At 37.0% G+C, this 122625-nt stretch overlaps 9 protein-coding genes across 16 annotated transcripts; 5 read left to right on the top strand and 4 right to left on the bottom strand.

Annotated features, from left to right (window-relative positions):
* Nucleotides 1-5128: 5128 nt before the first annotated feature.
* kti12 (KTI12 chromatin associated homolog) lies at nt 5129-14439 on the top strand. Its single transcript, XM_067389373.1, has 9 exons — nt 5129-5355; nt 8815-8866; nt 9354-9406; nt 9599-9654; nt 9743-9822; nt 10385-10544; nt 10655-10717; nt 10884-10952; nt 14248-14439. The coding sequence occupies exons 1-9, from the start codon at nt 5205-5207 to the stop codon at nt 14389-14391; spliced, it is 828 nt and encodes a 275-aa protein (XP_067245474.1). The 5' UTR covers nt 5129-5204; the 3' UTR covers nt 14392-14439.
* A 3676-nt stretch (nt 14440-18115) lies between these two features.
* On the bottom strand, nt 18116-18955 carry ch25hl1.1 (cholesterol 25-hydroxylase like 1, tandem duplicate 1). The gene has a single exon (XM_067389375.1). It carries the CDS (start codon nt 18953-18955, stop codon nt 18116-18118), a length of 840 nt encoding a protein of 279 aa, XP_067245476.1.
* Nucleotides 18956-20324: 1369 nt separating this feature from the next.
* Nucleotides 20325-34997, bottom strand: si:dkey-24l11.2 (uncharacterized protein LOC100034462 homolog). 2 transcript variants are annotated; one of them, XR_010895527.1, is made up of 14 exons: nt 34829-34997; nt 31124-31831; nt 28664-28723; nt 28537-28589; nt 28309-28453; nt 27795-28180; nt 25951-26179; nt 24117-24234; nt 23636-23747; nt 23375-23486; nt 22288-22783; nt 22009-22048; nt 21623-21735; nt 20824-20849 (listed from the first exon to the last, which is right to left on the bottom strand). XR_010895527.1 is itself a non-coding variant. In XM_067390503.1 (12 exons), the coding sequence occupies exons 1-12, from the start codon at nt 34856-34858 to the stop codon at nt 20789-20791; spliced, it is 2127 nt and encodes a 708-aa protein (XP_067246604.1). In that variant the 5' UTR covers nt 34859-34995; the 3' UTR covers nt 20325-20788. The 2 variants fall into 2 exon arrangements, 1 of the variants encoding a protein (XP_067246604.1); XM_067390503.1 differs by lacking the exons at nt 22009-22048; nt 22288-22783 and having other exon boundaries at nt 20325-20849; nt 34829-34995.
* Nucleotides 34998-36218: 1221 nt separating this feature from the next.
* ch25hl1.2 (cholesterol 25-hydroxylase like 1, tandem duplicate 2) lies at nt 36219-37084 on the top strand. Its single transcript, XM_067389398.1, has one exon. The coding sequence runs from the start codon at nt 36219-36221 to the stop codon at nt 37038-37040; it is 822 nt and encodes a 273-aa protein (XP_067245499.1). The 3' UTR covers nt 37041-37084.
* Nucleotides 37085-39680: 2596 nt separating this feature from the next.
* Nucleotides 39681-50990, top strand: tspan3a (tetraspanin 3a). The gene is made up of 7 exons (XM_067390508.1): nt 39681-39858; nt 43863-44054; nt 44339-44413; nt 45301-45402; nt 45508-45660; nt 45754-45837; nt 49995-50990. Exons 1-7 carry the CDS (start codon nt 39796-39798, stop codon nt 50085-50087), a joined length of 762 nt encoding a protein of 253 aa, XP_067246609.1. The 5' UTR covers nt 39681-39795; the 3' UTR covers nt 50088-50990.
* Nucleotides 50991-51160: 170 nt separating this feature from the next.
* Nucleotides 51161-70440, bottom strand: pstpip1a (proline-serine-threonine phosphatase interacting protein 1a). The gene is made up of 15 exons (XM_067390504.1): nt 70301-70440; nt 69270-69370; nt 69087-69161; nt 68925-68959; nt 67959-68065; nt 67705-67767; nt 63993-64097; nt 62376-62421; nt 62109-62188; nt 61038-61136; nt 58639-58735; nt 58390-58477; nt 58015-58097; nt 55689-55801; nt 51161-55295 (listed from the first exon to the last, which is right to left on the bottom strand). Exons 1-15 carry the CDS (start codon nt 70331-70333, stop codon nt 55164-55166), a joined length of 1257 nt encoding a protein of 418 aa, XP_067246605.1. The 5' UTR covers nt 70334-70440; the 3' UTR covers nt 51161-55163.
* A 1261-nt stretch (nt 70441-71701) lies between these two features.
* On the bottom strand, nt 71702-76541 carry rcn2 (reticulocalbin 2). 3 transcript variants are annotated; one of them, XM_067390506.1, is made up of 8 exons: nt 76441-76541; nt 75912-76051; nt 75713-75815; nt 74224-74420; nt 74016-74129; nt 73824-73917; nt 71937-72079; nt 71702-71850 (listed from the first exon to the last, which is right to left on the bottom strand). In XM_067390506.1, the coding sequence occupies exons 1-8, from the start codon at nt 76484-76486 to the stop codon at nt 71707-71709; spliced, it is 981 nt and encodes a 326-aa protein (XP_067246607.1). In that variant the 5' UTR covers nt 76487-76541; the 3' UTR covers nt 71702-71706. The 3 variants fall into 3 exon arrangements, with proteins under 3 accessions (XP_067246607.1, XP_067246608.1, XP_067246606.1); XM_067390507.1 differs by having other exon boundaries at nt 76239-76502; XM_067390505.1 differs by lacking the exon at nt 76441-76541 and having other exon boundaries at nt 75912-76208.
* A 2402-nt stretch (nt 76542-78943) lies between these two features.
* clasrp (CLK4-associating serine/arginine rich protein) lies at nt 78944-93944 on the top strand. 5 transcript variants are annotated; one of them, XM_067390509.1, is made up of 21 exons: nt 78944-79062; nt 80856-80995; nt 81286-81383; nt 83134-83235; nt 84004-84083; nt 84198-84282; nt 84362-84501; nt 84629-84725; nt 85129-85207; nt 85307-85380; nt 85591-85632; nt 86391-86573; nt 86883-87200; nt 87288-87464; nt 89178-89217; nt 90187-90247; nt 92791-92849; nt 92972-93018; nt 93110-93198; nt 93377-93401; nt 93502-93944. In XM_067390509.1, exons 2-21 carry the CDS (start codon nt 80897-80899, stop codon nt 93542-93544), a joined length of 1938 nt encoding a protein of 645 aa, XP_067246610.1. In that variant the 5' UTR covers nt 78944-79062; nt 80856-80896; the 3' UTR covers nt 93545-93944. The 5 variants fall into 5 exon arrangements, 1 of the variants encoding a protein (XP_067246610.1); XR_010895529.1 differs by lacking the exon at nt 93502-93944 and having other exon boundaries at nt 89178-89221; nt 92972-93198; XR_010895528.1 differs by lacking the exons at nt 93377-93401; nt 93502-93944 and having other exon boundaries at nt 89178-89221.
* Nucleotides 93945-95360: 1416 nt separating this feature from the next.
* znf296 (zinc finger protein 296) lies at nt 95361-112130 on the top strand. Its single transcript, XM_067390510.1, has 3 exons — nt 95361-95744; nt 100127-100459; nt 108463-112130. The coding sequence occupies exons 1-3, from the start codon at nt 95693-95695 to the stop codon at nt 109971-109973; spliced, it is 1896 nt and encodes a 631-aa protein (XP_067246611.1). The 5' UTR covers nt 95361-95692; the 3' UTR covers nt 109974-112130.
* Nucleotides 112131-122625: the final 10495 nt, after the last annotated feature.

Here is a 122625-nt window from a genome sequence, read left to right on the forward strand (position 1 = left end):
ACGAAAACGTGCGCACGACTTACAATCTCGTTCCCTCGATTTACTAAAACGTGCGCATGACTTACAATCTCGTTCCCTCTATTTACTAATCCATGATTTACTGGATTAGTTCTCTTAAGAACTTTTTAAAGCTCAAAGTGGTAGTTGGGTGATTCTCCAACTATGGTACTTTTTGGACCTGGACATTTTCAGAAAATGAAACATTTTTAATTAAAATATTACTGGCATAATTTGTTTCCCCAGTATGCCTAGATACCTGCCCTGAAGTTGGCTGTGCTGATTTTTATGACATATGTATTTTTTGTATTTTAATTTTATATTATATTTGTAATTATAAATATATTTAGTTACACATCACACTTGCATCTTTCCAAATTGTAAATTGATTTATTTCTCTGAAATGCAACTGTTAAGATTTTACAAAGTTAACACCAAAAAAGGCTGAACACTAAGTCACTGAAACCTTTCATTCATATTTCTGACATTTTCAAATCTGATATTTTTCAACTCATATACATATACTTTACCAAATACACAAAAATACAAATTGAACTTGTCATTAAAATGTCATTAAGTGACAGTACTCTGACAAATAATTTTATAACAGTGTCATGACTATTTTTCATTTCATGTTTTTTTTTTTGTTTTGTTTTGTTTTTTTTAAGTTTCCTCCAACAGAAGTTCAGATAATAGACAATTTCAAATTTCGTAAAAAAGATGACTGTTATAAAATAATGGTAACACTTTATTTTCAGGGTCTTTTAACTAGTTGCTTATTACTATTAGCGTTCATATGGCTAAAATATTGGCTATTTATTAGTATTTATAAAGCACATATTAATGCCTTATTCTGCATGATCTTATTCTACATTCTTAATCCTACCCAATATCTAAACCTAACAATTAACTATAATAAGCAGTAAATTAAGAGTTTATTGAGGGAAAAGTCATTGTTAATCGTATATGTGTTCCCTATACTGAAGTGCTACCAAAATAATGTAATGTAATGTTAAGCCATAAAGCTAAGTAGTTTTTTAAGTTTGATAATTAATCTGCTATGTCATGTTTATGACAGGTTATGATGTGTCGGTTTATGTCAAGTTGTCGTAACAAAGACATCTCAAACAATGTCATCTTTGCATTAAAAATGACATTATTGAGCGAATGACACTTAATGACAGTTGTCATAAACATTCCTAAAACCTCCTTCATATTTATTTGTCATGTCAAGATTATGAAGGTATCATGTCAGTCTTATGCACACCCCTTCAAGTAAAGTGTTACCGATCAGTCTTTCCCTGAATAGTCTGGACTTCTCTGCTGATGTTTTGGGTGCCATCTTAATGAACAACAGAGAGACTATGTCAGATTTAGTTGTAAACAATAAAATATCTCAATTTAAAACATTCTCTATGAAATTATATGTAAAGTTTATGTGTTTACACTATATTTTTAGTAGGCAAATTACTTTGCTTTTAAGCACAGACAATGTCCTTGCCAAGCCAACCTGTATTTATCACTTCCATGGAGACAGATGTGGAAAAGACGGTTGTGGAAATGACATTTTCCCTCTTTCCCTCTAATATCTCATGTTTAAGTAGCCTGTTAGTGTTAGTTTTAGAGTTAGCATTAAATAATCTCAAATATCACCTGATGAAATTGTAAAAATCCAGAAATGTTTCTGTCGGAATGAATTATGAGCGGTTCAGAAATGACATACAATAAACATACTCTCAGAATTTCTCATATTTACCTTGATATATCTCCAATTTATTAACCTCTGCTGCGACCATTCTTTCATTCAGCCATGTGGTTTCTTCTGGAGTGTCAGTAACTATGGGTACTGAGTATACAAATCTAGAGCACTGAGCCTGGTATTGCATTTAATGCAGAGGTGTGGAAATGACAGTGAACCCAAGGGACAAGTGTTCAACATGTTTAAAATATGTCAAATTGAAAAGAAATATAAAAAACAATATTAGATTTGAATGAATTGGGTTATAATGCATACTTTCTGTTTGAATTTAAAATTATATCAGTATTAGATTTTAAGTGAGATAAGGTTGAAGACCCAAAGTCTGGCCTAGGGACAGAGGCAAAATAGTAAAAAACACATATAAAATGCCTCCTATTTTATATAAAACAACAGAATTGAACAATGATTTTTCTTATATATAGGTTCCCCTACACATGTAGTAAGTGTGAAAAGAAAAAAAAGTAAATCTTTTTTAGTTTTTTTTTTAAATCTGTCAAGGACAGAAAAAGTACCATATGGAGAATCACCCAGTTGCGTAGCTGTCAATGGAGGGACAGAAAGCACTCAAATTGCATTAAATATATCTTCAAAGTCTTAAGTGGTTGAAATTACATGAGGGTGATTAATTAAAGACAGGATTTCCATTTTTGGCTGAACTATCCCTTTAATATATATATATATTTTTTTTTCGTGCGTATAGATGCTATTTAACTCGGCTAGGTATTTATCCCACGATTCTCATAAGCCAGACATTAAAGCAAAAATAATCCATTAACAAATCTTCATGAGTCTTAGTAGTTCCGCAAAACCATTCTGTGTTTATTACATAGTCACACAAGTGACTCATAACTATCGAAATGTATGATTTATGAATTCACAACGTCTCAAAGCGTTTTACCGTTCTGCTAATTCTATTAAATTGCATGCGCACAGCCTACGCACGTCACATAGTGTTTCCCATCCTCATTCAAACATTCACTGTCGTTAAGTGACTAAAACTGTGACCTCAGAGCCGTTTGGCATCCGTCCCACCCATCTGAGTTCGTATAAAAACCGCCTGCAGAAGAACACCGAAGAGCGCTCGCGACCAGGTGAATCTGAACGGAGGAATCCACCTACAGCTTCTTGAGAAGATGTCTTTGAGAACTGAAGATGGGCATTGCAAATATAGGCTATTATTTGCGTTCATTATGCTTTTTAACATTTCCTTAAGCACCTCTGTTAGTCTCGATTTAACGGAGCTGCGAAATAAAGTTTCGAAAATAAAAGTGCATCCACGTGGGAATCTCTGGGCGACAGGTATATGTATTTTTTTGTATTGCTATAATAGTCATGCAGTTAAAACTACGATTAAATCAGTTTCTCAGCATGATTTTATGTCTTCTTCCAGGTCATTTCATGGGCAAGAAGAGCATTTCAAACAGCCAGCTGCAGGACTCTCCGTTCTCATCAAAGCTTTACAGGGATACTATGGGAGAATCCGAGGATTTGAGGGAGCTGATATCTCAGGAGCTGCTCAAAGTTGCTCTTCAGGCTCAGCTTGAACATCCAAAAGGGACACGAGATGTTTATAAACAGGTGATAAAAGCTATTTACAGAATTGGTCAACAAAATGTACAGGATTAAAAATGTTTGTGGAATTGTTTGTGAATAGCCTATAGGCTATATATTTTATTTATTCATTTTTCAGGATACAGACTTCATGGTAAAGCTTTTGAAAAGCTATACATTGACAATGCCATGGATGTAATTGTAATGAAATGTTAATTTGACAAACCTTACAGCTGTGTACATCTATATGGGAGACAGAGTCTGCTTTTAATGTTTGTTACACAGGCTTATTAATGTATTTTGACAAATATTAATTGTTTATTCAACTGCTGTAAATATGTCTGGATAGCCTATCGGAAAGAATAAAATCAGTGGATGAATGAGTGAATGGATGAATGAATGTGTTAGATGAGTTATTAAAAATCTGTATTTTAAAAAATAAATATGAAACTGCAAAATAGTCTCATTTCTATCATGTCGGCAATTTAAGGTTACAGGTGCAATCTAGATTATAATTTTACTAATTGCTCTCAAAGTTTTTTTTTTCTTTTCAAATGAGCAACTAATAAGCAAACATTTCATAGAAACAAGTGGGAAGGATCATACTCTAATTATGGTACAAAGCTTCAGCTTATCTTTCCCATGGGATTCCCTGATGCATGCAGGGACTTGGAGCCAAACTGATGTAAGAAATGCTTTTTGTGATTTTTCAAATTTTAAAAAAATCTTTGAAATTGTCCTCGGATAGTACTGTGAGGTCAGATACATTGGGAACTGTTTGGTAAATTATTAAAATGTCTCTGCGCAAATTTAAATATCAGATGCATATACTCTAAACAACAACATCAATATTTTTTTTGTATCTTTTCTCTCTCTTTTTTTCTTTTTTACATTTTATAACATGGAAATAAATCTATTATTGCATTAAAAGATTCTTTTTAAAAATGATTATAAAATTAGTGATATTGTATTGGATATTTTTTAGAATTAAAAATTAACATTAACATGCATAACATTAAAACATCGTTAACATTCAGCCTCTTAAAAGTGGCCATTATTACCATAAAGAGCTATTTCTGCCTGATTTAACCCATAAAAATTAGTTTTGTTGGTGTAAATTGATTTATATAGGTTGTTAAATAATATTTTTGACTCACTTTTTATAGGTTACCTTTTTTCAGTGTATATGTGAAGGGTACTAGAAGGCGGTAGAAAGAATAATAAAAATGTAATTGTTATTTAATATTGTAATGTTATGTGCAATTGTACATTTTAATTAATAACAGCTGTAATAAAATGCACATTAGTGTGTCTGTGTGTGGTGGTTGTGAGCCCAATTATGGATTTTGCATTTAAACAATATAACACATACAAGCTTAAACTTACATTGTTTCAATATTATTTGCTACCAATATTACAAGCTACCATTTTAATGAAGGAAAAATATCCATCAAAATATATCCTAAAGTGATTCATTTTAGCTGTAGATAAATGGGCCCACAAATAAATAGTATTTTTCATTTTGCAAATATATATCATTTTATCTTACAGAGACCATCAGTGTGAAATTCATGATACTTCAGATGCTGAAAATGACCATGTCGGAGTGCATTTATCTTATGTTTCTCATTTAACCTCTGCAAAAGATTTACCCACCTTTGGAAACTCAGACCGCTCAAATCAGTTTAAGTACAATGTTTAAAACAGTTTACAGTGAGTGAACGTGGACACACCAAAGTTATCTGGAATATTTTACTTTCTGACCACTGACCTGTAGAGGGCAGCAATGCGCAAACCTTACCACACCACAACATGACCGCGAGGAAGAACATCTCCCATCATGTATCGCTGTAGGAAAGCATGAATCTCCTCCTGTCATCCACATTTTTGCGTTAAAATGCCGTTAATAGTGATGTGTGGATACCCATGCAGTGGTAAAACCCAACGAGCCCATGAACTGAGAGAATACTTCACGAAAAATACAGAAAGACAGGTTCATATAGTCGGAGATGAAGATCAGGGAATTGACAAGAACTCTGTTTATGCAGGTGAGAAGCTTCTTAAAGTTCATGATGTTTTGAAATGTGTATGTTAGGACAATACTGAAGCCAAAGGTCTGTCTTATTAAGAAGCGTGGAAAAACAAAACACTTAAGACCAATTTAAGTGCTTATAAGCACTGTAAGTTACTCTAAAAAGTAATTAATTACTAGCTACTAATTACATCTTCAACAGTAAGTAGATTGCTATACTTATTACTCGCTCTAAAAGTATTGGATTACTAATACTTTCTAAATCTCAAATCAACCTCAACCAATTAACCAATACTGCACTTTTGAGTCCTTCAAATAAACAATATACAAATGCATAAATAATTCTTGAACTGACCAAAGTGTGTTAAAGGAGGTTACATTAAAAACATAAATTTTAACATAACATTTTGATGTTAAAGAGTTAGTTCACTCAAAAATGAAATTTCTGTCTATGTTGTTCCAAACCTGTAAGACCTTCATTCATCTTCAGAACACAAATGAAGATATTTTTGATGAAATCCGAGAGGTGACTCCTCCGTAGACAGCAATTTAATTACCGCTGTCAAGGCCCAGAAAGGTATTAAAGACGACCGTTAAAATAGTCCACGTTACTGCAGTGGTTCAACCTTCATGTTATGAAGCGGCGAGAATACTTTTTGTGTGCAAAACAAAACAAAAATAACTTTATTCAACAATCTCTTCCTTGTCAGTGTCCTATGCAGTAATCACAGTGAAGTCTTCTGTGTTTACGTCCGAACGCCAACTCAGTATTGGCCGACGCTGTTCACGTGAGCAGTACGACGCATGCGTGTGATTCTGACGTAAACACTGAAGCGCTGCACTGCGTTCACTGCGTCAACAGCATAGGAGACTGACATAGAAGAGGAGAAATAGTTTTTTTGCGCACAAAAAGTATTACCATCACTTCATAACATTGAAGGTGGTGTATCCATTTTTTGAACTACACCATTTGGAAGTTAGTCGGGCCAATACCAACAACAAACGACTAACCAATCAGCATTAAGCCCCGGGTATACTTCACTTTCCGTGCCCGGCCCCGGACGCGTCGTGCGCGCAGTCGCGTCCGCGAAACTTTCGAAGTATACTACACCACAGATGCGCGAGGATGACCGCGTTCGACACATGCACAGTATTAGGGCTGGGCGATATATCGCATGCGATTGTCACGCGCATTTCGTCAGTAAAGCCGGTTCCCTGATTGCCGCTAAATCACAATCACCTGCTTTCAAATGGAGCGGCATTTACTTAGTGATGGGCAGAGCGAGGCTTCGTGAAACACTGAAGCAGTTGAATCAAATGTGCCGTGATGATTCGAGGCTTCGAAACAATCTGACACTTGACTCCACGGTGACCCCTAGTGGTCAAAAGAGTGTAAATGCAACAAAACTCAAACTAAACATGCAGTAAAAACACCTTTTACAAATATATTGCAAATATTTTATTGAAAGTAAAATCTATTAAATGCAATTAACTAATTCTCTAATAAGATTAGGCTACATATAGAGTGACTGTATATCTGTTCTTTTATCAATTTTCAAGGCTTGTTTCTCTGTTCCATGGCTCAAGCTAAACAGGCCAATAAGGGATTATAACTACCATTATTCATTTTAATTATTCTAATGTCTAATTAAAACATTTATAAACAAATTTATAAAACTGATCAGGGATCAGGTAAAACCCATAGACACTTATTCAATGCTTCTCAGTGAATCTGCATGATTCATGGGTTAACGTTATCATCGCCCTCTACTGGTGAACCACTGAAATTTCGAACTGTTTTGAAATGTTTCGAAACAGTGAGGACGTAATGAAGCCTCGTTTACTAAAATCACGTGACTTTGGCAGTTTGATACACGCTCCGAATCACTGATTCGAAACAAATGATTCATGAAGCTTCGGAGCTTCATGAAGCATGTGTTTCGAAATCGGCCATCACTACATTTACTAGACAGAGCCGTAGTTCACTGACAAGCCATGCAATATCGCGTTCATTATTGACGGCGATTCATCTGCGATATGAATGCAATATTGCATGGCTTGTCAGGGATCTACGGCTCTGTCTATTAAATGCCGCTCCATTTGAAAGCAGGTGATGGCGATTTAGTGGTAATCAGGGAACCAGCTTTACTGACGAAATGCGCGTGACAATATTGCCCAGCCCTACGCAGTATAGTTTTTTTTTCTATGCTCTGCCAGACATCGGAGAGCAGCACTGAGACATGTAATCAACGGGACATTCTCTGGGCATGATCGGAGAATAAAAGTAGTGCATCCTTTCCCATATTTTTACTTATATCCCTCCATGAATTTGCCGCCCTAAACACGTCTTTGTACTCTTTCAAACATGAATTGTACAAATGTGGGTACTTTCTAATCTCTTCGCACAAACGCTCGTCAAGTTAGCCATCGATTGTTGTGTTTTTCTATTTTTTCAAGCATGTTGTTTTTAAACCGGTCTTTTCACACTCTTCTTTGACGGCTGAACACTGTGCTCAATACTCTGTGTATTGCCACCTAGTGGACTCTTCTATACTGCTTGCGCATGCGCTGTTGCACGCGGACTGTACGCGTGGTCTCGAAGAAAAAAAAAAAAGCAGAAAGAGAAATGATGAGAGACAATACAAAACAGCTCAAAAGAATATCACTGGAATGAAGGTTTATGACTGGGCAAGCGCTTTAGGACCGCGTTTATATTAGAAAAGCTTTCCAGTGCTGGAGAGAGCTAAGCAGGAAGGCCTGAAAACAGACGCAGAGGCTGCTTTGATCCCGCTTCACATGTAAGTAACACTGGTTTTGATTGTCCGGAGCTGCTGTGCTGTTTACGACTAACAATGAACACTTGTTTGTATTTACTCTTGTGTACTGTACGTTCATTTTTTGTGCTTTCTTGTCGTCCAGTCATCAACTGCACTTTATTTTTCGTGAAGTATTTTGATAGTGACCAGTGGCCAGATAGTGAGAGTTTTGCAGGTAAACCACTGTCGACCGCTAGAGAATGACGTGCTTAGCGATAGTGTACTCGCCTCGCATGACGACAGCGATCGGGCCGGGGTTCGGAGCAGGGTGGTTAGGATTGGAGTGTGAGTTTTGAAGGCGGAGCAATGAAGAGAGGGGTGGGTTTGTTTGGGTTGATTTCAAATATGTCCAACAGCGTAAGGTTAAACCACTGTAGTCTGTATTTTAACAATGTCTTTAGTGCCTTTCTGGGCCTTCACGGTTGTTAAATTGCTGTATATGGAGGAGTCAAAAAGCTCATAATTTGTGTTCTGAAGATGAACGAAGGGCTTACAGGTTTGGAACGACATGAGGGTGAGTCATTAATTTTCATTTTTATAGGGTTTCATCAAACCTTTATATTTGACACTAAATTTTAAATTTTAAATGTCTTGCTTCCAATTCTTTGTAATTGATCTGAATCTAACTGCCACAACAACTACTATTTCTTTGCCTACAGACTCACAGAAAGAGAAGAATCTGAGAGGATCGCTGAGAGCTGAAGTGGAGAGGTGATTCATTTATGTCTCATATAATATCTCTGTTAAAGATGCAAAAGAGTCAGACTCAAACATAACCGTAATCAATGGCAAATAAGGATGTTCAAGATAAAAAGGAGAAACATTTAGATTTTAAACGCGTGTCAAATTTTTATAATTTTAATCCATGTTTACATGTTGTTGTTTTTTACAATTTTCTACAAAAAAGATCATATTTTCAAGGTAAAAATATTTATTCGAATGTCATTAATGTTTTGAGTCATGAATATCCAAAAGTTTTAGGGTCGGAACAGAACTTTTGAATTGATTTTGACGTGTGCTGTTGCGGGTCCTGCTGGGAGGAATTTTACACCAATAATTATATTTATTAAGTAAATTATACACTTATATTTTTTATAATTATAATATGTACACTAATTGTAATTATACACTTGCATTATCAGAGTACTGTGACTTTGATTTTAATGATTTCTCTGTACTTCTCTTTCTTTGTAAACAGGAAAGTCAATAGAGGCGACATTGTCATTCTTGATTCCTTGAATTATATTAAAGGTAAATCAATGTTGATATTCGTATAATGTTAGGTGTTTAATTTTATTTTAGAACTTACACTTACAAGTTATTGATCCTGTACAAGAGTAAAACACATTGCTTAAAGTGTTATATTAAGTGACACACACTTTCAACAGCTGGTGTTGCATGTGAAACACGTTAGATTGAGGATTAATTGTGTTTTATCTCCAGGCTACAGATATGAGCTGTTCTGTCTTATCAAACATACACAAACACCCCATTGCTTGGTACGTAAGCTCTTATAACATGTCTGAAAAATATCTACTAATTCTACTATTTTTGTATTTAGTGTACATAATTCTGTAACCCCTGCAGATGTACTGTTTGACGTCAGCTGATGTGAGCACAGAGTGGAATAAAGGCAGAGAGGCTGATTCTCAGTACACACAGGAAATGTAAGTGTTTTTTGTTTTTTCTCCGTGGTTATATTAATTATGTTTCTGGTGTAAGATAAACACTACTGTTCAAATGTTTAGAGTCAGTAAGTCAGTATTAACTGATTTTAATCGATCAAAGGTGACAATAAGGACATCTATAATGTTACCAAAGTTTTCTATTTAAAATAAATGCTGTTCTTTTGAAATTACTATTTATCAAAGAATCCTGAAAAATCAGTTTATACAAAAATATTAGGCAACACAACTATTTTCAACATTGAGAATAATAAGAAATATTTCTTAAGCACCAATTTCAGCTTTGCCATCCCAGGAATAAATTACTTTTTAACATGTATTAAAGAAAAAAGTAATTTAAATTGTAATAATATTTAACAAAATAATGTTTTTACTATATTTTTGATCAAAGAAATGCAGCCTTGTTGAGCATAAGAGACTTTCAAAAACATTTTAAAAAATCTTACCGACCCCAAACTTTTGAATGCTAGTTGATGTTATACAATAAAGATGCTAAATACATTATCTTCATTAACAATCTTTTTTTTTTTTTTTTAAACAACAGTCTTGATGCTCTAATACAGCGTTTTGAAGCCCCTGATTCAAGGAATAGATGGGATAGTCCACTCTTTACTATTCAGCAAGACGACTCACTTCCATTTGAGGCCATCTGCGATGCCCTTTTCAAAAGAAAAGCACCACCACCTAATCAGTCCACACAGAGTGTAAGATCGCTAATAATGCATTATGCATGAGTATGTAACAGCATCATGTACTTTTGATTGCAAATGAATGGACATTAGAACCTGTTTCCTTTTCTCTGTTTTTTTACCAGCAACCGCTCTCATCCACCAACTTTCTGTATGAGTTGGACAAAGTTACTCAAGATGTCCTAATGGTATGATTTTCATCCCCTTCAGGTGTTTTTTTATAAAAATAGAAAGCTTTCAGCGCCATTCTTTCTGTTTCATTGCCTACAGGTGAGCGTTTATAGATTGCTTTTGCATAGCAAGACCGTCAGTATCAATAGCATGTGTCGTCATACGGGTTGTTTTATGTCCCAGGCTGTTCTTGAGTCACAGAAGACCAGCGTCCCTGGAGATCTCATTTCCATTCCTGGAGCTACGGAAAAGATATCCTTTATTCTTGAATGTTTAGTATTTCTCTAGCTTTAAATATCTTTCTATTAGTGTTGTCATATGTACCAGCACTACCGGTACCAGCCAGTACTTAAAAAAATAAATTAATTAAAGGTTGACGGTACCAGCATTTCTGTAGTACCGAGTACTGGGCATATTCGGTACCCGCTGATAGATGCTGCTTTCAAACGCTTTTGTTCGTGTTTGTTTGATTGCTTTCTGAGAATCAGCGGTTTCTATTTACAGCTTGTTTTTACAAGCGTTGAGCATTGTAAACAATCACAGTCATATCTCTTGAGTGTGTGTGATCGCAATGGCCTATCAGAGGTGCTAGTCAGTAAGTCAGGATCTGCTTCATGTCAGAAAAGGCCCATTCAAACCAAGGGCATTAACTATAACTATAACGATAAAGATATACAGTGGGTACGGAAAGTATTCAGACCCCCTTAAATTGTTCACTCTTTGTTATATTGCAGCCATTTGCTAAAATCATTTAAGTTCATTTTTCCCCCTCATTAATGTACACACAGCACCCCATATTGACAGAAAAACACAGAATTGTTGACATTTTTGCAGATTTATTAAAAAAGAAAAACTGAAAGATCACATGGTCCTAAGTATTCAGACCCTTTGCTGTGACACTCGTATATTTAACTCAGGTGCTGTCCATTTCTTCTGATCATCCTTGAGATGGTTCTACACCTTCATTTGAGTCCAGTTGTGTTTGATTATACTGATTGGACTTGATTAGGAAAGCCACACACCTGTCTATATAAGACCTTACAGCTCACAGTGCATGTCAGAGCAAATGAGAATCATGAGGTCAAAGGAACTGCCTGAAGAGCTCAGAGACAGAATTGTGGCAAGGCACAGATCTGGCCAAGGTTACAAAAAGTTCCTAAGAGCACAGTGGCCTCCATAATCCTTAAATGGAAGACGTTTGGGATGACCAGAACCCTTCCTAGAGCTGGCCGTCCGGACAAACTGAGCTATCGGGGGAGAAGAGCCTTGGTGAGAGAGGTAAAGAAGAACCCAAAGATCATTGTGGCTGAGCTCCAGAGATGCAGTCGGGAGAAAGGAGAAAGTTGTAGAAAGTCAACCATCACTGCAGCCCTCCACCAGTCGAGGCTTTATGGCAGAGTGGCCCGACAGAAGCCTCTCCACCGTGCAAGACACATGAAAGCCTGCATGGAGTTTACTAAAAAACACCTGAAGGACTCCAAGATGGTGAGAAATAAGATTCTCTGGTCTGATGAGACCAAGATAGAACTTTTTGGCCTTAATTTTAAGCAGTATGTGTGGAGAAAACCAGGCACTGCTCATCACCTTTCCAATACAGTCCCAACAGTGAAGCATGGTGGTGGCAGCATCATGCTGTGGGGGCAGGGGCATAGATTTGCTTTCAACTTTGGGGGGGTTGAACGTTGGTATGGTTGTATTGTATTGGGGGTTTTGTAACTGATGACTTTGAATATTGGAGGGGTTACCTCCCCCCCATCCCCCCACAAACTACGCCCCTGTGTGGGGGTGTTTTTCAGCTGCAGGGACAGGACGACTGGTTGCAATCGAGGGAAAGATGAATGCGGCCAAGTACAGGGATATCCTGGATGAAAACCTTCTCCAGAGTGCTCAGGACCTCAGACTGGGCCGAAGGTTTACCTTCCAACAAGACAATGACCCTAAGCACACAGCTAAAATAACGAAGGAGTGGCTTCACAACAACTCTGTGACTGTTCTTGAATGGCCCAGCCAGAGCCCTGACTTATACCCAATTGAGCATCTCTGGAGAGACCTAAAAATGACTGTCCACCAACGTTTACCATCCAACCTGACAGAACTGGAGAGGATCTGCAAGGAGGAATCGCAGAGGATCCCCAAATCCAGGTGTGAAAAACTTGTTGCATCTTTCCCAAAAAGACTCATGGCTGTATTAGATCAAAAGGGTGCTTCTACTAAATACTGAGCAAAGGGTCTGAATACTTAGGACCATGTGATATTTCAGTTTTTCTGTCAATATGGGGTGCTGTGTGTACATTAATGAGGAAAAAAATTAACTTAAATTATTTTAGCAAATGACTGTATTATAACAAATAGTGAAAAATTTAAGGGGGTCTGAATACTTTCCGTACCCACTGTAGTTCTAAAAAAAATGTTCTAAATATAAAAGAATAGCAGAGTCCACACCACAACTGTAACTATAATGGGGTTTCTCAGGGGAACGCAAACATTTGCAGAGTGAACGGAACTATTTGGCGAGCCAACACAAAATTTCTCGTGTGGAATGCAAACACTTGGGAGAACGATCGCAGTTTCTTGGGGAAACGCAAAACATTTGGCGACTAAACACAGAATTTCTCGAGAGAACTCAAACATTTGGCGAGCAAACGCAAAGTTTCTCGAGGGAACATAAACATTTGGCGAGCGAATGCAAAGTTTCTCGGGGCAATGCAAACATTTTATGAGTGAACGCGAAGTTTCTCGGGGTAATGCAAACATTTGGGGAGTGAACGCAGTTTCTCTGGGAAACGGCAAAAAATTGCAGAGCGAATGCAGATTTTCTCTTGGAAGCGCGAAACATTTTGTGAAACGAACGCAAAGTTTCTCAGGGAAACAAAAAATTTGCAAGAGAACACAAAAGCTTTGACTTATTTTTCCTCCCATCTCATATTTTTCGTCACATCATGTCCTTTTACTCTGATTTTTTTGGTGGAAATGTAATATTGTTGTCTTGCTTTGCTGAGCCACCCATCATAGCTATTTGATGTTTCTCACTGTGACGACACAGAAATGTCCTACTATAAACGGGCAAAGCATTAGAAACGATTACAGCATGAAACCAAGATCAAGCCTGGAATTTTCGACTTGTGCTCGATTGAAGACTGAAGCTAACTTGTGCTAACTGAAGATGTGTTGTAGTAATAAACAGGACCTATGTGCATGTGATGAATACACAAACATCAAAGAATGTCATTTCTTTCTGACGCAGTTGCAGTTTGATGGCTGTCCATTACCTTTAGCATTTAGACGCATAGATATGGACCAGTGCAGGTGGCCCTTTGAAATAATACAGAATTCAAATGGGATTTATTAGAAGTTTGTTTATACTCGTTCTTTGTTGTCTCGCAACTAAGTCCACATCCAGTGTTGAAGCAGAGTCTCAACGTTTTTCAGTAAATGTGTTTCCATCGTAGTTTAAGTGCATGTTTCTTATCGGATAAAAATTATCCGCCTCAATTGAGTTGCAATGTACATTATTGTAACAGCCCAGTTTTCTTAACTTGTTCAATACATTGAATTCACAAGAAGTCTTAACATGGTGGAGTTGAGGAAACTCAGACGCCAGTTCATCAGTTACACCAAGATGCATCCAACAGAGAACATTGGACAGATTGCCAATATGTTTGTGCAGTATCTTAATAAGAGTATGCACTAACAGGTGTTTTTAATTTGTAATTCTTAAGGTCATATTTATTGTTTTCAAGTTGCATTTTAAGAATGTTTTGAGTGCAATAAAAATTTGAACTCTTCTGATGTCTTTCTATATTCATTGGTGTGTTAATACAAATAATTAGTGAGTAGAGGTCTGGTCAAAACAAACTGGACAGTCTCAGGATTATTCTGTTGCAGAGCAGTGAGAAAATGGGAGGAAATGTCACATATGAACTCATATCACCTAACAACCCAATATATCACCTATAAGGTTCACTGCAGTGCTTTTTGTCTTTCTTTCAAAGATTGTTCCTTTTTCTCCTCATTTTCACCTCAGTAACAAGGAACATGCTGGGAAACGTTAAGCTGCAGTCTGGATGTTTGTCTTCAGTGGTTCACCGACCTTGAAATGAGCGTAATGTTTGATTGAAGTCATCAATGCGTACATACAGATGTTTCCAGGCTTCAGACGTGGGCAGGCTAATGAAATGAACCATAAAACTCATTGAGACGTTGACTGTTAGTGTTTTTCATGCAAGTCTTCTGTTTATGCCTCTGGGCATATGCAAGTGTTTGGAGAGCCATATTGACTTTTGTGTTAGGGATTCACTAGTGGAATCAGGCCAGCTGTTTGTGTGAAATTATAATCTGGTATAACGTGATTTGAAGAAAACATGCACTCCAATGACTTCTGTCATGACCTCTCAGACTCTTTTGCATGGTGAAAATAGCAACATGTTGGTTACGTTTTTCGTCAGTCTTTTTTCATGTTGTCCACATTGGTATAGTCCCCTTCTTTTTTGGGGGGGGGGCACTATTAAGTCCACAGTAAAAAATATAATGTTCTCATATTAGTTAGTTACTAGTTAAAAAGCTATGTGGCTGATTCTTATGTGTTCTAAGTTGCATTATATATTATATATGCTGTTTTTTCCAGTTTTATTGTTAACTCATCGTAGTTTAGTTGCAATTTAAAGAGGACCAGTTATGCTTTTTTTACATTTTCAACTTTCTTTAGTGTGAAATGTTGCAGCATTGTTTGAGCATGAAAAGTGGTCTGCAAAGATACAAAGCACAAAGTCCCTCTATATCAGTAAGAACAGTTTCTGAACTCCCTGAAATGCCTCAACTGGAGTCTTGTTTTTCTTCCCGGGAATGAACACATCACAATATTCCTCATTTAAACAATTCCCATCCAGGGCTTACACAAAAAAGGGGGTGAGGACTGGTTGAGTTACTCGCAGATATGGTAAGAGGCGTGACATTTCCGAAGCATGCTATAAGTAGTTGACCAATCACAATACATTGGTCCAGCCGACCAATCAGAGCACATTGCACTTTTTGGAAGGAGGGGCTTCACAGAGACAGGAACTAAACAGCATTACTGTCAAACTGGGAAGAGAGTTGCTGCAACAATGTATATTTTATTTAAAGGTGCCAACGAATTAAAAATTGAATTTGTTTTGGCATAGTTGACAAGATAAGAGTTCAGTACATGGAAATGACATACAGTGAGTCTCAAACTCCATTGTTTCCTCCTCCTTATATAAATCTCATTTGTTTAAAAGACTTCTGAAGAACAGGCGAATCTCAACATAACACCGACTGTTACGTAACAGTCGGGGTGTACGCCCCCAATATTTGCATATGCCAGCCCATGATCGAGGCATTAGACAAGGTCAGCCAACGTCTGGATGTGCACAGCTGAATCATCAGACTAGGTAAGCAAGCAAGGACAACAGCATAGCATTAGCCGTTAGCCACGGAGCACCATCAAACTCATTAAGAATCAAATGTAAACATCCAAATAAACACTGTACTTGCGCGATTAGACATGCTGCATGACGAACACTTTGTAAAGATCCATTTTGAGGGTTATATTAGCTGTGTGAACTTTGTTTATTCACTGTAATAGTTGAGAGCACGGAAGGGGGCGGAGAGCGCGCGATTTAAAGGGGCCGCAGCATGAATCGGCACATTTCTAATTATGCCTCAAAATAGGCAGTTAAAAAATTTATAAAAAAAAAATCTATGGGGTATTTTGAGCCGCAACTTCACAGACACATTCAGGGCACACCTTAGACTTATATTACATCTTGTAAAAAAACGTTCGATGGCACCTTTAAAAAATTTTTTTTTTGAACATTGATGAAAACCTATTCTAGTAGGCCCCAAAAACAAAATTAAGGATACGTTTACACAACAATGTACTATAAATGGAAGTTTTTCCTTCGTGTTTTTCGCGTACAGATGACGTTGTCAAAACGATCCCGTTCACATGGATCAGAGAAAACTACTAAAAACACTGTATTGTGCTGCTAGGCCAATAGTTGGCGACGTCACTTTATGAAGAAAAACTACACGCCTGTAGACTGAACATGTAATACTTTTGCGCACAACATCACCGTTTTCACAAATTTGTTTTTTTGTAATTTACACAGAGATGATAATAGAAACCCGTTTTCAGGCCCTCAAAACACATGTAAATTAAAGGCCAAAATGCATAAAGGGTTTTCCATTTTTAGTAGAAAACGGGGACTTTGTAAGACTTTGTAAAAGGCCAGGTCCTCTTTAAGTAGAATGTACACTATAATTCAAAACTTTGAGGAGGGAGCAAGGATGCATTAACTTGATCAAAAGTGACAAAGACATAACTGTTATTAACATCGATAATAAAAGAATCAGCCTATTAGAATGATTTTTCTGAAGGATCATGTGACTAAAGACTGGAGCAATGATGCTGAAAATTCAGCTTTGCCATCAAAGGAATAATTTACATTTTAAAATACATTAAAACAGAAGAATTATACTGTATTTTCGATCAAATAAATGCAACCTTGGTGAGCAAAAGACTTCATATAAAAACATTTAAAAAAATGTACCAACCCAAACCAGTGGTAGTGTATATTAATGATTATTAAAATACAAAGTCTGAGTACTTTGCATATTTAGGTTTTCTGTACTGCTTTTCTGTAGAGATCTAATGGAACATTAATCCAAATTAAACAAAATCAGCATTATGTAATCAACATTTTAGTGAAATGCAATCATGAAATTGCTCCATCTTCCCACAGTGAGGGCTGTTTAAAGCAGTTCAGTGTTCACAGCTTAAACAAGTGTTTTTATTTATTTATTATAGGGTGATTTTAGTGTAAACAAATACTTTGTTCATCCCCCTTTCAAAGAGATAAGGAAATACTGATAAAATTTCTTATCCGGTGGAGGAATATTTGATCTTTTAATCTGTATAAGTCATTTTGAGGAAACCCACTAGCTAAGAAGGGAGTGAAAATTCTTTTCTCGTTAACCCTTACCGGCTCAGTAATCGGGTTAGTTACCAGATATTGTGTTGTTTCATGTAACAGGAAGCATGATTACTGTAAATCTGTAAAATATCAGATCATTGGCTGTAACTAATGTGAAGGCAAGGGTTGTTATGTGCTTCCACCTTCTGGCTGCGGCTTAGTGGAATAACTTTTATGCTACTGTATACATGTGGCTTATGCACTCTGCAGTGCAACAAAATATTTTTAGAAGAAAAATGGACAGCAAATACAATGTTCTGAAACCTCAACCCAAGATAAGCACAATAAAATGTACAAACATTTTCTTTATTAATACAGAATGCATACAGAAATACAAGAAAAATAGAAAAATACAGGATTTATACAAGTTAATAAAATGCTTTATATTTACACAGATTAAAGGTTTAAAACCGATTAAACCGTCTACCGTTCTTTATCACTTCTCTGAGTCCGTTTCACTGTTACGGCAGTGCCGAAGAGTCTGTCCCAGTGACTAAAGAAAGGTGCAAAGTTGCTGCTGGGTTTCTGGTGATGTATGTCATGGGTCATCGTCCCTCCAAGAAGCCCAAAAGGAACCAGGTGGCTTGGAGAATACGGCAGGTCGTAGCCAATATGGTCTTCCACAGACATCCAAATGCTGAAAACGGAGAGCGTCCATATGGTCAAAGGATGGCACTTGAGCAGGATGGGATTGAGGTTGCTCCAGAAGCCCACCGTCATCAGCTCCACACCGCTCAGGTGCTGGGTGGACCAGGAAAACGGAGAGATGTAATCATGATGGATGGCATGGACCCATCTGTACAGGTGAGGGTTTTTGTGGTGCACCATGTGCCAGAGGAAGTACTGAGCATCGAAGATGAGCAAGACACCCAACACGCCTGAGAACAGCTCCCATACAGTCGGAGCAACTGCAGGGAGTGGGGGAGCGGGCATCACTACTTTGGTGATCAACACAGCCGGAAGAACAAACACCAGATGATTGTACACCGCCTTCCCCAGAGTCCTCAGCATCATGCCCACGGTGGGACGCCGCCCCTTTTGGATCTTGTACTTGAAAAGAGGAGCTTTCTCTCCTAGGACATCCAGGACTGCGAAGGGGACGCTGAAGATGAAGTAGCTGGAGAAGGCGAGCAGCACTGGGAAGAACGGAGACGAGATCTGGCTGTAGTGCTGAAAAAGCAGGTAGTCCCACAGGGGCTGGAGGAGACGGTTTGAAGCTGTGGAAGTTGGGAGCTGAAGAGCGACTTCACTGATGTTCAACATCCTGCTGTTGGATTTAGCAATGGCAAGTGAATGCTGATGGGGAATAACCCAGACCTATTTATACTGCTGAGCCAGACTTAGAACTCCAGTAAATCCATGATAAGGCACTTTCTCTCCATTTCTTTCAGCCAATATACCCCACAACAGAAAGTTTCCAAAACGTGAAACAAGTAAACTGATGTTATGCAGGATTACTTCAATTCTTGGCGCGAAAGAAAAGCTTTCTCAAATACCCCCGTCTCTCCCTCCTCTAAAGTCTGGGTTTTTGAACTGATAATTTCTCTCTATTGTATTGAATCAACAGCTTTGACACAATCAAGTAAATGTAATAATTAAAAAAATTGTGTAACTTTAAATATAATTATTGCTGAAACCTACCAAGGACCTTCTGCTATACAGGACAGATCATTTATTATAGCTTGTCAAATTTGCTCCTGTTTGGGTGTGAGCAAAAACACACCGTTTCTGTGTGTGTCCCTTTAAATGCAAATGAGCTGCTGCTCCCGCCTGCTTTCCAGAAGAGGGTGGAGCTTTAACAGCTCAACAACAACAAAGCTGGAGAATCTCACGCAGCCAAAATGAGGATTGTCAGTAACGGTGTTCAGCCTTTCATTGTTCAAACCGGAGTCGACACTGATGGAGAGACTCAGGAAGAAGTTACAACTTTTAGAATGAAACTGGACATTTCTGAATGGTTAGTGGATAAATTTATGTAGTTGCTGTGGAGTTGATTCAACTCATCCACTAGCATGTGCCGTCATGTTAATCTTTTGTGCAAATCCAGTGTTGAATTGACCCTCGTTTGTGAAGCAGTCCGGCGTAAAATGACGGCATGACAACAACACTCTACTACAACAACTCTTCCTCTTCTCTAAAGCAGCCCAACATGGCCTCACCCCCTTTGTTGCATGTTCTCGGGGGCAGAGTTTATGTAAATATTAGGGTTAGTGATGTCTCCAACCCCGGAAGAAGCTTGTTGTAGTCCTTAAATGTTTTCTGTAAAAGAAAATATTTCCCTTTGCATTGAACTTTGAGCGTCATAACTTTGCAGATGTTGTTTATGCTCAAACAGCAACATTACACACTAACTAAAGTTAAAAAAATGAAATCATAATCAACCTCACATTTAATCATTTTTGTGGACTATATGTAAACATCTGTTTTGTGAAAAAGCTTATTCAGGGCAGTACTAAATAAAAAAACAAAATGCAATTTTTATGATCCCTCTTATATTTTTTTAATTATTAACATTTTGAAGATTCTGCAAGGGGTGTGTAAACTTATTACCACAAATGTATGCAGTGTTGAATTAAATATTTTGTTGATCCCATTCTCAAATAATAACAACAACAATCAAATGTTTGTTTTTTTACATAATTTTATTTCGATTGCAATCAGAGATAATGCAGATAAATATTTTGCATTCCATATTTTGCTTATTCCACTACTACATTTGGGATACAAGTATCCATAATTTGAATTTTAGCGATTGCATAAAAAAAAAAAAAATTATAATAATTGTAACCAACAGTTTTCAAGTCCAAATGACTCTGAGCATTATTTCATATATTCTTAAGCAATCTAAAACCAAAGGTGTGAGTAAATTTATGTATATACATAATATGCATATTTATTTCTACTAAAAGAAAATGGGTATGCTGAATATGTCAAATCTGTCAAATGTATTTTATTAAAAAAAAAAAAAAATACCGCAAGAAAACAATTTTGCAAAATCATCTGAAAAGAAAATCTAAAGATGTCTCATAAATGACTGAATTGGGGACCTGGCCATGAATCATCTGACTGGTTGAAAATAAGATCCTTTATGTATCATTATTCACTTTTTTTCCTTGCCACCGTTTTACGTGTGTTGGTGTATTTGTGCCGATCATTCCTGTATAGAAAAATAAGTGTGCATATGCAGTTCAGAGACAAAAAAAGTTTATGATCAAGTTTGTTTACAACACATGGGTCAGCTACAGTTTACATGTGAATTAAAGGGGTCATATGGTGCTATTTTAAAAGTTCATTGTTTTTTTATAGGGTATAATAGAATAGGTTAACATGCTTTAAAAAAAACAAAAAAAAAAACATTATTTTTCACATACTGTTCATTATTGCAGCTCCTCTATTCCCAGTCTGTCTTATTCCGAAACGCACCGATTTCTACAATGCCCCTCCTTCCAAAAAGCTAAGAGTGCTCTGATTGGCCAGCAGACCTAATACATTGTGATTGGCCAAACACCTCAAGCATGGATTGGAAATGTAACACCCCTTACTTTACTATAATCGTGAGCTTCAGCTTTCAAGGCTTTAAGCATTTGTAAACAGTTAATAATGTCGTCGATTTTACCATATCAGTTCGAGTCGGATTCTGAAAATGCAGATGTTCAAGCCGATTGATCGGAACTAACTCTGCAAGAACGACAGATCATATACAAGCACAAACACATTAATAGACACATTAAAAATCATCATATGACCCCTTTAAAAATAAACCTCTACCATCATGTATCTGTGACAAGAGTGTATGAATGGTATGGATCAAACACTATATTAATCACTGGTGAGTTGCAACATTTGTAACAGTAGGTGGAAGGGAAATATTACACTATGCTATATTTCATTGCTACAGGATTTATATGGTGTAGGGTAATTGGCACACACCTGCTCATTTTAGCCTTGTTTCTACAGCCCTGTCCGCCCTCCCAGTGGCTTGTGAAGGTGGCTCTTGTCATCATGCCTCCGCAACCAACACATGGCTTACCGTTGCTGTATGGCTAGAAGGAGAAAACAAAACAAGAAGTCAAAAATCTTAAGTATATTATACACCAGTGGTTCTCAACTAATGAGTTCAAACCCCCCAAAAAATGGGCCACGGGTCTGTTCTGATTGACAGCAGGGAAAACTAAACTAAATGCACAATGCAATCATTCCTGTATAGAAAAATACGAGAAAAGTGATAGTTATTTTACAGTACTATTTTGTAAATCATTTTGTACTGTTTGTACTTGTTACACCAAAAAATGAAAATTCCGTCATTAATTACTCACCCTTATGTCGTTCCACACCCGTAAGACCTTCGTTCATCTTCTGAACACAAATAAAGATATTTTTGATGAACATCCGAGAGGTATATGGCTCATCCATAGCAATATAATCAATACTTTCAAGGTCCAGAAAGGTACTAAAGACGTCCTTAAAACCGTCGACATGACTACAGTAATTTAACAACATATGAAAAGGACACAGAAGAGAAGATATTGTTGAATAAAGCCATTATTTTTGTATGTTTCATAACATTAAGGTTGAACCACTGTAGTCAAGTTTACCGTTTTAACGACGTCTTTAGTACCTTTCTGGACCTTGAAAGTGTTGATCGTCTATGGGTGATTCATATACCTCTCGGATTTCATCAAAAACGACATGAAGGTGAGTAATTAATGACAGAATTTTCCTTTTTGGGTGAACTAACCCTTTAACAATTTTTAAAAAGGAGAAGAAAACACTTCCCATATATTTAGTTGTTAATGTCAACTGCCATGTGTCTAGTCAAACTCTCCAATATTCTGGTGCAAATTCATTAATTTTTACAGACAGGTTGTCTCATTCTCCAATCTATAAAAAAAGTCAGCATGAAATCATTTACTATGTTAGCACACATTACTAGTCTTGTGGTAAACAAATTTAAATGTGCAAGTTAATCCACAAAAGAAAAAAAAAATGTCTTCGTTATCTTTAATCAAAGATCTGAAAATATACTTCCTTCTCCAACTGTCAGTCTGCTGCGAGCTTTGACAGCCCACTTTTCTATATCCAATCAATTCCCTGCAGGAGAAAACAAGCCACGCCCTTTATTTTTCTCATTCACAATACTAAAGACTGTCGCAATTTCTGGTTCACGTGGATGGAGGACCATAAAAGCGGGTACACGCGTAGTGAGGATAAACAGTTTGTGCCAATCCGTTATTTTTTATTAGTAAATCACTTTCATGAAAACACCTAAATTCAAAACATTTGAAACCAAAATGATTAATTTTCCTATTACTTAAATAATTTAGCATATTATTGATCCTAAGCGGTCCATGGAAATATTAATACATTTCTAAAGACATTTTTTGTTACTTTCGGATGATAAACTTTGTCATCATTTGATGCTCAATGAAAAAATGGGAACTGAAAAAAAAAAAAAAACAGATGAGACTCATTGTTGTCATCAGAACAAATATTGTGTTTTTGTTCGTCTTTTGCAAAATGTGGGTCATACAATTTTAGTTGCACGCACAAAGGCCAAAAGGTTTAAACGGGCAGGAAACCTGCCTAATTTGTCTCTAATTTTTATGTAATATTTAGGTTAAGGGGGATTGAGGTGAAAATAATCCTCATCCTGTCGGCCTGACAAGAGTTTCTGCCGCTGACCTGCTCTTTGGCACAATATCCGCAGATCATTCTGTTGGCCAGCTCCATCAGATGGTCCTGATCTTCATCATGGCATACGTCACATGGGTACGCCCGACCGCAGCATGGAAATCTGGCAGGAGAGACCATTAATGCAAGACGGCTGCCCTAAATATGAGCCAAGGGCATTTTGTAGGTCAAACAAGAGGACTTGGTGGTACACGATGTTTTCTGCTACAAAATAAACCTCTTACAGACCCAGACGCTGTTCCCGACAGTTACCTGAGCCACCGGTGACTTTGTCTGAAATGCCTGCAGACACCTTTATCAGGTAGGGGTTTCCCTTGCTGAACTGCAGGGTCTCTGTAACGTCGAGCATATTTAGGAGCTCCACCTGTAAATTCAGTAAATAATAATAATTTGTAATATTTATATGCTGCTTTACACTCAATGCTATTTACAAAGGGAGTCTGGAATCTCTTCACAGGGCACCAGACCTCACACCAATTAACCAATGATTTCAGAAACACCTTAGGACTTTTACAGTGCAGTGTGTGTGTCTATATGGGGTAACAGAACCCACACACATAATTCCAGCAACAACCCAACCAGGGGGGCTCCCATCCTTGCTAAGCTTCAGTGGAAAACCAGGTGCAGGCGGTAAATAATCCCTTGCAGTGAGACTAACCCTTGACACAGAATGTCAACGCACAAGAAACAAGACCTCTACAGAATCAGTGAGGGTATAAGACAAGGTTCAGACCTGTTTGATTTCTGGTCTGTGGCTGAATGAACTGAAATTGTGTCGCTTCCACAAAAATTCTGAGTTTGGTATGACAATGTTGGCAGTTTTGTTCCCAGTTTTGCCCATAGGTCAGATTCTAGAAAAAAGAAAAAAGTTTGTTGTTTGAGAACTTAAAATATAGTATATAATTAAATACAATATACTATTTTAATATATTATAAAAAGCTGAATGGACTACTTGCACAGCTACTTCCGCGTTCTACTTATTACGGCTCGAGCGTTTCCGGTCAGCGTTCGGCGCACTTATATACAGAGAGCTTCTTGTGAAAACGCAGATTATTACTACATTTTAGGGCTGCGAAATGTTTTTTAAACAATTAATCATATTCTCTGCATTAACATTAATTATCTTCAACCTGCTGAAATGTTTATTAATATATTTCCCTTCCAAATGCGCATTCTGAATAATAAATAAATATATTTCCCCACTAACCTTCCGCCGTCAAGTGCTCGTCTTCTCATTAGCAGTGTTTTTCTCTTAGTCATCATATTTCATACCTGTTAAATTTACATTTAAATGAATTTGACTGATAAACACACCTAAGGAAGTGCATTGTTTTACTATGGTAAGTGTAGTAACGATGGGTGAAAACGCATTATCACGATGGCAAGTTAAAACTGCTCTTTTATTCCAGTGTTTGAAATAGTTGAATGAATGTGATAACTGCTTTAACGGTGTTATTAATTAATCTTAAAGAATAACGCAATGACAGCGCAACTACCTTGACTATTAGGATTTTTGGCATAAATGTGTGAATTACATAAATAGTTGTCAGAAAAAATGGCACAGAATAGAGACTAAAATATTATGTTCATTCTGATCTTATTTATCACGTTTCACACTGCAGCGTCGCAATCACTATTAGAGCGCTGACACCCTGTGGTGAAAGAATCACAGCTTATGTTGGATTAAAACTTAAAGTTCTCTTGAGTTTGGAAAGGTCTGTACACGGTAATCATCAGAATCTCTTCTCTTGTCTCTGAATATGTCTGGAATTTAAAATCATCCCGAGGACACTCATTTTAAGAGGGGTTAAGTTATCTATGTGATAACGGCGCATTGAAAATATATATAACCGGAAACAACTGAGCCGTAATATTACAAACCGGATGTGCGTCACGAGGCTCAGTGCAAGTAGTCCATTACTCCAGTCCTCAGTGTCATGATCCTTCAGAAATCTAATATGCTGATTTGATTTCAGCAACACTTTAGTTTAGGGTCCAATTCTCATTATTAACTAGTTGCATATTAGCATGCATATTACTCTGATACTGGCTGTTTATTAGTATTTATAAATCACATATTAATGCCTTATTCTGCATGACCTTATTCTACATCTGTTAATCCTACCCAATACTGAAACTTAACAAATACCTAACTAACTATTAATAAGCAGTAATTAGGAGTTTATTGAGACAAAAATCTTAGTTAACAGTTAATAGTGAGAATTGGACCCTAATCAAAAGTGACCAACATTTCTTATTAATATTATTATTATGTGCTGATAACTATATTATTGTGAAAAACCATGACACATTTTTTTCAGGATTCTTTGATCAATAGAACATTAAAAAGAATTCATTTGAAATAGAAATCTATTGTAACATTGTAAATGTCTTTACTGTCGCTTTTGATCAGGTTAATGTTTTCTTGCTGAATTATTTTTTTTAAATATTTTTAAAAACACTTTAATGTTTATTTAAAAAATCTTACTGCCATCAAACTTATATATCAGATTATATATATATCTCATGTGAATGCAATTGTTATGTCCAGTGAATCTTTGCAGACCTGAAATGTGTCCTCTTTGTTGCAGTTAAGGCAACCAACACTGAACTCCGAGTCCTGCAGTACCAGGTCTACAGGCACAGCTGAGCTTATGTCCAGATAGCCCAAAACATCACTGTAGTGGTGAATCATACTAGGTCTGAAGGCCGCCCTGATATCTGCTCCACAATTCTCACACATAGCAGAATAGGGTAGACGCCCGCTCAGGGTCAGGTCAGAGTCCTCTTTACACCTACAAAAAGGGGAACATGGATACACTTTTGCCTAAGGGCAGTTTGTGATCGATCATTTAAAAAAAAAAAACAAGAGGCCATGTTTGCACCTGGTATTGACATCAGACCTAGGAGATCCAATCATAAATGGACAATATAGGTATATTTCTAAACATTTACTAAACGTTTTGCGATCCAATCTTTGAAATGACACTTTGGGGGAGTTTGAAATTCATGTGATCACATCTTCTTGATGCGTCACTCACAAAAGCGAAGAACCGCCTTCTCACCTAGCACACAATCATTCCTTCACAAAGTGTTTTAAACTTGGTATACACAGTTTTAAAGAGAAACAATTTATTTGTTGACTTTAAGACTTTATTTTGATATTTTTCCATATGTTATATATATATATATATATAAAAATATGTAACATAATTTTTGTTAGTCCCGGACTAAAATGCAGGTTTGAGCTGTTTTAACTGAAAGTAACTTGTACTGAGATCTTAAAATATGTCAATACCATTGTTTTGTCTCAAGATGTACACCAGTCATTTTTTTCTAAGGCATGTTTATAAAAGCTAAAATGTCCTAATTGAACTAAGGCCTAATCCTGGTTTAATCTAAGCCCTGTCTGTGAAACTGAGACAATATATAATAAAACATTTAAAAAAATATATCTGCAAGCAGCAATTAACGGGGCCAAGCACAAAAAAGGCATAATGAGTTATGCAAGTATGGCTTGCAGACCAACTGCAACGCATATTTAAAAACTTTTTTTAGATTATTTTAGTCAAAATGGCTGAAGTAGAATCACTAGTAATATGATTTAATTGCTTATCCCTTTTGACCAACAGGTGGTGCAAAGTCTCAGAGTCAGCTTGGCATCCTGTCATTCATTTTGCTGATGTGTTTTTTGAGAACAGTTGGGTCAACCCAAAAGCTTTTAATAACTTTTTGCTGGCATGATCTGAAGATGATCTGAGCCGATTTTGGTGAAAATCGGACAAACAGTCCAGGAGGAGCTTGAAAAAGTATTTTTTCAAAGAAATGACAGAAAACAATTTAGATCAATTATGGCGTAACAGGTATCGTTGTTCTCAGTATGATTTAAGGAATCTATCAAGACAAGTTTTATAAAAATAAACGAAATTATTAGCATTTTTTAAAATTTCGTTATAAATACTGTTGCGAAACTTTTTGAGTATATTTAGGGAATGGTGCCAATGGCACAACACTGAGTTTCGTAACGTTACGCTTTGTTCGTAAAAATACAGCATTTTATGACAAAATTCAAAATGGCTTACCAATTTAAATTAGCAGAAATTCAGACAGAAAATAGCCCTTAATTACAGTTCAAACGTTATTAGCATAAACATGAGGGAAAGTTCGGACAGTTGATGGCGCTAAAGAGAATGAGTTAGAGACAGTGTATGTATGTAGTCAAACAATCAGATAACTGTCCCTGAATGAAACAAAAACAGGCTTTAAAAACCTGTTGTAAACAACCATCTGTCTTCACCACTTGTGATAGAATCATTGAAGAAAGATGTAAATACCAGGTATAAAAATGCCAGATTTCTGATCTCCGATTACCATCTGAAAACTCAAATGAAATAGAGCATTGAAATTCACCTGTTGCACCTCAGGGACACTGAGATCTGTCTGGCCGCCACAGTAGCTGTTTGTTCTCCCAGTTTCAGACCCAGCAGTTTCATTTCAGTACCTCGTCGTCGCTCTCTTGTTTTTATGTTCTCCACCTGGTGGCCGCCTTCCTCCCCATCAATAGCGAGAGCAGTTTCATCCTGATCCTCCTCCTCCTCCTCCTCCTCTACTTTAGCTTCATCATGCACTTTCTCCTCCACCTCCTCCTCCTCCTCTTCCCCTGAAGCCACTGTGAGTGACACTATACGCTCAGGAGTGTCTGATTTCTTGGATTTGCTCTTAAAAACTGTGACCTTGAGTTGTTCATAGGGAACAAACTGTATTCCAGCCCTCTCAAGGTCAACGTCTTTTTTCAACTGAGAAGAGATATTTGAAAGTGATTAATACTAGATCTAGGTTCACCCGAGTCTGTTCACTGACCGTTTGATGCATCACTGGAAGACACTTTCCAGCTGGAATCTGATTGGCTGTTTTAGAGTCTCACCTGTCTGGCTCCATCAGTGAAGAGTTTCTCCATACTACGGTCCAGCCAGCGCAAGTACGGCCTGAAGAGCAGCTCAACTCTACCCATCAGCTGATTAGTGGCATGTTTAGCCCTCAGCCATTCCTCTGAGGCCTTCTGCACATGTCTGCATTCACACAGCATAAAATAAATACGGTTATCGATATCATTTGCATGCACAGTGTGTGCAATATAAACAGTTCTTCTCACCTCCCCATAAGTGATGGTAAATCCTGGTCCTCAGGGATATCCACAGTGAAAACCTATGATACATTAGCTTTCATTAGCAAAAACAGACATTTTAACATCAAATTTGAAACATTTCAAAGATGCACACCTCTTGAGGATAACTCTCGGGAAAGCTGACCATGATGTCCACTTCGTTAAGGTCAAATGGCTGCAAAACAGAGAAAATACTGATGACTATAAAACTACTGTAGAACTTGTCAAATCTAACTTTTATCTACTCAAAAGTAAATAACAGGCATAATCAGTGTGATACCATAACTTTGTTCAGCATGCCAGCTATAAGATTTTGCAAGAATGAGATAAAATCATACAAACATACATAATATAAATATACAATACAATATCATTCAAAAGTTTGGGGTCAGCAAGATTTTTCTTTTGAAAATAATAATAATGTTGATGTATTAAATTGAGCAAAAGTGACAGTAAAAAAAAAGTACAATGATATAAACATTTCTATTTCAAATAAATGCTGATCATTTTAACTTTATTTATCAAAGAATCCTAAACAAATCAGCATATTAGAATGATTTCTGAATGATCATGTGACACTGAAGACTGGAATAATGATCCTGAAATACAGCTTTGATCACAGGAATAAATTACATTTTAAATCATATTAATATAGAAAACCATTTCTGATACTGTGGGAAAAAAAGGTGATGCTGCACTGTGTACTATGAGAAAATTAAAGTGTTTTTTTTTTTACCTTGGATGCATGTGAACCTATTTTAAGAGAACTTCATAACAAAATTAGGAAGTTTAAAGGGTTAGTTCACACAAAAATGAAAATTACCCCATGATTTACTCAACTTCAAGCCATCCTAGGTGTAAATGACGAATACAATCGGTGTTATATTAAATAATGTCCTTGCTCTTCCAAGATTTATAATGGCAGTAAATAGAGGATGAGAAGTTATCCACAAGGTTCCAGGGGGTTAAAGTCGGCATGAAATCAAAATTGACAATTCTTATTTTTTTATGGAGTATTGTAGTATTTATTATCAATAATTTATCAAATATTTATTTTTAAATTCATGTGCCCTCATAATCTTTAATCAAAATCATTACCCTCCCATCCCCCTTCAAAACGACTCATCGTCTCTTCCTGTCACATGCTATGGCGCGAGGGTGGAGCTATCTGGAATTGCAGTGACGTATGGGGTAAATGCTGTGCTTCACTTTATAGAGATTAATGCTTTAACCACCGCTGATGCCAGGTGTACAGTAAACAACGGCAACGGACACACACCATCAGTCAGTCTCTCTCGCTGTTTAGTGCCGTTAACCATCCTCGTCATCCTCAATACAGCTCTTACAGTAACATGAGTGCTCGGAGTGAGTAATTCATATCTGCGTCCATTTTGTTAGCAACGCCCAACTTCCAATCAATTCCCGAAGGACGAAGTCCCGCCCTCTCATTTCAGATGCCGTTTCACTTGGATAGACGTCACAGTACAGAAGAAAAGACAATCGCAACTTCCGTTTCATGCCGACTTTAAAGGTGCTCTAAGTGATCCTGGGTGGAGTAACTTCCTGTTGACGTTCGAAGTGTTGTTAAACAAAACAGAGGCTAGCTAGACCCTCCCTCCCCCTCCTCCTCCCCTTCCCCTCCGTACTTCCTTAAACAGTCATGAACGCGCATTTAAAATGTAAATAGCTTGCGTATTGACGCTGCTTGTCGGTTATTGGCTGGAGAATGTTTATTATGTTTAGTGGTCCAGGATGCACCAGTTTGTTTTTATTGCCATTTTCGGAGCTTGTGGCGACTACAGAGACTGCTTTTTTTATATAGTGTGTTCAGGGGACAGGCAGCTAGTGGATAGTGAGGAGATGTTTGCTGTATGTGACAAAAAATGTTTTGGCCTAAAAACACGTCACATCACTTAGAGCACCTTTAATAAAGGCCTTCTGAAGCGAAGTGATGCGTTTGTGTAAGAAAAATATTCATATTTAAAACTTTAAAAACTAAAATAACTAGTATCCATACGCATCAATTTACGGCGAAAGAGTGAACTCTGACCCAACGCATGAAGTTTTGTGCAGATGAGAAAGTAAAACAAAACACCAGTCACGAATTAGAAGTCTAAAATGAGAATTCTTAAAGAGAAATGTCGAATGTGATTTCGACTTAAGAGAAGAGAAGCTTGAGTTTGTTGCACACTACTCCTACTCTTACATGGAGTTAGGGGTTACTATTTTGCCGGAAGACAGTTATTTAAGTTTTTAAAGTTTTGAATATAGATATTTTTCTTACACAAACACATCACTTCACTTCAGAAGGCCTTTAATAACCCCCTGGAGCTGTGTGGATAGCTTTTATGATGGATGGATGCACTTTTTTGGCTTCAAAATCATTCACTGCCATTATAAATCTTGGAAGAGCCAGGACATTGTTTAATATAACTCAGATTGTATTTGTCTGAAAGAAGATAGTCATACACATCTAGGATGGCTTGAGGGTGAGTAAATTCATTTTTGGGTGAAATATCCCTTTAATTATAGGGGCACTTTAATCCACTTTATGTTCTATACAATAAGTGCTCACCCAGTCAGGGTCCGTGGCTTGAACCGTGACTCTGTAGTAGGTCAGCTGTCCATCTTCTCTCTCCTGCACGATGAGATTGTCTTTCGGAAATCTCTTGATCAGCTGAGCGATCTCAGTGGCTCTCAGCTCCTTGCAGACCTCTTCAGTGAGATCAGCCAGTTTGACCTGCTCATGACTTTTAGCTGGTCGTGCGGCTGGAGCGGAAGGCCTGAAGCTGCTCCTCTCTCTCGGGCCGTGAGACTGGTCCTCCACGGGCGGAAACTGCTGTGGATGCAAGAAGCGACACCGGTCCTCCATTGCACAAAACCCAGACAGAAAGTAGCGACAGGGACGCCTGGCTCTCTCCTGCTTCATGGGAGCAGTTCTGCGGTTGGAGGGAGGCGGATGCTTCTCTGTACCAGATTGGCCGTTTTCACTCGACTGCTGCTGTGGGTCTGATGCTTGACCATCCACGCTTCCTTCTTTCTCCTTGTGAGCTGTACTATTCTCTCCTTCTTTCATTGGACCTTCAGCTCTCTGATGAAGAAAGCGGCACCTTTTCCCGTAATAGCATCGCCTGCCCTGAGAGTAAAAGCGGCACAGTTGCTGCACCTGAGCGGCCTTCTGTGAGGTGTCCTTACTGCTAATGTCATTATCATGGCTTGAGCTGTCCGTTTCAGTTTCAGCCGACACAGGATGAGGGGTTGGTTCATCCTCAGGTCCCAATGACTGAAACATATATAAAATAACATTAAAACATCTTTTATATGACAATGAGATCACTGAACTGCAAATGAAATGAAATTTTGATATGTGATGCAGCATTTTTTTCAATTAAATTTGTTGTGATCCTTATTGTGAATAAACTTTGATCTTAAAACCATTTTTAAAACCAATTATTCGCCTGATGTTCTGGTCAAATAGAGTTCAGCCAAAAAATGTCAATTAGAGTAAACAGAAAGATAACTATTTGCAATCATTCAACAACACTACTGTACTTAATTGCGTAACATTTGTTAATCAGCAGGGCAAAACGGAAAAGCTCTAATGAGGGGTTCAAAATGTACACTATACCTAACAGTAATGAATAGAACCATAAGAGGCACTGTAATAATCTGCTGAAAATAGCTGCTTAAAACCTTTCCCTGTTAACATGCATTAAACCTACCTAAGGCATTTACATAATATTTGATAGTGAACACTGAACTCACTCAAAAGCAGGCTCTACTAGTGACTAGATTCAGATTCATTTCAGCAAAATGGCTCTTTTGAACAGTTCATTCAGTGAACTGCTTATACTGAATCAGTAGTTCTTTTAAATCGCTCTAGAGGAGGGGTTCTCAACCCTGACCCTCAAGGTCCACTTTCCTGCAGAGTTTGCTGCAGTCTATAACTTTCTAGTAACCCTGAAGACCTTGATAAGCTTGTAAAAGTGTGTTTGATTATGGCTGGAGCTCAGTTCTGCAGGAAAGCGGATATCGAGAGCTAGAGTTGAGAACTCCTGGGGTCACATTTACTGTTGTTTAGCGAATTTTGACAGGTGAAATCTAGTCATCCGCAATCGGTGACCAGTTGCATAAACTGCTTAGACTAGAGTCAGCTAATTTTTTCTTCAAGACAGGTACTAACTTTGTGAAGTCAGTTACATAAAAAGGTAGATCGGTCTAATTTGAATCAGAAAAGGAAGATTGATTAGCCCTAACTAACTGCTATTTGGTCAAACTAGATCTTAAGTCTTAACATAGAGGCTGTTTTTATGCAACCGAAAGTTTTGCATGAAGTGAAAAATGTCCCTAAGCAGATTTTGCTCATGTTGGTCATGTGAATTCACCACAACGACTAAGAGAAAACTGCTTGGTTTGAAAGTGTCCTCTGTGGGAGTGGTGATTCATGCATTGCTACACTACTGACAACTTTATCAGACTTTTTTATATCCATATAAGTGACCGCACTTTTACCATTGTTCTGCAAATTCTCACAGAGGCGAAATCTAGTAATTTCAATAGGAATCCATGCTATCTGGAATTACATGTGAGGGCGAAAGCTTCAGGTGGTCATGCGAACTTGCAGTGTTGATCAACAGAAAGTGGTTTGCTTTGAAAGTGACTTTAGTTGACAAAAACCATCCATTTTTTCCTGGCACAACGGCAATGCTAATGTGACTGCACATTAACACATTCTAATGAATGCATGTGCATTAGTTATTATGGGCACTTTCGTAACACTGCTTCATGAAACTTCAAAACATTTACGAATCTTTTATTTCGATCAGTGGTTCAGAGCTTAATTTAATGAATAAGTTAATTAAATAAATGATACTTAAGCATCTATATTACAAAAAGAAGATTATTTAATTGCTTATAATTGGCCAAGCCCTGCCTATAATAACACCCAAAACAAGAATTTTACAAAACCTTCATATTTAATCCTATATATGCTATACTGTATCATATTTAATATGTGATTTACAAAGGCCTCTAAATTATTTAGTAAGAAAAAAATGTCTTTTAGTATAATTCATGGTGCACATGTCTTTTTGCTACAAAATCTTTAATTATTTTTTAGAAGTAAATGTAAGAATAACTTTCATATTGTTAGTAATATTTCCATATGACCATTTACTGGACAGAAGCAATTTAGGTTTACTATACATAAATCATGTTTAAATGTGAGTATCAAATCAGGCCTTTGAGGAGTGTTTCTTTGTATATCTCTGAATCATAATTGAATTGCATTATATGTATTTGACCCCCACAATTACACTACAGAGCTTTGATCATAAAACTAAGCATTTAAATATCATCTTACTAAGAAAAATTATTAGGAGATATAGAGTGACAACTGACATTTATATGCATTTTATGCAAGTAGTCTGCAATACTGTAATAACTGATTTACATTACAAGCTATAAGAATTTCATCTTACTTTTTGGCCATACATAAGTAAGCACCAAATTGCACATTTTGGGGCCTCTGAATAACTCTCAGCGTTTGTTTACTCCTCTAGTAAGAGCTCCATATTATCATATATCATACTGTATGGGCCTGATGATTCAAATATGATATGAAAACATATAACACACGCAAACCTTTTAAGATTTCTTGAAAAATATATATATTTTGTCAACAGGTTCAATAAGCTGTTCCATTTAAATCCATGTACAGGGTTAATGGTACTCTGTAGTTAACATTTAATAGATGTAAACATTCGCTATCGAATTGTAAAAGGTGTAGTGACATGTTAAGGCTGAGTTTTCGTTGAATTCACACCGTTTTGACCAGCAAGTGCCGCAAGAGGTAGTGTTTCGAGCCGAGTCTTCGAAACACTGAATCGTTTAGCGAATCAACTGGTTCATTTCATTCGAATTTCGAAAAGCTTAATTTCTCCCATCACTAATGTTCATGTTAATACTCATTAACACTTATACTAGCTGTGTTAATTGTGTTTTATTATTAAAACTATGATATTCAAATTGAACCCATTCATCTGATTCTTCGAAACGATTCAATGTACGATTCATTTACTGAGGAATCGAACACCGCTATCACGCACTTTGGGATCAGGAAGTGCTGCTAAACTTCAAGTTTGACTGTTTAAAATACCATTTAGTTTTTGATTACTCGTGTTGGGGTTAATGTGATGTTAATGTCCTGAATTATAGCACTGATCACAATTTCTGGTGTATATATTTGCGGTGGATGTCACCTAACAGATTTGTCACTAACCTGCTCCACACCCGCACTTTCTGACTCCATTTAATCGGATAAGCACCTTGTAGTCAATGTAAACTGTCCAATACTTCAGTACTTATTGCTGTCGCTCTGTGTCGTTTACGTTAGCGCGAACACACGAGTTTCTAGGATTAAGAAGCATATGTTTGATGGAAAAAATCTAACAAAACGTCGTCTTCCTCCAGGGGTCGCTTTACTGGCTCAAAAAGTCTAACCGTCCGTTGATCCGCGTTCAAATCTCAATACCTTTTTTCCATTACTGGAGATATTTTCACACTGAAACCCCTAATCGTTTGAATCTGTTAATTGGTATCTGAAATAATACCAATGATAAAATTAAAATCTCCTCCAGCAATGATATATAATAAAGCGTTAGGGTGTAATCAGGAGCAACTGTGATTCGTCCGAACTAACCAGCGCGGAGGAAAGTAACACGTACCACGTGATCCCGTCATCAATTTACTTCAGCACCGCTCTGGAAAAGCAGCGTCTCTTTTTCGGGCTATGTGGCTGGTCCTCTGGATGTCAAAAGCGGTCCTACATTACAATAAAACGAGGCAGGAATAGCGACAGAGACGCCTAGCTCTCTCTTGCTTTCCAGGAGCAGTTTTGTGGATGAATGGGGGCGGATGCTCCTCTGTACCAGACTGGCTTCTGTCTCTCGACTGCTGATGTGTGGGTCTGAAGCGTGACCATCCACATTTCTTTTATTTTTCTTTGTGAACTGTACAATTCTCTGTTTTTCGGCGCGCCTGCAGCTCTCTCTTTCATGAAGAAAGCGGCTTTTATTCCTTTTTAAAGCATCATCGCCTGCCCTGGCAAATTTGCTGCAACTTACCGACATCATAATTAAATAATTTACTTCGGAATAATGACAGTGAGAATTATTAATTACCAATGAATTAAAAAAATACACGGTGAAGAATTGGATATTTGACCCAATCATATCTGACCAATAAGAGACAACGTATGGGCCAAAGCCACGCCCATTTAATCCAGCGTTATGCCATTCTATTTGTTTTTGTTTTTTTCAATGGTTTGAACTTGACATCGTCGACGCCCTCTTGCTTTACGGAGTAGAATGACAGCAGAGCATGTCCGGTCATGTTCAAGTTTTGAGCAATAAATTCGTAACCAAACTGTCTTAAACACATCTTTTAATCCTATAATGTAAATAAATTTATTTATTACGCTTTAGAAACAATGTCTACATCAAATACAATCCTTAAATAATTAACAAACTGAATGAGTGTATAAATATTTCAGTACAAAGTCATTAGATATCTACTTGGCCCACATGAAACTTACAGGAGAGTGTCATTTAGAGAGCTAAACTGCAGTTTTATTTGATCCTGAAAGAAATATACTCGACTAAATATTGAAAATGACAGTAGTGCATGTTTTTGAGACAATTTGGGAGACAAAAGACTCAGTTTTGCAGCCTATGTGGGACTATTTGCGACTCAACCACTCTGAAACTCTTCGGTCTCCTCTCTTTCCTGTGATTTTGACCGTAGCGTCGTATTTTGTTCTTTGCATACCCTACCTAGTCTGTGACATCTTGGGAAAGAAGTGGCCAGCTATTTATCGGTACAAGCTCCAACCTGACAAGCTTCCCACAACTGCAATGCTCCTTCACTGCAGTGGAGTTACCCTTTATAACCACATACTTCTGGTGTTTCCTGCTGCAGTGGCTCAGTGGTTGTGGAGACCTCCTGTTCCTCTGCCTGAACGAGCACCTACATTGCTTGAACTTGCAGGTGGAGTGACTGGAAACCTTCTTCTCTTTGACTTCCAGTATTTCATCTGGCACTTTTTGCATCATAAGGTCCGCTGGCTGTATGTGACTTTCCATGCCATCCACCATAATTACTCTGCGCCCTTTGCTCTGGCCACACAGTGCCTCGGGGGATGGGAGTTGGTCACGGTGGGCTTCTGGACCACGATTAACCCCGTTCTTCTGAGGTGTCATCTGCTCACCACCTGGATGTTCATGGTGGTCCACGTGTACGTGTCAGTGGAAGACCACTGCGGATATGATTTCCCTTGGTCCACATCTCGTCTGATCCCTTTTGGTGTTTATGGAGGTCCGAGCAAGCATGATGTGCACCACCAGAAACCTAATACTAACTTTGCACCCCATTTTAGTCACTGGGATAAACTGTTCGGCACTCATGCTGATTTTAGTTATGCTAAAACTCAGTGATGAATATGCATGCATGCAAATGTATGTAAAGAGTGCATGTTTGCTTGCTTCAGGCGGAGCTTCAGTTTTTGGCTTTATTTGTATACGGACAATGCAAAAAGCATGATTTAAAGGGATAGTTCACCTAAAAATAAAAATTCTGTCATCATTTACTCACCCTCAAGTTGTTCCAAATCTGTGTGAGTTTCTTTCTTCTGCTAAACACAAAATAAGATGTTTTAAAGAATGTTGGTAATAAAACAGTTGATGGAACCCATTGACTTCCATAAAAAATTATGGAAGTCAATGGCTACAGTAAACTGTCTGGTTACCAGCATTTGTCAAAATATCTTCTTTTGTGTTTAGCAGAAGAAAGAAACACACACAGATTTGGAACAACTTGAGTGTGAGTAAATGATCTTATTTTTGGGTGAACTATCCCTTTAAATACAAATAAATTAAAATCAATACAATGTACATACACTGTAGATAATTATAAACCATCATATTATAAAATAACTTAAAGGTGCAATATGTAAGATTTTTACAGTAAAATATCCAAAAACCACTAGGCCAGTGTTATATATTTTGTTCACTTGAGTACTTACAATATCCCAAATGTTTGCAACTATTTGTAAATCATGAGAAAATTGCAATTTTAACCAAGGCTCTGGGACGTGTGAGGAGTCGCCTGTCAATGGTGTCATACCCGCGTTACCCTCGGTTTCCGGTTTTATTTTGTAGAAACCATGGAAACACCAAAGACGCTTGAATATTTACATGTTTTAATAGACAAGGGAACAACTGTTTTGATATATTTATAGACAGAAAACTAATTGTTGTTATATAGCTCAACACATTTAGTCTTATTGTTTAAATTTCTTTGCGAGTACCATGCTTTACCATGCCTCAGAGAAAAACACTATTTTGTCAAGTAGCTAACATAGCATAATGAGACGCAGCTTTATTTTTAGTAACAGTAATACATAATACAATATGTTTTAAAATTAATTCCATGCCATTTATCAACACAAGCCATTCAATATTTAATATGATATTCTAAAATCGATCTATCTTACTGCAGTGTGAAACTGTCTCACAGCAGCCATCGAGCGAAAACAGAGAGTAATGTCATAACATCATTTTCAACACACTCAAATGTATCTAATATGATAAACAGAGCTGCGTTACCTCATACTCATGACCGGAAAAGCGGAAGCAGCTCCGGCGTCTGTGTCATAATAAAAGTCCCGCTGCTCATGAGGTGTGTGTTGCGCAATCGCTCCAGCGGCCTCGTTCAGCTCCACAACACTCGCTCCTGCTCTGCTTCATACTACAGTAACGTTAATAATCTCATCCATGGACATGATTTCTTCCCGAGTCCTATCCCTATTCTTTTGCACCGTCCGTTGAAGTGGAGACCACATGTCCAAAGTTTCCGCTCTCAAACTTGCCATCTTCAAGGTACGCCTTTGTTTTGAATAGGCCTCTAGCGGACAGAAATCTTACATATTGCGCCTTTTAAATATTGTGTTAATTTTAATTCGTTTGGTAAATACTCCAAAATTGGAACCACCTTTAGAGAAATGAGTGGTTGATTGTTCAAAAATTCATTCTAGTAAATTCCTGTCTATATATAAATTTAGAAAACACATTTATACAACCATTTAAACACTAGTATTACATATGATAATGTATAAAATTTTTCAAACTTAAAATATACTTTTTAAAATATAGCAATGATGTTTTATATATATATATATATATATATATATATATATATATATATATATATATATATATATAATATATATTATATATAATCAAAAGGAAGAGATTTCGATATGAACTCAAACATTTCTCATCAAAGGCCAAATTATCTGAGCAATAAAGCAGATGTTTGGAAAGGAAAATATGTAAATAAGATTGTTCTAATTATTTTTTTGTTCCTCTTACATGGTAGAAATACGCTAAACCAAACATGGTTAATCAACCACAGGAGAAAGAAAATGTGAAAAGAAAAACCCCTCAACCTTCATACAGTTTATTAAAAGAAAGCAGATTTGCATATGTGTGTGTGAGCTCAAAATAGATTTCACTCTCATTTCAAAGCCTGATGTTAATTTCTCTCTATGTTGTTTTTGAGAGTGTGCATTTTAATATTTATATATTTATTTGTGGTTTATTTCATGGAATAGTTGACCTTGCAAACCTAATGAGCTTCAGTCATGTGTTGTGTTTGCATGCAGGCTTGCTATTGATCTGATTGACTTGTGATTACGCAATTCAGTGATGTAACAGCAGGTGTCAGTAAAGAGATTACTTTGTTAAATCCCTTTGTGTAACTATCTTGCATGTGAACCTGTTTATTCTGAATGGTAAGAATGTATGCATTTCTTTGCAGTTACAAAAGTATAAATAAAGTATAGTTTGTAATTTTTGGAGAAACTGTCAATGGTGCTTGCTTGTGCAAAACATGTCATTTAATGGTAGTTTTGATTGATGCTTTGTTAAAACAAGCGCTACTAATAAAAATCTATTAATAGCATGTGTCTCAAATCCCAGTTATTTGCATTCCTCTGTCATAACAGGCTGTTCGCTGTGTTTTGGCACAGCCAATGAAAGTGCGTCAGATGACCGCTGTGTGGCGCTGTTCCAGGATCAGACAGAAACACGGCAGTGGTGGTATGGCAGCCAGGAAACAGACAGCCATCTTATAATCCGCAGCCTGTCTGTTATATTTGCAACTTAAACGGCTTTATTCCATATTTTAATAATGGGTCAGTGTGGGATTACATCGTCTAAGACCGTCTTGGTGTTCCTGAACCTGATATTTTGGGTAAGTTTGAGGTGTTTGGGACTGAATTTGAGAGTGCGTCAGTGTTGTCAGATGGACACAGTCAGGTGTCGAGCAGCTGCATTATTATTAAACACATTCCGTGCTTTATATCACCAATTCATTTATACAAGCTTCTGGAATATACTGCATACTTTGATAAATTTGATATGTCGATTGTGTTTATATTGCATTATTTAAAAAAGCGTTGCTGCGTATTGCAATGTTTGTTTACATATTCCATACATGTGATTCTACGCTTAAGAATTTTTAATGGATAATAAACAGTGACAGTATAAATTTACTGTTATTTATTTGTTTGTTTATTACCCTTGCTGTTCGTGCCTCTTTGTTTGTTTTAGCCACAGAGCAGGATAAGTTTTATTGTTTGGGATGTTAAACCTGTTCCTCCTTAAGCAATTCCTTTTGGAATTTATTTCGTATTTTGTTAGCAATCCTTAAGGATCATAATAGCAATTTGCTCAAAGGATTCCATTATCACACAAAACAGCAAAACTTATTTTAAAAACAGTTCCCAAAATGACTTGGAGAAAAGTTTAAGAAAAATAAAAAAACATCTTTAACTGTACTGTAACAATATTTTAATACAATACATTCAGAGTTTATTAAAATAATAATAATTATGTTTTATAAATAAAGACTATACAATATCCAGTTAAATAAGAATAAATAATAATTTTAACAAGATCATCTTATATAATTAGCTATATTTTGATTAATGGTTGGTTCCAAATGAAGATTTACTAATATTAAAATCCCAGCTAATATTGAATAAACTGATTTTCTTAGGTGATATTCATGTCTATATCTCTATATAGAGCATCACAACAATATAATTTACAAAATAAAATTAAAAAATATAATAATAAAAAAAACTTCATTTAAATTTAAAGGGTTAGTTCACCCAAAAATGAAAATTCTGTCATCTATTACTCACCCTCATGCCGTTCCACACCCCTAAGACCTTCATTCATCTTCGAAACACAAATTAAGATATTTATATTCAAATCCGATGGCTCCGTGAGGCCTCCATAGGGAGCAATCACATTTCCTCTCTCAAGATCCATTAATGTACTAAAAACATATTTAAATCAGTTAATGTGAGTACAGTGGTTCAATATTAATATTATATTTTCATTTTTGGGTGAACTAACCTTTTAAGGGGCTTTCACGCATGCGTTTGACCAATCAAAATACACTTACGTCACTGATAGTTCCTGTAGAGCTGGTTTAGACCTTACTCTAAAGTAGGAGCTAGTTTAGTTGCCCCAAAAGGAGTTCCTAGAACTAAAATCGTTCCAGTTTCTGTGGTGCGAATACGCAAAATACGAGTACTTCTGCCAATAGTTTTAGGAACTATGAAAAGTTTCCCTTTTTTTGAAAGAAAAAAATACATTTAAATAGAATTTAAAAATCAATAATATTAACAAAATCAAACTATTTTGTGATTTTGTGTGCATTGGGGTTGACAGAACTGGGGCATTAGGGGAAAGTTTTAAATTTAAGACTTAAATTGAGCAGTCGGATCTGTGGAAACACAACTCCACCTATCAGCTTGCCTTTCTTGTCTTTGTGCCTTTGATTAATCTCTTTAATCTGGGACTGAATGAAGTTTAAAGTCTCCTCCTGACAGATAGGAGTAGTATGACACTATCCTGTTCTTTTTTTAGGGATCAGGCGGCTTTATTATATCCCTGTTCATAATTTTAGAGCCTGAGAGCTGTGCTACATTGCTTCAAAGGAGGTTTTATGATTCTGTTGTAAATGGGGAAGACCAAATCCCTCTAAAACGAGTTTTTCCCAAAACGCCCGGAGGTCCATGAATGACGCAGACCACTTATTTGTAGCCATTTGATTTGACCACTTATTTTAGTAATGCTTTATTTTGATTGTCCACTGTAGACATTTTGCTAACTATAAATAACTTTGCAACTACATGTTAACTAACTCTCATTGGAGTATTTGTTGACTGTCTGTTTGATATCTACTAACTATTTATTTTGATGCTCCCCAACAGTGCAAGTGCATCTCAATTTACTCTACCTTAAAGGATTAGTTCACTTCAGAATTAAAATTTCCTGATAATTTACTCACCCCCATGTCATCCAAGATGTTTGTCTTTTTTTCTTCAGTTAAAAAAGAAATTAAGATTTTTGAAGAAAACATTCTAGGATTTTTCTCCATATAGTGGACTTCACTGGTGTACAACTGGTTGAAGGTCCAAATGTCAGTTTCAGTGCAGCTTCAAAGAGCTCTACACGATCCCAGACGAGGAATAAGAGTCTTATCTAGCGAAGTGATCTGCTATTTTCTAATAAAAAAAAAAGATATACTTTTTAACCACAAATGCTCATCTTGCACTAGCTATGTGATGCGCCACGCATTACGTAATCATGTTGGAAAGGTCACGCTTGTCATAGGTGGAAGTACCGAACAAGTGTTTACGTGCAAAGACTTTCGCACCAAATCGTTCTAGGAACTCGGTTATAGGAACTAGCCACTAGGATAGTTCCCCAGGAACTAATTTCTCCACCGGGCCATGTTCCTGGTTGCATCTGCACTGGAAATAGGAACCGTGACGCGGCCAACAGCAGCATCTTTAAGTGCTGCATTTACAAATGCTAAAAAACTGTGAATGGAGGATACTGTGATCAGAGCTGTGTTTGTTGTGTGTCGTGGGTTTTGTGATAACGTAGATGGAATGTAAACACATAATCTAAGCGACAGATAGAGGAAAAAGTGGGAATAAGAGCTGAAATCTACTATGACAACTTTCAGTATTACATATCATCGAGGCGGAGAAAAGAGCACAACCCTGCTGACAACAGGTAAAGGCCATTATCACTGTTTTCCATGTTCGTGAAGAAAATGTTTACACGGCTTTTTAAAAATGGCGGGTGCTGGTGTTTGACATGCATTTGACCAATAAACGTACACTTACATCACTGATAGTTCCTGTAGAGCTGGTTTAGACCCTACTCTGAAGTAGGAGCTAATTTAGTTCCTCCAAAAGGAGTTCCTAGAATTAAAGTCGTTTCTAGTTCCTGCGGTGCGAACACGACAAAATCTGGATACTTCAGCCAATATTTCTAGGAACTATGAAAAGGTTCCTCCGGTGTGAAATTCCCTTAAGTTAAACAGCCTTTACAAAAAAGGTAAAACAACGATTTCCGACGATTTTGAAGTTTGAGGAGAAAATTAGATTTTTCGCCCAACATCGGTACTTCCTTTAAGTGACGTGTGACCATTCCAACATGATTACGTAGTGCGTGGCGCATTGCAGAGCTAGTGGAAGATGAGCATTTGTGGTTAAAAAGTGTATACATTTTTAGAAAATGACCGATCGTTTCTCTAGATAAGACCCTTACTCCTCATCTGGGATCGTGTAGAGCCCTTTGAAGCTGCACTGAAACTGCATTTTGGACCTTCAACCTGTTGAACCTCAGTGAAGTCCACTATATGAAGAAAAATCCTGGAATGTTTTCCTCAACTTCTTTTCAACTGAAGAAAGAAAGACATGAACATCTCAGATGACATGGGGGTGAGTAAATTATCAGGAAATTTTAATTCTGAAATAAACTAATCCTTTAACACCAAACAGTCTACTTCAGTCCAGTGTTAGTTGACATGTAGTGACAAAGTTACTTATAGTTTGTAGAATGTCTAAAGTGGACCATCGAAATAAAGTGTAACCTTTATTTTTTCCTCTCTCATTTTATTTATAAACAGATGATTATGATCTTTATGGTCAGCATTTCAAATACATATGTTTTTGAAAGTGACATGAATAAACTTGTGTTTGGCTCCTCACTTGCTTTCATTCTGATTTACTTATTTAATTAGATTTTCTGTGAAGATGACTGCATTAAAATCAGTTCAATAAGTGATTTTTGGTTGTATCTCACTCATAATGATACTGCCATATCTCTTGGCATGAAATCATATCTGCTTTCAGATAAGTAACTCTCTCTGTTATCTCTTCCTAGGCTGCCGCTGGCATCCTGTGCTATGTTGGAGCCTACGTGTTCATCACGTATGATGACTATGACCATTTCTTTGAGGATGTGTACACACTGATCCCAGCCGTTGTCATTATCGCAGTCGGAGCACTGTTGTTCATTATCGGACTCATTGGATGCTGCGCCACTATTAGAGAGAGCCGCTGCGGTCTTGCCACGGTTAGTGAACTATTAAGTTTCCAGCACTGTGTTTTAGTGTTTTGCTTCAAGCGATAATTCACCCAAAAAATTATCATAATTTACTCTCTTTGAAATACACTACTGTTTGGAGTCCGTGAGATTTAAAAAAAAAAAAAGAAAGAAATTGATACTTTAATTCAGCACGGATGCATCAAATTGATCAATAGTGATGGTAAAGACTGTTTAATAACAAAAAATAGTTTAGCGTAGTTTATATATCTTGATCTGCTGAAACCCCATTTTCTTGCATTCCTCTTTCACAGTTTGTCATCATTCTTATGCTGGTTTTTGTGACTGAGGTGATTGTGGTGGTTCTTGGATATATTTACAGAGCAAAGGTAAGTCCTGCATTCGAAGGAAGTCAATATTTATAGAAATAGGCCTGCATCTCTTTTGTTTTATATGAATGCCCTTCTAACTATGTAAGCTCTTTCAGTTGTGTTCAAAATTAAACAAGGCATGCAATGTAATAATACCTGTCTTGCATTGTGCTGTCCTGTTTGTATAGCAGTGCGCTCTTTGACATATAGACAAAAAAAATGCGTCTCCTCCTACATAAAGAATGGATTTAGTGAAAGGTAGATGGGGGCTTTGGGCAAAAATGCTGTCAAAATGAATAAAAAATTCCCCTTTAAATTCAAAATATCTGATTTTTTTTTTTTTTTTTTTGTATTTATAAAATCTGATAAATATAATATTACACAAGCAAGAGTGCTGCTTTACTTTGCCAATGAAAATATTTCCAAACAAAGCTACAGCAGAACCATTGCTTGTCTCAGTGCGACAAACAGTGGTGTTTTGTTCCTGAATGAATCCACACTTTAAAAAAAAAAAATGGTTGAGGAAATGATTCAATGACACTCTCATTAAGACGGTGATTTGCTGCCACCTACTGGTGTTTTTAGTTTAAAAAACACCTACTGGTGTTTTAAAATATATTATTTTTTTATCATCATTTAATTTTTATGTTCAAAATATTATTTGTAAAACATTATCTCATTATTTATGCAATTGTAATTGCACCGTAAATACATTTATGCCACCTCTGGACTGCATTAAACTGTGTAAATTCAACTAAATGCCACTTTAGATGCAGCATTTGTGTCGTTTGATTGGTAACGGCTCTATAGAATTTGAAGCATTTATTTTAAAATGTTTGAAAAAATTGCCCTGGAAATCAGTGTAACAGAGAGTTAATTTCTGTCACTTGTGAATATGTTTCTAGGTTGAAGATGAGGTCAATCATTCCATCCAGAAAGTTTATGATGAATACAATGGCACCAACACGGATGCTCCCAGCCGCGCTATTGACTATGTGCAGAGACAGGTGAGACTGCTTAATGAGATGTACAAAACATATCGGTTAGTGTATTTTCAATAAATCGTTTCCTGAGCCTAATAAAATCACCATAATGTCTGTCACAACGTAAAGCTCCATTGCTGCGGCATCACCAACTACTTGGACTGGAAGAACACAAGCTGGTTTAAGGAGTCGAGAAACAACAGCGTCCCACTGAGCTGCTGTAAACCCAGCGTGAGCAACTGCACCGGCTCCCTCTCCCGTCCCGGAGACCTCTACCCTGAGGTGAGAGATGTTATCTGTGCTTGTGATTGTTTAGCTGATGACGCAAAGGAAGTCTGTAGGTGATGTTAATATATATACGTTGAACCACCATAGGGTTGTGAAGCCCTGGTTGTGAAGAAGCTGAAAGAGATCATGATGTACGTCATCTGGGCCGCTCTGACGTTTGCTGCAATCCAGGTATGCTGGCATTTTCTATTTTTTGGACAGATTATCTTAAATAAGTGAAATCCAGTTTCAGTGTTATTAGTCGTGAAAATGCTTAGACCTAGGTTTCCCAGGCGGGTTTCATGATTATCAAAACAAAAGCTGCGAATTAATTAAATAACCCTATAGTAGAGCTGCATGATTAATCGTTAAGAGATTGCAATCTCGATTAAAACAATCTTATTCCTAAATGACAACAATTTGTCTATGTCTATTAAACCTTTGATGAGTACGATCATATTCAGACCTGCGTTGGCACTGCTGCTGAGCCAGAGAGAGCAGTTGTCATGTATAGGTATAAAAAAGTCTTTTCAACCACACAGTATCATTATTTCTGTGTAGGGCTGCACGATTATGACAAAAATCATAATTGTTGATTATTCCCTTGAAATTGTAATTTTGATTATTAATTATCATTATCACAATTTACATTGACTGATGTATTGAATAACTTTATACCATTGTTTGAAGCAACTGCATGCCGTATTTTTATATAAAAATACAAAAAGACAAGCTGAAAACACACTTCCTGATTTTTTTTTTGCGATGGCATTAAACCTATTATAAAAAATGTCAACTATACATTGGTTTGGTTTATTCTTTAAATAATAATAAAAAAAGAGTCAACATATGAATGGTATAATAATAGGGGCTACTGAATCGGGTTGTTTTAGGAACTTAGAAATAGGAACTAGCCACCAGCATCGTTGCACGAGAACTAATGTTCCCCTAGGGCCTGAAGTGACAAACTGTGCTTGTTGTTGTCATTTTTATAGTGACGGCACAGCAGACTTTTATTTTGACGGCACTGAAAACAGTTCAGAAAGATCCTGAGCTCGCATTCTCCATCTTCATTACTTTACGATCTGTTTAACAGTCATGTCTAGTATGTTATTAAGTAGAACCATTATTCAAAGAAAGTAGACAGTATATGAAAAAGTATTAGCTTTTGCCGTGTGTTTGGCTGATGCCCAATGTCGCTAGCTTAGCAAAAACTAAGCTTAGTGACCTACGTCACTGGTAGCTCCTTTCGTGCTAGGTTAGACCTTTTACACTCTGTAGTAGTCGTGATTCGCCTCTCACAATGTAACATGCTCTAAACACACCTTAAACGCAGAATAATGTAAGTGGATATTTTTCCTTGTAATCGCGCCTTTGAACGATTACGAAATCGCCGCATCTGTAATCGTAATCGCGAATAGAAATTCGATTAATTGTGCAGCCCTAGGTTTATAGTTTGGATATAAACACGGATGTCTACGGAAGCTTAGATAATCTTTTGAAAGTAACTTGACGCTTAAAATAAAGAGTGAGTTACATTATTACACCAGTAGGTGGCAACATGCTACATGTAATTACATGTTGTTTTGTTTAGTTGTTTATTCAGAATTGTGGGAATTGTCTATTGAATCATGATTCTCAATTTATCCAGAATCGTGCAGCTCTTGTTTTGTTGACAGAACTTTGAAGCATTTCACCAATATTCTGCCAGAATAAAAGCTTGAAAATTAGAAATTTTGAAAATGAAATTAGTTAAAACAATAATAATAGTTTTTGTTATTATTATTTAATTTGATTGGGTTCTTAAAACACTGACAAAAAAAAAATTCTAAATATTTTTTGATTACTTGATTGTCATGTGACCATTAAAGCTGCAGTGTGCAACTTTTTTTGTGTTAAAAATTTACAAAAATTATATAATGAGAATATACAACATGAATCCATTTTCCAAACCGTGTTTTTGTCTTATCCTGAATCATTATGGTACACTTATAAATAAGTGTTCATATTTGGACTATTTCAGACCGGACTGGTAGGACTCGCCGCAGAGTATCACAGTAACTGCGTTACTCGCCATAGACATAAACGGAGAAAAGTAGCTCCGGATAGAATGTTCCTCCGCAAGACGCGTGCAGTTCTGTTTATTAACCGCTAGAGGGCCAAAAATCACGGACAGCAGCTTTAAAATAAAGATTGTTAGTTACATCATTACACCAGTAGGTGGCAACATGCTACATGTAAATTACATGTTGTTGTGTTTAGATGTTTATTCAGAATTGTGGGAAAATCGTGATTCTCAATTTATCCAGAATCGTGCAGCTCTACTGTATAGTCATAACGTGCTGCATGCTGCATAATTTGCAACATTTTTGTTGACAGAACCAATATTCTGCCAGAATAAAAGCTTGAAAATTAGAATTTTTGAAAATGAAATTAGTTAAAACAATAATAATAGTTTTTTGTTATTATTATTTAATTTTATTGGGTTCCTAAAACACTGACAAAAAAAAAATCAAAATATGTTTTGTTTACTTGCATGACCATTAACCGACATCAGTGAACTGTGAACATGCAAATGTTTCATTTAAATTATTGAAATATTAACTTAAAAGGTGGTTCTTCAAGTATATATTTGACATCTAAGGAGTTCGGCTGGGAACCCCTGGTTTGAAACAACAGACCACTCTCTTTTCTCCCCGTCAGACAGAGCTCTGGCACTAAAGCACTCTGAAGCGTCAGTATGTGCTTTTGTTGCCCTGTAGCCGCTGAATCACACACTTTGACATTCATACTGTTCCAAATACCCTCTGGGGCATAAAGGCAAATAAGACAGCATCTTGGCAAGCCCAACACATGCCCGTGACTTACACATGATTACTGCCTGAATGAATAGGGCAGTAGGTTATGTTGTTCTTGGCAAACTTGCATAAATTATACCAGATGTTCTCAGGGTATTATTTGACTGGTTTTTCCCTTTCATTTTTTTTAACTGTCTGAACTTAGATTAAATTTGTTGGCGCCAGGGTGAAGTTCTGTCTCATTTATAGGCCTTTGTCACAGAAGCCGTTTGATTTAAAAGCTATAGTGTTTGTCTTGAGCATGTGCATTACCCACCACAACTTTTTTTTAAAAAGAGCCCACTTTTTTTAACCATTTGTTGAAGATTCTGAAAAAGAGCGGCAGTGTGGCACTTTTAGTAACATGGCAGGCAACAGTGGCCTTTTGTGCCCATAGTCTTTCTCTCCGTATACTAGGCATGCACAATATATAATGGTACCATAATGGTATCAGATGATATTAGACATTTTTTATTCAAGATTTTTTTAATGTTTTATACGTCACGTAGCATGTTCAATTAAGGCGGAACCTCTTGAACCACTTTAAAATGAAAATTACCCCAAAATTTACTCACCCTCAAGCCATCCTAGGTGTATATGACTTTCTTCTTTCTGATGAACACAATCAGAGTTATATTAATGAATATCCTGATGCGTCCAAGCTTAATAAATTAATAAAATAAATTAATTAAAAAAATTAATAAAAAGCTTATAATGGCAGTGAACAGGGGCAACACGTTTGAAGCTCAAGAAAGTGCATCCATCCATCATAAACGTACTTCACACGGCTCAGAGGGGTTAATAAAGGCCTTCTGAAGCGATTTGATGTGTTTGTGTAAGAAAATTATTCATATTTAAGAAATTATAAAGTAAAATATCTAGCTTCTGCCATACACTGATATTTTTCTTACACAAACGCATCACTTCAGAAAGCCTTTATTAACCCCCCGGAGCCGTGTGGAGTACGTTCATGAAAACTTTTATGTGCTTCAAACTCGTTGCCCCCATTCACTGCCATTATAAAGCTCTGATGCGTCAGGATATTTATTTATATTTATTTATTATTTATTTCATTTAACTCTGATTGTGTTCATCAGAAAGTCAAATACACCTAGAATGGGTTGAGGTGAGTAAAGCTTGGGCTAATTGTCATTTTAAAGTGAACAAATCCTTTAATATTCAACAATATTATTGATTTGACTGAACTGAGCTGGACGACGACATCACTGTTTTCTACAGAACTGCCTTATAGATGAAATGAACTAATTTAATAATTGATGATCTTTACAACGGAACTGACTTCAGCTGAAAAATGACACTATTTTCTTTTAGAGCTGCTGAACAGCTAAAATGAACCATTTCCATCATTGAATCATTTTCCTGTTATCCCTGTAAAGCTGCTTTGAAACAATCTGTACTGTATGAAGCGCTATATAAATAAAAGTGACTTGAGAGAGACGCCCACATCCCCACACACAGGGAAAAATATCAAACTTTGTTCTTTTCCTCCAGATGCTGGGAATGCTGTGCGCTTGTGTGGTGCTGTGTCGCAGAAGCCGAGACCCGGCCTATGAGCTCCTCATCACTGGAGGGACGTATGCATGAAAAAACCTAGCAGACAGACTCTCTCTTTTCAGTCACACACACACACACACACACACACACACACACACACACTGGGCTCAGGGTTCTGTCGGTGTGAGGTGGCACACTGGATATGCCCTTATTTATCTCTCTTTCTACACACCTCACACAGGGTTTGCTCACACAATGCACTGGTGATGGGTGAAGCGAAGCGCGTAATATTTATTTATACAGTATATGTCACCGAAAATGACTGCGTTTTAATTTAAACCTTTGTTTTTCTCTCAAAGGCGTTGGGCCAGACTGCAAAATGGCAAACAGCCAGTTTTTAATCCCGTTGAGAAGACTTTAACACATGTATCGATAACATTTTCTCTTCCTTGTCTCTATTATATGGAGTGGAAGACTCTGTTATTGTATGGAATAATATGTGGAATGTATGCTTTCCTCATTTGTTAGTTTGCACTATGTGTATGGTTTAATTCTATATTACAAATACCAAGATGGTAAATGGCTGGGATGGGGAAATGAGGATCAACCCGTGGTACTGCTGTCTCAGATGAATATCACCCAGCACCAGTCCACTGCTCAGGGACAGTGGCAGTGTGAGAGACAGATCTGAATTGACCACACAAGATCACTTGGCATTGTGGGTCCAATCGTACAGCTAAAGTGAACTATATGTTCAAAATGAGGTTCACACCGGTTTACATGTAAAGTGTAAAGAGGTTTGGGGGATGCTCTACATGCACTACCTAAAAGTTATCGAACTCTTATATTCTTTTCCTCCTTTTTCCATTGCTTACAGTGTGAACATTACTAGTCTAGTAATATATAGTTTGAAGTTAGTTTGGATAACATGTAGGTATGTAGAACAGGGTCAACAATGTATTAGTTTAAATGAATGTACATAGGGAGGAAAAATGGTGAAATAAGCTTGTGATTTCGATCTTAAAATAAATGTTTCATAAGTTGACACCTGTTGCGTTGTTTTATTTCACTGATGCTAATCATTTCTGGCTTGAATTCTGTGGTTGCAAAATTGCAACATGCAGGTACTTTTAAAGCAGAACTTCAACCTGATCAGTCCCAGTAAGGCACCAATTGCACAAATGCATCAAAAAATTAAACTGCGTGACAATTTAAGTCAGAATTGGCAACAGTTGTGTGTAATTAAAGATGTTTTGTTGTAATAAATTAATACATTTATAGTGACAGGTGAAGTGAATAACACTGATTATCTCTTCATCACGGCACATGTTAGTAGGTGGGATATATTAGGCAGCAAGTGAACATTTTGTCCTCAAAGTCAATGTGTTTGAATCAGGAAAAATGGGCAAGCGTAAGGATTTGAGCGAGTTTGACAAGGGCCAAATTGTGATGGCTAGATGACTGGGTCAGAGCATCTCCAAAACTGCAGCTCTTGTGGGGTGTTCCCGGTCTGCAGCGGTCAGGATCAAAAAGTGCTAAAAGATCAAAAGTGCTCCAAGGAAGGAAGTGTGGTGAACCAGTGACAGGGTCATGGGCGGCCAAGGCTTACTGATGCACATGGGAAGCGAAGGCTGGCCCGTGTGGTCCGATCCAACAGATTAGCTACTGTAGCTCAAATTGCTCAAGAAGTTAATGCTGGTTCTGATAGAAAGGTGTCAGAATACACAGTGCATCACAGTTTCTTGCATATGGGGCTGCAGACCAGTCAGGGCGCCCATGCTGACCCCTGTCCACTGCCGAAAGCACCAACAGTGGGCATGTGAGCATCAGAACCGGTGAAGGCAGTGTGATGCTTTGGGCAATGTTCTGCTGGGAAACCTTGGGTCCTGCCATCCATGTGGATGTTAATTTGACATGTACCACCGACCTAAGCATTGTTGCAGACCATGTACACTCTTTCATGGAAACGGTATTCCCTGGTGGCTGTGTCCTCTTTCAGCAGGATAATGCGTCCTGCCACAAAGCAGAAATGGTTCAGGAATGGTTTGAGGAGCACAACAATGAGTTTGAGGTGTTGACTTGGCCTCCAAATTCCCCAGATCTCAATCCAATCGAGCATCTGTGGGATGTGCTGAACAAACAAGTCTGATCCATGGAGGCTCCACCTCACAACTTACAGGACCTAAAGGATCTGCTGCTAACATCTTGGTGCAGATACCACAGCACATCTTCAGGGGTCTAGAGGAGTCCACGACAGGTCAGGGCTGTTTTGGCAGCAAAAGGGGACCAACACAATATTAAGAACCCTTGTTTACATTTACTTAAATGGCACAGCAGTGACTGTTAAAAAAAAAATCAATCAATGAACTAAAGTGTTACTGATCAATGAAATTACCATTTTATATTCATTGTCAATTAAAAATGTCATCTGGCACTTAAATGCTACATTTTAGGAACCAGTGGCTCTCTAGCCATTTTTTTTTCTGGAGCTCTGTAATATATCATATTGGAGCACAACTATATCATTCATGGCTGTTATCCCACTCTTGAGCAATTCCATAGTGCACAAGGCCATCGGATACTTCACAGATGTTCAAAGATGCCTTGTCTAGGGGCTTTCTTCAGTCAGGCGGGCTGAACACTTGATAGCAAGGGACGGGGTCAAAGTTCAGTCCTTTCCCAGGGAGGGGGATGTGTACCATCTGCTTACTGTGTTAGTCATGCTTGGTAACATGCCTTCACACTTTATCTGGAGGGGGGAGTTAGATCACTCCATTCTTGGATCCCTTAGTAACACAACATTTGTGAGCTTTAATGGCAGGGTATTAATAGTAGATAGTTGAAATGAAATTAACGCGTCTGTCATGTGGTTTCCCCTCTAACGTTATACTTGCTTTAACTGAACAGGATCTGAAACAGGATCTGTGGACAAGAGGAATGTGAAACCTTTTAACCTGATACCTGATAAAGAATTAGCATGGTGTTGGTTTGCTGTACATGCTTATGTGTACGGAAACTGCTTGTGAAAAGTAAATGATTACTACAGTACTATTCAAAAGTTTGGGGTCAGTAAGATTAGTTTTTTTAAGAAACTGTAACTTTCATTCAACAAGAATGCGTTAAATTGATCAAAAGTAACAGTAAAGATATTTATAATGTTGCCAAAGATAAATGCTGTTCTTTTGAACTTTCTATTCATCAAATAATCATAAAAAAGTATCATGGTTTCCACAAAATAGTAAGCAGCACAGCTGCTTTCAACATTAATAATAATAAGTGTTTCTTGAGCAGCAAATCAGCATATTAAAATGATTTCTGAAGGATCATGTGACACTGAAGACTAGAGTAATGATGCTGAAAATTCAGCTTTACATCACAGGGTTAAATTACATCTTAAATAACAGATATTTTACATGGTAATAATATTTCACAATATTACTAGTATTTTGATCAAGTAAATGCATCTTTGGTGAGCATAAAAGAAAAAAAAAATCATACAGACCCCAAACTATTACACAGTTATTGCTAAACATTTATGTGTAGAGATAGCCAAGAATATCCTTCACAATTCAAATATGATAGAACAAGTCCAATACTGTGACTGAGAAATGCTTGAAACTTAAAACTTGGGGTTAAGGCAAAGAAGGCCGGTCTATTAAAACTTTAAAATGTTTGTGTCAGGTTAGTTTGTCTGATCCAACTGCATTTCAATGTCCTTGGAAAGTCAAAAAATGCCAGCCGCAGAGTCCAAAACATTACCCAAGTTACATTCAGTCAACGGCAACATGACACAATGATCATTACACAGCTTTATTGTTCATTTATGCCATCTAACTGATAAATGCAAAATGAAGTTAAAGCTCTATTATAGATGAGACACTCTTAGAATAAAAGGTCCCATATAGAACCTTCAAGGGTTCTGTTAGGTGCATCATATAGAACCTATAAGGGTTCCCATCATTGGATCATTTTATGGAGCTTCGAGCGACCAGAGTTTGAGTTCCAGCTCATGGTCCTTTCCCGATCTCAACCCCTTCTTTCTCTCCCACTTCGTTTTCCATCCTCTCACAAGCTGTACTGTCTAAATAAAGTCAAAAAACGGCAAAAATAAAGGGTTCTTTAAAACGGAGTCAAAAACCCTAAGGTTCTATATTGAACCCCAGTGAAAAAAAATGTCTAAAAGTGTATAATAGTTAAAACTGTATATGACCTCACTTTTGTACCACTGATTAAAGCGTTAGTTCCCCCAAAAATGTTGTCATTAATTACTCACCCTCATGTCATTCCACATCTGTTCATCTTCAGAACACAAATTAAGATATTTTTGATAAAATCCAATGGCTCAGTGAGGCCTGCATTGCCAGCAAGACAATTAACACTTTCAGATGCCCAGAAAGCTACTAAAGACATATTTAAAACAGGTCATGTGACTACAGTGGTTCAACCTTAATGTTATGAAGCGATTGTAATACTTTTTGTGCGCCAAAATAACGACTTTATTCAACAATATCTAGTGATGGGCGATTTCAAAACACTGCTTCATGAAGCTTTACAAATCTTTTGTTTGGATTCAGTGGTCTTTAGTAGCTTTCTGGGCATTGAAAGTGTTAATTATCTTTAATTGTCAATGCAGGCCTCACTGAGCCATCAGATTTTATCAAAAATATCTTAATTTGTGTTCTGAAGATGAACAAAGGTCTTACGGGTGTGGAACGACATGAGGGAGAGTAATAAATGACAGAATGTGAATTAACCCTTTAACTTTAAAAAAAAATAATAATAATTCTGTGAAGATATCTATATGTACACTGTCACTGTCTTCTCATAAACTAAATCATGGCAAGTCCGTAGTGCCTAGTCACCATCTCTTATACATTCTTATGCTTTTTTATTAACAATAAATAATTTTCTAAAAACTTTCTAATAAATATAAATCTCTATCTCAACATTAATGATATTCATGTAAAATGACACGTTTTTAATATACAAATTAACCCATTTTGATTCATTTAGAGATGTTCCATATGGATGTGCTGCTGCATAAATGCATTTAGCAAACAGAAATCCTCCTCTGAGACACTTCATAAGGAGTGGCCTTAATAACTCTGCTATTAGAGGGCGTTTAAGGACACAGAGAGATGTTCCAATGTTCTCTAGTCTCTTAATTCATATCTTGGCCAAGTAGGAGCCTGGCACCAGCCCAGTCTGGCCGTCCCTCTCCACCGTCCACCAGCCATCTCCTCCCTGTTCCACCACGAGCAGCACTTCCCCCGCAGAGATGGAGAGCTCATCAGTGCCCTGCAGACACAAGAGTTGAGCTCCCTCTCAGACCCTCATCAAACTGTATTTAACAATTTCACAACCATCTAAAGAAAAGATATTAACATTTTTCTGCTCTTAGGTAACTGCTAGGGCAAAACCAAATGGATATTTTTTGAGGAAACAATAAGGTTACATTTGGTAACTACATTAGTAGTTAGTGAAAACTACTTAATGTGAACATTTACTAATACATTATTAAAAGCAAAACTTGTATCTGTTAATATAATTTAATGGAATGAATAATTGTGGCCCTTCGAATATTCTATCTGTGAGTCTCCAATGTTTTATTCCATAGTGAATGCATATTCTTAATATTCTCTTCTAAGGCCATTTTAATCATATTTTCCCTATCTTTTTATTTTTTTTTACCTGAGCCACGTAGTCATACTGAGCCTGGTATGTGCCGCTCTGAGAGCCAGCACTTTCTGAAGTTCCTTGTGGAAATCCAGGAATAGAAGCATACACTCCATCTGAGTTGTCAGCTGAAAAGAAAAAAGGAAAATTAAACAGCTCAATGACCAGTGTTGGGGAAAGTTACTTTTACAAGTAATGCATTACAGTATTGTGCTACTCCCTTGAAAAAGTAACTAATTCCATTACTTAGTTACTTTTATGTAAAGTAATGTGTTACATTACTTTTGCGTTACTTTTTCTCAACTGGCTGGGCTTGCTTGATTGATTTTTAATTTATTTTTGGCAAATGTAAGGCCAATTCACACCGCACAGACAAACACGTTTGTTGGGTTTTGTCTGATCTGTGTGTTATGCCTGTTGGCATCTGTTGGAGTTGGTTGGAGTTTGTTTTCACCTGACTGATAATGTTCAATCGGTGTTTGTTGGTGTCTGTGTGAACATGAAGGTTATTTTCATGTTATTAATTCACACCACACAAACGCCAACAAACAAGTGGGCAGATGGAATTAGAATTTTATAAAAAAATTCTAATTCCAACTGCCAACTTGTTTGTTGGCGTTTGTGTGGTGTGAATTGACCTGTTAAGGCACTTTCACACCATAAGTGAAATGAGTAAGCCTCAAGTTGAAGGAAATGCAAATTCACAGCTGTAGACTAAAGTAGAGGGCACAGCTCAGACACGTTCAGCACTCTTCAACAATATAAACAAAAAATAAGACACAAAGACAAAGTCGCAAAGACCCGCCCCTTGACCCTCACGCAGTGAAAAATACATTGTGGAGCAAAGAGGAAGCTGACAACGCCTCGACAGACAAGGCAGAGAGCAGGTTACGTTTGATATGAAACAAATTTTCAAATATAATTTTTTAAAGAAATTTAAAAAATAAATACTGTTTTGTTCCACTTTAATGTGTCATGACAGATCGCTGTAGTGCCTCAGATTCAAGCGGCTCGTGAACAGATCATCTCTTCCTACTAATTAATTTATAGCATCACATGAATGAACATCAGAAGGAATGTTGTTTCAACCGCGGAAAAACATCAGAATACATCATTTTTCAAGTTCAAGTCCAGGACTCTAAATTTAACTCCCCTGACTGCTTTGTCGGACATAACAGCGGATTCAGTTTTATGATTGGTTAGATAGCCTGTCAATTAAACTCCCAGCGAAGGGTCAATTGGATCAAAGGTCAGCAGCAAAGACATTGGTTAAGAAATTGCAAAAAGGAAAAAGTAATGTGATTATGTACGTGATTGCGTTACTTTATATATATATATATATATATTATATTACATACATATATATATATATATATATATTACATACATATATATATATATATATATTACATACATATATATATATATATATATATATATATATATATATATATATATATATATATATTATATATATATATATATACACACACACACACAAACACTAGTGGCCAAGCTATGTCCAGCCTAGGAAAATTGACATCTTCACCCTTTTTCAAATATTATTTAAAATTTTGTAATCATATTGCGCAGTTGTGCTTGGAGTCTACTGTTTTATTTGTGATGCAACACAATAACACATGCCAAATTGTGCAGACATCATTTTTGGCCAGGCTGTCATACAAAGCATTTATGAACACATGCAAAAACAAGAGGGAACCAACTAAATATTAATAACTGATTTTGTTGTAGTCAGTGTATGCTTTTTCTTGTAAGCATTTCGTTTTCCCTTTACACTTTTTTGTCCTTAGTAAAACCTGTAGCTGTAGTTTGCCTCTTTTTTTTTTTTTTTACCAAATAATTTAGTCAGATAAATAACTTTATTGTTTTGTTCTTTCCTCATATTTAAAATATTTTAAAAATACATATAAAAAAACCTCATATTATGATGGTTTAATCAAACTGTGTGTGTGTGGATGGATGGATAGACAGATATATCTATATGTTGAAGTATTTAAGTAGTGAAACTAAAACAATATATAAAAATAAAAGCTAATTCAAAGTGTAAATGCTATAATAGTATAAATATAATACTACTACTCAAGTTGGGAAAATATTTGTATGGTTTTTTGTATTGAATTATTTTGTATCTGGAATATATGGAAATAATGTCATAAAAAACTACCCAAATACTATTCAATGAAGTCATAGGTGGGCTGAAGTGCCCCCTGGTGGTGCATAACATCTACATTAGTGCTTAACTACAAGATGAAGATGCTAGAATTTAAAAACAACAATGTGCAATTTGAAATATAGAGCATTAATATGTTGTAATATGTACCTGATGGAGGTGCAGATGGTTGAATACATTCATTACTAGTCTTTGAGCCAGCGGCACAGTTGCCTTGCAAGAGATTTGAAAACCTTTCAAAAAGAAAATAATCACAGAAAGTAATGTATTCACTGATAAACCACAAAGCCAACAACAATGCTTTTGCACTCTTACTTGTTATAGCACCTCATGCAACCAATACAGAGCAGTATATCACAGCTCCACCTATACTGTATATTTCTTTGTGCCACCTCTAGTAGCAGCTTTGTGTCTAACTTATCTCCAAAAAAAGTAAATTTTCCATTGATTTCCGTTTTGTCAGCATTGCAAATACATAATGTAGTCTTAAACCCTAACATACAGACCCAGCAGTGGAAAACACACCTTTTCATCACACCTCCTCCGAAGCGTGCGATGCCATTGCTGTCCATTGTTGGTTCTTTGTCATAATAGTTCTCAAAGACAATGGGTGCTACGGACACAGATGACACATTTCATTAAGCAAACCCTCCTCAGAATTTCTTCAGAACTATATCATCACATGATGTGGTTATTGCACTAAACCACACCATGATGGCGATTTGTGAAGTTTAATACAATAACCCAGTGGAAACAATACAGGGAAGCACTGACCTGAAGGAGTGGTGCCAGTGCTTTTTGTGTTGATGAAACTGTTTATGTCTTCCGTGATGTCACACATTTCTAGAACTGCCCTCACTTCCTCATAGCACTGAATAAAAACGAGCAGTAATTTGACAATATGGCCAGCACTTCACATTATAATTACAGAGAGGTCCAAAAGTCTGAGACCACATGTGAAATGTTTCTGTTTTGCATTTTTATACATTTTTGCAATTTTGAATACAAAATGCTGCCTTTTCGCTTTAATGAAAGCAACCTAATGATGTCAAGCATTATTTGAGAATTGTCCTCAGAGCATCAAGGTTCACAGGATCAGCAACACAAGTTTGCTTACATTTAAATAATTAATATAAAGAATAATACATATTTCCTACTCATTTAACATTTTGTTATTTAAAGGCAAGAAACCACAGGTAAATAAGGTAAAAAATGATTAATCACAGTACATTAAAAAAATGGTTTTGTATTACAAGTTTTCAGAAATGTTATATTTAAATATGCAAATCGGGAATTTTCTAATTAAATATGCACACATTTGCATATATTTACAGAACAGAAATCTGAGCACTGGGTAAGGCCAGTTTCAAAATTTTTGTTGACATATATGGGCCATTCTACAGAATCGGTTGAGTTGAAAACATCTTACACAAATTTTGTATGTATGCAAATTGTATAATATCCAAGGTACACATTTCTAGTAATTGTGCAATTAATTCTCATATTGTATTTTCAGGACGTTTTGGAATATTTTTCCTCTCCCTAAATTTGTCACTACTGAAAAGATTTTGTTTACATCTACCTTGTAAATATATTTTTTGCTATTTTATTAAAAAGTAAATCACATCACATTACAGAATTTTAACTCACATACTAAAACACTAATGATTTGCATAATAAAACATAATAAAATTCTAACGACTCACATAAACTGCACTAAAATTGTCACTATCAAAACACTGATGTCACTACCAAAACATGTGGTGAAGTTTCGGTTGTTTTAGATGCTTTTGAGTCTAGCTCAAAGATGATAATCAGCACATGGTTAGCTAGCACAGTTCTGAACAGTTGTACACACACACACACAAAAATTTTTTATCGCATAACCCCCAAAAAACAATGATGTCACAACCGAAACTTCACCACGTGTTTCAGTCGTGACAATTTTAGATACTATTGAGTCTAGCTCAAAGATGCTAATCAGCACATGGTTACCTTGCACAGTTCTGAACAGTTGTACACAAACAAAATACATTTTATCGAATAACCCCCAAAAGACAATTATGTCTCAATGTATTTCGGTCATGACATATTTTACGATTTTATATATATTAAGCTTACGGATATTTTAAATATTATTGTGGGATTCAACACTAATAGAAGGATCTTAGTAAAAACCTAAGATTTGAATACAAATATGCGCTCATAATGAGCAACGCGCATGCGGTGCGTTTTCCAGGCACATCGAGATGAAAAATTCTCAACTTTTCAGAATGCCGCAAGCGCACCGCAAGTCATGTGACAAGAACCAACAGATCAGCTTTCGGCCTTTCTGTAACAAAACATCAAAATCTCAGCCAAACAGCTGATCATAACTGTACAGGGTGATTTTTATATCTCATCTCCATAAATATATCTAGTAGTAAAGCTAATGCACGGGCTAGAAATCAGTTTATCCTGTGATGAAACTTGCTCGCCGTCGAGGAGAGCGCAAGTTCATGGTTGCATATCAATGACAGACGCGACGGGAGCGCAAGCGCTTTGGAAAGAAGGAAGAAAGCGGTGCGGCCGCGCTTTCCATGCGTTTTTAGATGCGATTTGTGAACGGCCCGTAAGGTTATGTTCACACTTGTCGTGTTTTTTGAAGCTGTCAGCGTCTGTTTTACATTATAATCCTATGCAGTAGACAGTGTTTTCTTTTTTAAACGCCATCGCCGGCGTCTTTTCTGCAGCTCAGAGCGTCTTTTCAAGTTGAAAATAATTTAACTTTTCTGGAAAAAAAACGGCCTACGTCAAGCGCCTTTTTGTCAGCTGACCAATGACAAGCGAGTAGCGAGACCTTTCATTTCAATAACAAAATAGACCAAAACCCTACAAGCGCCTTTGTCAACTTTTTCTTGTCAAAAAAGACGGTAAGTGTGAACACGCCCTAAATGTGTATTTTAGATGTTTTCTCTCCACTAGTTTGAAAGACATGTTAAGAATGCAAAATAGCCCAAAATCTCAAAACTGGAAAAAACAACAACAATGCCATTGCCTGTAGTGTCTTGCCTTATTAAAAAAATAAAAATAAAAAAAATCACATTTTCAATATTCTGATTTCTCCTGTATGTAATCATGACTGTAGCTATTACCATTGTGATCTCTGAAAAGCTTCAGTAAGAAACACTGACCTCATCATCTTTGACACATTGCATGGAAAAGTGATTACAGTGGACCCAAATAGCATTTCTCAAAATATTAATACGATCATCTTCCTGTTGCTGGAAGACCTGGAAAAATACACAGAATTCAGCTTAACATGATGTAATGTAAGTACGTGCTTATACCAGACACAGAAGGAAAATGACTCAGACTGAGCTAACTCCCCAAAAAAGGCATTAAAGGGATAGTTCACCCAAAAATTGAAATTATGCCATAATTTACTCACCCTCAAGCCATCCTAGGTGTATATGACAATCTTCAGCTGAACACAATCAGTTATATTAAATAATATCCTGGTGCTTCCCAGCTTTGTAATGCATTGAATAGTGCCCGAGTTTTTGAAGCTCCAAAAAGTGCATCCATTCATCATAAAAGTAATCCAGTGGGTTAATAAAGGCCTTGTAAAGTGAAGGAATGGGTTTTTGTAAGAAAAATATCCATATTTAAAACTTTATAAACAATAATCACTGGCTTCCGGCAACGGCAGTACTCGTGTTCATGAGTCGAGTTGCTTTCGCAGAGCTTAAAATTTTTAAATATGGATATTTTTCTTACAAAAATGCCTCGCTTCACTTCAGAAGGCCTTTATTAACCCAGTAGAGTTGTATGGATTATTTTTATGATAGATGGATGTGCTTTTTGGAGATTCAAAAACTCGGGCACTATTCAGTATCATTAAAAAGCTGGGAAGCACCAGGAAATTATTTAATGTAACTGAAAGAAGAAAGTCATATACACTTAGAATGGCTTGAGGGTAAGTAAATTATGGGATCATTTTCATTTTTGGGTGAACTATTCCTCTAAATACAGTAAGTTTAGCCAAAACTGTCAGTGTGACACATGATGATCAGAATTGGTGTTGTAAATATACTTATTTTATTAAGTCTCTTTTGGAATTTAGTATATGTGGTTTGTGGTATGCAGTGGGTAAAACAGACAAAAGGGAAGTTCATTTTTAGTGTGTTCTATGTGGTTCACAGCTTCAGCAGAGAGCTATTTCGAAGGACAGCAAACAGATAGGCGAGTGTGTTTCTCTTTACCTCACATGTGCATTCATGTGTTGTTTCCCATTCCTGACGAATCTTATCCAGCTGCTCTATGTTTGACATGTACTGTTTCTCTGTCAAACGGGAACACGCATCAGCATCATTGCATTTCCAGCAATTCAAATCTTGTTTGAAACTATTTGAATTGTGCAACTTAGAAGTTACCAGCGCCACTGAATGTGTTTCCGGTTCAGATGTAATTGATCATTTTTGCATTGCAAGCTTCAATGTGTGAAAACAAAAGCGTATTTCTCTTCTCACCTGCATCCATGGCTCCATCCCTGCACTGCTTTGCTTTGTTTTGCGTCTGTTATGGCATAGAGCACAATAATGTTTGACACAATCTCCAAAAAATATCAAACAATATTACTAGCATTTTTACCTAAATTTAATTTTTATTACATTTATAAGAACTCATTATTGGAGTAGAATCATATACACTACCATTCAAAAGTTTAAAAACTCAAATAATATAGTAAAGACAGTAATACTGTAAAACATTTATTTTTATGTTTTACAGTTCCCCTGCAGTCAATAATTATATCACTTAAAACTCGCATTCAAAATGACATATTAAAATGTTTTTTTCCTGTGATAAAATAATTTCTTCATGCCTTAAAATAGCTTGAATGTAACACCCTTGCTATATTTAGTATACGTAGAGTCACGGATATATGCAAATTAGTCCTCCACTCAATCACATGAGCTCAGAACACCTGATCCACTCAACTGTAGTAAACGCTACATAATGGCAAGTGGAAATAGTTGTTTAATTCTGATATGTTTGAACCAGAAACTGATTCAGAAGAACAAGAGGGAGAGTGAATTATACAGGGTTGTCTACAAGTCGATGTATCGCTCTCTACAACATTGACATGTAGCGTAATTGATATGATAGCCTTTGGCTTGACTACATTATCAAAACATGTTCCCTTTCCCCATCTCTGAGTCAGCTGCCTTCTAAAAATAAGTATCCTTAGAAACGCTTTGATCATAGAAAGTCAGTGGAGAAAAGCCCCGCCTGCACGTTGATGGGATTGGTTACATGTAGGGCTATCAAACGATTAATCGCGATACAAAATAAAAGTTTGAGTTTGCCTAATATATGTGGGTGTACTGTGTGTAATTATTATGTATATATAAATAAATACAAACACATTCATGTATATATTTTAGAAATATTTACAAGTATATGTATTTATTTATATTTTTATATAATTTAAATTATATATAAATAAAAATATTTTGTACATATTTCTCTTAAATATATGCATTCATTTGTGTATATTTATATATAATACACACAAATTAATGCACAGATGCAATTAATAAAACACACAGTACATCCACATATATTATGCAAACTCAAACTTTTATTTTGTATACGATTAATCGCGATTAATCGTTTGATAGCCCTAGTTACATGTTTGTGATGTAGGAAACGTGCGGTTTCAAGACTGCCTTTCATACACTGTAGTTTTATGGAGAAAATATTCAGCAAAGGACTGATGAATTTGCACATGGTTTGTCTCTCACAAGGAACGTCATGGCAGTGATTGACAAGCCAGAGGGCCAATCGTTTACGTGATGATCGCGTAAACGATTGGCTGATGTTTAAGGCACTACCTCGTGCACAGATGATGTATATTAATATTATTCCTTTCAGTGCACCTAATAAATAGTCTTTTATCAGTTAGTAAAGACAGTTTCAAGTAATATTGCAAAAATGTATAAAACAAAACATTCTCTTTAGCACCTTTAAATGTATCCCTGCTAAATAAAAGTATTCATTTCTGTCAAAAACAAAAACCTCTCTCGTGTATGTTGTAATATTTAAAGATGCCACATAATTCTGCCCATAATAATCCTTAATAGTACCTTTTCAGATTGTTTAGGGGTGACATTGGGTGTACTGTTGAGCTTCTCTGTAGCCAGTTCAGCTTCATCCGCCTCTTTACACCTCTGTTCATACGTCCTTTTAGACTGGGAGAAGCAGAGAGGTAGTGTTATTATGAGTCTCACCTAGACTTGAATGAAGGCCAAGTGATCCACAAATGACCTGAAAAAGCTAAATACAGTATATTAAATCAAATTTGCAGGAATTTTCTCCTTGTCTTAAATCTTGATTCTTACCTCAGTTTTCTCACTCTATTATGTCATGAAAAGTCACAGATAAGGCAAGAATAAACTTTCATTATCTACTTTCATATAATCTGACTCAGCTGCTTTCACTGACCCAAACACAGACATCTACAATCAATCTGCTCCAGATTAATGGACTGATAAATGATGAATTAATAAATTCATGGTACAAACACCATGAAGCAACAGGAGAACAAGCTTCCTTTATACAATTCACCTTGCTGATGTCACTTATATCAGATATTTTACTTCCTATAGATACTGCTTCTGGCTATTTAAAAAACAAAACAACAACAACAACCCTATAGTACCATAATCTCCATCATTTGCATGTGATCAGAAATGACATCAAATGTCCAGTGCTGCTAAATAGAAGATTGTGGTATTTCAGTAGATTTTGTCTTTAAGATAAAATGAGTTCTGAAACTGAAAGTTGATCTCATATTTGATATACATTTAACTAAATTAAATTTACTGTCTACCCTGAATGAAGTCTATGTTTCAAACAGTATATAAAAATAAAGTCAGGTCTAATTTATCAACCAATAACTGATATGTTGTTTTACATGCTAAATCATACATATCCTTCACTATTCATTTCATTTACAATATACTTTCCAATCCAAAATGTTTTCACTACACACTCTTTACACAAATATGGAAGCTCGTTTCCACCACGGAATAAAACTATTTATAAGTAAAGTGTGACTTTTTATCTCAGAAGTCTGACATTTTCCTCAGAATTGCGGGATATAAACTCGTAATTCTGACTTTTTTCTTACAAATGCGAGTTTATATCTCGCAATTCTGATTTTTCTCGCAATTGACTTTCTCACAATTACGAGTTTATACCTTGCAATTCTGACTTTTTTTCCTCGCAATTCTGACTTTTTCCTCACATTCTGGAGTTTATATCACAATTCTGACTTTTTCTCGCAATTCTGACTTTTTTTCCTCGTAATTCTGACTTTTTTCTTACCGCAATTCTGATTTTTCTCGCAATTGACTTTCTCACAATTACGAGTTTATATCTTGCAATTTTGACTTTTTTTCATCGCAATTCTGACTTTTTCCTCACATTCTGGAGTTTATATCGCAATTCTGACTTTTTCTCGCAATTGACCTCAAAATTGTGAGTTTATATCTTGCAATTCTGACTTTTTTTCTCACAAATGCAAGTTTATATCTCGCAACTCTGACTTTTTTCTTATAAGTGCAAGTTTTTATATCGTGCAATTCTGACTTTTTTCTTGCAATTCTGACTTTCTCGCAATTCTGACTTTTTTCTTACAATTGCAAGTTTATAACTCGCAATTCTGACTTTTTTCCTCACAAGTGCGAGTTTATATCTCGCAATTCTGACTTTTTCTCACAATTCTGACTTTTTTTCTCACTATTGCAAGTTTATATCTTGCAATTCTGACTTTTTTCTTATAATTGCAAGTTTATATCGCGCAATTCTGACTTTTTTCTTGCAATTTGGACTTTCTCGCAATTCTGACTTTTTTCTTGCAATTCGGACTTTCTCGCAATTCGGACTTTTTTCTTACAGTTGCCAGTTTATATCTCCCAATTCTGACTTTCTCGCAATTCTGACTTTTTTCTTACAATTGCAAGTTTATATCTTGCAATTCTGACTTTTTTCTTACAATTGCAAGTTTATGGGCCCTATTTTAACGATCTAAACGCAAAGTGTAAAGCGCACGGCGCAGGTGCACTCAGGGCGTGTCCAAATCCACTTTTGCTATTTTAACGACGGAAAAACGGTCCGTGCGCCGGGGCGCATTTTTGAAATGGGTTGTCCCTATTCTCTTAATGAGTAATGGGCGTAACGTTCAATAAACCAATCAGAGTGTCATCTCCCATTCCCTTTAAGAGTGAGATGCGCTCGCGCCATGGCGGATTGCTATTTACATGGCGTACACGCGATGAGTCAGTTAATATATATGTGTGTGTATTGGCACGATTGTTCAATTAATTAACCAATTTCGTTCATCATTATAAGTAGTAATAGGCTGAATTGAATTCTAATACACGCAATGACTATTCATCATTACATTTTTATATTTATGTAGCCTACACAATAATATTCTTTTACACTGTAATCCTTTTGTTTTTAATATTTGGCATGTTTGTGTGATGCGCATTGTGTGTAATAAGCAATTTATTTATAAGCATTTTAAATAAGCATTTACTAATTTAAGGATGTGGCGCTGAACGGGAAAACACGAACGGCGCCGGACGCAAACTAGCAAACACACTTGCGCTGCGCCTTGCGTTGCATTGCGCCGGGTGTATTATAGGGCCCTCTATCTTTCAATTCTGACCTTTTTCTTACAATTGCAAGTTTATATCTCGCAAATCTGACTTTTTTCTTGCAATTCTGACTTTCTCGCAATTCTGACTTTTTTCTTACAATTGCAAGTTTATATCTCGCAATTCTGACTTTTTTCTTGCAATTCTGACTTTCTCGCAATTCTGACTTTTTTCTTACAATTGCAAGTTTATATCTCGCAGATACCTTTGGTTCTGTATATAACCCTAGGGTTCTTGGCTCAATTTAAATGAAACCTTTATGCTAAAAAGGTGCTATACAAGAAGAAATTTAAGTGATAAAGTATGTTTATGGACCATTTAATTCATAAATGTGATCAAAATGTAAAAAATAAAAAAAACTAAATCCATAAAATCTTATGATGAGAACCCTTGAAGGTTAAATATAGAACCTTTTCTTCTAAGAGTGGCTGGGACAATCCCGTTGACAACCTATTGTGCTTTTGAACAATGGTTGAAGCTCATGAACCACACCAACTAAACCAACTACCTTTCGTTTGCTAATCATAACCTCAACTTTAACCACTAAGTCAGACAACCACCTTGACAGTTCCTGACAGGAACAGATAGTAACATCCCCTTTTACTCTTTTGTTTATCAAATCAGATCGTTTTTTACAAATGCTACATTATAATACTAAGTAACTGTACACTTCAGCTCATACTCGCCTCAGTCCTAACATAGGACTTTTGCTTTCTGAATTTGTCTGAACAGAAATGCATCTTTTTTTTTTTTTGACGACAGCAATCATCTGTTTCAGGAAATTGCAAATATATGAGGAACAGAGAAACCAAACATTGATAAAACAAAGCCTGTGTTAGGTGGGAGTGAAGAGAAGTGTGCAGGCGAGAAAGAAATACACTTCTTAGTAGAGAAGTGAGACTTCCTGAGGTGACAGTTACAACATTTTGAAGACCCATCCCCCTCCCTGCCCTGCACACTAGCTGCAAAGAAGTTAGCGCAAGCACTGATGATTTAAATCACTCTCATTTCTCCCTTCCTCTTCCTGATATTCTGCTTTCAGTCTTTATTAGGCAAATCTATGATTCACTGAGTAGCCTATAAAACTGAAGTCACTTCAATGACTTAATAAAATAAAGTAAATTAGACTCACCTCCATGGTTTTCTTATATAATGACACTTTGATCTTCTGAACCTTTTCCATGACCCCTTCAAACTGTAAAAAGAAAACATTTTAAGAAGTCATTTGAATTCTTGCTCTTTATAGGTAGCTATTTTAATAAAGCAAAGGCATCAAGAAGCATCTTGGTTTGAGCACAAATACTGTTACTATTTGTTTGCACATGTGAGAAAGCAGTTTGCGGTTCTGCAAATCCAGATTAATTAAAGCATCGCAGAGTATTTCACCTTTTTCCGCTGCTCCTTCTGTCGCTCTCTGAACTGCTCCATTCGTTTCGCCTCTTCTCGTAACATACCAGAAAGCTGAACGTGCAAATTTCCAATGTTTTCCATTTCTAGGTGAGGAAACAGCACATTCCTTAGTGATATTGAAGGTATGAGTTTGGTATATTTAGTATATACGCACTGCTGGGTAGTAACTAATTACATGTAATCTGGATTACGTAATCAGATTACAAAAATGATATACTTGTAATTAGATTATATTATGTTTTACAATACTCCTAATCGCACAGTTACATTTTATGGATTACATCATGACTACTTAATATTCACAAAATGGCTGTAAATTATTCATAATTTATTGATTCTCACTAATTTCTCTTTTTTTCCTTTACAGTGTCCTTTCTAAAACAGCATATTGCTTATGTACCCATACATGTTTCCAGTTTTTTTTACACAAGTCAGAGACAAATAAAATATTCAAATAAAAATAATCATCTTTTTTATTTTATTTTGATTGTTTTTATTTTTAAACTTGACATTTTTATGGTTTAATTAATGATTACCTTTTCATAAACTTACAAACCCCCTGCAGTTCCTTCACAAACACTTTCATAATGTAATGTTTAATGCACTTCATATTGTTGATGACAAATTTTCAACGTTTCCTCTTTGTATTCTATAACACAAGATTATCATATTCAAATCTGTGTGTAACAAGTAAGGTCAAAAGTAATCTAAAAGTAATCCAAAAAGTAGTCCAATTATATGACCTAAAATGTGTAATGTAATAAATTCCGCAACTAACTACAGTTTTCATCATGTAATTTGAATTCGTACTACAATTTGTAAGTAATCTACCCAGCACTGTAGTATATTTAGTATATTTTAAACATGTATATTCAGTATGTTTATGAACACTTCGAATTAGGCTCATTTCTAAAGCAAATTATCATTTGGGGTGTTACTTACGGACTTTTAGTTGGTCAAATGATGCCTTCAAAGTGCTACAAGATTAAAGAACAAAATTAAGATAAAATTGACAGATTTATGCTCAAAAATATTGATTACTATGCAAAATATTAAAACCAGGAGACAATGTATATATTAATAAATAATACAATGTTTGCTTACCCAATTTCACTTTGCCCTCCTGTCTTGCGTGCGATAGTAATCAATTCCTTGCCGTATCTTTCCTCTGCCATCGCCCTGTGAGCAGAGGAATGCATTATGTTAACCAATACAGACATTAACAGACCAATGCTAAACAGCGTACCTTGTAGAAAAGAATTTAAATATGCATTGTTCTAGTGTTACCTCATTTTTAAGAGCTCTTCCATATCTTTGCATGCTCGTCGTCCATCACATAGCCTCTGGATAAGAGTCTCATATCCGGTGTTGCTGGTGAATTCTGGGCCCTGAAACCGAGAGGGTTCGATTTCTCCAGTACCATAAAACAGCAACAATATTTAGCCTAAGTGGGACTGTGCATCTCAGTTTTAATCCTGAATCCCTGGGAAGGTACTGGGCTCTACTTGTAGCATTATGTTTATAAAAATGAGACCTTATTTGAAGAGTTGGTGTCTATGCAAAAAAAAGTGTGGTCTGTCTGAGGTGGTTAACAGTTTAATCATTGACACCTTGTGATAATATTAACAGGCAATGCTAATGAAACCGAACACTTCTTCTTGTATTTGCAACAGAAGCAAAACGACAGTACTGTTTTGACACCAGCTGAATGTACCCCTAACACTGAATAGCACTCGCGTGGCTTTACATGCAAATCAACCCAGAAGTTGCTTTGTAGATGAATGCTCTGACAGCACAGATCAAAGCTAAAAAAGAATAGAGTGGGCTCACAGTCAGCCTTTCAACAGGAAGCCCATAGATCATCTCCATGACACAACATGTCTATATATATATATATAAACACTAAACCCCCAAATGTAGAAAAGAATTTTGAGAAAGACCATGACAAATATCTTATTCTTAAAAAACAAATCTTACAAATCATTTAGAGAACAACTTAGTACTGCCAGTACAAATCTAATCCAACATCTAACCAAAACACGCTAAAAAACAGGAACAATGATAGATTACTGTTCAATTTATCTTGTATACAGATACACTAATTCCTGATACAAATGAATAAAAATAACAGTACACATAAAACACTGAGATTTAATATATGGTCCAATACATTTTTTAGGTAATGTGATGCTGTTAGACACATTAAAATTCTACCCTGTCAATCATCATATGCAGTATGGTCAACATCATGCATGACAGCTCTAACTGACAAAAGCGTTCCATCTAATCTGTCAAAAGAGCTCAACTCGTTCACTTACCCAAAAAGAATCTTTGAATTGTAACGGTGTCATTCTGAAGGCAGCTTACAGCAGTTAGAACAATATAAACTCACAGAAGGAAACAAAGACGGAATTAAGAAAAATAAAAGAAAGAACAGACAATGCCACATGCAGGAAACCGCTGTTTCACAGCACGCCCGTGGTGCTCAGGTTTGAGTCAGATAAGGAAGCTCTCTCCTATAATGTCAATGACCATAGAGAGCCACCCGACAGATAATACGTATGCATTCAGCAGCCATTTGAATATTAGATAAGATGACACATCTGAAACAGTGGGCTTTTGGAAAATGTAGAGTGGTGTCGAAGAGAGTTTGAGCAAACAAAGCCATCCAAATCTAAGCAGTGTTCAGTTAAGTAGTTTTAGTAAATCAAGTTAAATCAAGACAGACATCCTGATTTGAATATCTTTTGACTGAGTTTGATAACTACTGATTTTATAGAGAGAAACCAGAGAAGTTTCCACAAGGGAATAAAACCATTTAAAAGATAACCGTGACTTTTTATCTCACAATTCTGACTTTTTTTTTCTCAGAATTGCGAGTTTATATCTCACAATTCTGACTATATAACTTGCAATTGCACGTTTATATCTGGTAAATCTAACTTTATAACTTGCAAATGAGTTTATCTCACAATTCTGACTTTATATCTCGCAATTGTCAGAAAAGTGAGAAAAAAATTGTAATACCTTTTTAATTTTTTATTCATTGGCAGAAACAATTCTTACTTTATAACTTACAATTGCAAGTTTATATCGTGCAATTCTGACTTCTTTTCTCAGAATTGTGATATAAACTTGCAATTACGAGTTACAAAGTCCAATTCTGAGCGATAAAAATATCTCACAATTTATCACACAATTCTGACATTACATCTAACAATTCTGACTTTATAACTTGCAGATGAGAGTTTATATCTCACATTTCTCAGAAAAAGTCAGAAATGTGAGATAAAAAGTCGCAATACCTTTTAATTTTTTATTCATTGGCAAAAACAATGCTTACTTTATACCTCACAATTGCGAGTTTATATCTCGCAATTCTGACTTTATAACACGGAAATCTGACTTTATAACTCGCAATTCTCAGAAAGTCAGAATTGTAAGATAAAAAGTCGTAATACCTTTTTAATTTTTTTATTCATTGACCAAAATAATTCTTACTGTATAACTCACAATTGCAAGTTTATATCTCACAATTCTGACTTTATAACTCACAATTGAGAGTTTATATCACGCAATTCTCAAAAAAAGGTCAAAATCGTGACAAAAAAAGTTCTCATTCATTGGTACCAGCTACATGTTATGTAATAAAAATTGATGCGTAAAAACTCAAGTAGTCTTTTTTGTGGCACCTTAAGAAGTATTTATAAAACTATTCCAACTATTACAGTTCATCATGTGGCACATGGAGCTGTCTGCCATAATCTGTCACTTCACTGTTCATGAAAGTGTCTTGGTTTTTTAAAATCTCTGCTTCCGAGAGCCTTTCATCTCCATCTTGATCCATTTCCTTGATTAGATGAATAGCCTGTATAAAAATAAAAAAAAAAATTTAAAAAATGAGAATATCTTGTTAAAACGTATATGAGGTAAATGGATGAGACATTGACTCACTTCTTCTCGTGCTGACCCATAGCTGTTCGGAGCGACCCAGCGGAGCTGTTCATCCCTGTTGAGTTTTCCATCCTTATCCTGGTCATAGAGATCTTTAAAGCGCACCGTTTCCTCAACTTCCCACTGCGAGGGCTTGTCCTGCTCTTAAACACAGACAAGCAAACATATACGTTTCTGATAATAATCTACCACAATCCTGGAAAATATCTATATGCTAACATCTTGAGTTTCGGTTATCGGCTGCTATTAGAATTTTTTAATGTATTAGTATTGGTCAATATTTAATTGTGAATGCATATTTTCCATATTCTAATCTTTAAAAAAAAATATTCTGGATAAATTGAGAATCATAATATTTTTTGGTTTCAAATAGAGATCATGATTCTGAACGGACAAGTGATTTACAAGAGGTTATGACAAAATGTCAATTGCTGCAAAATGTTTTTAAAAAATCGGTTTGAATGCATGATTCAATGACTCATTCATAAATACTTAATTTGTTTCATAACTGGAGGAATCAGCATTTTTGAACGAATCTCTTAAATGAATAATTCAATGACAAATACATATTTTTAACAATCACTTGTCGCCATCTGCTGGTGTAATGATGTAATCATTATTTTGAAGGGGGGAAACCACTGCTGCTTCAATATATATCTTTTAAATATTAATCAAAAATTATATTTCTGTTAAATTATTTGAATGGCTTCTTCAATGTATGTTAAAGCATTTATTTTCCTTTTCAAACACTAGAAAATAATTTTGAATATTGTCTGTACCTCTCACTGAGAGAAAAGAACATGTTATCAGTATGTTTTGGAAAAGTTTCCTGCTCAGATCAACTTCAACCTTGAAGAAACTGTGAATCATGTATGTGCGCTAAGTGTTCTGTGCAGGTCCTTTGTACTGGACAACTGGCACTCTGCTTGAGACCAGCAGACGCCATGTCATGACCCCAAAAGGACATCCGGTACCTTTCCAGAGTCCCCTCGTCAGCATCCTGACGAATGGAGATATGCCTCTGACTATCTGTCCATGTGGAGATTACCAAATTTGTCTATTTTTCTTAGCCAATCAGAATCATTCAACCTGAAGTAATGACGTAGTTAGTGGACTCTGTTAGAGTATAATTGTAATGGAAATGTGAATGTACGCAGAGCGGCCTACGAACTCCTTGTGAGACTTGAAACTGGCTTTTACTGATGAAACTGCAAACTATTCTGCAATTTATTAATTTTTTAAAACTTTGACTCCGGCTCTTCATTCATCATATCTGGTCTTTTGGGTCTTTAACTGTAAAATTCCCCTACAATTTGAAGCACCAAGTTACTTTCTGAAGGTGATTTATTCTATTTTGATCAATAGACATCAGTGTTTATATCCAAACTATAAACTTTTATCCCAGTACTTCTGTGTTATGAATATTTGTAACACAGAAATAATAATAACTGTAGTTGAAAAGACTGTTCGTGAAGCTGTTTCATACTGCTCTCTCTGGCTCAGCGGCAGCACAATCACAGATTTGAATGTTCAGGTTTGATTTTGTCAGTTTCAATAGAAACAGCCAAATCGTTGTCATTTAGGAATGAGATCACATGGCTGTTTAAATCGAGATTGCGAATCTTTTAGCGATTAATCGTGAAGCTTTTAATGCAATGTTCAGAAAAATCATTTTTCATACTGTACATTATAATGTTGTGATGCCTAAATTCACTTGTAGTATTTAAAATGACTGATTTTAGTTAAGTTTTTATTAATAATTATTATTTAGACAATATAATGTAGAAGTTTAATATCAGCCATTTATCGATTATTGGATTTTTTTTTATCAGTAGTGTAATGACTATATATATATATATATACTTATTTATCCCAACATAATCATACCATTTGCTCGGAGATCTCCAATGAATTCACTCAAGCTGATGAATCCATCTTTATCCAAGTCATATTCAGTAAGCACGTCTTCAATAGCAAAGTCCTAGGGAAAATGCAACCACAAAGCACATATAGTCATGCATGGATGTTTAATATCAAATCACATATTTGTGATTTATTGCAGCTTCATTTTATACTTACAGCCATGTGGTCCACCTCAGACGGATGAGTAAATGCAAGGAACTCTGTTAAGTTCAGGCCAGCTGAGCCATCCATATCAGCAAAATCAAAACGTCTTTTTTCCTTTGCATGGAGCTGTGAGTGGATAAAACAATTTTTAATCAATCACGCAACACTTTTCTTTGCCGTTCCATAATATGAAATATTAATGAATCATCATGCTACATACAAATCTGAGAGACTCCTCCTCTGGGTCGTCAAGAACAGCATCTGCATCCACTTCCACAGTATGACCATGCATGACCATATTGTATTCGTCCCAAGATACCAGACCATCATTGTTGGAGTCAAACTCAGGGAAGCGTTCCTCAGCATCATCCAGCGCATATCTCCTGTATACCCTCTGTATCCATAATGTGATTTCCTCTAGAGAAGCAACAGAGAATACTTTATAATTCTAACATACACTACTGATCAACAGTTTGGGGTCAGTAAATTGATCAAAAATGACAATAAAGACTTTTATTAAAAAAAAAAAAAACAGTTTCCACAAAAAAATATTAGGCAGCACAACTGTTTTCAACATTCATAATAATAAGAAATGTTTCTTGAGAAGCAAATCATCCTTTCTGAAGCATCATGTGACACTGAAGACTGGAGTAATGATGCTGATGCATCACAGGAATAAATTCTATTTTAAAATAGAAGGCACTTATTTTATATTGTAATAATATTTCACAATATTACAGTTTTAATGTATTTTTGATCAAGTAAACAGTCTTGGTGAGCCTTCTTTCAAAAACATTTTCAAATTTTCTTGTTGCGATAATTGCTGAAGCTTTTATTGCGGTATACGGTATTATCATGATATTAAAATAAGTTGCAAAAATGTCATACTTTTTTTTTTCTTATAACAAAAACAGCTCTGAACATTTAAATACAATAAAGCAATGCTCAAAAACAAATGTTTCAAACTGTTTGAAATGCAAAAATGCAGCATTATAAAAAAACCAATAGGTAACACTTTACAATAAGGTCTCATTAACTAACATTTAAAATGAGCAATAGCTACATTTGTTACAGATGTTATTATTCTTGATAACACTTTATTTTAGGGTATTTAAACTAGTTGCTTATTAGCATGCATATTACTAGAATATTGACTATTTATTAGTACTTATTAAGCACATATTAATGCCTTATTCTGCATGACCTTATTCTACATCCTTAATCCTACCCAATACCTAAACTTAACAATTAACTTACTAACTAATACTAATAAGCAGTAAATTAGGAGTTTATTGATGGAAAAGTCGTAGTTAATAATTTATATGTGTTCCCTATACTAAATTGTTACCTTATTCTTTGTTAATGTTAGTTTAAAAAATCCTACTGATCATTGCTAGTTCATGTAAGCTCAGGTCCATTTAATAATAGCTACAAGTTTCAATTTTAATAATGTTATTAAATGTTGAAATTAACATTAAATAAGATTAATAAATGCTTTAGTGGTATTGCACATTTTCAGTTTAATGGAGCCTTATTGTAAAGTGTTATAATGTTAAATATAATAATTCATAATAAATAACTATTAACTGTATTTTGAAGTGCCCACAATAACATATCGTATTACTATTACCGTATACTGTATATATGTCTAGATCAGACACGTCTCATGTGTACGTACTAATATAAATGTCAATCAAACCAGAACTGACCTGGAGTCAGGTATTTATCAGAGTTGGTGTCAATCTTCTTCACTATCTCCACCAGTCGCTTCCGCTGCTCAGATGGACTTAGTTTCTGTATTTCATCTTTGTCCTGAAAAACAGTGATAGTTGGTAGAATGAAACTGGATCACTTTAAAGACTTAAATAACTGTTATATTATGAACCATGGAGATGATGATGATGATACCTCAGAGCCAAGGAACATATTTGCATTATGTTCATGGTTATGTTTGACTACATGATCCTCTTGGACAATCTGGTTTCCAACAGCTCCTGATGCACAACAGGCCACCAGTAATAACAGAGTTGTGTATCTGATTTTTAAACCTGATAAACACACAAGTGCAAACCAATGAACAAGATGATCTCTAGTGCCCTCTTGTGATGGGCTACACATTCCCAAGCAAAACAAATTATAATACTGATGTTGGTCAGGAAGGAGAATAACAAAATGGGTTCATATAATAGCAGTATGTTGCCAGAATATGAATTTAAATAAAACTATACACATTACATATCTCCTTTTGTGGTGTCATGACGATCTGATATTGTGGAAGGCTTTCTGGTGAGCGTGTCGCTAACTGCGAAGTATCTTCACTGTAAAAAGCAACTTGAAAACGTGCAGATTCATGCCAAGGATAACACTTTGCTGTCTATTTATTTAAGGCAACCACAAGAAGAATTCACCATACGTGTTTAAAGAGCAAAACGCTTACTTTCGAAAGGCTGGATGCTAAAGTTTTCAGCTGAGCTTGTTGCCATGGTGCGCTCTGGTCATCTGGACTCTCACCGTTTCCTGTGTGTTTCCTGTTACTGCCACCTGCAGGGCTGGAGGAGAATAGTTCACTTCAGAATTGAGATTTCCTGATAATTTACTCACACACCCATGTTATCCACGATGTTTATGTCTTTCTTTCTTCAGTCGAAAAGAAATTAATGTTTTTGAGGAAAACATTACAGAATTTTTTCCATATAGTTGATTTCACATCAGCTGCACCAGCGAGTATGGAAAACCAGCTAAAATGGGATTCCTGTTTTATTTTCCTACATAAAACTTCCCTGTTTTTTTCTCCTAGATGTGAAATGACATTTTGGAAGGAAAGTTTGCACTTTAGTTGTGTCCTTTTTTGACATGTTCCTGGAAGAACATTCCAATCAACCAATCAGATTTTAGGGACAAGATTACCATTTATGTCAAGTTTAGGCTTGCAACCAGGGTTAGGTGTTTCTACACCAATGTAATTCACCTATCTTTGCTCTCTGATTTTAGGGAAAAGCTATGGGTAGGATTAGGTTTAGTGGTAGGAATAGGGTTAAGACTAAATCTTCAGACTGGAATGTTGGACAGGAACATGTCTTACTTGGCAAAATCACGGTGAACCACTTTTTATGTGGTATAATTTGAAATATTTTGTATTGACGGACCACTGTGCATGTCTAATGTTTGCGTAAATTGTTTGAGGTTGGTTTTCTGACAGCATGATTTTAAAGTAAGCTTTGTTAAAGGGATAGTTCATCCAAAAATGAAAATAATCCCATGATTTACTCACCCTCAAGCCATACTAGGTGTATATGACTATCTTCTTTTAGACAAACACAATCGGAGATATATTAAAAAATATCATTAGTCCTCGTAGGTTCGGAGCGTTATGAATCTTTTGTGTCGAATCATGGTTCGGATCGTGTGTCAAACCACCAAACTGCTGAAAACACATGACTTTGGTGCTCCGAACTGGTCATTATTTAGTTTTTTTTGGTGCACCAAAAATATTCTCGTCACTTTATAATATTAATATTGAACCACTGTACTCACATGAACTGATTTAAATAGGTTTTTAGTACATTTATGGATCTTGAGAGAGGAAATGTCATTGCTGGCTATGCAGGCCTCACTGAGCCATCGGATTTCAACAAAAATATCTTAATTTGTGTTCTGAAGATTAACGAAGGTCTTACGATGTGGAATGACATGAGGGTGAGTAATAAATGACAGAATTTTCATTTTTGGGTGAACTAACCCTTTAAGCTCCTTTTCTCTTATATCGAAATCCTCCAACACTTCTCTGTAAAAATGATCTTTTTAGACTTTAGACTAATACGTGACCGGTGATTTGTTTTGCTCTATCCTCTGCACCTCCGTGTTCGTCATTACATTGTGCATCAGGTCAAAGGATACTCTTCCGCCGCAAATTGACTTGTGCATTCTGTGTACGGTCGTCCGCCGGAAACTAGTTATTTGAATTTATAAAGTTTATATATTTTTCTTACAAAAATGCATCACTTCACTTCAGAAGACCTTTATTAACCCCCTGGAGTCGTATTGATTATTTTTTTATGGATGGATGCATTATTTTTGGCTTCAAAATAAATATATTTCTGATTGTGTTCTTCTGAAAGAAGATACACCTGATGGCTTGATAGTGAGTAAATCATGGGATAATTTTCATTTTTGGGTGAACTAACCCTTTAAGGCCTTGTATAGACTATGGAGTCAAATCTTCAAGAATAAATAAGCATTTGTCAAAGATATCACGTGTTCATTATTTTCAAAAGTTTGCTGTATAAGTTTTAAATCAATAGAGGTACTGTTCAACAACATATTTTGACTTTTTTTTTGCTTGAAACATGTTAAAATTACTTATGTTAAAAAGTATTTGCGTTCAAAAACTGTCTATGGAATTAGTAGCAGAGCAGAGGACAAAAAAAAAAAGTTTGTTAAGGTTCAAGGCTCATTCAATCATTAACCTTATTAAAAAGGTTTTCATCTCACATGAGATAAATGACCTTTGTCATATCAGTAGACTATAAAACATTTCACTAGAGCAGGTAGCTGTCATGTTGAGATCACATGACCATCTATTGAACGCTGTCACTTGCATTATAACTGTGTTTTGTAATGGCAAGCAGCTGCAAGTGAAACTTTTTAGCTTTGATGTGAGTGAAGTCCAAAACAAATCTCATATCTAGCAGCACAACATATAGTTTGCAATGAGTGCATCTTTAATACATTTTGCTGTAACTTTCCAGCCAAACACTCACAAAATAAAGTTCTTCACAACCAAAAACGTCTTTAGAGTATATAAAAAGACACTGATAGGTAAAAAGTTATTTATGAGCCAGGGTGCGCCGCCTTTTGGAGGATTATAGATTCTCAAACACAATAAATTGTGCTAACGCGCCTCTAGTTGTTTTCCAGCTCAGTGATCTGAGCTGCGCATGCGCTGGGAGGCGTGTGCGCGTGCCGTGTATGTAAACTAGCGGCCTGTTTCATTTGGTGACGGACGTATGTGTTTTTCTGTCAAGAAAAATCAGACTATACATACTGTAAACATAAACAGGTAATTCATTTAATCATTTAAATCGCAAAAGGAATTCGGTGACGACCACAGCGCTTCATCGTCGGCTGTTAGCTAACGCTAGATGTGAAATTTAGCCAGGTAACGTTAGCACGTTAGCGTTAGCGAGTACGTCCGTCCGACACCAGCGTTTTGCAACATTATACATAATCGCAGGCGAGCTGTTAAATCTTTCCACGCGAGTTACACGAGTTGAATAATCGACAGTCTTTGGTGTGTGTTCATAAATACAGTATGAATCACTGACGGAATTGGCATGTGTGGATGTTAGCCTGAGAGGCTTCAGGGTTAGGTTACACAACACTTCATTTTGCCACCGAGTTGTTTAAAATGTGTTATTATGCATTTCTAATATAGTTTTGATGTTATTTAGACAGGCAGCACAACTATTATTACTCAAAAGCTGGTCGTGTCAAACTTTTTTAATTAAGGTTAGTTAATCTGCAACTTGTAAACACAATTTTCTTAAGTGGTTAGACAATTTGTGTTCAGTAAAGATGGTTAGGCCTAACTAGTTTCCTTAACGGTTGTATTGTTAATTGATTTGTATGCCACACAAGTGACATTTTCCATATACAGTTAACGTTACTGCAGTTCATAACGTGTAGTCCATATAATATAATAGCAAATTAACACTGCAAAGGTGGCACAGAAGCGCTTCTGAAGTGGTAGTTGGAGGTATTTACAATACACAGACTGTTTAATGCTGCTCAGAGGTGACATAAATGGATTTACACAACAATTTTAACTGCATGTTTTTATACTTGGGGCTGAGGTTTATGAGCATGCATAATTTAGCTTGGCTTTTATACTGCATTGCGTCTTTACACAGCTGAGTTAAAGGGTTAATTCACCCAAAAATGAAAATAATGTAATTTATTACTCAGCCTCATGTCGTTCTACACCCGTAAGACCTTCGTTAATCTTCATACCACAAATTAAGATATTTTAGTTGAAATCCGATGGCTCGGTGAGGCCTTCATAGGGAGCAATGACATTTCCTCTCTCAAGGTCCATTAATATACTAAAAACATATTTAAATCAGTTCATGTGAGTACAGTGGTTCAATAATAATATTATAAAGCGACGAGAATATTTTTGGTGCGCCAAAAAAACAAAATAACAACTTATTTAGCGATGGACGATTTCAAAACACTGCTTCAGGAAGCTTCTGAGCACAATGAATCAGCGTGTCGAATCTGCTGTTCGGAGCGCCAAAGTCACGTGATTTCAGCAGTCTGGCGGTTTGATACGCGACCCAAATCATGATTCTACACAAAATATTCATAAACGCTTTTTGAAATTGCATTTTGGTGCACCAAAAATATTCTCATTGCTTTATAATATTAATATTGAACCACTGTACTCACATGAACCGATTTAAATATGTTTTTAGTACATTAAGGACAACATGAGGGTGAGTAATAAATTACGTAATTTTCATTTTTGGGTGAACTAACCCTTTAAGGCTGCTCTGTGCCTGCTCAAAATTCTGTGTATAGATGCAGTGCAGCATAAAAGCCAGACTAAATTATGCCTGCTCTGACCCACCTTAGTCCCTAGTATAAAGATATGCAGTTAAAATTGTGTAAATGCATTTATGCCACCTGTGTAAAAACACATAATTGCCACTTCTGAAGCGCATTTATGCCGCCTTTGCGGTATAAATTTGCCATTGCCGTGTTTTCCCATGTTTAAAATATACTTTTTTTCCAGGTGTAAAGATTCAGAATGGCATTGTATGTGGAAACTATTGTGTTTGTGTCCCCTAACAGCAGCCCTGCCCCGACGCGCCCCAACCCCAAGCGGAGCCGTCATGTGGCAGGAGGCCCGCAAACATGAGCGCAAACTGCGTGGGATGATGGTGGACTACAAGCGGCGTGGGGAGAGACGCAGAGAGTACTATGAGAAAATCGTAAGTCAACAACCAAAAGTCTGTGACCTTGACTTTGCTTTGAGCAAAGACTTTGTTCACCCAAAAATGAAAATGCCAATTCTGTCTCATCATTTACTCACCCTCAAGTTGTTCCAAACCTGTATACATTTCTTTCTTCTGTTGAACACAAAAGATGTATTTTGAAGAATGTGGGGCACCATTCACTTGTGAGTAAATGATGACAGAATTTTCATTTTTGGGTGAAGTATCTCTTTAATACTGGACAGAGGCTTTGGAATGAAGAATCACACTTCTCTTGTTCTGTGTAGAAAAAGGATCCAGCTCAGTTCCTGCAGGTTCATGGCCGAGCGTACAAAATCCACCTGGATTCAGCTGTAGCCCTGGCAGCTGAGAGTCCCATCAACATGTATGTCACTAGCATACAGATCAGTTTGTTTAAAGGTGCCATCGAATGGAAAATTGAATTTACCTTGGCATAGTTGAATAACAAGAGTTCAGTACATGGAAATGACATACAGTGAGTCTCAAACTCCATTGTTTCCTCCTCCTTATATAAATCTCATTTGTTTAAAAGACCTCAGACGAACAGGCGAATCTCAACATGATGCTGCGTTCACACCAAACGCGAATAGAGCGTCAAATTCGCGTCTACCGCGTCCAGTTTGCCGCTTGAACATTTTGAATGCATTCGCGCATCTAGAGCTAAATAGACGCGCGTAAAAAACAAGCGTCCGAGGCGAAATCCGCTTCTTGTGGGAGGGGCAAGTGCCAGGCGGTTGTCTGTTTGCAAGATGGCTGATGTTGATCGTGCGTTCATCGAGAGAGTCACTGCTTTGTGTTTACTCTGGAGAGCAGAACAGCGGCGTAGGGGTCAGTGTCGCGGGAAGGCCGCGGGTCGATAAACGTGTACGTGACTCAAAAGTGAAATGTGTATTTACAACTTACCAGGTAGCCCAATCTCCTCACCGACACTCTTCCAAGCGAGCTCCTTTTTATTCCTGTCTGAAGTATGAACTTGTGTCATAAATCTCTAGGTGACTGCTCACTGATAATATCAGTCGTTCCTCCATTTTGAATGAGTGACTCCGAGCGGGCCTGCCGCCACAGCAGCAAGCAGGCTCCTGATTGGTTAACGCGGCGTCAAACGCGTAAATGCACAAAAAGCACCATTCGCGCGAAACGCTCAATTCGCGTCATGATGCGAACTCGCGTCTTCCGCACCGCGCTAATCACCTCATTCGCGCCGCGAGACCTCCAGACGCGCATAAACGCGTCTGTACATTGACTTAACATTGAAATCATTCGCGCCAGACGCTCTATTCGCGTTTGGTGTGAACACAGCATAACACCAACTGTTACGTAACAGTCGGGCTCATTAATATGTACACCCCCAATATTTGCATATGCCAGCCCATGTTCAAGCCATTAGACAAGCGCAGCCAGTATTAACGTCTGGATCTGTGCACAGCTGAATCATCAGACTAGGTAAGCAAGCAAGGACAACAGTGAAAAATGGCAGATGGAGCAATAATAACTGACATGATCCATGATATCATGATATTTTTAGTGACATTTATAAATTGTATTTCTAAATGATTCGTTAGCATGTTGCTAATGTACTGTTAAATGTGGTTAAAGCTACCATCGTTTCTTACTGTATTTACGGAGACAAGACTATCGTTATTTTCATTTTTTAAACACTTGCAGTCTGTGTAATTCATGAACTCAACTTCATTCTTTATAAATCTCTCCAACAGTGTGTAATGTTAGCTTTAGCCACGAAGCACAGCCTCAAACTCATTCAGAATCAAATGCAAACATCCAAATAAATACTATACTCACATGATCTGATGTATGCATGCAGCATGCATGACGAAAACTATGTAAAGATCCATTTTGAGGGTTATATTAGCTGTGTGAACTTTGTTTATGCTGTTTAAGGCAAGCGCGAGCTCCGGGGGTGGGGAGCGTGAGGAATTAAAGGGACTGCAGCCTGAACCTTAGACTTATATTACATCTTGTAAAAAAAAAAAAAAAAAAAAAAAGTTCGATGGCACCTTTAAATGTTTATAGTTCTCACACCAACATAACACAAACAGCCCATATAAAGGGTTTTGCTTGGAAAACTGTCACAACTTCATCTTTTGTCCTAACAGGATGCCTTGGCAAGGAGATTCCAACAACATGATTGATAGATTTGATGTCAGGGCGCACCTGGACTACATCCCCACCTATACGCCACCTCTCCTGAACACTATGTGAGTAGTCTGATCATAATGCCTCTCATGTTGGAGAATAAAATAAATTACTTTGAGTATTCAAAGAACTATACAATGTAGAGTATACTACACAACTTAGAGTATAAAAATACATGCACACAGTGTATTATTATTGATTTTTCAATTTAACTCTCTGGTATTTCTCATTTAGTTGTCACACTTGTGATCCTCAGCAGTCAAATGACTGAATAGGTGTTCTGTTTCAGTACTATTTATTCTTTAATAATTTTTTTTTTTTTTAGGGGTTTTTATTGTACTAGAAAATACTCACCTGTATGTACAATTTATTTCTATTATGTTTTATTAATATATTTGTCAATTAATACAGTGTTTAAATTCCAATGCATGGAAGGCAGATTGGGGCTAACTAGTGGGAGAAATAAGGAATTGGGTGCTTATAAAATTATTGCAGACATGACTACTTTTATTTGGTTTTGCATTTGGATATATATTACTACTTAATACTACTTAATCTTATTTGTAGATACCCCCCAAAAAATTGCTCTTTATTTTTATATCTCCCATTAATTTCCTATGGTTGTCATTTTTGACCATGAAGATCACAAGTGTGACTTTAAAACCATTTAAACTTTTCTAATCATGTTCACATTTTCGTTTCCAATTGAAAACGCAACTTTTTTTGGTCTAAAATGACCGTAGACCACCAGAGAGTTAAAGATGTTTTGATAAATGCAGAACTGGTTGTTGCTTTGTAATTTTTAATTGAACTCATTGTTTCTTTCACAGCACCCCAGAGCAGGAATCAGAAGAGAGAAAATGCAATTATGAGCGCTATAGAGGTCTCGTGCAGAATGACTTTGCAAACAGTGAGTCCCCTTTAATTTCAGCATGCTTCAATACAATTTGGACCCTAGTAAATGTGACTAGGTGCCATTGATGAACTTGGAAGAATCCACAAAAATGTTCTTGTCATTTTGTAGTCTCTGAGGAGCAGTGTTTGTACCAGATCTATGTGGATGAACTCTACGGTGGCCTACAGAAACCAAATGAGGATGAAAAGAAAAAGTATGAATCTGTAGTTACAAAAAAATAAATGTATGAAAATGCATTGAATTAGATAACATTTTATGTTTTTCTCTGTTAGACTTGCTGAGAAGAAAGCTCAGATCGGTTATACATATGAGGACAGCACAGTGACCGAACCAGATGAACAGACGGAGAAGGGAAATGAGGATGACTCGGAAAACAGCGAGTCTGAGGAAGACGAAGTCATCCCTGACATTGGTGTGTCCTTCATATACTAAACACTTCCTGCATTTGTATAATATAGAAACCATTCAGATATGCGATTTACTTTGTATAGGTAAGGTAACCCCCTTAAAATGTGTGTGAATGCGTTCTCATGTTGTAGATGTTGAGGTGGATGTAGATGAACTGAGCCCAGAGCAGGTGACGGAGATTAACAAGATGGGCACCACTTACGGCATGGCAGAGGGGGACTTTGTATGGTTCGTTCACGCATTCTTCAGCTAAGCCATTAAAATGCAAATCATAGGAAATTGATTGACTCTTAGGGTGCTTTCACACTAGCACTTTTGGTGCACACCTGGGTCCGATTGACGTCAGAGTTTGGATCCTGTGGAAGATGTGAACGCTGTTTTCCGCACTCTGGTGCACACCCCAAAACTTACCCGAGTCAGAATAAAAAGGGTTCGGTTCATGAGAACTCTGGTATGGTTCGCTGCTGATATGAACTCTGTTGTATTAAATCTCGGAAGTGAATCACTATTAATCAGTCCAGTCAATCAAACCAAGTGTGAAAGCACCCTTAATGGACACACTGTAATTTTCTTATAATTCTTCCAAAAGAAACATGAAGTGTAGTTAAAATCTGATGTGTCTTTGTGGCAGGATGTTGAGGAAGGACAAGGAGGAAGTGGAGGCCATTAAGCATGCTAAAGCACTGGAAGCAGAGAAGGCCATGTATTCTGTATGGGCAGAAGCTTTTTAACTGTTCTTCTCTCCCATTAAGATGTTTGCGTTTGATATTGATATTGGTAATACTGAATTGTTGTTTTGTTTTCTTCAGGGCCGTCGGTCTCGCAGACAGCGAAGAGAGTTTAGAGAGAAGTATATGAAAGGCAGGCAGATCAGCCCACCGAGGTAACAGCCCAACAAATATGAGCTAGAAGTTTTCAACCTAGTTTTAATGTTTATACTCGGGAATAATAATCCCAGACTTCTTAGTAGTGTCTTGTATTGTAACTTGTATTGAATCCATGACCACAAAAATTCTTAAAAAACTGAACAAAAAATGTTATATGCACCACCTACACATTGATTAACTGAAATGAATGTGAATTTTAAAAACAGCTATGCCAGAAGAGACAGTCCTACATACGACCCCTACAAACGGTAAGTGATTTTGATGGATTGATATTTCGCACATTAGTTTTGAATGATGTTTAAACGATGCCAAATTTAGTGCCAAATCCATTACAATTCAGGTTACATCTATATTAAAATTCTGGCCAATACTGATAAACTAATTTCATGTTTTTGCTGATAACCAGTAAATGGCCATTATTAAAGTCAATTGTAATTTGTCTAATTTAATAATAATAATAATTTTAAAAAAAATTAAATGCAAGAGAATATAGGAGTTATAGTGTACATTATGAGAATTTGATATTTTGATTTTTTTCTGTAGATTAAATTTAACAGTGTTAAGTTATTAACTAGTTTAGATTAATTTTGAGTATTAAAGGTTACAATACAACATGACCAATAATGATAAATAATAATAAAAAATAAAACATTGATAGTCACGTTGGGACAGATATATTGTGCATCACCTGATTACAATTAAATGTACTACATTTCAAAGAAATTCATTCTTTTATTCATAAATTGAACAAAAGGGGCAATAATGATGTTTATAATATTACAAAAGTTTTCTACTTCAAATAAATGTTGTTCTTTTAAACTTTCTATTCATCCTGAAAATGTATCCCGGTTTTCACAAAAATATTAAACAGCTCAACTGCACCAAATCATATTGGAATGATTTCTGGAGAATGAGAGTAATGAGCCCAAAATTTTCAACTGTAACGTACTTCATTTATTAATATTAATGTTTCTTACTACTCTCTTTCCTCTCCTCCTTGTCACAGGCCAGAGTCAGACTCAAGTTCAGAGTCACGCTCTCGTTCCCGAACACCAGGCAATGATAAGATCACCTTCATCACCAGCTTCGGTGGCAGTGATGAAGAGGGAGCCACAGCCGCACAACCCCCACCTGCTGCGGCCTCAAGCCACACCTCCTCCAACACCGCAGGTCATAGCAGGGGCTCCCGGTCGGTAACTTCCCCTTTCTACTTTCTGGCTCCTTAGTGGCTTTTTTCTCCATTTATTTATAAGTGTGTTCAACTGTGATAGCATGTAGTCCACTGTGTGAAGAGAATTGCCAAAGATTGAGCTTCAAAATGATTGGTGATTATGGTTGAGAGAGAGCCAGCCAATGTCTATTGATTATATGTTGTGGCATATTCAGGGTTTGGAATCATTTAATCCTGAGAACTAGAAGCTCGTTGGATTGTCTTGTGATTTAATCGGTTTTATAGGTTGCTCATCATAATAACATAGCGCTTTGTGTGTATTTTCAGCCGAAGACGGTCTTCCTCCAGTCACTCATCCTCTTCCTCCCGCTCCTCTTCGCACCGGTCTTCACGCTCATCCTCGCGTTCCCGCCGGAGTCGTCGTTCTCGCGGGGGCAGGGATCGGGACGGCCGTTACTCCAGGTCTCGATCACGCTCTCGTCGGCGGTCTGACTCCCGTTCACGGCAACGCACTGGAGGAGTTGGCTCGAGGAGACGATACGACAGGACGAGGTCTCGTTCCGCGGATCGAGGTAGAGACAGAAACCGGGAAAGAGACCGAGACCGGGATAGGGGGAGGCGCTACACGGGCCGCAGACGAACCAGGCAAGAGAACTTGTAGATTCTTTGATTGAAAAGATGAATAATTTATCTTTTGTGAAATTGATCGGATGAAACACTCTCTCCCCTCAGGTCTCGCTCGCGGTCACGTTCGGATGATCGTTACCGGCGACGGAGTCGCAGCTCTGCGTACAGAAGGGGTGGCAGTGTCAGTCAAAGCCCCTCCCACTCACCTGCTGCCAGCCATAGCCCCTCCCCCTCCTCCCATTCTGCTCTGCCTGCCTCTGCTTCTGCAGACAGATTGAGAAAGTAAGTTGCGAAAGAACTGGAAGCACTGTAGATACTTTACTGTCTTCCCATCAAAATGTTAGGGATGTGATTTCCGTATTTTCCAACTTCAGTAATATGACCTACGTGAATTGCATAAATGCGAGAAAAAGAAATTACTGCTTTTTCAAATACATTTATTTTATGCATTGATAGCTTTCGACAGCATTGCAGGAGGTAGTGCCGCAATCTAGCGACTATGTGTGGATGCTCTTGGCATCTCAGCCTTTTCTTAAAAAAAAAAAAAAAAACATGTACAGATAATCAAGTAAACCTAAGTTGCTTCAGTCCAGTAAGTGTTCATCTAGAAATACAACTGATTAGGGCTGTCACTAACGATTATTTCGGTAATCGATCGATTATTTTGATTATTAATCGAGTAATCAGATTTTTTTTTGTGGTAATAAAAATAGAAAATGCATTATATATGTACAGAAGTCAACATTTGAAGTGGATCAAAACCTTTTATCAAAGTTGTTCTAAAACCTTCTTGTTAAGACAACTTAGTTGAACTTTTTTGATCCACTTCAAATGTTGACTGCTGTATAACAAATGCCTACAGAGGGCGCCAATTGCCAAGTGATTGTTTTTATTACACAGCAAATCAAATCCTTAATATTGGACAAATGTTAACTTAATCTTTAATATTTGGCCACTTCTTTACGATGTAAATGCCACTTTCTTGAACAAGAACATGTAACTCAGAGAGAGGGTTTAAACTTTTATTTTGAAATTGTGATTTTATTTAGAAACGTATGTATTCTCCTGTGTTTGCTTAGGTTTATAAGCGAATTACATTGCAAATCTGATGAAATGGCGCACATTGCGTTCCCAGATGAATGTTTTAAGCAACCCAAACTCACAGCATATGCAGAAATTAAGCTTATTAACCGAGCTGCTGACACACACTCCACACATGTAAAACAGTGCAACACTTTGTATGAAACGCAAAGGACGTCAGACATTATGCATCCCCAAATGCACCTTATTGGAAACCCAAACAAACAGCACATGCAGAGACCGACTTCTTGCAAAGCTTCTATGAGCAGAGCCGCTCTAAGACGGAAGAAACTCGTAACCAGCACACATGTAAATAATTAAAGCATCGCGCTTCATCCTCAGCACATATACTTCTATTTAATGGAATCACAGCCTTTGTGATTTCACAATAGCACTATGCTATATAATCGTTTTTAAATGGTTTTAATACATCATGCAGCCTTAGAAAACGGTCTTATAATGTGGTTCATGGATTCTCGTCCGTGGAATGCACTACTTCTGGTATTTTTGCCGGTTACTCGACACAGGGAAATTGCAATCGAGGATTTTTAACAATCGAGTATTCAAATTCAATCGAGGAATCGTGACAGCCCTACTACTAACAGTATAAAAGTTATTCTTATGTCTACTTCAGAACAATCTAAAAAAACTGAAGGGGGATGTTTTTAGAATTACACTAAAAGGCCTTTTACTTGCTAAAAAAATGATCAGATGACAGAAAGTTTTGCTCATATTTAGAGGGCTTAAAAATTTGCAGCTCAAATATGATACAGTAGACATTATAGGGTTAAGAAACACCAGTGTTATCTAAAATAGAATTATTATGTCTATTTTATATTATTATTGTCTTTAGCTCATCCACATGCCTGATAAGTGATAACTGACAAAGTGTTCTTTTATTTTTTTCTCTCGTAGGCCTGAAACTCCGGGTGGTAAAGAGACTGGAGCTGCCAAAGTCAGTAAGAATTTGATATATCTCGATTTGTTGCTAAAGACTCCGCCTCCCTCACCCCTGACAGGCTGATGCAGTTAACAATCAGGCCGGGGCTCCTGCCCATCTCTCGGCTCTTCAGAGAGCCGTTGTTCTCATTTGAAATGCGTGTGATTGGCTGTCTACTTGGTGATCAGCTGCCCTGTTTGCAGAATGAAGCGGTCTTTTGAAGGGCAGCCAAACTTACCTGACTTTTTTGGTATGCGTGTCAGAAAGAGGCAGGGAGCGACCAACTTTATCTCTAAAGAACCCGATATTTCTATGTGCTCTTCTTTGGAACCGCTATAGATTTGTCTTCTATTTAAAGAAAAGATACACGTACTTCTCATTTATTTAACGGAGTATTATCTGAATGAAAGGTTGTTGATAGACACCTGTTGATGACTGGAAAACTACAAAGGAATAATGGTTCTAATCAGGTTTGCTCAGAGTTTAACAACTCAGGTGTTGCTTCTTCCCTGGGCTTGTCAAGACAGGCAGAGCAACTTCACTCACTCGCACACCTAAACACACCTGCATAAGTCAATACACATTGTCCTTGTATGTAAAGGTTGAACACCTTCTGACATGGCTAAAGTTGCTGCCATTTTGTAACTGTTCCATCGAGTTGGTGTACCTGACCTGGAGAGGAGACGAGTCCACAGCTCTGTACTGTTCTAAATGGCTGCCTTCATTTGTCTGTTCACACTTTTCCATATTCCCCTAAATACATCCAGAACGTAAACAACACAGGCTTTTCTGTGTAACAGGACCACCTGCTGCTGTTTAACATGCAGTATATTAAATGAGCTGTATGTAGTTTAAAACACGCTCGTATTTCTGCATGACATGACATAAGCTTAACCTAGTAAATTAGATGTATTGTTGTCAGTCGCTGATCTTTGCCTGAACTTTGCCGTCCTGCTTGTTCTAAAGTCTTTGTGTCCATTGCAGCCCAAGATGACCCCTCAAGAGAAGCTCAAACTCCGAATGCAGAAGGCCCTAAACAAACAATGTGAGTTACTCATTTGGGCATCCAGGAACCACCATCTTATACAATATATATGCTAGGGATATTATATATCTGTTAGCGATTATTTATTTTTATCAGTCAGAATTTGATATTTAAACTTTTGGCCCTCTAGCAGATAAAAAACTCATGCAAAACTGCATGTATTTTGCATAACAACATTTTTTTTGGTTGTGCATTGGCTCTGTATGACTGTGTGTATGAATATGGTTCTTTCTCAAAAACTAAAAAGAGAGATTATCCTACTGCTCATAAATCATTCACTACTAGGGTTAAGAGATATAACCAGTTTAGATGGAAAGAATCTCAAGCTGACAGCTGAAGACGTTACTGTAGCTTTACCCATTAATAGACACGCTACTTCCCTGAAAATAAATTCCAGAGAAAATGCTTTACAATAAACTCTGTTAGAGAGCTACAAATGGCAATTTATCTGTTCAATAAAATACCTTACACTCACCTGTTGACTAATAAAATGCCATCTTCACGTCGCTTTTACAACATTTTACAAATCCCTCATTCTCGCCATCTCTGATAAGCTAAGCAAATGTCGATTCTTGTTTTATTAGGAGCTCTGTCACGTTCTTTTTGCCAGCAGACTCTCCTCTGTTCGCCTTTTTTTTATTTTTTATGGGCGATTCTCCGGAGGTTGGAGATTTAGCTGCTCCATGTCAACCTATGACACTCCCACACCATACATGCATCAGAGTAGCCAGAGCAACTTTTCTCTTTTTACGGATATGGTGAGAGTGAGACACGCACGGGCGAGTGACGCATGTACGTAATTTCCTGCAAAAACCATCCCGCCTGGTCTACAATATAATCACTTATAATAGGCTTCTCATAGTGAATCGGGATAAGACAAAATGTTTTTGAAGAAGCATTGATAATGTATTGACACTTTAAATTTTGAAAAAAAGTTACATAGTGCATTTTTAATTGTGCATGTTCATTCCTTCCAGTTTTTACCTGTCAACTAACATTTACTTAAGACCTTTAATGACTCAAATAATTCTGTAACACCAGTAAATCTAATCTTTAGCAAGTTTCAAAATGAAAATCTGTCTTTAATTATAGTCCAAAAGTTTGTGATCAGTAAGATTTATACATTTATTTTTAAAGAGATAAATTGATACTTTTATTCCACATGGATGCATTAAATTGTAATGTTTCCACTAAAATATTAAGCAACACAACCATTTTCAACATCGAGTAAGAAATGTTTCTTGAGCGGTAAATCATCATATTAGAATGATTTCTGAAGGATCATGTGACACTGAAGACTGGAGTAATGATGCTGAAAATTCAGCTTTAATCACAGGAATAAATTATATGGTATTTTAAATTGTAATATTTCACTATATTACTGTCTTTACACTTTTTAATCAATAAATGCAGCCTTGGTGACCATAAGAGACCTTTAAAAAAACAATTTAACATACAGATTTAGCTATACTTGTGAGGGCCAAATGTCCTAATTTAGTGACTAGTAATTATGACCAGTGAAGACATTTTGTAGTTAAAAAGGCTTAAAAATCATTTAAAACAAAACATGTTTGTATTTAAATCTAGTGTTTTGCACAGGTTTCTGTGATGGGTATAGAAATATCATAGAAATATCATTAAAGCTGCTGTCCATAACTTTTTTTGTTCAAAACGTACATAATGAGCGAGTACATCATGAATCTATTTTCCATTGTCCTGAATCACTGCGGTACACCTATAATAGATGTTTATATTCAGACTATTTTAGACCGGTCGGGTCATCATAGACAAACAGAGAGAAGTAGCTCCGGCTACAATGTTCTTCTGCAGGACGCATGGAGTTTTGTTTATCAACCGTTAGTGCCAAAAGTTACAGACTGCAGCTTTAACCTGATATAAAATCAGTGGAAGTCTATGCAGTGTCCTCCTCACTAATCTAGTGAAACAAACCCTCTCTGTTCCTGGCGTACATGAGCCCGACTCATGTTTACATGAGCATGAATACAGTCAGTGATAATATTTGTAGTGAAAGTGATCCTGTGCAATGACTCACTCAGATAACACTACTGTTCAGTGTTCAGTTTGGGGTCAGTAAGTTATTTATTTTTAACAGAAGTCTCTTCTCACCAAGGCTGCATTTATTTGATCAAAAATACAGCAAAAAATATGAAATATTACTTTAAATTTCAGCGTCATTACTCCAGTCTTCAATGTCACCTGATCCTTCAGAAATCATTCTAATATGCTGATTTACTGTTCAAGAAACATTTCCGATCACACTTAAAAGTTTAATATTTTTGTGGAAATGTGATACTTTTTTCCAGTATTCTTTGATGAAAAAGTTCAAAAGAACAGAATTTATTTGAAATAGAAATCTTTTGTAACAAGTCTTTACCGTAACGTTTGATCAATTTAATGCATCCATGCTGAATAAAAATATTAATTTCTTTAAAAAAATGTTTTGAATAATAGTGTGTGATGGGAAAGACATGTGAAATAAAGCCCGTTGACACTGCCTCACCTTCTGCTTTCACCTTCTTCAGCCAAGGCGGATAAGAAGGCAGCACAAGCCAAGATCCAGCAACAAGAGCACAAGCGGCAGGTAAAAGCATTGGTGTACATTTGGTGTGTATTTAGTGTGTGTGTGTGTGTGGATGTGCGTGGGTGGGGAGTTCCAGGTAGTTTTGAACTTTAACACTCTTGCTTTTCCCCCTCCCATCACAGGAACGAGAAGGAGTTCTTCGCGCAATGGCACGGAAAATACGCATGAAGTGAGTCCAGACATGTATACACATGTTGTGGGAACTGTCCTCTCGGTTTGTAAAGGAGAAGATACAGTTTGGTCATTGTTTGGTCTTGTAGGGAGCGGGAACGGCGGGAAAAGGAAAGGGATGAATGGGAGAGGCAGTACGGACGTCAGAGTCACTCGCCCTCCCCCAACGCCAAATACGGTGAGTTTACATCCCACCGAAGAATCAAGTCTCCACATTTTGAAAGAACTGAATCGAGACTCTTCTGTGGATTGAATTGTGCTCTATAGTAAAGGATTCTGTAGATTAACAGTGTGGTACTAAAACATATGAACAAACTGACTCTAGAAGATGATTCTAATCATAAATCTTCCCACAGGTCGAGACTACGGCTCATCTAGAAGGTATGTTGAAACCAGTTTGGACCAGCCACACTTGTCCGTTTGATCTAAACGTACTGCCGTTCAGGCTCATTTCAACTATGTCTACTGTCTTCCTCAACAGGAGGTCACGCTCAAGATCACGGAGTCCTCATTACCGGTACTGAAGAGTCAGCTGATAAAACACAACAAGACATGTCAAACGGATGTTTTAGGAGTGAATGGTGACCACAATGGCAAGAGTTTACATGCAAGTTTGGGAAAAATTACCAATAAAATTCACTTCACTCACTTTAGCTTTGTACATCTTCTGAAGGTTGCAATGGAAACAAATAAACTCATTTCTAAAATGTGAAAATTAACACCATCATGCTCTGAAAACACATTTTTGCCTCAGTTTGTTGATATTTCACAGCAGGAATGCTTTGAGCTGCTATGATTCAAGCTTTGCAGATAGTGTTGAATTTTGTGACATAAGATTGGGATGGACCTTAAAGGATTAGTTCACTTTCAAATTAAAATTTCCAGATAATTTACTCACCCCAATGTTATCCAAGATGTTCATGTCTTTCTTCAGTCGAAAATAAATTAAGGTTTTTGATGAAAACATTACAGGATTTTTCTCCATATTGTGGACTTCAAAGGCCTCCAAACGGTTGAAGGTCAAAATTACAGTTTACAGCGATCCCAGATGAGAAATAAGGGTCTGATCTAGAGAAACCATCACTCATTTTCTAAAAAAAGTTTGAACTAAATTGTCATATGCAATATGCTAGTGCAAAGTATATAACGATTAGTTCAAACTTTAACCTGTGGAGGGCAGTAATACACTTAGCAGTGTCTACACTGCTGGAATTCTAATAAAGAAGAAGAGAGCTAGTTCAAGATGAGCATTTATTGTTAAAACTTAAATATATATATTTTTTTTCTTGTAGAAAATGAGAGATGGTTTCTCTAGATAACTCTTATTCTTCGTCTGGGATCGTGTAGAATGCTTTAAAGCTGCACTGAAACTAATTTTGACCTTCAACCATTTGGGCTCCATTTAAGTCCACTATATGGAGAAAAATCCTGGAATGTTTTCATAAAAAACCTCAATTTCTTTTCAACTGAAGAAAGAAGTACATGAACATCTTGGATGACATGGGGGTGAGTAAATTATCAGGAAATTTTAATTTGAAAGTGAACTAATCCTTTAATCTCTCCCTTGTGTCTCACACCCCATTTTAAAAATGGAGATCCCCCAAACATGCAAATTCTCTCATCATTTACTCACCCTCATGTTGCTCTAAACTCGCGCGACAAGACTGAGTTTCCGAAGCACGTCATTCTGCCTTACATCATGTGAAGAAGAAAAAAAAAAGTCAGTCAGGGTGAATAAATGACGACAAACTAATTGTTTTCGGGTAAACTGTCTCCTTAAGCGGTGATTCTGCCCATTTTACCTCATCATTGTACATAATCCCTTCATTAAAGAGTGAGAAAAATATTTCTAAATGCCCATAATCTTTTTTTTTTTTTCACTCAGCAATGTAAATGTCATTTCTTGTATTAGAAAAATCATCGATGATCACATATTTTGACACTGAAATAAAAAGCTAATCGTGAATAAAAATTAAAAAACGTCGTTTGTGCCTTCTTTTTTTAACGGATTTTCTTTGACGTCACCACTTGTAACCGCAAGATGGCGCACTTCACCATTAGAGATACTTTTGATTCTACGCTAATTGCCGTTTTTAACGGAATTTGATTACTTTATACATGGAAACGAATGTAAACCGTCTCCGTTAGCCTATATTTCCCCCACAAAATAGAAGCAAGTATCTGAAAGTAAACCGACAGTTACTTTGGGTTTCGAAACAAGCCGGACAGCCAAACAAACACCTGTCTCAGTCGACCTCGATAAAGCCACTTCCTCTTCACCCACATCCTTAACCAGCACATTTTATTGATGTCGGAGCAGCAGCTGCGCGCCATCAAAACGACTATTTACATAATTCCTCTAATACGACAGGTAGATAAGGAATAGAAGGAGTTTGAATCATTTAAAGTGGCTCTGATGGTGTCGCCAGAGTTGTTTAATGAGGTCAGTGATGATGATAAGACCGAGGAGGATGATGATGATGGGCGGGCTGAAGGGCTGGAGGCGTTGCTCATGCCCTCCTCCTCCTCCTCCTCCTCCTCCTGTAGGGCCAGCAGACAGTGTGAACTTGAATACTGCACCGAACGACAGTGAAGTCACACATCATTGCTGTTTTATGAGATTTATAGTGTCCGTTTAGTTCTGGTGTAGTTTTAGAGGATCTTCTCTCACTATGTCCAGACGAAAACTCGGCAGCAGACCGCAACACCTGAGCGCAATGCAAGGTAAGCTGGATTTAAGATCACTTTATTCACATTTAAGTGATAAAACACAACATGTGTTCACGGAGAACCGAATATGGATCATGTGGGACAGTGAGAGAATGAGTAATCAATAACGCGTAATCAATGTAACGTTATGCTAATAACTTTTCACGTGGTTTTTGGTTTAGTGCGTGTCAAGAACTTGACATTGGAGTTGAAATGATAACATAACCTCATGAGATTTTTTTTATTTTTTATTTATGTGTTTTTTTTTTATTGTATAGTAATCAATCTGTGTTAAATGTGTACAAGGAGGTTTTAGGTTGAAGTTCCTTAGTGATCGAGTTGGAGCAATAACATTGTGCACACTTCCTTATTGCATCTTCACGATATCTTTATGTTTTGATGTCGTCACTCATACCTTAGTGGCTATTTTTGAATTTTTAGTTCATATTTTTTTACACAAAACCCTCGTTTTTGGATGGCTCTCGTAATTTTACCTGCTGACAAGTGCGGTTCACTTCCAATATTTTTGCTGCTGCTGTTGTTGTTGTTGTTGTTGTTGTTGTTTATTAATAATAATTGATTGATAAACAGCATAATTGGATATGAAATATTGTTTTGATCATGACAGAATCTTTTTGTTGTTTGTTTTATCTTCTAACTGTGGGCAGCTGTGCGTGCCTCACCTGACCACAAGACTCTAGTTTGATGTGTGTGCGTTAGTCCGATTCGTGAATGTTCTTTTGAGTCGAATCTTGTTCAATGAATCGGTTGAATGAAGGATTTGACTGACGGCGCAACGTTACTTTAATAGCCGAACGGCAGAAATATTTTAGTAAACTTTTTCTTCATGTAGCTATGACCGTTTTATCAACACTGATATGTTTGGTTTTACTTCGTTGTATTTTATTCATTTATTCATTTACTCGTATCAACACGGATTCGTTTGTTTTTACTTCAATGCATTTTATTAACATTTATTTATTCGTAACGTAGCTATGACCGTTTTATCAACACTGATACGTTTGGTTTTACTTCATTGCATTTTATTAACTTTTATTTACAGGCTATTTAAGTTGATATATATCGGTTTTAGTGTTACAATGAAAGTGAACATTAAATGTCATTAGGTTTTAAATGACTTTGTTCTTTATGAACTGAATTATACAACTGAACTGAGACGTATTGAATTATAATAAACATCCGAGATAATGAAAACCACGTGATGACATGAAAACAACTGCTAAACGCGTAAAACGAATTGTTCGAAAGAACCGATTCACTTAAATGAGTCGGACTTCCAGTCACTAATTTGTGAGAGAGAGCAGCCGCGCCTTTTGCGTGTCGGCACAAACAACCAGAGCTGTTGAAACAGGAAAGGTGACATTTTTGAGTAACCACTGGTGAAATCCTCCCCTTCCCGGACTGTCTGTACCTGCATCGGCATGGACAGCCTAGCCCGGGCAGGTGGATCCAGTCCAGGCTGTAGGTGTGTGTGTCTGTCTGTGTGTGTGTGTGTGTGTGTGTGTGTGTGTGTGTGTGTGTGTGTGTGTGTGTGTGTGTGTGTGTGTGTGTGTGTGCGCGCGCGCTCGCTCTGGAGTCCATGACCACAGCAGCGGCACCCAGGTCAAAGGGCAAGTTCCTCTCTTAACTCGCCCTTTTACAGTCAAGTTAAAGGAGCTCTAAGCAGAATCTGTGTCTGCGCCAAATTCATTGAAATTCTGCTTAAAATATGTAGTTTGATCCATCCTAGGCAGCCCTGATGCTGCTTTGCTTCTGTGTAAATGAAATGCAGCAGCCTTAAATGTTGCAGAGTAGCTATTTGTAGTATAATGTTAATATATTCATAAATTCATATTTTGCAAAACCTGCAATTCTTGTGTAAATGCATTTATTTCACATCTGTGCAGCAATAATGCACTTTTGTAGCGCATATGCAGCTTCTGTGCCACCTTTGCAGTGTAAAAATGGCATTAGATGGACAAAATATGAAAGTGACTTTCACTTTAGACTCAGAAAAATATTAAAAAGTTTGTAAAGTAGACTTTATTTTCATTTTCAAAATTCTGTTTGGCTCAGTTTTGACCTGACTTGATTTACATACTGCGACGCTCATTCGCCCCAGCAGTTATGAGTGGTGTGAAAGACACCTTGCCTGTATCAGCAGACTTGTGAGCGTGGCAGGACGACTACAGTGCAAAGTGCCTGATGTATCAGCGTGCACTAATGGGCGAATTGCTCAAGCAGGTCGGAGCTGCATCGCACTGCTTCCTGTGCAAGGCAGACCTCGGTGGCAGAGACACAGGAAGTGGTCAGTATCTGCTGACCAGACAGAGCCGTGCTGATGGTGACAGTTTAGCAGTACACCGACAAATGCAGAGAACTGAAAGTAGCACATTAGAAGAGAAACAAAGTTGTTGCAAAGCCACTCAGTTTGGTCATTTCAAGACACCCAAGAGACTCTCTGGAAAAAAAGGGCTCCTCGCACTGCGCTTAACCCCAGGTTATCATCGTTCTTAACCCCGCTTTTGTTTAGAAGCGGGGTTGGCACCACTTTTTACACAGGTTATGAAGCTCTGCTCCAGAGTATTGCGGTGCCAAATGTATGCCGTGTGAAACTAAGCGGTGTTAGAATGTTACAGCAACAGATGTACCTCATATTCACATGCTTTGGACAGTCACAGAAACGCCCTGTGTTGTAGTTTCAGCGTTTTTAGGAAACAATGCCAAATGGTGACAGAAAACGCATCAGTTGGAGTAAAGAAGTGACCGTTTCATTCTTACCTTTTATAGTCCATTCAGTGACTGTACAATTGGAAATACATAATATAAGTATGTGCAATGCTTGAGCCTTTATACAAACAGGTTGCTTGCTGCGTTCGTCCAATCACTGACATTAACTTTGCAAGTATGCAAATAGGAATGTTGAGGAATGTACAGTGTGAAATGTCGGTTTATAACCAGGAGCCAGTTGTTCAAAAGTAATCTGATCAGATTGGATCAAATCTTGAAAATGGATTGTTCGAAATGAAAAAAAGGATTCTGAAATCAGATTAGATCACAAAATCCAATCTTGATTTTGATCTGGATCAAATCATCAGTTTGAGTTGTTTAAAAATTTTAGTAAGATTGGGATACATTTGATCCAAAAAGAAGGGTGACCCCAGCAGAAGGGTGGATTTCAGGAACAAAAATGTAATAAAATACATTATTTTTATCATGTAAAATACATACGCACATTTTATTTTGCTCTTGATTAGTTTAACTGTTAAAGTAATACATTAGAAGTAGACTTTAGGCTACATATTAAGCCTTTCGGTATCCTACAGTAAAGTAAAAAAGAGATTTGGCGACATGAATTAATCCCCAAACAGCTGTAAATATCAAACAAAAATATTATATTTAAAGTGTTTTTTTTATCACTGTAAACTTTAGATAAACTAGAGATAAACCAGTCAAAAGTTCTTTGCGAACGCTACACAAACCTTTTTTTTTTTTTTTTTTCCCCCATCTCATATTTTTTCCATCTCCACGTAGAGCACTAGGAATCCGGATTTGGTAATCTGAAAAAGTGTGTATCTGGATCAAGGTGATCCAATCCAATTTTGCTTTGAAAAACCAGCACAAAAGTAAGATGGATTACCTGATAGCGAAACGTGGGATTTCCAGTTCCAGATCATTCTGGACGTTTTGAACAACTGGCCCAATATGTATTAAAATAGCCAAAATCCATGGCTATTGTATTGACTTGTGTACTTACATTATCCCAAATGTTTTCAAGAATGTTCTAAAATACAAAGAAATAAGCAATTTTAACCATGTCTATGTGTCGCATATCAGTGACATCATACCCGCGTTCCCCTCGGTTTCCGGTTTTATTTTGTAGAAACCATGGAAACACCAAAGACGCTCTATGTGTTTTATTAGACAGGTGAGCAACTGTTTGGACACAATCATCGACAGAAAACTAATAATGTTATATAGATGAAAACAGTAAGTCTTATTGTTTAAATCTCGTTTTCTTGATTTATCATGTTTTACCATGCCTAATATCAGTCTAGCTTACTACAGTGTGCAACAAGTGTCTCATAGTAACCGCCGAGCGAATGCAGAGTACTATTATAACAACTTTTAACACACAAATGTATCTAATATGATAAAACAGCGCTGCTTTACCCCACATACGCTTGACCGGAAGAAGCTGAAGCAGCGACTGTGGCATAATAAAAGTTCTTCTGCTCTCGAGAAGTGTGTCGCGCTCGTCTCTCATAAGCAATTGCTCCAGCAGCCTCGTTTCTGCTCCTACAGCACTATAACCCAGGGTTTAGAATGACCCCGGGTTAACTCTTTAAAGCCCTAAAGAGTATTTCTACAGTGTTATTGTTTTGTTCTGCTCACAGACGCTCCGGATTCCTCAGTCATCCCCGGCGTCTCCTTGCTGTCACCTGAGCGGATGCCTCAGCCTGAAGATGGAGGCCGTGACCTGTTGACATGTGGCCAGTGTGGTCAGGCGTTCCCGCTGGCCCACATCCTCACCTTCATCCAGCACAAACAGGGTGGATGCAGCACAGCCAGAGCCCACCCTCAGGGCCACACCCCTCCCTCTCCGGCCAATCGGACGCTGCAGTGCGGCCAAGGAACGCAGGTGGAGGCGGGATACGTGGAGCTCCGGCGGATGACGGACAGGAGATGGAAGGAAGAGCCAGGTGTGAGGGTGGAGGCCAACCGAGCCGGTGAGTTCTAGGTGCTAATTAGTGTCTTTTTTTGTAAAACTGTCCCCTCATTTAACAACCTCGTCCCCAGTCCGGCTCATTAGGCCGCCGTTGCTGTGGCACTGAGGCCTTGGTGAGTTGGAGAGTTAGAGACGCCGGGCTTAATTGTGTGGAAGGGATAGGTAGTTCTGCTACACACGCGAGCAAACGTACACTTATACACGCACCCTGGGGGACGGTGGAAAGGCACCTGAGCACACCTGAGCATCTCCTTAGCTCTGTCTCTCAGGTGAAGTGGCCAGGTAAACACTGCACAGTCAGGCCACCAAACTACACAACTCCCAGAGCTCTCTCTCTCACACACACACACACACGCTTTCCTCAAACCCCTCATTATTCCTGCGCTGTCAGTCATAGCAGGTGCTGACATGGGGTGTTATTCCCAGAGTCCTTTGTGAATTGCATCGCTCCTGTCCTCTCACTCTTCAAAATAAAGTCATGAAATGTGTTGATGCACCATACACTTAGGCCCTGTTTACACCTGGTATTAAGATGCGTTTTGATCGATCAAATCACAAGCGGACGAGGCAGACACATTCTGGTGTTTTAATCCGTCTCTTTTGTCCACTTTCAACCACTTCTGACCTAATTTTGTTTGAGAGGAGGGTTTATGGGCGGGTAAATATGTTTTTTTTTTTTTTTTCAGATTTTTCGATCTAATGGACAAAATAAGCTCACGCAATTTACATATGAACTCATTTGGAAACGATGGAAAAACACGGATAACAGCAGCTTATGTTTCTGCTCTGACAGCTGCGAGACATCAGCGAACACTGTGAGTGCGTGTTAGAAATCAGGAATGGTGAGAGAACACTGTGCTTGGTACCTTTTTCATCTTCAAACCAAACTTGGGTCTGCAGCTGACAAAGTTTAAATCCTGTTTGGCTAGCACGCTTCCCATGATGTTGATGCATTAGGTCAACCGGCGAAGAGAAGGTGGTGTTTTGTAGCTATTCGACCACATGAGCGTTTACACTACAAAAGCAATCCGGTTGAATGTGTTGTTGAGAGTGGATAAGCTCAAAGCATTTTACACCCCGTTTACACCTGTATTTATCATCATCCAATTGACCAAAACACATATTAATACCAGGTGTAAACAGGGCCTTAAAAATAACGGTCCCAAAAGAGGGTTTACGAATCCAAAGAAAAAAACATTTTGGGTTTCCCAAAGAACCTTTCAGTGACCAAATAACCATTTTTTTCTTAGTGTGAAGAACATTTTAATAATATGAAGTAGGGCTTCACGATTAGTCAAAATAAAACCAAAACCGTGATATGACATCATCAAATCGCAAAGGCTGCTCTGCGTGTTTGAGAGTGATTCTGCGAACAGGATCAGAGCATCTCAGTTCATAGGAAATGAGGTTTCAAAATAAAGAGGTCCATCAAAATAAAATGTAGCTGTTTGAGCATAAACAACTCTGCGATGCTCAGAGTTCAGTGCAAATGGAGATATCTCCCTTTATAGAATTCTCTGTTTAAGGACTACAACAAAAAGCTGGAAGGGACTACAACGAGCTTCTTCCAGGTTAGTGACATCACAAACCCCAAAATTTACATAAACCCCGCCCCCGAGAACATGCAACAAAGCGGGTGAGGCCATGTTGGGCTGCTATAGAGAAGAGGAAGAGTTGTTGTAGTAGAGTGTTGTTATCATGCGTCATTTTACGCCGGACTGATTCACAAACGAGGGTCAATTCAACGCTGGATTTGCACAAAAGATGAACATGACAGCACATGCTAGTGGATGAGTTGAATCAACTCCACAGCAACTACATAAATTTATCCACTAACCATTCAGAAACGTCCAGTTGCATTCTAAAAGTTGTAACTTCTTCCTGAGTCTCTCCATCAGTGTCGACTCCGGCTTGAACAATGTAAGGCTGAACACCGTTACTGACAATCCTCATTTTGGCTGCGTGAGATTCTCCAGCTTTGTTGTTGTTGAGCAACCGAAGCGCGAGCTGTTAAAGCTCCGCCCTCTTCTGGAAAGTGGCCGGGAGCAGCAGCTCATTTGCATTTACAGGGACACACACAAAAACGGCGTGTTTTTGCTCACACCCAAATAGGGGCAAATTTGACAATCATTAATAAATGATCTGTGAAGTATTTTGAGCTGAAACTTCAGACACATTCTGAGGACACCAGAGACTTATATTACATCTTGTAAAAATGGCATTATAGGTCCCTCTTAATACTGATTTTTTTTATTTTTTATTTTAGAGTGTTTTACAGTAGTAATATTTTTCTTTTTTTATTTAGTAGTGTTCATATTTTTAGCAATAATAATAAAAATAATAATAATTATTATTATTTTATAGCTACACATTTTTGGCCAAATTGTGAAGCCCTACAAACAAGCACAGCAATCCTGAAAAAGTTTTTTTTTATTTATTTTTTTTATCGCAATCAGAAAAATCCAGATTTTTTAATTTATTTTATTTTACTCTAATCGTGTACCTCTTGTCTAATGAACCTTTTCTGCAATGGAAATTTTCCATGGATGTTGAAGGTTCTTCATGGAAGCAAAGATGACAATAAACCAATTTTTTAAGATTGTATAGAAGAATATGGGTGAAACATTGAACACTTTCGACTGTTAAACAGGATGTTGGTGGGTGTGTGTGTCATAGTAGTGTGTGTGTGTCTCTGTGTGTTAAAGCTGCTTGAGTGTTTTTCAGTGCAGTAGTCGGCCGTAAAGGGAATCGGCCTGTGCAGGTGTTGGTGTTTCTTAGTGTGATGCTATTGAACCGTGACCTGAACTGCTTCCTCATATGGGCAGGATTCTTTCACCCTACACCATGAGCAAAGCAAACATTTATTAGTTTATCATTACAGACTGTTTATAAAGGCAAGCAAATGATTACGATTGATTGTTATCAACAAAACACACTCTTGCTTTCAGGTCACTCCCTCATATATGTACACATGTTTGCGCTTCCTTCCTTTTCGTGCTCTGTTTCCGTCCGTCCACGTTTCTTGATTCTCTGGGGTTCATTCCCTTATGCCTTTTTTGTGTGTGAAAGGTGTATGTTGCTGAAAAAAGGGGCCAGGGTGAGAGGTGCAAAATATGCTAATGTGTTACTTCCTCACTGTCAACAGTCTTGGGTTATTATTGAGACAAAGATTATGAGGCATCAGAGACAAAGATTGGGTCTGATATGGAACTGTTTGAAGTTTTTAACTTTGACTTGAAAGACAGTTCAAAGTGCTAAAAGTGAAATAGTGAATGATAATTTGTTTTATCTGACATGTCAGGGTTGCCAAGTCTGCATGACAAAAACAGTCCAATGCAGATATACACTGCCATTCAAAAGTTAGCGGTACGTGAGATTTTTAAAAATATTTTTGAAAGAAGTCTCTAATTATGCATATCAACGCTGCATTTATTTGCATTTATAAAACCGTAATATTGTGAAATATTTTTACACTTTAAAATAAGTTTCCTTTTTAATGTAATTTTATTCCTGTGATGCTGAATTTGGTGCATAAGTAATATTTCTTCTTTGTATTAATATTATTATTGTCATTAATGTTCAAAATGGTTGTTGAACAGCATTAATCTGAACTAGAAATATTTTGAAAAAAATGCTTTACTGTTACTTTTGATCAACTTAATGCAACCTTGCTGAATAAAAGATTACTGAAAATTACTGACCCCAAACTGAATAAATGAATAACTATTTGAAAAGAATATCTATTTTTCAAACTGTATTATATTATAATGTTGTGATTCCTATATTCAGCATTTAAAACAATTGATTTGAGTTTTTAGCTTTTTAATCTTAATTTATTTGTACAAAATAATATATCAGCTTATCTGTCTTTGGCCATAACATTTTCAAATGTTAAAATATCAGCTTATCAGTATCAAATCATTCATCATATCAGTATCATTCATTGTATATGTTGTTTAATGTATTAGTAGGTAACATGTACATGCTTGAACCCTTTTTTCTGGCATCAGTTGTTAGTTATTAGGATAGAACTTGGGCAAATGTAAATAATAATTCAGGACACCGTTTTCAACTAAAAAACCTTCATTTGGCCATTCATTTACACAACAAAGGCATTTTAGGTGCCTGAAAATGCAAACTTTTAAAAAGTGTTTCAAAGTGCAAGTTTTTGAAAACAATACAATATTTTTTTTTTTTTTTATAACGTCAATTTGTGAAAATAGTGACATCATGCACATTCGACATCAAGTGCCATCGCCAACTACTGGCCTGATGTGAATAATGCAGCATTTTTAGTCATTTTCGCGGATCCACATGAATGGAGATTTTGACGACAACGTCGTGGAAAAAACATTTCCATTTTTAGTACATCATTGTTGTGTAAACATACCCATAAAAACATAACATTTATAAGTGATACAAATACATATTAATGTACTTTTTTCATTAAAGTCCCCCTGTAGTAAATAATTTTATCCCTTAAAACTCATCCTTGATCACCAAAATGACATAGTGAAACATTTATTTCCTTAAATTTCTTATTGCCTCAAAATAACTTGAGGCAAGGGTGTAGAGTTACATTCATCTAGTATATGCGGTTCTATTAATATGCAAATTATCCTCACTCACACCAGCTCAGAGATCCACTAGTTGACGATCACACGTTGACGTTACTGGTTACAAGGTAGTTTGTGACATAAGAAACACCTGCGATTTCAAACCGTGTTTTTGAAACTGTCTTTAGATCACTGCAGTTTTAAATACTCAGCAATGGTGTTGACTGATGAATTTGCACATGGTTTGTCTTGAAGCACATTAAAAACGCCACATAGACTTTTAAACCACAATCAACCTGATTTTCAGCGCAGGGGGACTTTAAATGAATCTAATTCGTGCTGTTTAAATCCACCAAAACCTCACAACAACAACAAATCTATCGGTGACAGATTTTAAATGTAGCCCAATTCTTGGCAACTCTTGGTCCCCAAAAGGATATATTTTTGTGCTGCTTGGATGAGGGCGTTTTGTATGCACGTCGTATTTGCGCTTTCATTTTGACTCATCCAATGAAAAATCAGTTAACCCACAAACCATCAGACAGGAGTGTGTGTGCTTATGTGTGGGTGTAAAACAGTGACACAGAGATTTTGGAGACAGCAGTTCAGTTTATTGAATTAGTTTAGACAATGTATCAATAGTGTTATTTTTATTTCCTCCAGCCGTCTCTTTGCTCTTCATTTCAAATGTCCCTTTATTCTCTCTCTCTCCCTCTGTTCCCTAGAGAGAGAAGATTCTGCCTGCTGCTCGTTAGCGCTCTCAGCCAATCTGCATTTTTAATTAGCGGTTATTGCTTCTGCTTAATATGCAATTGCTACCCTGGGCCAAATGGGAATCCTTACAAAAAGAGTGAGGGGAAAGAATGAAAGAAAGGGAGAGGAGAGAGAGAGAGAGGGAGAGACAGGCTGGGTATTGTGTTTCACTCCAAGACCCTGAGACAAAAGCCCCTCCACCCCTCCTCGCACCCTCCACCCGAGGGAGAGATTTGGAGGCAGAAGGGGTGTTGTTCAGAGGGGGCGAAGGTGCAGTCACAGGGGTGATGATTTTTCTGTTGTTTTTCATGACCTGTGCAGCTATTTCTTTTTGTTCTTAAATTAAACCCGTTTCTTTCGTCTTTCCCTTGTTTTAACCTCCGTCCCTGAGGCTCAGGGATCTGCTTCTTTCTTTTGACTCTCGTTCTTCTCTAGGCACAGAGTACGAAAGAAGAGAATAGGAGAGGCTCTTTTTAATCTTCTTCTTCTTTGCCCCCCCCCCCCCCCCCTTCCCAATAAAATGCAGAAGGATTTTGACTTGAGGAGATGTAAAAGAGGCTTATAGCACTCTGCTTTGAACCCTTTGTAAGAGAATGGAAAAAATGAAATGAATTTTCCTCAGTTTTGGGATCCTCTTTGCAGACAAGCCCCATTTATCAAGGAGGCTGAGTCAGGACTCATTTGCATAAAACCTTCGTTTGCCCCGTTCCGCTAATTAGCAATTTACAGCTTAATTGGCGAGCGGCTCTCTGAAATAGAGACAAAGCTAACCATGTTTAAAAATACCTCCAGAGCTGCTGAAGGAGCCCATCCGTGCTCATTTGCTTCTGTCTCAATCTTTCTCTCCGCAGTCATCCGGCTCTCCTGTGAGCACACCTTTAATCAGGCGAGCCTTTCTGCTCCGGTCTGACTCAACAGCGGCGCTATTACCAGCTCATTATTGCTCTGACACCTGCAGGGGTTTGTGACATGCAGCTTTTCTTAAAAAAAATGCCTGAAAAATTAGACAAATGAGGAAATCGTGTTCTTGAGAGGTGATGCAGTAGGTCAGGAGGATGAGTTTTGGGCTGTGTTTACTGCAGCATAATACTTGGATTATTTTAGTAGGGTGATTAGCACTAAAACGTGACCAGGTCACATTTCACTCTAAAATCATAAGGAAAAATTCTCTTTCTTTATAATTTTTATAGGACTGGCACAAAATCTGATTAAAACTACTATATAAACTAAAGCATATAATCTCTAAGATGATATCAAAGCATGCAAAGTATGTAGGTCATGTGAAAACATTGTAGCTGAATGAAACATTTATTGTTGCATTCAACATACTGTTAAATTTAATGTAATGTTCTGCATTATACATTGTGGCCTGTGCTATATGCCGTGAGAAGTATGTTAGCATTCTTTTCTGAACAGCCATGGACTGAACCTGCCCTGTTTTCACAAGTATTTGTGGTTTTACCTGTTTTGCTCTGTTTTCTGTAAATGACCAAGTTCGCCTGCAACCTTTTCTTTCTGCGGTTTCATTTTCATGTCGTCATGACAGACGTCTTTCCAGTCCACTAAGCATATTTTGTTAGATATATACAGGGTTATATAGCATGAGAAAGGCTCAGTTTGTTTGCATTTTTAGTATGGACATTCACAAAACCTAGAAATGAAGATTCAGTCAATGGGACCTCATCAGTTAGAGATATAAGCATGATATGGACCATTTGCTATTATTCTTTCCTGAATGTACTGATATTTAAAAAAAAAAAAAATGGCATCTGTTAGTGTGATTTGAGCAGTGTTGGGGTATTGCATTACAGTTACATAATCAGATTACTTTTTCCAAGTAACTAGTAAAGTAACGCATTACTTTTAAATTTACAACAAAATATTTTTCAAATAAGTAGTTACTTTTTGAAATAAGTAACGCAAGTTACTCTCCTGTCCCCATGCTGAGAAAAATCAAGAGTAAGTGCAGAGGCATTGTGTGTGAACCTTATTGTACGTCTAGACTAAATGTGAACATGCGTTTACTCATCTCACTTTAAGTCTGTGAAATGTGAACTCAGAATATTATGCAAAGTACAATAATTAAATGTTAAATAACACAAAATATACTTTATGTATTTAATCTCACTTTATTAACCAATGTCTTTGCTGCTGACCTTCTATGATCAAATTCAACCATACGAATAAGCATAAATGACTTTAGTTAAACATCACATTTGTGTTACCTTTTTTTGTTTTGTTTTTATTGCTGGAGTAAGAGTGTTAAACATTCTTCTTCGTCCTGTTCTTCTTTAATCCAGAATGGCAGCACAGCTGAAAGGTTTGTTTGAGCTGCGCCCTCTACTGTACAGGCGTGAATTTGCATTTCCTTCAGCCTGAGGCTTATTCATTTCATTTTTAGTTTGAAAGGGCCTTAACAATTGACAAAAATATAACTTTTTTTATTAAAAAATACAAGTAAACCCAACCTAGGTGAGAAAAAGTAATGTACTGCATTACTTTTTATAAAAAGTAACTAAGTAATAATGCAATTAGTTACTTTTTTAGGGAGTAACGCAATATTGTAACCCATTACTTTTAAAGGGAACTTTCCCTAACACTGGTTTTGACTGATTTGTATTGAATAAATGTAGTTTTTAGGTGTTTGTTTGATTAATAAATTAATTTTCTCTCTCTCTCTTCCTTTCCAAAACAGAAGAGCCCTCCATTTTCACCTGCCAGGTGTGTCAGTGTATGTTCTCCAGCGCATGGACTCTCCTCCAGCATGCTCAGAACACACATTCTCTCAGCATCTACCAGGTGGAGGATGACACCATCATGCAGACATCAAAACCACCGGCCACGATGGATCCACGTCACCTGGGTGCCGCACTGGCCTCTGCGTTCCAGCCGTCCTCCCAGAGATCAGCCCGCCCTCACAAGCCTCCCCACAGCTCCACCCCTGCACCGCGGGACATGCAGGGCCTGAACTTTTCCATGTGTTTACAGCGCCTGGCGGAGGTCAGCTGCAGCAACGGCGGAGTGGTACCTTCCCCATCCCCATCTCCACCAGCCGCTTCGCCTTTTCCCCACTCCACTTCATCACTTCACACAGCCTTCTCCTGCCAGCTGTGCGGCCAAGGCTTTCAGTCTCTGCGCAGCCTGTCCGCACACCGCCGCACTCACGCCTGCGATAGGCCCTACCACTGTGGTCTGTGCCAGCTCACGTTCTCCCAGAGCGGCGAACTTGCACGACACATGAGAAGCCACCGTCGTGCTGGACAGGAAACATCTGATCCCAGCCTTGCCAGTGCGGATGAGGACAGAAAGCTTTCTGGACAGGGAGATAATGATATTTCCGGTGGTCATGGAGCCAGCTTGGAAGCTGGAAAGCATCCAGGAGGTACCAGCCTGATCTTGATATCTTCTCAGTCCAGGGCTGCGGATCGAAATCTGCTGCGGTACTACCAGCCTCTGAGAGAAGCGGAAGAAGAGGGTCAAGGTGATCCTCAACATCCCTCTCCCTACGGCAGCCCTTCAGAGGGCTCTCTGGAGAGCGGAGATACAGGTGGAAGTGGCGAGAGTGGGATTGCCAGCGGGAACTGCACACCAAAGCGCCCCGAACGGGAAGATCGTCCTCAAGGCGAATGGGAGCAAGAGGTGGAGGCAGTGGAGATAGTCCAGGACTGGCAGCAGGAGAACGAAAGGAGGCAGGTCACCAGCGGAGGGGGCAAGAAGAAAAAAGAAGAGGCTTGCGAATTCTGCGGAAAGTGTTTCCGTAACAGCAGCAACCTTACGGTCCACCGGCGCAGCCACACGGGTGAAAGGCCGTACCGCTGCGGACTCTGCAGCTACGCCTGCGCACAGAGTAGCAAGCTCACACGCCACATGAAAACACATGGTGCCCGTGGGACACGTGCCCCCTTTCAGTGTCAGCTTTGCTCTGTCCCATTCACCGTCTATGCCACGCTGGAGAAACACCTCAAGAAGGTCCATGGACTCACTCACGCCAGTGCCGGCGCCTACAGCCAGGGCTTGCTTGCCGATTACAATGGCCTCAACATCAAAATGGAGGATGACTCCATAGGAGATAAATCAGGAGCTCCCATCACAGAATCTAATGTGGAGCTCAAAGAGGAGGACGCTGAAATGAGGGTCAGTAATGATGAGCCCCCTTCCTCTGAAGAAACAGGCAGTACTGCGGCTCTGGGTGAAACCGCAGTATAAAAATAGCAGCACTTCTGAACATGACATACTCATGACCAAAACCACCAAACGTGACGATCTTCTGCCCACGACTCAGTATGCGCATCTTATCAAAAAACCAAGAAGACCTTACCCGCCTTGACCTCAGTCACTCAAGGGAGTGATGCTGGCACTGACCGAGACTTGATAAATTCTCATATCAGTACAAGTGCCTACTGTTAAATCCTGACATGCAATATTGAAAGACTTCTGAACTCTTAGGCCCAATCACCGTTGTCAAGGCACATGGAACCCAGAACATTACGTTTTGACTAGTAGAGTATATGGAGATTGTTACAAATCATTTGAGCCTTTTGTTGAGCCCAAAAGACAATCGGACAGTAGGCAATCTGTCAATGTGATTTTGCAATTCTGAAGTGGACACCTTGGGTTTACACTGTTGTGGCACTCCACCACAGAGCCTTAAAGGTTCATGGTTCATAAAAATCTGTGTGTGACAAAAAAGGGAATGGTCTACATCAGGGATGTCCAATCCTGCTCTTGGTGGGCTAGTGTCCTGCAGAGTCTGGCTCCAATTTAAAAGGGTTAGTTCACCCAAAAATTAAATTTGTCATTAATTACTCACCCTCATGTTGTTCCAAACTCGCAAGACTTTCGTTCATCTTCAGAGCACACGTTAAGATATTTTTGATGAAATCTGAGTTTGTTTTGTTTTTAATCTCCCATAGAAAGCAGCGAAATTACCATATTCAAGGTGAAGAAAAGTAGTAAAGACATCATTAAAATACTCAACATGACTACAGTGGTTCAACTTTAATGTTATGAAGCAAGGAGAATAATTTTTGTGCGCAAATTCAAAACAAAAATAATGACTTTATTCAATGTAACTACGAGGAAATAGTTAAATAAAGTTGTTATTTTTGTTTTTGCGCACAAAAAGTATTCTTGTCACTTCATAACATTTAAGGTTGAACCACTGTAGTCACATGAACTATTTTAACGATGTCTTAATTACCATTATTAAAAGGTCCAGAAAGGTATTAATGTTGCTTTCTATGGGGGATAAAAAAAAACTTGGATTTCATTAAAAATATCTTAATTTGTGTTCAGAAGATGAATGAAGGTCTTACAGGTTTGGAAGGACACAAGGGTGAGTAATTAATGACAGAAATTTCATTTTTGTATGAACAAACCCTTTAATTAAACACCTGAAACAGACTTTTGCTAAACTTCCAGGCAGGTCAGAGCTAATCTCTGCAAGATGGCGGCCATCCAGGAGCAGGATTGGACACCCTTGGTCTACATCAGTGTAGTAAGAGTATGACTTGCACAGATGACAATAGATGAATTTGAGCTTGTGTTTCCTCAACTATCTGACAGGGTCGTTTTCTTTTTTGATACTGTATATTAAATTGGACTGATTGGGTCTGTGGCAATACATGTTCAGTCACATATCACTGTTAAAGTGCATTTGTTTGCCATTTAGTTTATCATTTAGAATGTCAGAATTGTGTAAGTGTATATTTTAGTTTGTGCAACATATTCCACAAAAATGTATCACACTCTACTGCACAACACATTCATTTTGGTTGTATTTTGTGAGCCTGTTTAGTCTGTTTACAGACATTTGTTTTACTGCCCGAGCACATAGAAATACTATGAAAAGTTGTGAAAATTTCATTTTGTCAATGGTTTCTCCAGGTTGTGAAATGAAAAGCCACGTTTCTGATTGGGGAACAGCGCTGTTGAATGGTGAACCCACTTGTGAGAGAGCACTTGTGTTTGTTTGTGTATATGTGAGAAAGAGTTAGAGACCAGATATATGATAAATCTATACAGGGAAAGTCTGCTTTGTTACAGTTTTGTATTATTATCAATGTCAGGGAACTGTTATGTTACTGTTTATGTGGTTCAAATATGGTAGAATAAGTCTTCAAATGGAATTTAAGAAAAGCTTCTTTTTTTTTTTTTGTATTAACAAATGTGAAAATAGTTGGACATCCAGTTGTGTCCGTTTCTTCAGGGAGCAGCGAAAACAAAGCTCTTTTTGTCCTCTGTATATTGTTATAATCATTTCTGTTGATTAAATATGTCATGTCTTATGTGATTTCTCCCTGTGTAGCCCACCACTTTGTGTATTTTGTATTATTATGCCTATTTGTACGATAATTAAAAGACTGAGGCAAAGTCAGAGGGTGTGTGTGTGTGTGTGTGAGTGAGAACCAGAAAGTGTGATGGCACGAACGGTGAAGTCGAACCTGCCGCTACATGTCTCAGATCACATCACAAATTCACCAGTATTTGCACAGATGAACTGCTCTCTTCTAACGGCTATTGTTGTTGAGTCATAGTCTGTTAGTATACAGTCATATCTGACTAAAACACTGGGTCATTCAGGTTGGCCTTCAAGGAACAGGGGTTGATGGAAAAGATGAGATTGTCAGGTTGATGATGCATTTAAAAACAGTAATACATCTGCATACCTGCAAACTAGTCACTTTCCGGTGAAATTTGCCATTTTGAATCAACATGAGTCGAAAATGGGAGAGCACAGACTTCTCTCCAGGTGTCGCGATCTTTCTTGGCGATCTGTGGCTTGACAGATCATGAAGAAGATCGAACATGAACCGACTATTACTTACGCTTTACTGGATAAAACATGAATGAACATCCGAAGGTATGTTGAAAGATACAGTACAACCAAAAACTATAGAATAACACAAGATGCGTCACTCGTACTGTTTTGAGTGGGAGAAAGTGCAACGTGCAATATGGCAGAATAAGTCCCGCCTTCTAAATTAGGAGCCAATCACAGATTGGTAAAGTAAGTGCGTCACTGCAGCTGCTGTTAGAAGCTCTGGTTCCTATAGAAACAGTCAGACCACCATTTAGGACTGCGCATGAGCATAGCTTGATCCAGCCTGAAAAATACAGTTTTTGTCATGAATTGAGCATTTAGAAACAAAATTTATGAGACAGTTGTCAGATTTCATTGGTGATTTCAAATATGATATTTAATCAAAAGCTTGGCAAATGGCTTTGGATAATTTGATGTTACCCCATTCAAAGAGATAGGAGCTGTACAAAGATGGCCGCCGAGTAAAATGACTTGTCTTAAAGGGACTTTGGTACAACTGACCGAAATCCATATCATCCACTGCAGAAAGGCGTCAATAAAACAGCTCGTAAAAATGTCACATTTACCTCAAAAAAGCCATTAAATGTCCAAAAACTCATTAGTCAGCTACAAAATTTATCTTAGAAGGGAGCATTTCAGCTAAATATGCTCTATAGGCTAGCTAGCCTATTGCGTATTCAACATGTTCTTCAATATTGAATATAAACAAAGACTATAGATATAGAAATACGGTTCACTCCTATTATGAATGGAACTGCAACGCGCACTATGGCTTCCCGCCTTCAAACGCGCCAATCGCTAATTGATAAAGTCATTGCGTCACTGCAGTTGCAGTTAGAAGCTCCAGTTCCCATAGAAACCTGAGAATCGCGCCTAGGACCGCACATGCGCATTGGCTAGTCTACTCTGAAAAATAAGCCTTTTTAACGCTATTTGAGCATAAGAATCAACATTTATGGGACAGTTCATGTCAGATTTTGTTGCTGATTTAAAATATGTTATTTAATTGTGAGTTTGCCGAGCAGTTTTTGATATTTCGGGATTACCCCATTCAGACTTGGTCATGGATGCCCGAAATAGCTGCCTGGAGGCGTTGCAAAAATGGCCGCCGAGTAAACATAGGTAACGTACTTTGATATAAATCCGTTTTATGACAGCCACCATTTAAATATTTAGGCCTATATAAAAACTAGTAGAAACGTGATTATGTCATTACAAATGTATTATAACGTTATTATAAAAACTTGTGTAATGTAGGCCTAAGTAGCTTACAAATTAATTAATTTTAACCTTTAATTATAATAATGTACCAACTGTGGTTCCTTGTATAGTTGTATAGTACAGCATTAGTTGAGAGATAATTGTTTTCTTTGAGGAAATTTGCCATGTACTACCTGATAAGCCCCAAATTAATCAATATTGAAGTTAATCAAATCACAAGCTTCTGAATCAAAATCAAATCCAATTGTGAAATTGTGTCAATGCCCAGCGCTAGTGTCAATATTTTTTTATTTTTTACGTGACGCAAATGTTGTTTTCCATAGATTTTCTTGTCAGAGTGCACCAGAATGCACTTCTGAATTTGTTTACATGTTAAAATCACAGAAATTTTCTCCTGGGCACCCAAACAAGTCACTTTTTTCACCTCTGTTGAGTTTGCAGGTATACATCTGGAGAGAGAAAGACAAAGCCGGAAGGAGTTCTGGGATTGAAACTGATGGGAGTCTGAGGATTTTGAGAAAACAAGGGGGAGCAGAGTCATCTTAACAGCTCTTTTCTTTTGTAATGGGACAAAACCTTCACGCCGGTATCTCTGGCCCCTCTAATGAGAGGGACGCTCTATGATCCCTATAGCTCATTAACAAGCAACCTTTTTAATGAGCTTTCAGCCTGGGCTGGGGGAGGTTGGATTGAAGGGACCATATGTAGCTCTCACCCATCTCCAATTATCGCTGTTTCGGAGAATGAGAGAAAGATAGCGAAGCGTAAGGGAGGGCTCTAAAACGTCATTTACAACTGGTAATTCAGCAAAAAATTCCTGATTCTCCGAATCACAGGTGATCGCCCTGGGACTTGCATCGCTTCTCCTCTATCAAAACCTTATACACCCACCTCAGCCACGCACCATTTGGTGGCCGCACGGCCCCAATTACATAATGTAACACGAGCTTCTGCAAGTTAAGATGGCCTCTGGCAGATGAAAACATTCCCAGGTGCCCTTTGTCTCTTTCGGGCCGCCTCTATGCACCTTTTCTCAAACACGTCGCCCTTCTGAGCTTGGACTGGCCTGTGTTTATCTTCACTGACCAATCACAACATCAGGGTGTGGTGATGGGTAACTGACCGTTCACACCTGCAGGTGCACATGGACTTTGAGATGTGTTTTGAGTTCAAGCAAAGACCACAATAATCAGCACTGTTTCCGGGTAAGAAGGGAAAGTGTGGTTTTGGGGTCTCATGAAACCTGCATGTTTTCTCTGGGTGGGAGTTGTCTGAATTCATTTAAATGTAAACATGTTCATTATACATGTCTTCACAATGCTCTCAAGACTTTATAGGAGATACTGACAGAAATCAGGCCAAGGACCCCTTTGGATAGAGAGAGACAGAGAAGGGACGCCTTTTTATACTGTAATAAAGCAGATCTTAACACACACATAGTGCCATATTTTCATGTTTACATATTGTGTTATGATGTTTAAATTGGATATGAATTAATATAATATTGTAATAAAATAATATTGATTAATCACCTGTATTATTAGGGTTTAAATTTATTTTATTTTATTTTATTAAATTATTATAATTTTTTATCATGTTTTGTTATTTATAAAACATGTTTTTGGATTTGTGTTATGATGAGGATTACATTGCATAAGCATAAAAATACTACTTTTTATTCATTCATTTATTACCTGTAACGATTAGGGTAAGGGTATTTTTATTTCATTATTATTTTATTTTATCATTTATTATATAATTTTCCATTTATTTGCATTATAATTTACAAATGTTTTACATTTATGATGCTTAAACCATATTTTTATATGTATTGATTTCACTTGGATAATCACCTGGATCAATTAGAATAAGGGTACATTTAATTTTTTTTTATTTCTAATAGATTTTTTTATATATTTTATTATTTATAGATAATATAATTTATAAAAATAATAATTTGTATACATATTGATTCATCAATCATCACCTGTATTTATTAGGGTAAGAGTACCTTTATTTTTTAATTTATCAAATATTGTATTATATTAATTTATTTTATTTAATCATATTTTTTATATTATATAATTTTATAATTACAATAATATAATAATTGTCTTATGATGAATAAACTACAGTGTTAGTATATGGGTACATTTATTTTTTTTAAATTTCTAATTGTATTTTTTATATATTTTATTATTTATAGATAATTTTACATTTGTGTTATGATGATTAAACTGCATAACAATAATAATTTGCATTAGAGTACATATATTTTTACATTTATAAGGGATGCTATTATATTTATTTTAATTTATCATATTTTTTATTTATATTTTTTAATAATAATTATATTATAATTATAATAATTGTGTTATGATGATTAAACTGCAGTATTAGGGTAAGGGTACATTTCAAATATTTATTATTTAATTTTTCATATTTAAAAATTATTATTTACTAAAGTTTTAATGTATAAATACAATGTAGGAGAAACGATATTTAGCTGAATTTTTAAACCTCAGTTGTATTTTTAGCACTTACTGTATTTTTTTTTTTCTTTTCACAAATTTTTATTTCAGATCAAACCGTGATTTGCAGGCCCTCATGCAGTAACACAGCAATCTCTCTAGAGGTCATGGACTTCTGCTCTAACTGCTGCTGTTTCCGCCTGAAATCACTTTCTTTATAGCAAGATCAAAAGATGCCAAACCAGTTCTCATGAAACCCAATGTGAATGGTAAGACGGTTGGTGATTGGCAGACTGGTAGATTTAGGGATAGTAAATCATATCAAATACACATCAGTATGCTATTAAATAGCTGCATATCACTGCATTATTAGGAGGATTGTGCATCCACGGCACTTTATGTGGATGAATGACGGAGGTCTACTGCTGGACAAGCTTAATAGAGATAGTATATATGCAATTATGGTATAGAGACCTATTATTTTATGTTTTAAAAACCTGTTAATTACATTTTATGAAGAAGTGCCACTAAATTCCTTGTCTTCCCACAGGACCATTTCTGGTGTGACAGCATTAGTGAGATGGAGGGAATAAGCAAAGGAAGGTTGTGTGAATGGGATAAACCACAGAAAAGCTCTCAAGTGTTTCTTTATCCTTGCTCCCAAACCTGCATCCAATATCATCCTCCTCCTCCTCATTGTGGTAACGTCCCTCCTTTCCTCCACAAGGACCACAGAGAGAAACCTGAACCCTAAAATTACCCCCCCCTGCCGCAGCGATGTTTTTGTGGCCTTGCGTGGGAGAGGAAGACAACAGTCCAGCTGTCCACAAATAGTCTGTGCTGGATGAACGAGTTACAGTGTCGTGGAGGGAGCAGCCACAAATATGGGTTTAAACATGACCCATCTCACCACAAAAAACAAGGTGATAATCCTGTTACGGCTGATGCTCAGAACTCACATTCCCAGCGGCTGTGGTGGAAGTGGTTTGGCATGGTATATTTTCCAAATTCAATGATCGATGATTTTTCTCCAAAAACCAATTCATGCACCAATATGGAGCCGCTACATGGTGGTGAGGGGGAAAAAATGAGAAAAACATTTGCGTTCCCCCAATGACCTTTGCGTTCACTTGCAAAATTTTGGCATTCCCCCGAGAAACTTTGTACGGAGGCTCTATAGGGACATGGTGAAGGAAAGAAATATGAGATGGGGGAAAAATTTTCATCAATTCTTTTCCTTTGAAAATCTTTTGCGTTTCGCCTAAAAACTTTGCGTTCACTCACAAAGAGTTTAAAAGGTTACATTGTTTAAATCGCAAATGTATTTGCATCTGTGAGCCCATGGGCGTGCTGGTCTGAAAACGAGGTATATTCAGGTGCATTGTTGGCGCGTTGCTGTTTTGAGGAAACTGAAAACGACTGCGCCAATGGCGCAATATTTGTTTGTTATTTAAAGGGCGCGTTAGTAATATGTGCCTATATATGCCGGTGCACAACATGTACACTCTGCTTGTTACACACACAGGGACACGAAGCAGCACACAAACATGTCACATATTAAAAATAAAAGGATTACAATGTAATCTTTATTGTGTGCATAAAGATAAAAATGCTTTGGTGGAATCCGGCTTGTCCCGTAGATGGTAGATTCCTTGCTAGAGAAGCGTTCAGTTTTCTGCTTGCAAATTCCGCCATGTAAATAGCGAATTCGCCATGGCACGAGCGCAACTGACTTTTAAAGGGAATGGGAGACGAGACTCTGATTGGTTTATTGCACGTTATGCCCAAAACACACCCATGACTCATTAAGAGAACCTTTTAGACCATGCACCAGGCACGCAGACCATTTTTCCCGTCCTTAAACCAGCAAAAGTGGATTCAGACACGCCCTTAGTGCACCTGCGCCATGCACTTTAAACTATGCACTTAAAATAGGGCCCATCTCCAATTTTTTTTCATCCATATTTCCCTTTAGGGGCTCCGTACTGCGAAAAGTTTCTTGCAGAATATCTCGGCAGAAAGCAAAACATTTGCGCAAGAGAACGGCAAAGCATGGACATATAATTTTTTCTCCCATCTCATATTTTTTCCATCACCATGTCCCTCTAGGGTATGGTATATTTTCAGAGGAGAAGTTTTTGTTGGAAAACATAACTTAAAAAGAGCAAACCTGGTGAAATGCACCATTTTTGAATCTGAACATGACAGAATCGTAATCTTTGGGTGAACTATCCTTTTAAACCAGTAATTGATTGATTGAATATATGATTTAAATTCATTTATATTACATTTTCTGCAGCCATTACTTCAGTCTTCAATATAGAAACTTCAAAAGCACGGCATTTATTTGACAGAAATCTTTAGTAACATTATTAATGTCTTTAATGTCACTTATGATCAATTTATTGCATCCTTGCTAAATACTTTGCTTTTAAAAGGTAAATGAGCTTATTTCCACCACTGAATTAAAAAAAAAAGAAGATTGAGACTTTTAATCTCACAATTTAACCTCAATTTTTATTGCAGGTTATAAAGTCAGAATTGTGAGATATAAACTGGCAATTGTGAGGGGGAAAAAGTCAGAATTGTAAGATTAAAAGTTACAATCATCTTTTAAATTTTTTAAATTTTTTTTATTCAGTGGTGGAAACAAGCTGTGATAAATTTAGAAATTGAATATATATAGAAACTGTGGTAAGACTTTGCATAGTTCTAGCCTTGGCACAAATGTGGCCACAAATAAGGTCAAATTATGTGAAAGGAAATCCATGCAACACCTCTGCTTTCTCTCTCACACACACACAAGAGTTGTATGCCACTCCTTAATAACCTCCCAAACAAACTGCATGTGATACTGACAAGAAAAAAAAAAAAATCACACAGCACCTGGTGACCTTTACTCTCACACAATGAGCAAGATACCGGTCAAAACAGCCGCCTGACGCTGGACAGACCGACTGGTTAAACTAGACTTTACTCCAAAGCAGAGCTCGCAGGTCTCATTGTCATGTTCACAATGCTGTGACCTGCCCTGAGGGATCAACCTATACTTACACAAGTTAACTGACTTGTCCTTCGCCCCCCAGAAAATTACACCTTTTTTGGTTTCTTGCACAGAAAGAAGGAGCGTCTACCAAAAGGGTAGACTGGGAAAAGAAGGAAATGAGAATTAATGTAAAGTGTTTCTACTTATTCATTTGAATGCATTGCGTGCCTGAATAGCATTTGGACACCAGTTCTTTCTACATGTATGTGTTTAAATAGAGAGAGAGAGTAATAGGGAGACACAAATATAAAGAGTTAGAGATGGTTACATAGAATAAATACTGATAGTAAGCGACGTATTGAGGCAGGATAGTTAAATAGCAAGATATAGAGTTATTGTCTTTCTGTTCTTGACCTCTTGACCTTTTTTCATCCCATTCTAATGCATCCTTACATCGGGCAACACTGCGGTGCCTGGGAACCGACTGGTGTTAATTGATGCCTGTGAGCAGATAGACTCTGGGTTTGGGTCGTGGGAGCAGTAGGGGTCGTGGACGTGCCGGGAGAGTAATAATGTTCTGGGCGGGTCAGCAACCTTTGTCGTTACGACATAATCCTCTCTAACTGAAAGACCATATGTAGCTCACAGAACATATAAGCATCAATAACACGAGTTAATGGTGAGCGCTTGTTCTCATCCGTCTCATTATGAGCAGTGTTTATTTAGCCCCTGTAAGCTCATCTGAATGTCTTTAGCAAGGCGCGAGCGGCCAGTGAAAGAAAGGCAAAGTAATGTTTCGAGGTCAGGTGATTTGATTGGTACAAATGGAATTATTTCCATTATGTTTACCTTCAAATTAACCTATTTAATATCACTGCTTACTTTTGTGACCAAACCTTAGTTAGAGGTTCCACTTCATATTGTGTCTTTATGTCTTTACTGAATTAATATCATTTGATACAATGCATATATTTTGTACATATGTGTTTTTAAAAACCTACATGTAATTACAGCTGTAATTAATTTCTGTATTTAAATCTATAATTTCACTGTTCTCCTTCCCTTACCCCTTAACCCACCCTTAAACCCGTACACCAAACCTGACCTAACCTTATCCGTATCCCACGTCCTATAAAAATAAATGTAATTGTTACCAATTATCTCACAATTCTGTTTTTTTACAGCAATTGCTGGTTTACATCTCACAATTATGATTTATTTTTCTCTGAATTTACTATAAACAATTACAAGTTATAAAGTCGGGATTGCGAGATGTTAACTCGCAATTGTGAGAAAAAAAGTTGTAATTATTTATTATTATTATTTATTTATTTATTTTGTAGTGGAAACTATGGAAGCTTGTTTCAGCCACTGAATAAAAACAGTAAAAAGGTAATTGCAACTTTTTTTCTCACAATTCTGACTTTTTTTCATAATTGTGAGTTTATATCTCACAATTCTGACTGCTGTTCTCAGAATTGTGAGATATAAACTCGCAATTGCAAGAAAATAGTCAGAATTGTGAAATAAATCAACTGCGTGAAAAAAATCAGGATTGCAAGAAAAAAGTCAGAATTGCAAGAAAAAAGTCAGAATTGCGAGATATAAACACAATTGCAAGAAAAAAGTCAGAATTGCAAGAAAAAAGTCAGAATTGCGACATATAAACACAATTGCGAGATAAAAGTCAGAATTGCAAGAAAAATGTCAGAATTGTGAGATAAACACAATTGCAAGAAAAATGTCAGAATTGCGAGATATAAACACAATTGCGAGATAAAAGTCAGAATTGCAAGAAAAAGTCAGAATTGCAAGAAAAAAGTCAGAATTGCGAGATATAAACACAATTGCGAGAAAAAAAATCAGAATTGCAAGAAAAATATCAGAAGTGCAAGATATAAACAATTGCGAAAAAAAGTCAGAATTGCAAGATATAAACACAACTGCGAGATAAAAGTCACAATTGCAAGAAAAAGTCAGAATTGCAAGAAAAAAAGGCAGAATTGCAAGAAAAAGTCAGAATTGCGAGATATAAACAATTGCGAGATAAAAGTCAGAATTGCAAGAAAAAGTCAGAATTGCGAGATATAAACACAATTGCTAGGAAAAAAAACAGAATTGCAAGAAAAAGTCAGAATTGCGAGATATAAACACAATTGCTAGGAAAAAAAACAGAATTGCAAGAAAAAGTCAGAATTGCGAGATATAAACACAATTGCGAGGAAAAAAAACAGAATTGCAAGAAAAAGTCAGAATTGCGATATTTAAAACACAATTGCGAGGAAAAAAAACAGAATTGCAAGAAAAATGTCAGAAATGCGATATATAAACACAATTGCGAGAAAAAAGTCAGAATTGCAAGATATAAACACAATTGTGAGATAAAAGTCAGAATTGCAAGAAAAAAGTCAGAATTGCGAGAAAAAGTCAGAATTGCAAGAAAAAAGTCAGAATTGCGAGATATAAACACAATTGTGAGATAAAAGTCAGAATTGCAAGAAAAAAGTCAGAATTGCGAGAAAAAGTCAGAATTGCAAGAAAAAAGTCAGAATTGCGAGATATAAACACAATTGTGAGATAAAAGTCAGAATTGCAAGAAAAAGTCAGAATTGCAAGAAAAAGTCAGAACTGCAAAAAAAGTCAGATATGTGAGAATAAAATCAGAATTGCAAGAAAAAAAGTCAGAATTGTGAGATATAAACACAATTGCGAGAAAAAAGTCAGAATTGCGAGAAAAAAGTCGGATATGTGAGAAAAAAAGTCAGAATTGAGAGGGAAAAAAAGTCGCAATTATCTTTTACATTTTTTATTCTGTGGACGAAAGAAGTTTTCATAGTATTGCAATACAACAAATGTTTTTTGACGGTAATGGGTTTCATATTAGGCCTACTTGTGACCGAGCAGGTCAGTTTCTAAAATATGTCATTCCACAATCCTGTGTGGTTTGATGGTTGTAAGAACATAAAATGAATACATAAAATGAATGAGCTTTTATTAATTGTATTAAATTCATGACTTCATTTTATTATCTAGAAATAAGCATTGTTATCATTAAATATTTTCTTAGTTATCTCTAAGGCTCACTTGACTGACTGGACAGCGAGGCATTTGCCTTTGGTTTCAGACAATGTCACTGTCTGTCAAAACTCGTTAGGGAAGTATCATAAAACTTCATAATAGGCACAAAGGTTATAGATTGTAAAACAATTTAAACATTAAATGAAACAAAAAAAGTAAAAAAAAAAATTAATATTATTATTTATTGAATTATCACTTCCTTTAAAAATAAATTTATTGTTAGCCACTTTCTATTGGATCTTATGCAATAAGCAATGACTATTTAAAAATACATTTTTA

This window comes from Chanodichthys erythropterus, chromosome 7, assembly GCF_024489055.1.
Source record: "Chanodichthys erythropterus isolate Z2021 chromosome 7, ASM2448905v1, whole genome shotgun sequence".
Lineage (NCBI taxonomy): Eukaryota > Metazoa > Chordata > Actinopteri > Cypriniformes > Xenocyprididae > Chanodichthys > Chanodichthys erythropterus.

What these genes read in the sequence shown, in the direction of transcription:
- kti12 (XM_067389373.1), top strand. Translation starts at nt 5,205, where the DNA reads ATGCCGTTAATAGTGATGTGTGGATACCCATGCAGTGGTAAAACCCAA. An exon ending in CACAAACACCCCATTGCTTG is followed by an intron (nt 9,655 to 9,742) that starts GTACGTAAGCTC and finishes TAACCCCTGCAG; the next exon opens with ATGTACTGTTTGACGTCAGC. An exon ending in CTAATCAGTCCACACAGAGT is followed by an intron (nt 10,545 to 10,654) that starts GTAAGATCGCTA and finishes TTTTTTTACCAG; the next exon opens with CAACCGCTCTCATCCACCAA.
- ch25hl1.1 (XM_067389375.1), bottom strand. Translation starts at nt 18,955, where the DNA reads ATGTTGAACATCAGTGAAGTCGCTCTTCAGCTCCCAACTTCCACAGCT.
- si:dkey-24l11.2 (XM_067390503.1), bottom strand. Translation starts at nt 34,858, where the DNA reads ATGGAGTCAGAAAGTGCGGGTGTGGAGCAG. An exon ending in CAAAGTCACCGGTGGCTCAG is followed by an intron (nt 23,487 to 23,635) that starts GTAACTGTCGGG and finishes CTCTCCTGCCAG; the next exon opens with ATTTCCATGCTGCGGTCGGG. An exon ending in GATATTGTGCCAAAGAGCAG is followed by an intron (nt 21,736 to 23,374) that starts GTCAGCGGCAGA and finishes TTCTCCTTCTAG; the next exon opens with CCATACAGCAACGGTAAGCC.
- ch25hl1.2 (XM_067389398.1), top strand. Translation starts at nt 36,219, where the DNA reads ATGACAGTAGTGCATGTTTTTGAGACAATTTGGGAGACAAAAGACTCA.
- tspan3a (XM_067390508.1), top strand. Translation starts at nt 39,796, where the DNA reads ATGGGTCAGTGTGGGATTACATCGTCTAAGACCGTCTTGGTGTTCCTG. An exon ending in TCCTGAACCTGATATTTTGG is followed by an intron (nt 39,859 to 43,862) that starts GTAAGTTTGAGG and finishes ATCTCTTCCTAG; the next exon opens with GCTGCCGCTGGCATCCTGTG. An exon ending in CCGGAGACCTCTACCCTGAG is followed by an intron (nt 45,661 to 45,753) that starts GTGAGAGATGTT and finishes GAACCACCATAG; the next exon opens with GGTTGTGAAGCCCTGGTTGT.
- pstpip1a (XM_067390504.1), bottom strand. Translation starts at nt 70,333, where the DNA reads ATGACACCGTTACAATTCAAAGATTCTTTTTGG. An exon ending in GGAGGGCAAAGTGAAATTGG is followed by an intron (nt 68,960 to 69,086) that starts GTAAGCAAACAT and finishes TTAATCTTGTAG; the next exon opens with CACTTTGAAGGCATCATTTG. An exon ending in GGATGGAGCCATGGATGCAG is followed by an intron (nt 62,189 to 62,375) that starts GTGAGAAGAGAA and finishes CCCGTTTGACAG; the next exon opens with AGAAACAGTACATGTCAAAC.
- rcn2 (XM_067390505.1), bottom strand. Translation starts at nt 76,121, where the DNA reads ATGTGTAGCCCATCACAAGAGGGCACTAGAGATCATCTTGTTCATTGG. An exon ending in TGATAAATACCTGACTCCAG is followed by an intron (nt 74,421 to 75,712) that starts GTCAGTTCTGGT and finishes TTGCTTCTCTAG; the next exon opens with AGGAAATCACATTATGGATA. An exon ending in CTGAGGTGGACCACATGGCT is followed by an intron (nt 73,918 to 74,015) that starts GTAAGTATAAAA and finishes CATTTTCCCTAG; the next exon opens with GACTTTGCTATTGAAGACGT.
- clasrp (XM_067390509.1), top strand. Translation starts at nt 80,897, where the DNA reads ATGTGGCAGGAGGCCCGCAAACATGAGCGCAAACTGCGTGGGATGATG. An exon ending in GCAGAATGACTTTGCAAACA is followed by an intron (nt 84,084 to 84,197) that starts GTGAGTCCCCTT and finishes GTCATTTTGTAG; the next exon opens with TCTCTGAGGAGCAGTGTTTG. An exon ending in ACATACGACCCCTACAAACG is followed by an intron (nt 85,633 to 86,390) that starts GTAAGTGATTTT and finishes TCCTTGTCACAG; the next exon opens with GCCAGAGTCAGACTCAAGTT.
- znf296 (XM_067390510.1), top strand. Translation starts at nt 95,693, where the DNA reads ATGTCCAGACGAAAACTCGGCAGCAGACCGCAACACCTGAGCGCAATG. An exon ending in ACACCTGAGCGCAATGCAAG is followed by an intron (nt 95,745 to 100,126) that starts GTAAGCTGGATT and finishes TTCTGCTCACAG; the next exon opens with ACGCTCCGGATTCCTCAGTC. An exon ending in GGTGGAGGCCAACCGAGCCG is followed by an intron (nt 100,460 to 108,462) that starts GTGAGTTCTAGG and finishes TTTCCAAAACAG; the next exon opens with AAGAGCCCTCCATTTTCACC.